The 120291-nt window shown below is 45.2% G+C and overlaps 1 protein-coding gene and 1 pseudogene across 1 annotated transcript; one reads left to right on the top strand and one right to left on the bottom strand.

Annotated features, from left to right (window-relative positions):
• Nucleotides 1-4392: 4392 nt before the first annotated feature.
• Nucleotides 4393-81926, bottom strand: LOC141220462 (uncharacterized; annotated as a pseudogene).
• Nucleotides 81923-111857, top strand: LOC141220461 (uncharacterized). The gene is made up of 7 exons (XM_073666373.1): nt 81923-82007; nt 98456-98539; nt 98669-98848; nt 98923-99046; nt 99129-99226; nt 99425-99515; nt 110056-111857. Exons 2-7 carry the CDS (start codon nt 98462-98464, stop codon nt 111237-111239), a joined length of 1755 nt encoding a protein of 584 aa, XP_073522474.1. The 5' UTR covers nt 81923-82007; nt 98456-98461; the 3' UTR covers nt 111240-111857.
• Nucleotides 111858-120291: the final 8434 nt, after the last annotated feature.

Raw genomic sequence — 120291 nt, 5'->3', positions numbered from 1 at the left:
GCTTACAATATATCCAGAATTAATAAATAGATTAAAAAAAACCTCTTATTAATACTATATTAGACATTCTTAAACATTGACCATAGTAAGGCAAACATTATATTTTTACAAAATAACACAAGCATACAATTAAGCTATAGTCGCTACACTTGGTAACACACACACAGACTTTTCCATCCACTATTGAAAAGCAAGGCCACATAGTGTCATGGGTGTATCAGATGTGACAGACAGTCGTCCTGCAGGTGGTTGCAGGAGATCCCTTCGTTTAGCATTACAGACACCTTCTTAGCTGTTTCACTCTAGGACCCAGCGGCTACCTCCTTCCTTCTCATTGACAATCTGGTCTGGGTGTTTAAATAGTTTCACTTTCAGCAGGAAGTTGCCTGTGATATTCACATGACTCCCTGTGAATGCTTGGAGCTCTCAGACTGCTATCGTGTTCTGTGGTGCTAGGAGGACACTTGGAGTTATCTCTCTGAAGTCGACTAACGCTAAGCTACTTTCCCCCGTGTTTGTCTACCTTGTTGTCTTTAGTCTCTAGTGGGGATTGACTAGTGCTCACCTCCCCCCTTCCCTATACAGGGTCAAGAGCTAGGGAAATACAGGGTTTAGGTTCGCGTGCGGCAATTGGTGAAGAAGGAGGTCTCCACTCCCCCTTTCCCTAGTGTCAGGGCTCCCTTTCCCAATCCCTTCATGTTACACTACACTGTGTGCAGAATTATTAGGCAAATGTGTATTTTGATCACATGATACTTTTTATACATGTTGTCCTACTCCAAGCTGCATAGGCTTGAGAGCCAACTACCAATTAAGTAAATCTGGTGATGTGCATCTCTGTAATGAGGAGGGGTGTTGTTGACTAATGACATCAACACCCTATATAAGGTGTGCTTAACCTGTGGTCCATCATAAAATGTGAGATCTACAGGGAGGGAAAACAGTACACCTCTCGGAACAGTGTCTGGGAGGCTGTGGTGGCTGCTGCACGCAATGTTGATCGAAAACAGATCAAGCAACTGGCAGAATCTATGGATGGAGGCTGCTGAGTGTCATCATAAAGAAAGGTGGCTATATTCATCACTAATTTTTTTGGTTTTTGTTTTTGCATGTCAGAAATGTTTATTTCTAAATTTTGTGCACTGATATTGGTTTACCTGGTGAAAATAAACAAGTGAGATGGGATTATATTTGGTTTTTATTAAGTTGCCTAATAATTCTGCACAGTAATAGTTACCTGCACAAACAGATATCCTCCTAAGATAGCCAAATCTAAAAAAAAAAACACTCCAACTTCCAAAAATATTAAGCTCAGATATTTATAAGTCTTTTGGGTTGATTGAGAACATAGTTGTTGATCAATAATAAAAATAATCCTCTAAAATACAACTTGCCTAATAATTCTGCACACAGTGTAGTCTTTCCCACACCTTGGTTGACACATAGATATTCAGACCTGTAATAATGTTAATTAATAGTGAAACCAACAGACAAATTCGTTTTTAAACCTTAAAAAATTGGCAGTGAACATGTAATAGGCCTGGAGATCAAATTCTTATTTTAAAAAAATTACAGCAAAAATACCTTAGTGTCATAAGAATAAATACTTCACCGCATGGAGGTATTCTGGTATGATATTCCTGACCTCAACACCTCCAAAAGATGGTCGAATGTAGATACGCTCACTGGTACAGGAGGAGCGAGGACCCTGCCCGCGAGGGCTCACAGTCTACAAGGGATGGGTGAGGATACAGTAGGTGAGGGTAGAGGAGGTCATGCAGTAACGTGGTGGAGCGGTGGTTACTGCAGGTTGTAGGCTTGTCGGAAGAGGTAGGTCTTCAGGTTTCTTTTGAAGGCTTCCATGGTAGGCGAGAGTCTGATGTGTTGGGGTAGTGAGTTCCAGAGTAGGGGGGATGCACGGGAGAAATCTTGCATGCGATTGTGGGAAGAGGAGATAAGAGAGGAGTAGAGAAGGAGATCTTATGAGGATCGGAGGTTGCGTGCAGGTAAGTACCGGGAGACTAGGTCACAGATATATGGAGGAGACAGGTTGTGGATGGCTTTGTATGTCATGGTTAGGGTTTTGAACTGAAGTCTCTGGGCAATGGGGAGCCAGTGAAGGTATTGACAGAGGGGAGAGGCCGGGGAATAGCGGGGGGATGTTGTTGCCAAAAAATACTTCAAAACCAGGCTACAGCGGTATTATGGGGGAATTTCCCAACATGATATATGTGCTCACAGTGTGGGACATGGAAACGAGGCTTTTTATAGGGTTCTACACAAGGATTTCTTAGGCATCTTAGCGAAAATACATGATGAAAATTACAAGGCAGACGGATGCCATTCGCATCACATACGCTCATATGTGAAAAAGACGGCACAATCACACTACACTCTCAGAGCAACTGAAAGAAAAATAGCGTGACGCTCATCCGACTCTCCTGCATTAAAATAAGATGCGAGTGTGACTGCGGCCTAAGAAGGGTTATGATAGGAATCGTTGGAGTCAGAGTCCTGGAAAGTATTGTCAGAGGAATCAAATTCAGAGGAGCTGGAACATGGGATTTGGAGGCAGATTTGTGGTATGAATGGGGTATTAATATTGATTTGGGGGTGTGTACTGTTCCACTCCATCTACCCCATTCATACACCTGGTTAAGTGTATAGTCATTATTATCGCATTGGAATTTATTTTTCTTCATAGACATAATGCTGTCTTCCAATTTGGTGATCGTTTGTTGCGTTTTACTTATAAATGCTCCATGTTCTGTGTTAGATTTATATGGCTCCAATGTTAGTTTAATATCATTCATTTATGATTGAACAGCAATTCATTTTTGCTCCTCAATCTTAACAATAAGACACATGAGATTTAGAGAACATGTAGTAAGTAAATGGTTCCATTGCTCCACAAATTGCTGAGAATAAATGGTTGTCGGAAGTTTTTTGATCCGTAGTCCTCTAGGGACCATATCTTTATCAATATACTTCCGTAATGTTGTTTTGTCCCACCATGTTTTCATTTCATAACTCATGATTTTTTTAAGTTTCTTTAAGTTGTCAAACATGGAATTAGGAGTCTGATCCGATTGTCTGCCATTATCGGCCATAACCGCCACACCATCCGCCCTTATGAACTATGGCCTACACCATGGCTGTCTCCTCTCTAGTTTTCCCTATGACCTAAATAATCCTCCTATACTATAAGGCCCCAACACTGTCCGCCTTAATGAGCTATACCCACCACATTGTCTGCCATTATCAGCTATAACCGCTACACCATCCGCCCTTATCAACCATGGCCTATATCATGGCTGTCTCCTCTCTAGTTTTCCCTAACACTCTCTATATCTCCACACTGCCCCCCACCATGCTAACCTCTCTCCATATTGTGCCATTTTCACACTGCCCTCTCTCAATATCCATTCTGTGTCTCTTTTCACACTATGCCCTCATACTGCTCTCTCCAAACTGTATCCCACAGCGCAGGTATAATGTCCCCCACAGCTCCCAGTATAATGTCCCCCACAGCTCCCAGTATAATGTCCCCCACAGCTCCCAGTATAATGTCCCCCACAGTCCCTGATATAAAATGATGTCCTCTACAGCCAGCCATCCTTTATCATAGAGGAAAATGAAATCATTGGGTTTGAAACATAGAGCAACAGGTCATCTGAATATAGAGCTAGTTTATAGTGATGTGAGCCTATAGTAACTCCACTAATATCTGGATTTGTATGTAATGCTACCACTAAATGTTCCAATGCACTGTGTCGAATGCTTTTATGGCGTCAACAGAAACATGGCACATTGGGATCCCCTGGCTTTTTGCATGGGAAATTAACAATGTTTTATTTGTATTATCATGAGCTTCTCTAGCCTTAACGAAGCCAACCTGATCGTTGCTAACAATTGAGGGTAGATAGTGGGAGAGCCGTGTTGCAATTATTTTAGAGTATTTTTATGAGTACATTAATTAATGATATTGGATAAATATTAGGGCAGGTATTTGGTTCTCTTCCAGGTTTTGATAGAACCGTTATATCAGCCTCAAGTGATTGGGGGGCAAAGGGGTCTTCTGAGATATTATTGAACACTTTTGCTAAAAATGGTAATAACAGAGGTGCAGACATCTTATAATAAAATCTATTATTGAATCTATCTGGCCCAGGGCTCTTCCCAGTAGGGAATGATTTAATGGCCTCTCATATCTGTTGCTCAATGAAAGCTTTGTCTAGTACCTCCAGCTCGGGGGTCTGTAAGGAAAGTAGGGCAGTGTCCAGAATATATTTGTCAACTTTTGTTTCAAGACTATTAGGCGACACGTCGTGGTATTGTGCATAAATATTATATAGCGAGCTATAACAGCAATGAAATGCTTCCTCTATGTCAGTGGGGTTATGAATTTATAGCCGGGTGCCCCTTTTATTCTGGATACGTATGTCCTTTGCATGTGTGGATGTAACCTCCTTGTCAATGAGCGGCCACATTTATCTGTGAATTCATACGAGTATCTTCACATGCGATCTTGGTATTTTATACACGTTTCATCTATTAATGACCTTCGCTCCTTTCTTTTTACAATCAGACCGTTTTTATTGAACAAAACAAAGAATTACCAACATTTTGTTTTTCTTATAGAAACATTGTGAGAAAAGCAATAAAAAGAAAGAAAAACCAGTAACAATACGACAACCGGTTTACAATGATACAAATCCCAATATCGCTCTATAGTACAAGGTTTTGGAATAGTAATTTTACATTTGTACATAAATGTCTGAAATATTCCTGACTGATTATTTTTTTCCCTATTGGGACAACAAAAGAAAAAGAATATATCTAAGAAGGGACAATTATATGGACTGAGACAATTATTATTCGCTGACACCTTGGGTATAAGGATATAAATTCCTGGTTTACTGTAAGGAAATGGACAAACGGTCCAGTATAGTATTTCTGAGGTTTTCTGAAGCAATACCGGGGGTAATTAACCATTGTTCCCATATGTGTATGGATTTCTTGACAGCGTTTCTTCATATATAAGCTTCCTTTCCAAGCATAGTGTCATTTATCCTGGATTTTAGTTCTGTTATCGTTGGGGGAGAATTGTCTATCCAATGTAGTGCCAACAACTATCTGGCTTGGAATAATATTCTGGAGCTAGCTATTGCCATATGGGAGTCTGGTCTACGTCCTCTCCCAGGAGTCTCAGGATACAGATTTTAGGTTGCAACTGAAGTTGTATCCCAAATACAGATAGTACAAGAGCGATCACCACATTACAGTAGTCGCCAATATTCCCACATCATATGTATCAGGTGGGCGTCATTTTGACCACATCTAGGGCATGTGTCATCAATCTGTATTAAAATTTTAAATAAAATACTTGGGGATCTATATACCCTATGAATGAGAAGAATTTGGGACAATCTTTGTGACTCTGACAATGAAAGATTCGGTGTCAAATCCAAGTTTCCTCAGATAAAGGACCCACATCCTCCCCCCATTTTGTCTTAATTATCAAAGAATATTTACCCAAATGTAGGGCAAGTAACTGCCTATAAATAGGGGATAGTAGACATTTTGTATCCACCGCTGTAGCAATGGTATCTATCGGGTGATGTCGATCAATCAGTATGGCGTTTATTCTAGTTGTGTGTTATATGCATGACGTATTTGCAGATACTGATAAAGCACCCTATGTGAAAGGCTAAAATCTGCCTTTATTTGTTCAAAGCTCTTGAATAATCCATTCCTTAAGAGTTGTGATACCAAACATATACCCCTATCCACCCACTCACTAACATTATTTAGTTTCTGTAGCTCTGATAAGTTATAGTTGTGCCATAAAGGAGTATAGTTTGTGTACTTTTCAATCCCCAGAAAATTTTTACCCCTATCCCACACCTTATATATTAACTTTAGCTTAAGACATTTTAGGTCATTTTCTCCAGGAGGCCCCATATCTAGTACTGAGAATGGAAGCTTCCGCTTGGTTCCTCCCATAAGTAGGTGCCCTGAAATTCCACAATATTTGCGAGTAACCCATCCATGAAACTATCTTAGCTGCTTTCTAGCGTTAAGCAGGTCTGCGTATGTCTGGAGGGAAGCAGATCAGTTATGTTGTTTGTCAAGGAGATCAATCCGCTCAAGCAAAAGGGGGACTTTAGCTGCTTTCTCTTTTAAGCCTGGATCCATGTTTTATTAGTATCCCTCTCAGGATGCATTTGAGAGCTTCCCATTGAAATGGTAAGGCAGTTTCATCATGCTCATATTTGTGAAGGAGTCTATAGTCTCAAGAAGGTCTGAGACACAGAGTGAGTCTTTCAGCAGATTATCATTAAGTTCCCACAGTTGAAGCCTTGGTGGAGTCAGGTATAGTCAGATAACAATATACAGGAGCATGATCTGACCATATAGCAGTCCCTATCAGAGATGTAGGTTGCCATGTAAGCAAGTGATGGCAATTTAATGAAAAGTCTCTACGGCTATGGATATTGAGTATAGGAGAATAATACGTATAATCCTTTACATCTGGATGTAGTATCCTGCATACATCGACCAGTTGGTCACAAGTAGGGAGATATAAGTTTGCCAAAGTCAAAATGTTGGAATAGATGGAGATCTTAAACACATACACCCTCTCAGTGTCAGACAGTGTTTCTACCATAGTATGCGGCAGTGATCTGTGTCGGCCTATACTCCGCACCTTAGACTTCAAAACAGCATTTGTACTGTGAAGCCAAGATGAATAATATCTGTTAGTAATCTGAGGTACAGTATATGATCGCCTCTAAAGTGGGACTCCTGAAGAAGGAGAAAATGAACGTGTTGTTTATTCATATGATAAAACACTTGAGCTCCTTTCTCTCGAACATTAAGTCCTCTGACATTCAATGAAGGAGTTTTGAGTTGTGTCATATTATATGAAAAAAAGGAGGAGGGGAGAAAAGAAAGATTAAGAGCAAAGAGGAGGTATAGATGGTAGATAGTAACGTCTACCTCTCAGTGGCTAAGAGGTATAGATTAAGAATATATCGAACACCAGGAAATTACGAAACAAGCAGGTCCCAATGCAAGTCCCTAACTGGGGGTTGTCTTTACAGGCGTAAGTCAAACCTTTAGTCCTAGGGTTCCTATTAGGGGGAACCATAGAATATATAGGGAGCAAAGTAATACAGCCTGATATTACAGTAATATAATGTGAACTCAAATTAAATGCCGTTCTAAGATATGAACTGAGACATTCTGTATAGTGGAAGAGTGGCACCTAAAACTCTATTTAGATATATCTTATTATATTCTGAAAGAAATAAGTACGCATCTGCAAACTGTCTCTCTCATCAGGGAAAAGAAGATTTATTTCAGGAGCTCATATGATTGTCAGGTTCCTTTCCCATCTGGGTGCATCACCATCAAATTCCTGATCCATTGAAACCCTTCTGTGAGGTGCCGAAACTCTGTGGCAATGGTGGAGAAGGTGGCCAGTCAGATATATGAATTCTGGGAATGTCCAGGACATCACAGAATGGTCTCATGTCGCTTTGATCTTTCAAAGTATACAATGTTCCATTTTTTTCAGACTTGCAGTTGGAAAGGGTACCACAGGAGTACATCAGACCATTTTCCTAGAGAGTATCAAGTAGTGGTTTCAATGCCCTTCTTTGAGCAAGTTGCCATTCAGGATAGATCTGGGAGCAATTGTATGCGTTTTCCATTGAAATCACCAGGACCCATCTCCCTGCTTTCCTCACAACGGCCTCTTTTACACTGAAAATAATGTATGTGACCAATAATGTCCCTTGGACGCTCAGGATTTGGGCCATGATTGCCTAATGTGCGGTGCGCCCTGTCGATCTCCAGCTCCTTATCAATAGGGTCACCAAGGATATAATTGAACAGTGTCCACAGTGTTGGCATAATCGCTTGTGCATTGATGATTTCAGGATATTATTGTGATTTTCTTGGTCATCAATGATATTAAAGAGACTGTTTATTTGCTGGCTGTGAAGATCCAGTGTTTGTTTCTGAGCATTTTGATGGTCACAACTTGTACGACATCATCCTCTTATCTCTGTACCTTGTCAGTAAGCTGTGATAGGCTAGAAGTGAGGGGACGTATGTCAGTTTTGTACGTGGTCTTCAGCCTTTGTATATATTGCTCTATCTCTTGTTTAGTAGGGATAGACACAATATGAAATACAAATCAATTATGGCTTTCCCCATATTAAAATCCCTGTGGCTGGGGGAGTATATTTCACTGTGCAGCAAGCACTGCTCAGTATGTGGGCTTTGGTGAGAATACAGGGAGATTTGTGGAGATGTTGTCTTGTGAGGCCTACATTAAGAGAAAAGTTGATGCAGGACTTACAGGCTTGAGCTGTCTGGCATCATGAAGGTTAATTCTGATTATTTTTCCAAGCTGAGATGAGGCAGTAATGGCTCCGGAGCAGGATGATAAGACTTTCGATAAGAAACACTGCATACCAGACATGCTGACGGAGGTGGAGGACCTCAGATTAACCTCCGATCTCGTTTTTCTTTCCCATATCAGACGTCATGTTTAAGGCCGAAAATTGCTTATAATTCCCCCAGGAACACGGTCTGAAGAGAGTGCTCTCATTGCTATGTCCAGGCCATGTCTTTCCTGTTGATTTTCAATATGTCCGAAGGCGGCGTTGATTGGGAGCAGGATTGTGTGATGTAATAACCTTATGTGAGCCCCAGAAACGCGAGTTGTGACACCAATGGAACGGCGCCACAACGGGAGGTGCGTATGAGTGTTTTTATTTTAACAAGGCCAAACATGAGGAATGAGAAGGCGTTGTACCAATAGAAGTGGAAAACCCCTTTAAGAAGATACAATTTTTGGTTAGAATTGAAATAGACTTCTCCCCTGCGTGACTTCTCTGAAGTTTATTACGAGTTGATTTCTGTGTAAAACATTTCCCACATTAAGAACATGAAAATGGCTTCTCGTCTGTGTGAGTACTTTGGTGACTAAGAAGTGAGGATTTCTTCACAAAACATTTTCCACATTCTGAACAGGAAAAAGGCTTCTCCCCTGTGTGGGTTCTCTGGTGTATAACAACATCTGATTTCTGATTAAAACATTTTCCACATTCTGAACAGGAAAAAGGCTTCTCCCCTGTGTGAGTTCTCTGGTGCTTAACCAGATTTGATTTCTGGTTAAAACATTTTCCACATTCTAAACAGGAAAAAGGCTTCTCCCCTGTGTGCGTTCTCTGGTGGCTATCAAGAATTGCTTTACGGTTAAAACATTTTCCACATTCTGAACAGGAAAAAGGTTTCTCCCCTGTGTGAGTTCTCTGGTGCTTAACCAAACCTGATTTCTGGTTAAAACATTTTCCACATTCTAAACAGGAAAATGGCTTCTCCCCTGTGTGCATTCTCTGGTGGCTATCAAGAATTGCTTTACGGTTAAAACATTTCCCACATTCTGAACAGGAAAAAGGCTTCTCCCCTGTGTGGGTTCTCTGGTGTATAACAACATCTGATTTCTGATTAAAACATTTTCCACATTCTGAACAGGAAAAAGGCTTCTCCCCTGTGTGAGTTCTCTGGTGCTTAACCAGATTTGATTTCTGGTTAAAACATTTTCCACATTCTAAACAGGAAAAAGGCTTCTCCCCTGTGTGCGTTCTCTGGTGGCTATCAAGAATTGCTTTACGGTTAAAACATTTTCCACATTCTGAACAGGAAAAAGGTTTCTCCCCTGTGTGAGTTCTCTGGTGCTTAACCAAACCTGATTTCTGGTTAAAACATTTTCCACATTCTAAACAGGAAAATGGTTTCTCCCCTGTGTGCATTCTCTGGTGGCTATCAAGAATTGCTTTACGGTTAAAACATTTCCCACATTCTGAACAGGAAAAAGGCTTCTCCCCTGTGTGAGTTCTTTGGTGATAGACCAAATCTAATTTCTGGTTAAAACATTTCCCACATTCTGAACAGGAAAAAGGCTTCTCCCCTGTGTGAGTTCTCTGGTGATTGACCAAATTTGATTTCTGGTTAAAACATTTCTCACATTCAAAACAGGAAAAAGGCTTCTCCCCTGTGTGGGTTCTCTGGTGGCTATCAAGAATTGCTTTACGGTTAAAACATTTCCCACATTCTGAACAGGAAAAAGGATTTTCCCCTGTGTGAGTTCTCTGGTGCTTAAGCAAATCTGAGTTCTGGTTAAAACATTTCCCACATTCTGAACAGGAAAAAGGCCTCTCCCCTGTGTGAGTTCTCTGGTGATAGACCAAATCTAATTTCTGGTTAAAACATTTCCCACATTCTGAACAGGAAAAAGGCTTCTTCCCTGTGTGAGTTCTCTGGTGATTGACCAAATTTGATTTCTGGTTAAAACATTTCTCACATTCAAAACAGGAAAAAGGCTTCTCCCCTGTGTGAGTTCTCTGATGTCTGATAAAACTTGATTTCAATGTAAAACATTTTCCACATTCTGAACAAGAAAATGGCTTCTCTCCTGTGTGGGTTATCCGGTGGTTATCAAGATGCGCTTTCTGGTTAAAACATTTCCCACATTCTGAGCATGAAAAAGGCTTCTCCCCTGTGTGAGTTCTCTGATGTCTGATAAACCTTGATTTCTCTATAAAACATTTTCCACATTCTGAACAAGAAAATGGCTTCTTCTTTGTGTGACTTCTCTGGTGATTAACAAGATTTGATTTCTGATTAAAACATTTCCCACACTTGAAACAAAAAAATCTTTTCTCCGCTGTGTGAATGTTTTGATGCTTAAGAAAACTATTTCCACATTCTGAACGTGAAAATGGCTTCTTTTCATTAGGAGTAGTTTGTTTTTTAATGCTTATTTTGTGACTTTGATTTTCCTTAGTAGTCGGTAATGAATCAGAAGACAGGACCTGTTTCAAAGGATCAGGTGAAAGATCTTTCCTGTGAAGGGATGATGGTAGATCTGGAGTAATTGCATTCACTTCAATTGTATCCTCTGGGATCTCAAGATCATCTGATTTAAAAATTGAAGATGTCAGCTGTCCGTCTGATCTCCTGGTACAGTCATCTGCCAAAAATAAAACCAATTATTATTTTTGAATAAAATATCCTTGAATTATATATTTTTTAACATTTCTACTTAAACTGTAAAATAGCAACTCATGTAAAAAAAATATTGAATTATTCACCAAGACAATGACAGTTCACAGTGTAATAGAAAACCTCATAGGATGAACCAGTGGAGCGTGGTGTTCAACTATTTGTTCATTCAGTCTCTCAAATATGGAATAAAAAGCCAAACAATGTTATGTAGGCAAAAATAACACCAATAAAAACTTCTACTCATCTCACAAAAAACAAGTCCCCACTCAGGTCCATCATCTGTCAGTGGAAAAACAGAGATTTTCACATTATTAGTGGCTCAAAGGCTCTTGAAAAGCAACATGGCTTCCATAAACCAATCCAGCAATATCTGCTCTCCCACAGTCAGATCTCCCCCTCTCTTCTGAGCCTTGCAGTGCGCCCAAACCACATTTATCATCCATGTATTTGGCATTACTACAGTGAGAAGAACCCACTTAATTTACAGTGTGTGTCTCCTGGAGCACAATCTGGGCGCTATGTGTTGGGCAATAAAATGGCCTATTTGTACTGTGTGCTAATTTTCGGAAAGTGACTGTGGAGTCAAAGTAGTGACAACTTCTAAAGATTAATTCATTGAGGGTCATAATTTTCAAAATGGAGTCAATATATGAGAATTTCTACTGCTCTGATTTTCTGACATTTTGTATGGTGTGGTGTGTCCCATATCCCCTGGGATCTGCTCCGGCGACGTCTGCTTCTGTCACCAGGTGCTGTCCTATTTATTCTGCAGGCGGCGCTGGTGATTGAGAAGACGACGGGACCAAAAGTTCTGGGCGGCACAGGCTCTGTCCAGGCACTTAGATTAGTTTGCATGGAACCAGTAGTACCATCCAGTCTGGCGGTATGGGTGTGTGTGCTGTCCAGCTGAAGTAACCTGCTCCCTACTTCTGGCAATTGGAAAGCACCGCACCCTACTAAAGCTGGAAGCATATTGCCGGAAGCTGCCAGATCCAGCCTTGTTCTCCTCTGGTTCAGTCCTCTGTGATCAGCTCCCGGCTTGTGTATTTGTTTCCTGTTGTGACCCCGGCCCGTTTACTGACTATTTTTGCGTAGTCTGATTTTGTACTTTCTCTTCCCTCCTGGTTCTGGCTACCTGACTATTCTTCTTCCCATCTCACTCCACAGAACAGCAAGTAACACTATGGCCCAAGCCTAGGGGTCTCTGTGTAAGTCCAGATCCATAAGGAAGGATTAAAGGGTAATGGGCAAAACTGTGACTACAGATAATAACACCGACTGAAACGATCAAGCTGAACAGTCTTCTTCAGTAAAAAAAAACTTCAGTCTACAACTGTAACTACTAGGTAGTTAAAGACTCACATAGGTGAGGCAGGCCGATCCGACCCCAAATAAACTATCATACAGAATGAACATGTAAAAAAAATATAACAATAAAAATATGTGTTACATCCCCAACACAAATGTATGTATGAAGGGAGAAATCCAACACTAAACCGGAGTTGCACTCATTTATGTTGGACCATTTGAGGTATGATGAGTCCTGACCAGAAGAGTAGAGAAAGTATTAGTGCCCCCATTTCAGGAGAGATTGTGCAGGAATCTGAATTCCTTAGGATCAAAAAAATAATGGAATTCATGACGTGGAGTGAATCCATGAAACCAGGGCTCGAGCCATGCCACCACATCTCCTGGAGGCGTGAATAGATGTATATTACAGCCATCAGCCACGCACAGCTTAGAGAGATATCATGGCACAGGTGTAATGTTTTTTGCAATCCTGCTTGAAGTTAGTCAGTTTTAAAAGAAATTAAAAAGTCAGGATAAAGGGAAACTCTGTGGTTATTGTACAGAAATTCACACTTGGCCCTCACTGCACATTTAATATTGTTGATCATAAAAGTGTAGTTTGGCCAGAAAGACTGGACCTGGTCTTGTAGGGACCATATGAGCACATTCAGCGACACAGAAGGGAGAGAAGGTAGATTCATCCAATAAGATATCAGGGTCCTAGGAAGCCAACAGCATCATTAACCTCCGCTTTCTGTTAAAGGCCCATCAGAATGTTTTTCTTCAAGTGATTTTATAAGTTTTCAGCACATTCTACGTACGCTGTCATTTGGCTTTGTAGTTTACAGATCTGGGCAGGTAAGGGTCAGCGTCTACTAATCCCAGGGGGGTAGGTGGATCCTCCAGGTTGTAAGTTTTACAGAAAAGGGGTTTTCAATGCCCAAATTCATTTGAACAGTTTTGGGTGGAGAAGAATTTTGTGATCTAGAGGCAAAATGGTGATCACACGATTGTGATACGGCCGGACTACACCACCGATAAAGCAGCCACAGCCGGTGACTGAGAAGAATCTGTGACTTCTCTGCATTTAGTGGTCACTACTCACCTGGGTAGTCATATGTAGGAATCTCCTCTTTACACCGCTCATCACCCCTCACATATGTCTCTGTAGTATTAATATGGGTCAGATCTTCACCCTGAAACAAATATTGTAAAAGTCACAGACAGATGGAGAAGTCCCATCTATGATCAGCTCTAATCCTGCCATCTCCACCGTTCTCATTACACAAGTATAAAACATATAATACTGGTGGATAAAACAAGACTGAGCACAAGACCTTCACAGCCGTCTACACATCATAGGGGAGATCTCATGACACCTTCTCTCCATCTACCTGATGATCCTGAGGAACATTGGGATCTTCTTGTTTACAGTCCTGTGGAAGAAGAGGACGGGGACATCTCTCTGGTGATGTCCTCTTACTGGATAGATCTGGAGGAAACACATACAGGGTCTGAATTCATTCTTTACATACAGATAATTATAGACAGTGTGTATTTAGTCCTATTACCTGGTGATGTGAGGTGCTGGGGAACCTCAAACATGATGCCCTTGTACAGATCTTTGTGTCCTTCTAAATACTCCCACTCCTCCATGGAGAAATAGACAGCGACATCCTGACACCTTATAGGAACCTGACACATACAATGATACCGTCATCCCCTCGATCCCTCCATAGCGTTACTGTATAATGTCCCAGCATTCCCAGCAGTGTCACCTCTCCAGTCAGCAGCTCAATCATCTTGTAGGCGAGTTCTAGGATCTTCTGGTCATTGATGTCTTCATGTATCAGGGGGTGAGGTGGAGGCCCCGTGATTGGGCTCAGGGGTCTTCCCCATCCCTCAGACACAGGGTCCTGACAGCGCTCACTAGAGGTCTTCTTCACTACTGTGTAATCCTGGTTATGGAGAGACACATTAATAAATCTCACTACAGACATTTCCAGAGTCCTCACCTCTCCAGTTCTGTCCATCTGTTATTCCCATAGATAATGATGTAATATGACGTCATCAGAATCTCTCACCTCTCCAGTAAGCCGGAAGAGGATCTCTAGGGTGAGGTGTAATATCCTCTCCACCATCTTGTCTCTGTCCATGTCCATCTTTTATGGATCAATAAGGAAAATTCTCTTATATAGAAGATCTTCACTGAGAGGATCTGATATTGTAGGGATCTGAATGAGAAGATGATGAGCAGATGTAGCATCATAAAAATCCTGTGTAATAATACAATTACTGGAGATAATAAGGGGAAACATATGAGGAGATTTATTATTTTACAGTGTTTAGTTTTCCTCTTTCTTCCTCGGAGTCGGCAGCTGAATACGTTTCTCATAGACTCATCTTCCATGACGCTAATTCTCGTCTCCTTTACCAACACTGGAATCGGCATTAGCAATACTGCAGGAGATATTCATTACACGTGTCATGAGAAATAACTACCGTATTATCCGGAGTATAAGAAGACTGGGTGTATAAGGCGACCCCCAACTTTTCCAGTTAAAATATAGAGTTTGGGATATACTCGTTGTATAAGACTACCCCTCTTCCAACGCACATGCAATAAAAATTTAAAAAAAATCAGATTTGATTTCAGCATGGTAATTTTAAAGTGATGAACCTTACCGGTGATTGGCTGGTTGTTGTATACAAAGCCTGCTTGGATTGGTCAGCTCTTCCTGCGAGCCCAGCTCTCCCAGTCTCCAAGACTATCAGAGCGGTAGCACATCCCTCTGGCCCGCCCTTGTATCCTATTACCGGTACCTCCTTCTCTGCCTCTCTGATCTCGCTCCTGAGGACTGCAGTGACGAGGTGAGGGGGCGCCTCACCGGGAAAGAGTAAGTGAAGCAAGCTGCAGGCGACCGGGACGCCCGGGGTATGGAAAAAAGAGAAAGAGCGGTGCTGTGCCCAGAAAAACACGCCTCTTTCACTCGTCTGGCCCGCCCTTGTATTACCTCCTTCTCCGCCTCTCAGGAGGCAGAGAAGGAGGTACCTGTAATAGGATACAAGGGCAGGCCAGAGGGATGTGCTACTGCTCTGATAGTCTTGAAGACAGGGAAGGCTTATAAATTACCATAAATACCATATTTTTCGGACTATAAGACGCACCAGACCATAAGACGCACCTAGGTTTTAGAGTAGGAAAATAGAAAAAAAATTTAAGCAAAAAATGTGTTCACGATGCACTTTTAAGGGGGAGGGGGTCTTCTGATGACACTGGTATAGGGGTAATGTCCCCCAATTCTGACAATATCCCCCATCCTGGTATATATGCCCCCCCCTTCCTTTTATACGTGGCCCCCATCCCCATCCTGGTATGCCTGGCATCCCTCCATCCTGGTATGCATGGCACCCCTCATCCCTATCCTGGTATGCATGGCACCCTTCATCCCTGTCCTGGTATGCATGGCACCCCTCATCCCTATACTGGTATGCATGGAACCCCTCCATCCTGGTATGCATGGCACCCCTCATCCCTATCCTGGTATGCATGGCACCCCTAATCCCTATCCTGGTATGAATGGCACAGCAATCCCCATCCTGGTATGCATGGCACCCCTCATCCCTGTCCTGGTATGCATGGCACCCCTCATCCCTGTCCTGGTATGCATGGCACCTCTCATCCCTGTCCTGGTATGCATGGCACACCTCATCCCTATCCTGGTATGCATGGCACCCCTCATCCTTATCCTGGTATGTATGGCCCCTCATCCTTATCCTGGTATGTATGGCACCCTCATCTTTTTCCTGTTATGTATGCCCCCCTCAGCCTTATCCTGGTATGTATGGCCCCCTCACCTTTATCCTGTTATGTACGCCCCCTCATCCTTATTTTGGTATGCATGGTCCCCCTAATCCCCATCATGCTTCACATAAAAAAATAAACACTCCTACTCACCTTTCTTCTGTCCTCCAGCGCTGCGTCCTATCTGCCCGCACTCATCTCGCCATGTGAGCCGCGCATGGCGTCACTACCATGCGAGGCTCACAAGGGGAGATCAGCTGCCGGAAGTCACTGCTCCTCACGCTGGGACTTCATGCTCCTTAATAGCTGGCACACAGCGTAGCAGCAGTGCGGCTCCTGCTGCCGGGCGATCGCGTGTGCCCGCTATTAAAGGGCATGAATATTCACCCCTCCCCACGCCCATGGAGAGAGGTTGAATATTTATGCCCTTAAACAGCGGGCACAGGTGATTCCGGCAGCAGCAGGAGCCGCGCTGCGGCTACACTGTGTGCCGCTATTAAGAAGCATGTATATTCAGTGCTCCTCATACCCCATGGGGGGGGTTTGGTCGACTATATAAAGTATTTGGGGGCCTCCCGACAGATGATGTCAGGGCAGAGAAGGATCTCTCATCCTGAAATTCAGAGGCTAATCCGTTTGTTCTTCCTGTAGATAATCGTCCGCTAGAGGAGTCTGGAGGCGACTCTCTCATACAGACCACAGGAAAGCTGGAATATTTGTGTGTATAGGGAGATGGAAGAGATAGCAGTCTGCCAAATGACTGTTCAGCCAACACTTATCTCATGTGTATCGAGCCGTTCGGATTACACTGACAGGCAAGGATAATACACCGCACTACAGCAGTACAGTGCATCACCTGAGCAATCAGAGGATTGTATGTTGTATGATCGTGACGTGCCCCCTGGGGCCGTGGGGTACACGGTAGCCGGGCCGGTTCTGTATTGGGGTAGTCACGGTGGCAGTGACCCAGTCCGTGGCCCAGGGCGGTCAAATAAAGAACAGTGAAAGTCAATTTGGGGATAATGTTCGTGACGCCACCCGTGGTATGTGGCTATATGGGGCCCCCGCTGTGGTGCAGATCCACTGGGGCTGTTGGTGACGCAGCAGAGATGGTTCGGCTCTCCACGGGTAGAGCTATGCCCCAGGGCAGTATATAGGACTTGATGAGGTAGATGTTGTCAGCAGGGACAGTGTAGTGCAGGGCAGGTGACGCAGCAATTAAGTCAAGGACACAGCAGGGTGCAGTCTTCAGGTTTTACTCACAGTTGTTAAGTTCTCCAGGTTACAGTTACCGGTTTGTAACCACCCACATCGTCCTGTGTCCTCCTGGGAAGTGATCCAGCCAACTCTCAGATATCTTAGGAGCACTTGAACGGGACCCTTTTCGGTGTACCTCTCCAGGCCGTCTCACTGCGCTGGCTCTCGCCCTCCTGCCCTGCGCCTCAGACACAGTGTCCCGAGCCAGTGGCCGTGGGCCTCGTCAGGCGACGTCTGGACTGTCCCCTTATCCTATATGGCCACCTTTTCAGCGATTATGTGTGGACTGTGGCTACGGCACCTAAGGATACCGCAACCTCCGGTTTGCTAGCTGAGCTTTAAAGTACTCCACTAGTCTGGGGCCAGTCCCCTCCTGCGGCCTTGATCCCTCGATGGTCAGCGTGAATTCGGGCGCACGGATGGCTTCCCGCACTCGCCGTGCCCCTAGGATCCCTTCTATTTCTGGAGTCTTTCCCACTGCTCCGGTCTTCTCCCCTCACTCTCCTACTGCTGGGCCCCTCTGACTGGGCCACACTCCTCACTATCCACTGAACTCCTGCTCCAAGCACTGGAGCCAGGAAAATGGACCCTTCTAGATGTTTCTACCCTTGCTTTTATACTCTTCCTGTCTGTGCTCCCCTGAACTGTTTCCTCCACCCAGCTCCTCCACTTAGTTCCACCCTCCTGAAAGGGACCAGGCCTGTGCTCTCTCTTAGGAGCAATCTTGCCCTTCCCTTATGAAGTGGTGTAGTGTTGGATGTGAGTGTGTGGGTCCCGGGTAGTGCTCCCTCCTTACCTGAGAGTGGGGTACCACACCTCTGGCTGAGATGCAGTACTTCTGTGGCAACTGGACCCGCAGGGGCGCCACAATCGCACTAATGAGAGCTGTCTAAAAAAATATTTAACATGAAAAAAAATCACAGTTTTAGCAACAAGAAATATCTGTCACTACAGGGAAACCAGACTCACTGCACAATGTTAGTTAAGTCACGTCCATAACAACTTTCTTATACTCTGTTATCCTATACACATTCTATACACAGTGACGTAGATAGAAATCACAGTGACGTAGCAATAGCTGAAATTGAGCCCCCCGAAGGGGGAAAAAAAAAAAAAAAATATATATATATATATATATATATATACACAGTACAGACCAAAAGTTTGGACACACCTTCTCATTTAAGGATTTTTCTGTATTTTCATGACTATGAAAATTGTACATTCACACTGAAGGCATCAAAACTATGAATTAACACATGTGGAATTATATACTTTCCTTCACTGTTTATATATATATATATATATATATATATATATATATATATATATATATATATATATATATATATTACTATATAATCGGCTGGCTTATCCCGTCTGTCTGTCGGTCCAGGAAATCCCGCGTTGCTGATTGGTCCGGCCGCGGCCGGTCGGGGTACTTCTTCTGCGAGCAGCCGGGAGATGACCGGCTAGCACCGGTCATCTCCCGGCTGCGTCGCCGCTGATCTCCCGAAGGTGGCCTGCGTGTTTCAAATGGCTGTATGTTTTGGGTCATTGTCTTGCTGGAAGACCCAACCACGATCCATTTTTAATGTCCTGGCGGAGGGAAGGAGGTTGCCACTCAGGATTTTACGGTACATTGCTCCATCCATTCTTCCATTGATGCGGTGAAGTAGTCCTGTGTCCTTAGCAGAGAAACATTCCAAAAACATAATGTTTCCACTTCCATGCTTGACAGTGGAGACGGTGTTCTTTGAGCCATTGGCAGCATTTCTCTTCCTCCAAACACGGCGAGTTGAGTTAATGCCAAAGAGCTCAATTTTTGTCTCATCTGACCACAGCACCTTCTCCCAATAACTCACAGAATCATCCAGGTGTTCATTGGCAAACTTCAGACGGGCCTGCACATGTGCCTTATTGAGCCCGGGGACTTTGCGGGCACTGCAGGATTTTAAACCTTTAAGGCGCAATGTGTTACCAATGGTTTTCTTGGTGACTGTGGTTTGAGATCATTAACAAGTTCCTCCGTGTAGTTTTAGGCTGATCTCTCACCTTCCTCATGATCAAGGATAACCCACAAGGTGAGATTTTAAATGGTGCCCCAGATTGATGTCAATTGACAGTCATTTTGTATTTCTTCCATTTTCTTACTATTGCACCAACAGTTGTCTCCTTTTCACCCAGCATCTTGCTTATGGTTTTGTAGCCCATTTCAGCTTTGTGCAGGTCTATGATCTTGTCCCTGAAATCCTTAGAAAGCTCTTTGGTCTTGCCCATGTTGTAGAGGTTAGAGTTTGACTGATTAATTGAGTCTGTGGAAAGGAGTCTTTTATACAGGTGACTATGTAAGACAGCCAGTGTCGGACTGGGGTGTCCGGGGCCCACAGGGGGAATTGATCCTCGGGGCCCACTCTACAGCTATATGCAAATACCTGTTAGCCGTTATCCCTGTTATAGAGGACTGTAAACAGCAGGCGGCTCCTGTATCTACTGTGCACCACTATAACTAGGATGTACAATTAAGGTAGTTTGTATTAAAGGGGTTGTTTGGTGAAAAGAAGATATTACCGATCCATGGGCTCCAAAGGATAAGTGATAACTTATTGATCGTTTGGGTCCGAACATTGGAAAACGCACCTATCGGAAGAATGGGGAACTTTTATCCCTGTCAGGACACTTATCCCCATTTTAAAATACAGCAGCAGGTGGGACGTCTGACTGCAGCCTCATTCATTCTCTTTGGGGCTTACAGAAAAAGACAAGAACAGCAAGTGAGGGAAAGAATAGATCAGTGGACAAGTCGCACATGAGCTCCAGTCTAAGGGGAATAAAAACTCCACATTCTACCAATTGGTGCAGGTCCCAGTATTCAGACCCCAACTAATCAATATTTTATCACTTATCCTGTAGAGAGGTGATTACTTGCTTTCCCCGGAGAACCCCTGTAAGTGCATCTTGTTCCAAATATTTAATCACTAATGGAAATAAATAATCTTCTAACTAATATCAGAAAGAACAATTGACTGCCATACCCAACAAAACCCACTATACCAACAGCAATAGTACCACATACAAGGGAGAAATACTGCCACACCATGACCAGACCACATATTACCACCACCATAGAGACCGAATAATACTACAGACAAGGGAGAAATACAGTGACACCCGTGACCAGACCACATATTACCACCACATAGTGACCGAATAATACTACATACAAGGGAGAAATACAGTGACACCCAGGACCAGACCACATATTACCACCACATAGTGACTGAATAATACCACATACAAGGGAGAAATACCACCACACCATGACCAGACCAGATATTAACAGCATATAGCATCCAAGTAATTCCCCATCATTGCTCTCCCCCCACCTCCTCCATCATTGCTCACTCCCATCTCCATCATTGCTCTCCCCCCACCTCCTTCATCATTGCTCTCTCCCACCTTCTCCATCATTTTCATATTGCCATCATCATTGCCATATATCCCCCCACCTCCTCGTTCATTGCCACCCCCCCCACATCCTCCATCATTGCCATATCTTCCCCACCTCCTCCATCATCATTGCCATGTCATATCTCGTACAGTTATTACCAGTTTCACGCTAGCCCAATTATTATTATTCGCTGCCACCACCGACCAAATTTAAAATATAATACAGGCCTGGTCGGACGCCTGCATTCTGGTAGTGTATGGCTTCGAGAAAGGGAATGATTACAGAGCAAAAGAAACAGGACTATTAAATTTTATATTTAATCCAAAAGGGAGGCAGTGTTTAGGAAAAATGTACAAAGATTTTACACAAGGGGACAATACAATACATATGCAGTTACACAAAATAATAAGGATTAAAGAAGAAACTTACTATACGATCGCAGAGACAATTCAATATAGCTGGAGGGGAGAAACTCCAATTGAGTCTCCAGAGACCACACACGTTATTGCTGCAGTCCATTTTTCTCCCTGGAGGGGCTCACAGCTCCGGGAAAATAAGTATATTGTTCCTTGGCTGACCCTGTCACTAAAAGTATGGGCCCCATTATCATAGGACGTATGTAACTTTAGTTATTCCATCTTTTATTTTGGCTCCGAAAATCCTGCAGTTTGCAGCTGGGGAATTGTCTTAGTTAACGAGCTGCGTCCTCCTCAGCTAGATGTAAATTGTCGGAGGTCTGTGTCAGAGGAAAACACACTCGCATGCTAATTGGGGTTGTAGCACCTTTCTTTGTGCCAGCATCTGTCCAAGCCACTTCTGCTGTGGTGATAATTTGCATACAGACAGATAGTAGATTATCAGCTCTTCTCTCCTGACAAATAGTATAGGGGAGGGGGAGAAGAAGAGGGCTGGAGCCGGATTCTTCTTCGTAAAAAAGAAAGACGGTTCACTACGCCCCTGTATCGATTATAGAGGACTCAACCAGATTACTATCAAAAACAAATACCCCCTGCTGCTCATCTCTGAGCTGTTCGACCACCTTAAAGGCGCGAAGATCTTCTCCAAGCTCAATCTTCGTGGGGCGTATAACTTGGTCCGGATCTGCCAAGGAGATGAGTGGAAGACGGCATTCAATACCCGGGACGGCCACTATGAATACCGTGTGATGCCCTTCGGTCTCTGTTATGCACCAGCCATCTTCCAAGAATTTGTTAACGACATCTTCCGTGACCTCTTATATTCTTGCGTGGTGGTGTACCTGGACGACATCTTGGTCTTCTCTCCGGATCTTCCCACACACCGGAGAGACGTTCGTCAGGTCCTGCTTAGGCTCAGGCAGAATCACCTATAAGCAAAATTTGAGAAATGCCTCTTCGAGCAGACCTCTCTTCCGTTCCTGGGCTATATTATCTCTAAGACTGGTCTACGGATGGACCCCAAGAAGGTTTCTGCCGTCTTAAAGTGGCCCCGTCTGGAGGGGTTGAAGGCGATTCAGCGATTCCTGAGCTTCGCCAGCTATTACCGTCTCTTCATCCCACATTTCTCTTCCCGGACTGCTCCCATCTCTGCGCTCACCCGAAAGAGAGCAAATCCTAAGGAATGGCCGTCCGAAGCGGAGGAGGCCTTCCTCTCCTTAAAACAAGCCTTCTCTTCTGCCCCAGTGCTGCACCGTCCGGATAGCAACAAACAGTTCATTCTGGAGGTTGATGCTTCCTCTTCCGGAGGCGGAGCGGTGCTCACCCAGAAATCACCATCCGGGAGAATGGTAACCTGTGGCTTCTTCTCCAAGCTCTTCTCCTCGTCCGAGCGCAACTACTCCATAGGAGACCGAGAACTGCTGGCCATCAAATTGGCGCTGGAGGAGTGGCGTTACCTGCTTGAAGGGGCTCTGCACCCGGTGGTCATCTATACTGACTACAAAAATAGGGCATATCTACAGAATGCCCAAAGACTCAATCCGCATCAGGCCCGGTGGTCTTTGTTCTTCGCCCGCTTCAACTTTACCCTACATTACCGCCCAGCGGACAAGAACGTTAAAGCCGACGCCTTGTCCCGATCCTTCCTGTCTTCCGATCAAGAGGAGCCTATGCATATCATCGATCCTTCCAAAGTGATGAATGTGGCCCCCTTGGACCTGTCTCGTCTCCCACCCGGTAAGACGTTTGTAGCGGTTTCGGATCATAAGAAGGTTCTTCATTGGGGTCATTCATCTAAACTAGCCAGCCATGCTGGCCAGAAAAAGACTTTCCTGCTCATTACCCGGCATTACTGGTGGCCTACCCTGCGCAAGGATGTGGTAGACTTCGTCACGGCTTGTTCGTCCTGTGCCCGCAACAAGGTTCCCAGACATCTTCCAGCCGGCCGCCTCCTGCCTCTTCCCGTACCTGCTGCCCCATGGCAACACATTGCTATGGACTTTATTACTGAACTCCCTGTTTCTGCCGGTTGTACGGTCATTTGGGTGGTCACTGACCGCTTTTCTAAAATGGCCCACTTCATCCCTCTGCCTGGTCTCCCGTCTGCATTTGTGCTGGCTAAGGATTTCATCCATCACATCTTTCGTCTCCACGGCCTACCCTTCCACATTGTGTCTGATCGCGGGATCCAGTTCACTTCGCGTTTCTGGAGAGCTACGTGTAAACTGCTGGATGTCACCCTGGATTTCTCCTCTGCTTACCATCCGCAGTCCAATGGCCAAGTGGAAAGTATCAAACAGATCCTTACCAGCTTCCTCCGGCACTTCGTCAACGCTCACCATATCAATTGGGTGGAGCTCCTACTAAGGGCTGAGTTCTCCTATAACAACCATGAGAGTGAATCTTCTTCTAAGTCCCCGTTCTTTGTGGTCTACGGTCAACATCCCCGGATTCCGTTTCCCGTCTCCGCTTCAGTGGACAATCCTGCCGCGGAGTCTCTGGTCAGCGAATTTTCCACCATTTGGGAAGACACTAGGTCCGCACTTCTTCAATCCTCCGAGCGGATGAAGAAACATGCTGATAAGAGACGTCTGGATCCACCTCAGTTTCATCCGGGGGACAAGGTTTGGCTCTCCTCCAAACATGTTCACCTCAAAATACCCTCCTATAAGTTAGGTCCACGGTTCATCGGTCCATTCAAAGTCCTCAAGCAAATCAACCCAGTAGCCTACAAGTTAAAACTCCCGGCCACCTTACGGATTCCCAACTCCTTCCACGTATCTCTCCTCAAACCAGTTGTGCTTAATTCTTTTTCCGACAATCCAGGTACCTCCCCAGCTTCGGTCTCTGCTGAGGACGTCTATGAGGTAGAGAACATTCTGGCCACCAAGAGGGTAAGAGGAAAAACCTTTTTTTTCTGGTGGATTGGAAGGGGTTTGGCCCAGAAGAGAGAACTTGGGAACACAGGGAGAACATCCATGCCCCACTTCTTCTTAAAAAAATTCTTTCTGGCCTAAAAAAGAGGGGGCGTAAGGGGGGGGGGTACTGTATTATCGGCATCTCTGCCCCCTGACAGGCAGAGACACCGTCCCTCTTACCGCTGCGCTCCCGGCTCGGTGTCTTCCGGCTCTCCTGCTGCTGCTGTCGGCGCACGCAGCTTCCCGGACACTGTGCTTAGGGCGCGCGCACCCTCCCTCTTAAAGGGGCCGCGCACGCTGTCCTAAGGAGTCCCCGGCCAGTGGCCGGAGGACCTCTCATATAAAAGGCACCTCCTCCAAAATGGAGGTGTCCGTGCAATGTTGTAGCTTTGTGTCCTAAACTCTGCTTCAGCCCTCAGGTCCCGCTGCTAGTCCAGTCCGCCAGCTTGTCTACAAGTCCAGTCCGCCAGCTTGACTACCAGTCCAGTCTGCCAGCCTGATTATCAGTCCAGTCCGCCAGCCTGACAACCAGTCCTGTCCGCCAGCCTGACTACCAGTCTCCGCCTGCCAGCCTGACTACCAGTCTCCGCCTGCCAGCCTGACTACCAGTCTCCGCCTGCCAGCCTGACTACCAGTCTCCGCCTGCCAAGTGTACTCTCCAGCCCGACGGTCTGCCTACGATCCAAACCCGCCGGTCTGTCTATGGGCCTGGCTTGCCTGCCTACCCGGAGAATGTACCAGTTACCTGCCGTGCCTATCTGTCTGCCTACCTGGAGGCGCCTACCAGTCACCTGCCGTGCCTATCAGTCTGTCTACCTGGAGGCTCCTGTCAGTTACCTGCCTTGCCTACCCGGAGGCTCCTGCCAGTTACCCGTGGGAGTCACCTGCTCTCATTCAAGGACAGGCCCAGAGTAGCACCTGGTCCCTCTGCTCGGTCCTTCCCTGGTTCACGGAGTCGATTGAGCCGCCATGCGACCTTGGTCAGTCCAAGTTGATACCTAGTTACGCCCCTCTGGTCCCTCATTGCAACGCAGCACAGAGGTTCCACCACCTGGATCCGTAACAGCATAGCTACCACAGCATCTTGCAGAGGCATGCTATTTCATCCGGTTTGCGTTTAGTTGGACCATCATTTATTTTTCAACAGGACAATGACCCCAAACACACCTCCAGGCTGTGTAAGGGCTATTTGACCAAGAAGGAGAGTGATGGGGTGCTACGCCAGATGACCTGGCCTCCACAGTCACCAGACCTGAACCCAATCGAGATGGTTTGGGGTGAGCTGGACCGCAGTGAAGGCAAAAGGGCCAACAAATGCTAAGCATCTCTGGGAACTCCTTCAAGATTGTTAGAAGACCATTTCCGGTGACTACCTCTTGAAGCTCATCAAGAGAATGGCAAGAGTGTGCAAAGCAGTCATCAAAGCAAAAGGTGGCTACTTTGAAGAATCTAGAATATAAGACATATTTTCAGTTGTTTCACACTTTTTTGTTAAGTATATAATTCCACATGTGTTAATTCATAGTTTTGATGCCTTCAGTGTGAATGTACAATTTTCATAGTCATGAAAATACAGAAAAACTTTTAAATGAGGTGTGTCCAAACTTTTGGTCTGTACTGTATATTTATTATATACCGTATTTTTCGGACTATAAGACGCACTCACGCTCGGATGCTCACGCTCACGCTCTGATGCTCACGCTCGCGCTCGGACGCTCCCGCTCTGACGCTCCCGCTCGGACGCTCACACACTCGCGCTCGGACGCTCACGCTCTGACGCTCACGCTCGGACGCTCACGCTCGGACGTTCACGCTCGGATGCTCACGCTCTGACGCTCACGCTCTGACGCTCACGCATTGACGCTCGGAAGCACACGCTCGGACGTTCACGCTCGGACACTCACGCTCACGCTCGGACGCTCACACACTCGCGCTCGGACGCTCACGCTCTGACGCTCACACGTTCACGCTCGGACGCTCACGCTCTGACGCTCACGCTCGGACGCTCACGCTCTGACGTTCACACTCGGATGCTCACGCTCTGACGCTCACGCTCGGACGTTCACGCTCGGACGCTCATGCTCACGCTCTGACGCTCACGCTCGGACGCTCACGCTCTGATGCTCCCGCTCGGACGCTCACGCTCCCGCTCTGACGCTCCCGCTTGGACGCTCACACTCTGACGCTCATGCTCAGGCTCTGACGCTCACACACTCGAGCTCGGACGCTCACGCTCTGACGCTCACGCTCTGACGTTCACGCTCGGATGCTCACGCTCTGACGCTCACGCTTGGACGCTCACGCTCGGACGCTCACACGTTCACGCTCTGACGCTTACGCTCGGACGTTCACGCTCGGACGCTCACGCTCTGACGCTCACCCTCGGACGCTCACCCTCGGATGCTCACCCTCGGACGCTCACCCTAACACGCTCACGCTCACACGCTCCTATGCTCACCCTCACACGCTCCCACGCTCACCCTCACACGCTCCCACGCTCACCCTCATACTCTCACCCTCACACGCTCAAAAGCTCCCATGCTCACCCGTTCACCCTGTGCTAGCCGGTCATCTCCCGGCTGCTCGCAGCAGAAGTTCCCCGACCAACGGCCTCGCTCCCCGGTCCTCCAAAATTCATTAGGGGCCCCGGGGGGATACATTGGGGGGTTAATTTAAAGTAGTGCACAACCCATTTAAACACTGCTTCGCTGATTAGTCGCGCCCGGTCCGCCGCATACATATTCTAGAATACCCGATGCGTTAGAATCGGGCAACCATCTAGTCATCAATAAACACTAGTGACCCAGTGCCACAGGCAAGCCATCACACTGCCTCCGCCGTGTTTTACAGATGATGTGGTATGCTTTGGATCATGAGCTGTACCACGCCTTCGCCATACTTTTCTCTTTCCATCATTCTGGTAGAGGTTGATCTTGGTTTCATCTGTCCAAAGAATGTTCTTCCAGAACTGTGCTGGCTTTTTTAGATGTTTTTTAGCAAAGTCCAGTCTAGCCTTTTTATTATTGATGCTTATGAGTGGTTTGCACTGTGCAGTGAACCCTCTGTATTTACTTTCATGCAGTCTTCTCTTTATGGTAGATTTGGATATTGATACGCCTACCTCCTGGAGAGTGTTGTTCACTTGGTTGGCTGTTGTGAAGGGGTTTCTCTTCACCATGGAGATTATTCTGCGATCATCCACCACTGTTGTCTTCCGTGGGCGCCCAGGTCTTTTTGCATTGATGAGTTCACCAGTGCTTTCTTTCTTTCTCAGGATGTACCATACTGTAGATTTTGCCACTCCTAATATTGTAGCAATTTCTCGGATGTTTTTTTTCTGTTTTTGCAGCTTAAGGATGGCTTGTTTCACCTGCATGGAGAGCTCCTTTGACCGCATGTTTACTTCACAACAAAACCTTCCAAATGCAAGCACCACACCTCAAATCAACTCCAGGCCTTTTATCTGCTTAATTGAGAATGACATAACGAAGGGATAGCCCACACCTGTCCATGAAATAGCCTTGGAGTCAATTGTCCAATTACTTTTGGTCCCTTTAAAAACAGGATGTTAAGGAGCTGAAACTCCTAAACCCTTCATCCAATTTTAATGTGGATACCCTCAAATGAAAGCTGAAAGTCTGAACTTCAACTGCATCTGAATTGTTTTGTTGAAAATTCATTGTGGTAATGTCTAGAACCAAAATTAGAAAAATGTTGTCTCTGTCCAAATATATATGGACCTAACTGTACATTAGCTAGCAGGCACAACAATTTATGAATGCTTCTTCTGCATTATGCAGAGTCAAGAACTTTTCGGTTACATGTAGCAGTACATAACTTTTGTTACAAGCTAAAACAGTCCAGCAAACTACTATGGAAAGGCCCATCATCCCCTGTGGGGACCATATGGGTCAAGATGTGTCTCTACAGCTATTCAGAGCTACTCTCAGCTCCCAGTTGATGTGTGAGGACCTCACTGACTGAGGTGCATCGGTACGACTCCTCACTAGTGCTCTCAAAGTCCATTAGATGAGGGCCACACACTCCTTGCTGTGGCACTGCATCTTCACTTCTTCATAGGAGAACGTGTGTCCCCATTAGGCGACACTGTAGCTTTCTCTCTAGTATAGACAATTGTTTTCTTAAATCCTGTTTGTCTAAGATAAGGAATCCTTCCTTAAAGGGGTTGTCCACAACTTTTACATTGATGCCCTATAAAAAGGATAGGGCATCAATGTATGATCGGTTGGGGTCCTGCAAGCGGCACCTCCACCGATCAGCTGTTATCGGTGCCAGCAGCGGTGGTCGCCGGCTGGAATTCCTTACCTGCGGTACTTGGCCGTCAAGTTGTAGTGGCCGCCGCGGTGTACTACACATCCGCCTCCAATTCAATTGAATGGGAAGCGGGTGTCTAATACCCCGCGGAGGCCACTACAGATGGACGTCCAAGCACGGCAGAACGTATTATGACTCCTAATGACTCCCTCCTGGCACACTACACTATATCAATTCAAGTCTGCAACCATATATACCAAAGGTCTGTATTTCTGACTTACTTATCCCTATCTCACTCATCACTAGGAAATTGTTCTCCTATGCGCCCATGTAGCTCAGTATGAGGGCTCCCACACACCCACACTGTATGATGGCCCCCACAGCCCTTCACTTAATATGATGCCCCCACAATTCCTGACATTTAAAAAAAAAAACACAAACTACTCAACCAACTGTAGTAGGGAGCTTATAGTACTGAGGCTCCGTACTACAGGTGTGATGTAGTGACGCCATTGTGCCTGCAGTGCATGGAGTCTCAGACTCACAGTCGAAGGCTGAATGGTGGATCGGGGAGCTTTCGACTCCCTGATTCACTATTCTATTCAATGCCATCGCCATCAATTCAAGGGCACCATAGCAGTCACGTGGGTTGCCACTATGGATGATTCGCCCCTGCCTATCCAACTATTGAGAGGTAAATATCTCATTGGTCCCGGGTTCATTAGAATCTGCCCCAAGAATGGGGCTAAGTGAGTATTTATTCATTAGCCGTGGGGTAGTCGGTAGGGAGGATGGTACCATATTGTGTGTGGGCAGTGGCCAATACTGTGGGAAACCCCCCCTAAAATAAAATCTTAAATCTTTATTAAATATATGCATTAAAAACTGGACTGACAATATATTATATAACTAGCAAAATTACAAGCTGAATGGTTTGTTGTGGATGTATATAAAGAGATGTAAACAATGATGCTGCTGAATAACTGATAGTCACTACCTTACCTTATCCCGCACCTAAACAAAGCGGATACTGCCTAGCCACGGAGGTTTACATCCTAAGGAACGACAATGGCGCCCCCGCTCCGCGGTGTCTCTCACAAGCCCTTGTTTGCTCTTATATATAGAAATATATATAAAAAAATACATTGATACATTAAATAGGAACAGATATGTATCAAGGTATAAAGGAAAGGGTATGGTACTCATATATGTATATACACACAGACACACACATACAGTAGGGAAAATATGTATTTGATACACTGCCGATTTTGAAAATTTTCCCACCTACAAAGAATGGTGAGGTCTGTAATTTTTATTGCATGTTCACTTCAACTGTGAGAGGCAGTATCTGGAAAAAAATCCAGACAATCACATTGTATGATTTGTACATAATTAATTTGCATTTTATTGCATGAAATAAGTATTTGATACAATAGAAAAACAGAACTTAATATTTGGTACAGAAAACTTTGTTTGCAATTACAGAGGTCAGACGTTTCCTGTAGTTCTTGACCAGGTTTGCACACACTGCAGCAGGGATTTTGGCCCCCTCCTCCATACAGATATTCTCCAGATCTTTCAGGTTTCGGGGCTGTCGCTGGGTAACATTGAGTTTCAGCTTCCTCCAAAGATTTTCTATTGGGTTCAGGTCCGGAGACTGTCTAGGTCACTCCAGGACCTTGAAATGCTTCTTACGGAGCCAGTCCTTAGTTACCCTGGCTGTGTGTTTAGGGTCATTGTCATGCTGGAAGACCCAACCATGACCAATCTTCAATATTCTTACTGAGGAAGCTCAAGACTGGGTTAATGACGGCAGTTACTTTATAGGAACCAATAAAACTAGGTCCCAGCTTCCAGGAAGAGACTTTCAACTTAATATTCCTGGTAGACAACCACACAAAGTCATTCACATTCAGGTTCGGACCTGGCAAGCGTTTTCTGTCAGCCATGAGTTTATACCGGTCTCCCATGATCTTTAAACTACTCAGCACCCCCCTGCCACACAAAGGAGAGCGACAAAGCAAAACGTTCCTCCTCAGGAACTCCCGAAGCTCCTCCCCCACTAAAGGTGCCAAACTGTGGATGGTAACCGTATGCACCATAGAACAGTGACCTGCCAGTGGATACTTGAAGATGATTATTAATTGCAAATTCTGCCAGCGGTAAGTAGGATGCCCAATCCTCCTGATTTTTGGAGACGAAACACCTGAGGTAGGTCTCCAAACTCTGATTGACGCGCTTGGTCTTAGGGTGGAAGGCAGAGGAAAAAAAGAGCTGCACCCCAAGTCGAGAACAGAATGCTTTCCAGAATTTGGAAACTGGGTCCCCCGATCTCATACCACATCGGAGGGAACCCAGTGAAGCTTCACAATCTCATTTATAAACACCCGACCAAGTGTCTTAGCATTTGGAAGTGCAGGTAATGCGACGAAGTGAACCATTTTACTAGACCTATTTACAACCACCAAGACCACTGTTTTACCTGCAGAAACCGGGAGGTCAGTAATAAAATCCATGGACAAGTGTGCCCATGGCCTACCTGGGATAGGTAGTGGAAGAAGTGTACCAGATTGCAAAACAAGAGGAGGGGGATATACATACCACAATTTTTCGGAAACCAATAGCTACAAATTCCCTTCTTCGGTGGGAGAACACCATCCTCCCCCCCTCTGACGAAGGGAATACCAAAATGCCAATACATCAGGCTGAGAAGGAATTGTTCGACTCATGGTGAATTTATACAGCAGGCTAAGGAAATGAGAGAGAGGTTTAAACGAAGGGGATACCCTGATTGGGTTTTGAGAAGGGCGTACCAGTTTGCTTTAAAACAAAATAGAGAAAATCTGCTCTCTCCAAGAACAAAAGACAATAATGAAAAAGGAAAAGAACTTATTAGGTTGATTGCGACATACGATAATGGTGCCCAACAAGCAAGGGTCATTATAGAAAAATATTGGGGAATTCTAGCCATGGACGAGGATTTGAAAAAAGTTGTTGGTACAAAACCACAAATCACGTTTCATAGAAACAAAACGATTGGAGACAGGGTTGTCAAAAGTCATTTTGTGCAATCTAAAAAGGACAAGTCTTGGTTATCAGGGAGACCGAATGGCTGCTACAAATGAAGCGGATGTGTGGCCTGTCCGAATGTTAAGACCACAAAAACCTTTATGAGTAACGTTACAGGACTGTCCTTTGATATTAGAAGTTTTATTAATTGCAGAACAAAATTTGTGATATATAAAGCAACATGTGTTTGCAAAAAGGAGTAAATAGGGAACACCATACGAGAAATGAGAAGAAGAATAGGAGAGCATCTAAGTGATATTGCAAACAATAATGACACGCCCATTGCTAAACATGTAAATTTAGTGCACGGGGGGTGATCCGAAAGTAATATCATTGACGGGAATTGGTTGCATGAAAATGAATAGTGGAAGGGGGGGGCATGGACAGAATCCTACAGCAAAAAGAAGCAAGATGGATTTTCCGGTTGAACACCATGACCCCTAAGTGGCTCAATGAGCAACTTGGCTATAGTTGTTTTATCTGAAAGGAGTATCTCCTGATCCCCACCTTACAAAATCCTCCCCCTCCCTTCCCCGTTTGATCATGCTTACGTGGTGCGTCCCATTACATGAGCCTGTCAAAATCAGATTTTTGAGCCTTTAAAATCTTGAGTGCCTTCAAAAGAAGGTGATCTTTATATCCTTAAGGATTATATACCCTTAGGAAGAAGGGAAATTTATGGATAGATATATAATATATGACATTGTGGGCATCAGGTTGCTTAAAGAGTGCCTTCAGAATGAAATATGTATATTTAAATTATGTCCGCCTGATGAAGTTTGTATTTAAAGCTGCCAGCCTACCCCAAGTAGGAAGGAGCATCATGTGCGATTTGGATTGATGGTCACTATGGCAGTGGTAATCATTCAGAAATAATACGGTATATATGGGGACATGTGACCATATGTGGTCGGCCGTGTGACTGAGGCGTTTTGGGTGCCACGTGACCGGAAGCGTTGTGGAGTCCACAGCCACATGTTGTAATGGCGGGCCGGAGGGGTGAGAAGTACGGAAGGCCCGAGTCGCCAGTCATACGGGTGAGAACAACACGGTACACTCAGAGACGTGGGCTGCCACCACACTACAGCAGGATAGCCAAGAAAGAGTGAAATCAGCACGCTAGGCCTACAAACTCCCCCTGACCAGCGGGATTTCCCAGTTGCTCTCAGACTGACCAGGCCTCCATTGTTAACCTGTATTCCGGACGGGTCCCTTAATACCACCAACAGTAAAGACCCTGAATTGCATGACAGTCTCCGTGTGGTTACTGCTGCTCCTGCGCACCATCACCACCAACATCCCCATTTACTGCCCTGAGGCTATACTCTTCCCGTGGGGAGTTATACTACGCTCAGCTGCACCCACAACACCAGCCTCAGCGGTCTGCCCTGCAGTGGCGGTTCACTCTGACCGCAATTCACGGGTGGCGTAGTCAGACATTCGGTATATAGACTGGCCATTTGGTTTGACCGCCCTGGGCACGGAACGGGTCGCCGCCACGGAGACTACAACGTCAGTAGCACTCTGCACGACTGTAATGAACACTCACTATTGTGAGCCTCATTGAATTTTTTTGTTTTACTCACTTTGACACTTTATTGGCACAGAGTCACCTTCTCTCTTTGCATTATTTGTGCCTTCCCCAAAATGCTAAACATACTCCCCAGATGAATTCTCCGTAAGGAGAAAGAAACGCGTCGGGAGGGTTTTTGTGGAATATGTTAGAAGGTACACTTGGGTACTGCCCGTGTCGGGGCGGGAGCTAAACCCAGGGTCATGACAGGGTAGCATCAGAAATTCCCGGATGGTGCCTAGATGCAAAATGGGTGAGAACCACACATTTTCTTTCTATATTGCACAATAGCACTTTAGATTATGATTAATGTTATTTAACAGTCAGGACTGGATATATTCATCCGGAGACCGTATCCTGTAAATATCTGTAATGAGTCTTTTTGTGTCCTTAGGTTAATAGGGGTTATGTTGATTCAGTAATGGATATATAGGATATAAAGTTTTATAAGTATAAGTGGAGGTTATGTTATAAGAGAATCCTCTCTGCTGTGAGTTGTCCTTTTGTTTAGGAATTGAAGGACAGGTCCTAATAAAATGTCCCTTTTTCCCAGAAAAAAATACGGCTTTTTTCTTGCGAATCTCCGGGAAAATGTATGATGTAAAGGCACCCCCTAACTGCATGGGTTCTGCTACCTCCCCCAGTACTGGTTCACCTCCAGACCGCTCCCCCGGCAGAGGTCTGTCACATCTGACACACCCGTGACACCATTCCAGCCTTGTGCAGGTTTACAATTTTGTCCCTGGTGTCCTTACACAGCTCTTTGGACTTGCCCATGGTGGAGAGGTTAGAATGTGATTGATTGTGTGGACAGGTGTATTTTATACATCTAACAAGGTGCAATTAATACAGGTAATGAGTGCAGAGTAGGAGGCTTCATAAAGAAAGACTAACAGGACTGTGAGAGCCAGAATTCTCGCGGGTTGGTCAGTGATCAAATACTTATTTCATTCAATAAAATGTCACTTAATTGACGCTGAGAAGGCGTCTGACCCAGTCAATTGGTTGTTCGTCTTCTCGCTGTTAAATAGGTTTGGGTTTGGGGGTCCTATTATTCACTCCATTAGAGCCCTTTATTCAATACCCTCGGTGAAGGCGTCTGTTAATGGCACCATGTCTGATGAACAGCCTGTTTGTTAGGCAAATCCCTGCATGTGTCACAGCAGCCCAACCGCCATGACACATGCAGCCGCGGCGGCACCAACATAGATGCCGAGCACCAGAGCGCGCTCACCGAAGGGTTAACAATCCACGCGCCCTCATCACTAATGAGAACAATACGTTTCCTCCCTTCCTGTCTCCATAGTGGGGTCGTATGTATCTATTACAGGAAACAGAACAGAAACCTTATGATTCTTATAAAGGGGCAACACAAGACCCCCAGAGAGCCTCCGTGCTGAAGGGGTTAATGACCCTGCGCCCAGTAATGGGGTCTCCACATACCTCCACCTGCAGAGCCGCCACCACATATATGGCTGCTGTGTGCGCACAGGAGCTGTGATGAGGTCACAGGAGGGGAGGAGTCAGGGGTCACATGATCAGGGGCCTCAGTGGATGCAGGACTCTGCTGTGCTGGTTGTCATGGTGCTGGATGAGCTGAAGTTTATGTGTGGGGTCAGGAGGGGTTTACAGTGTGGATGTAGCAGAGCCGCGTGTGTACGAGGCGTACGGAGCAGAGCCGCGCGTGTACGGAGCGGAGCCGCGTGTGTACGAGGTGTTCGGAGCGGAGCCACTTGTGTATGAGGTGTACGGAGCGAAGCCACTTGTGTATGAGGTGTACGGAGCGAAGCCGCGCGTGTACGAGGTGTACGGAGCAGAGCCGCGTGTGTACGAGGTGTACGGAGCGAAGCCGCGCGTGTACGAGGTGTACGGAGCAGAGCCGCGTGTGTACGAGGTGTACGGAGCGGAGCCACGCGTGTACGAGGTGTACGGAGCGGAGCCGCGCGTGTACGAGGTGTACGGAGCGGAGCCGCGCGTGTACGAGGTGTACGGAGCGGAGCCGCGCGTGTACAAGGTGTACGGAGCAGAGCCGCGCGTGTACGAGGCTTACGGAGCGGAGCCGCGCGTGTACGAGGCGTACGGAGCGGAGCCGCGCGTGTACGAGGTGTACGGAGCGGAGCCGCACGTGTACGAGGTCTACGGAGCGGAGCCGCGCGTGTACGAGGTGTACGGAGCGGAGCCGCGCGTGTACGAGGTGTACGGAGCAGAGCCGTGTGTACGAAGTGTACGGAGCGGAGCCGTGCGTGTACGAGGTGTACAGAGCGGAGTTGTGTGTTTACGAGGTGTGCGGAGCGGAGCCGTGCGTGTACAAGGTGTACGGAGCGGAGCCGTGTGTTCGAGGTGTACGGAGCGGAGCTGTGCGTGTACGAGGTGTATAGAGCGGAGTTGTGTGTTTACGAGGTGTACGGAGCGGAGCCGCGCGTGTACGAGGTGTACGGAGCGGAGCCGCGCGTGTACGAGGTGTACGGAGCAGAGCCGTGTGTACGAAGTGTACGGAGCGGAGCCGTGCGTGTACGAGGTGTACAGAGCGGAGTTGTGTGTTTACGAGGTGTGCGGAGCGGAGCCGTGCGTGTACGAGGTGTACGGAGCGGAGCCGTGTGTACGAGGTGTACGGAGCGGAGCTGTGCGTGTACGAGGTGTATAGAGCGGAATTGTGTGTTTACGAGGTGTACGGAGCAGAGCCGTGCGTGTACGAGGTGTACGGAGCGGAGCCGTGTGTACGAGGTGGCCATGGAGTGGAGTAAACGAATACAGTATAAAAGACCACATAACATGTTCCAGTAAAGCTGTAGTGTATAGCCTCAAATGTCCATGCAACAAGTTATACACAGGACAAACTATTCGCCAGATGAGCACGAGGATAGGCGAACATTTAAGGAATATTAAGAATAAATTTGATGGCCATCCGCTATATTGAAAAATATGGAGACTCCACCGAGAATATCCAAGTTATGGGTATTCAAGTGGTACAGAAATACTGGCGAAAGGGCGACTTCATTAAACAGATGTCCAGAGTAGAAAGCCACTTGATATTTACACTGGACAATGAGACCAAAGGGCCTCAATAGTGAAATCAAACTATTTGCCTGCAACTAAATCTAACAAGGAAAGGGGATTATCATGCGACTGATTGATACATAACATTTGTATCCAACTTACCAGCACGGATATAAAAAGTCCACAAACCCTGAAGGCCCATCCCTGACGAAGGAAACCACTAGATTTACGAAACGGGTAGAAACTGGTCCTCTGTGGCCTCCGTATGGATCCTAACCACGTGTCCACGTGTCTCGCAGGTTCTGAAGCGTCGAGCGCGCCAACCTCCAGAGGCGACCCTCCCACTTAGTCACCGGCCGGGATTAAGTGTATCCAGTGTGCCGCCCACCGTGCCTACTCCTAACCTCTGAAGAGATCCATCGCCCTCCACCTATCAGCGGTATAATAAAGGTCCTACCATCAAACTGTCCACCAATGCTGGCATCTACGGGACACAAGCACCCAGCTGCGCTGCCATCGCAGAACTCCTGGTCTTCACATACTTCCTCTTCTAGATGGTTCAACCACATTGGCAAGCCTTTTACTAGCTATCACATACAGTACAGACCAAAAGTTTGGACACACCTTCTCATTTAAAGATTTTTCTGTATTTTCATGACTATGAAAATTGTACATTCACACTGAAGGCATCAAAACTATGAATTAACACATGTGGAATTATATACTTAACAAAAAAGTGTGAAACAGCTGAAAATATGTCATATTCTAGGTTCTTCAAAGTAGCCACCTTCGGCTTTGATGACTGCTTTGCACACTCTTGGCATTCTCTTGATGAGCTTCAAGAGGTAGTCACCGGAATGATCTTCCAACAATCTTGAAGGAGTTCCCAGAGATGCTTAGCACTTGTTGGCCCTTTTGCCTTCACTCTGCGGTCCAGCTCACCCCAAACCATCTCGATTGGGTTCAGGTCTGGTGACTGTGGAGGCCCAGTCAACAACACCCATACTAATTCTCTACCTCATCTCTAATCCATCTTCTTTGGATTCCCCCACCGGAGCCTCCTGCCTACTTATACATTGTTGCAGACAAAGCCTCGCAGAAGTGAACAAGAAGCACCTACATGATCTCTTTATTTAACGGATTTTAATTCTCTACCTTCGTTTAAATAAACCATATATTTTTAATATCCACTTGGCATCTTAGTCCATTTTCTATTTTATCTTACTCCTGTACTCACTCGATCCAGCGCAGAGATATATATCTTCTACTTATAATTAATTACCCTTCCCAGCTTGTGGGAACATATTCCGCAGCACTTTACAATTTTAGGGCTAAGGGTATTATTCGGCCATCCACCTCCATCTACCTCTCCAGTCACAGTGGGGGGGGGTTGTTAAAAAATATATATATATGAAGAGTTATGTCCGTACTTGGATTTTAGAGAGATTAATAAAATCACGGTTCACAATACCTGTCCTTTAACCTGAGATGTTTAAACAATTATCTGGAGATAAATGATTTTCCAAACTTGACTTGAAAGGGGCATATAACCTTATACACGTACGTCAGGGTGATGAAGGGAAGACAGCGTTCAATTCGCCTGAGGGTCATTTTGAAATTTTGATGATGCCATTTGGGTTAACCAATGCTCCAGCAGTCTTTGAAAAATGTAATTTATGAAATTTTTTTAATCTGCTTTTTTTAGTAGAGGTAGACGCCTCTGCTTTTGGGATGAGAGCTGTTCTTTCATAGAAAAAAAAGTGGGTATCTACATCCTTGATGTAGAGTCTTTGAGGAATGGAGACATTGGTTGGAGGGGGCAAGATATAAGGTCCTTACCGATCATAAGAACCTGTTGTATATTGATGCTACTAAGTGCTTAAACACCAGATAGGCTTGGTGGACCCTGTATTTTTTGCCAGTTTGGTTTTGTCGCCGACGGAAGGGTTACCTATGAACAAACTTTAGGTATCGCTCTCTTTATGCGTACATTTTATTAATAAAGTACATGATTCCGTTTTAGCTGGACATGCGGGTTCGTTTGCCATTCGGAGATCTCCATCTAGGTCCTTTTGTTGGCAGAATGCTCTTAAGGATATTAAAGAGTATGTCTGTATGGGCTCATACTCACTTGGGATAAAAATGGACGGGAGCAATCCGATAAAAAAATCGGATAGCACTCGTACCAATGTTAATCTATGAGGTACATCTCATATGCAATTTTTTTCTCAGCTAAAATAGGACTGAGAAAAAAAAACGGCAGCATGCTGCGATTTGCTGCGTATATCAGAAGAGACTCGCCAATGCAAGTCAATGGGTCCTAGAAAAAAAACGGACGGCATACCGACCATGCGAGTGCCATCCGATTTTCACGCACCCTTCTCTTTAAAAAAGCCGTTAATTCATCCGCCCCGTACAGTTGCAATACATCGATACCCGACAATTTAGAATAGAAAGAATACAACAACACACATAGAATAGATACACACGTGGTCAAAATTGTTGGTACCCCTCGTTTAATGAAAGAAAAAACCACAATAGTCACAGAAATAACTTGAATCTGACAAAAGTAATAATAAATTAAAAATCTATGAAAATGAATAAATGAAAGTCAGACATTGCTTTTCTGCTTCAACAGAATTAAAAAAAAATAAACTCATGAAATCGGCCCGGACAGAAATGATGGTTCTCTTCTTAACTTAATATTGTGTTGAACCTTTTGAGGCAATCACTGCAATCAAACGATTGCTGTAACTGTCAGGCTATGTGCCCACGTTGCATTTATGAAGCAGAAAATTTCTGCTGCATAAATGCAAGTCCTCTCCCGGAAAAACGCATGCGGAATTCCGCACGCGTTTATCGCGCATTTTTCGCGCGTTTATCACGCGTTTTCCACATGCGGAATTGCCTTGCGTTTTTTATGCATTGGACAAAGGCAATTCCGCTTGCGGAAACGCAAAATTAAGGCTGTGTGCCCACGTAGCATTTTTCAAGCGTATATGCTGCGGAATTTCCGCAGCGTAAACGCTTGAAAAACGCATGTATATCCGCACCCCATGGTCCCCAATGGGATTCCGCAAGTTCTATGCACATGCTGCGGATTTTTCCGCAGCGTTTATGCCGCGTTCAAAAATCCGCAGCATGTCATTTAATTTTGCGTTTCCGCAAGCAGAATTGCCTTTGTCCAATGCATAAAAAACGCAAGGCAATTCCGCATGTGGAAAACGCGTGATAAACGCGCGAAAAATGCGCGATAAACGCGTGCGGAATTCCGCATGCGTTTTTCCGGGAGAGGACTTGCATTTATGCAGCAGAAATTTTCTGCTTCATAAATGCAACGTGGGCACATAGCCTAAATGACATGCTGCGGATTTTTGAACGCGGCATAAACGCTGCGGAAAAATCCGCAGCATGTGCATAGAACTTGCGGAGTCCCATTGGGGACCATGGGGTGCGGATATACATGCGTTTTTCAAGCGTTTACGCTGCGGAAATTCTGCAGCATATACGCTTGAAAAATGCTACGTGGGCACACAGCCTCAATGAGACTTCTGCGCCTCTCGACAGTTATTTTGGCCCACTCCTCATGAGCAAACTGCTCCAGTTGTCTCATGTTTGAAGGTTGCCTTTTCCAGATGGCATGTTTCAGCTCTTTCCAAAGATGCTCAATAGGATTTAGGTCAGGGCTCATAGAAGCCACTTCAGAATAGTCCAATGTTTTCCTCTTAGCCATTCTTGGGTGTTTTTAGCTGTGTGTTTTGGGTCATTATCCTGTTGCAAGACCCATGACCTACGACTGAGACCAAGCTTTCTGACACTGGGCAGCACATTTCTCTCTAGAATCCCTTGATAGTCTTGAGATTTCATTGTACCCTGCACAGATTCAAGACACCCTGTGCCTGATGCAGCAAAGCAGCCCCAGAACATAACAGAGCCTCCTCCATGTTTCACAGTAGGGACAGTGTTTTTTTCTTGATATGCTTAATTTTTCCGTCTGTGAACATAGAGCTGATGTGCCTTGCCAAAATCTTCCATTTTTGACTCATCTGTTCATAGGACTTTCTCCCAGAAGCTTTATGGCTTGTCAACATGTAGTTTGGCAGATTCCAGTCTGGCTTTTTTTATGATTTTTTTTCAACAATGATGTTCTCCTTGGTCGTCTCCCATGAAGTCCACTTTGAATCAAACAACGATGGATGGTTCGATCTGACATTGATGTTCCTTGAGCTTGAAGCTCACCTTTAATTTCTTTAAAAGTTTTCCTGGGCTCTTTTGTTACCATTTGTATTATCCGTCTCTTTGATTTGTCATCAATTTTCCTCCTGCGGCCACGTCCAGGGAGGTTGGCTACTGTCCCATGGATCTTAAATTTCTGAATAATATGTGCAACTGTAGTCACAGGAACATCAAACAGCTTGGAGATGGTCTTATAACCTTTACCTTTAACATGCTTGTCTATAATTTTCTTTCTTATCTCCTGAGACAACTCTTTCCTTTGCTTCCTCTGGCCCATGTTGAGTGTGGTACACACCATGTCACCAAACAGCACAGTGAGTATCTGTAGCCCTATATACAGGCCCACTGACTGATTACAAGATTGTAGACACCTGTAATGCTAATTAGTGGACACAACGTGATTTAACATGTCCCTTTTGTCACATTATTTTCAGGGGCACCATCATTTCTGTCCAGGCCGATTTCATGAGTTTATTTTTCTTTTAAATTCTGTGGAAGCTGAAAAGCAATGTCTGATTTTCATTTGTTAATTTTCATAGATTTTTAATTTATTATTACTTTTGTCAGATTCAAGTTATTTCTGTGACCATTGTGGGTTTTTCTTTCATTAAACGAGGGGTACCAACAATTTTGACCACGTGTGTAGATAGAAAAATGTCAGTCACATACATAAGTAGTACAGTGACCCTGCTGGTTACTGTACTTGTCATTTGTTAAAATAAAGAATTTATAAAAAAAAAAATTGGCGTGGGGTTCCCCGTAATTTTATACTTTAGCAGAAGTTAAGCAGACAGCTGGGGCAGATGTTTGAAGCTTGGGAAGGGGGTAATATCCACGGAGCTTCCCAGGCTACTAATATCAGCCCCCAGCTGAATACTTTGCCTTTACTGGCTATTAAAATGGGGGACCCCTATTTTAACAGCTAGCAAAGACTATGCAGACAGCTGGGGACTGATATTAATACCCTAGGAAGGGGCCATGAATATTGGCCCCCTCCGAGCCTAGAAACAGGAGCCCTCAGCTGCCCCAGAAATGGCACATCCATAGAATGCGCCAAATCTGGCACTTAGCCTCGATCTACCCACTGCTCTTTAGCGGTGACAGTGGGGTTATACGGTTGGGGTTGATGTCAGCTAATGATGCCACCTGGCATAAAGCCCAGGTTAGTAATGGAGAGGCGTCTATAAGACACCCCCATTACTAACCCCACAGTGATAATGATATGTGAAAAAAAGACAACCACACCATGAAGAAAATAATTTATTTGAAATAAAGACAGACTCCTTTAATAATCTAAATTAAACTCTACTTACCATCACGCCCATTCCACCTGAAGCCAATGTCAGACTCTGTCACATGTGCTCAGTGTGAACCAGCTTTCATCTGTGAAGAGCGCAGGGCACCAGTGGCGACTTTGTCAATCCTGGTGTTCTGTGGCAAATGCCAAGTGTCCTGCACGGTGTTGGGCTGTGAGCACAACCCCCATCTGTGGACGTCGGGCCCTCATATCACCCTCATGGAGTGAGTCGCTTTCTAACCGTTTGTGCAGACACATGCACAATTGTGGCCTGCTGGAGGTCACTTGGCAGGGCTCTGGCAGTGCTCCTCCTGTTCCTCCTTGCACAAAGGCGGAGGTAGCGGTCCTGCTGCTGGGTTGTTGCCCTCCTACGGCCCCCTCCACGTCTCCTGGTGTACTGGCCTGTCTCTTGGTAGAGCGTCAAGCCTCTGGACACTACGCTGACAAGACATAGCAAACCTTCTTGCCACAGCTCGCATTGATGTGCCATCCTGGATGAGCTGCACTGCCTGAGCAACTTCTGTGGGTTGTAGAGTCCGTCTCATGCTACCATGAGTGTGAAAGCACAACCAACATTCAAAAGTGCCTAAAACATCAGCCAGAAAGCATTGGTACTGAGATGTGGTCTGTGGTCCCCACCTGCAGAACCACTCCTTTATTGAGGGTGTCTTGATGATTGCCAATAATTTCCATCTATTGTCTATTCCATTTGCACAACAGCATGTGAAATTGATTGTCAATCAGTGTTGCTTCCTAAGTGGACAGTGTGATTTCACAGAAGTTTGATTTACTTGGAGTTATATTCTGCTGTTTCAGTGTTCCCTTTATTTTTTGAGCAGTGTGTATATATACAGTACAGACCAAAAGTTTGGACACACCTCATTTAACGATTTTTCTGTATTTTCATGACTATGAAAATTGTACATTCACACTGAAGGCATCAAAACTATGAATTAACACATGTGGAATTATATACTTAACAAAAAAGTGTGAAACAACTGAAAATATGTCTTATAGTCTAGGTTCTTCAAAGTAGCCACCTTTTGCTTTGATGACTGGTTTGCACACTCTTGGCATTCTCTTGATGAGATGAGATTTTTTGTTGTTCTCATTCATATTATATATATTCATATATACACACACACACATTATATATATATATATATACACACATATATACACACATTATATATATATATATATATATATTCTCTCCACTCATGGTTATTGGTTGGGTGAAGCCATTTGTTGTCAAACTACTGTGTTTTCTCTTTTTAAATCATAATGACAACCAAAAACATCCGAATGACCCTGATCAAAGGTTCACATGCCCCAGTTCTTAACACTGTGTATTGCCCCCTATAACATCAATGACAACTTGAAGTCATTTGCGTGAGATAGATATATAAAAATATCTATCTAGATATATCGAGAAAATCGCATAGCAATTGCATGACAAGAATACGGAACATTTTATTTCTAACATATGGGTATAAGCCCTAAATGCAAAGTCTTTGCCAGGGCAAAAAGCCTTTCTTCAAACTCAGCGGGTTATCTCTTTCGTAACGATGTTGTTGCAGCCCTTGACCCACTTATCCATAGACTTTGCCACAGATTTCCTTAACTCTGGTGGTAACACTGTCGTGGTGGTGGACCGTTTTAGCAAAATGGTTCTTTTGGTGCCACTTCAAAAGTTGCCAACTGCTAGCAGCTTAGCAAATTTGTTCATTTCTCATATTGTTAAAGTTCATTGTGTTCCCAAAAACATAATTTCTGGTTGAGGGGGTTCAATTTCTGGCTAGTTTGTGGTATAGATTTTGCTCCAGATTGGGTATCAAGCTGTCTTTTCTCACAGGTTATCATCCTGAGACTGATAGTCAAACTGAAAGGATGAAACAGGAAATAGAGCAGTATTATGGATTGTCTCCTCTAAACAGAAAGACTGGGTGGAGTTTCCGTGCCTTATCAAGTTTCCTTTAAATAACCGATCCTCTAAGGCTACCGGGACCTTGCCTTTTTTTTTTTTTATTAACTGTGGTAGTTTTCATCCAGTGTTTGGGAATTTTTCAGGATGATAGTCTTACATGCCAGAGGAGGAGATTTTGCCCCCAATTAATTAAGGTCTGGTGGGAGGTCAAAAGGGATCTTTTGGTATTTAGTGACCGGGAAAAAAGAGGTGCTAACCGCAGCTGTAGGAAGGCTCCTATCTTTAAGGTGGGGAATTTTATGTGGTTGTCCTCAAAAAATCTGCACTTAAAAGGTCTACAAAGTTTGCACCTAAATATGAAGGTCCTAATAAAATTATTATTTTAAATCATGGGACAGTTAACTTGCAACTTCCTATTGCCTGGAAAATCAATAATTCTTTCCATTCTTCTCTTTTAAAAAAAATTTGAGGGGACACCTGGTCCATAGTTAAGGTGGATTTGAAAGGGTATCAGGAGTCTGGGGTAGAGGGAGTTCTTGGTTCCAGGTGGGTCAGGCGCCGTCTCCAATATCTCGTTAAGTTTAAACATTATTGTCCTTAAGATAACTCCAAAGTTAATTTGGCGGATATTCATGCGATCAAATAGACAGATTATTGGGTGGGGCTGGGGAAAACAGCGGTCATGGTACACATTGCTACCAATAACAAAGTTAGAGGGAGGTGAAAGGTCTTTAAAAGTAATTACAGGGAATTAGGAGAGAAGCTGAAGTACTGGACCTCCAAGGTGGTGCTTTCAGAAATACTGCCGATTCCACTAGCATCACTAGAAAGTCAGCAGGAGCTTAAGGAGATAAATATGTTTCAGGAAGAAAGGGTCTGGGTTCATGGAGAACTGGGCCGACTTCTCTGTCAGCTACAGGCTCTACAATAGGGACAGGCTGCACCTCAATGGGGAGGTGGGGAGGGTGCAGCTTTGATGAGGGAGTGAGGGAAAAAAATGGTCAGATGGAGGGAGGCGCTTTTAAACTAGGATTTTGGGGGAGAGAGGGTAGTTTTGCAAATAAGGGGAGAGAGTACACACAGTGAGACAGTAAAGGTCAATGAGGATTTAAGGGGGCTGGGACATTCAACAAAAGTAAGGCGGCGAGTAAGAGTAATAAATGTTCTAATAGTATTAAATGTCTGCTGGCAAATTCAAGAAGTCTTGCATACAAAATGAATGAATTAGAGACTCGTATGTCAGCCACAGATTACAATGTGGTGGGCATTACGGAAACCTGGCTGGATGAAAGCCATGACTGGGTGAAACTATAGAGGGTTACACTACATTCAGAAAGGATAGGAAAGAAAAAAAAAGGTAGAGGGTGTGTATTTTCGTTAAATCCAACTTAAGACTTGTGATCAATGACGACATTGGGAGAAGCTTCGACAATGTAGAGTTAGTATGGGTAACTGTACATGGAAATGGTAATAATGGAAAGCTGCTAATTGGAGTTTGCTACAAGCCTCCTAATATAGTTGAACAGGTAGAGGATGAAATGCTGAAAGTGTTGGTTCCCTTAAAATTGTTCCAAAAAATGAAGTAATTGAACATAATTTCACACAAAACCACCAAAAATGGGCAAGACAAAGTTGTTGGCACCTTGATAAAGTTGTGGGTAAACAACATTGTTTCAAGCATGTGAAGCTTGTTCAAACTTAATTGTGGCAAGTAACAGGTGTGGGCAATATGAAAATCACACCTGAAACCAGATAAAAAGGGAGAAGTTGATTCAATCTTTGCATTGTGTGCATGTGTGTGCCACACTAAGCATGAAGAACAGAAAGAGGTGAAGAGAACAGTCTGAGGACTTGAGAGCCAAAATTGTTGAAAAATATCAACAATTTCAAGGTTGCAAGTCCATCTCCAGATGTCTGGTGCGCAACCTAATCAATAAATTTGCAACCCATGGCACTGTAGCTAATCTCCCTGGATGTGGACGACAGACAAAAATTGATGAAAGGTTGCACCGCAGGATAGTCCATGTAACGACACAGATTTCCTTCTTAATTATGCCAAACATACTTTCTGATGGCCAAGAGCAATATACCTTTATTTTTATGTTGACTCTTTTAACCTGTGTTCTTCTTTGGTTGCTCAACACAGACTATTGTTCGTATAAATCTGAATGCTGATCACTTGAGGAGATATTGGTAATTGACGAATGGCTGTTATCTACATCTTATATCCTCTCTTACAATGTATCATCTGCCATACAGGGACTCTGAACAATGAATGTTTCCTAAGATACAGGTGCATCTAACTAAATTAGAATATAATATAATATAATATATGAGTTTCACTTTTTGTATTGAAGAACTAAAATAAATTAACTTTTTGCTGATATTCTAATTTAGTGAGATGCACCTGTATGTTAAATACCATTGTAGGGTGTTTGCCAGCCAACATTGGGGGGGGATGAGCTGTGGATATTCGAGCATTGTAAATTAATATCATGATCCCTAACCCTTCACTTGTGAATGATGGCTTGAAAGGACAAATTTGAACTATAAAAAGGGGGCCTCTGCATCTGTTCAAAGAGACACTACAGAATGAGAGTCTAAGGGACCACAGCCCTGGCTGGAAAGATACAGAACTGCTCCACTGACCATTGCTGAACTCTCAGAGATTATGTGAAGAAGCCTGGTTGGGATAATCAGGTCCCCTGAACACATATCTCACGGCTCTAATCCGGGCAGGCCAGTGGAAGGGTGAGACTATGTAATTTTACACCATCTCATGTATTTGCTGGGACTGTTCTATATGTTATTAATTGCTGGTGGTTCAATAAATGATTGCCACACTGTATACCTTCACCCTGTGTTGTCTGACTAGTGTTCTGCCCATGGAAAACCTTGTGTCTTCACAGTCCAGATGTCTGATAAGCAGTCCCAGTCAAGTTCCAAAGAAATTCAAGTGGTTTTGCATGCTCAGGGTGCATCAATGTCAGCGTGAACTATCCGTCAACATTTGAAATCCTGTGGCGGGAGACCCAGGAAGATCCCACTGCTGACACAGAGGCATAAAAAAGCTGGACTGCAGTTCCCCAAAATGTACATGAGTAAGCCAAAATACTTCTGGGGAAGCATCTTTTGGACAGATGAGACCAACATGATGGGCTTTACCAAAATTCTCTATTCTGTTTACCTTAAACAGAATGAAGCCTACAAAGAAAAGAACACAGAACCCACAGTGAAATATGACGAACGTTCAAAGATGGTTTGGGGTTGTGTTGTTGCCTCTGCCACTGTGTGCCTTGACTGTGTGCAAGGCATCATGAAATCTGAAGATTACCAAAGGATTTTGGGTCACAATGTAGTGCCTATTGTCAGAAAGCTGGGTTTGCATCCTAGATCATAAGTCTTCCAGCATGGCAATGGACCTCAAACATACTTCAAGAAGCACCAATAAGTGGATGGAAACAAAGTGCTGGAGAGTTCTGAATTGGCCAGCAATGAGTATGGATCTAAATCCCATTGAACACCTGTGGAGAGATCTTAAAATTGCTGTTGGGAGAAAAATATTACAATTTGAAGTCCTCAGTGGTTGATACCATCTTTTCAGTTAGCCATCAAAAGGTAATAAATTGCAAGCTTTTGGGACTACTCACGTCTCTTCATCAGGCACAGTATAACACAATCTGAAGAGTCACATATTTATACACAACAGGGCACAAGAATAATGCAATAGGTAAGACAAGTGATGTGAAGCAGAACTATCAGTATTGGAGAGAGAGAAGCAGTTGTGGCCGTAAATATTGAAACAGTTCAAATATAAGGAGTGTGAAAGTTTTATTGTCCTGTGATTGAGGTCTGGTCAATGATTGTGATGCTCCCAAACGGTCTGAGGAACACAATGCTTAGTGGATGTAGGAAGACACAAATCCATGCGATACAGCTGAGTGCTGCTGAGTGTGCCAACGATTGTCATAAGCTTGGACTCCCAAATTTATTTTGTCTCTCTGAGATTTGAAATTACGTTTTAATACAAGTAATTTCATGTCCATGATGCTGTGATCAGGGATACAAAAATGTTTGCAGCAGGTATATGTATTTTTTCTATTATTGTGTGGCGATTAAAATTCACCCTTCTAAGTTTTTTGCCCTGTCTGCCCTACATACAGACCCCCAGTTGAACATTTGGTACATATAATTAAGTACACTACATTAGATGTAATGCAGCTGAATGTATATGGGATCTTGTGGTCCTGATGTGAGTTGGGAATCTTTATCTTGTTCGTGGTCATTATAAATGGACAGGTTTTACATTTTTCTGGCTGCAGGGAAAGGTTCCTGTAGCTGTTGGAGAGGACAGGGAGCTTCTGACAAGGATGCTTCGTAGATTTGGAGCTGCGTAAATCACCGAAGTTGGGGATCTGGAAATATAGATTGTAATTTGGCATCTTTTTGTAATAATGGTTGTAATTTCGGTGCAGCTTCCCTTAGCACCTCCAGATTTGGATTGTAGGTGACTACGAGAGGCACCCGGTTGCTTTCTTGTTTAGTTTTCAAATGTAGGAGAGGATTCCTTGATATTCTGGTGGCTCTTGCAATCTGGTTTTCAATTGTTGTTGGATGGTAGCCCTGGTTCAAAAAGGTTTTTCTGAGGCCACCAAGGTGTTGTCTCTGTCCATAGGGTTGGAACATATCCGATTGTATATGATGGCTTAGCTGTAGACAATAGAGATTATGTGTTGTGGATGGAAACTGACCCATTTAAGGGATGTTGGACAGTGAGTTGGCTTCTGGCACAGGAATGGCTATATTTCATTGTTCTGTAATTTAATGATGGTGTCCAAAAAAACTAATTTTAGTACAGAAGTACTTGAGTGTTAAGTTTATGGTGGGATGAAATTGATTAAAGTGCTCATGGAACGTCTTTAGCTGTTGCTCAGACTTTGTCCAGATGATTAAAATATTGTCAATGAGGACAAGAAGTCACTTTCAATCTTGGCCATGAAAATTTGCAAACTGTGAAGCCATATCCTGTAGATATATGTGGTTATCAAATTCAAAGTAATTGTGGGTCAGGATGATTTTTTTAAGTTTTACCACAAAGGTGAAACTATCCTCCCGGTCTGTTTGCTCCCCCCCCCCCCCAGCACCTTTTCCTTCTATCACGCTTAGGTTTGTGGGAGGTTATACTTGTTCTTTTTGGTTCTCCTTAGCTTGCCTTCATTGCCCTATACGAATGTATTTTAGTTTCTCCCCAAGGGTTTTGTATCTTACTTCACACTTTCCTTTCCCCTAGTTGACAGTGTGTTGCGGCCTCCCCTAAGGTTCCTCAGGAGGTACGAGAAACTCCTCAATGGTCTATTACGGATTTAGATCCGAGTTGGTGCTTTAAGTTGTGCAGCTAGTCTGTACAGAGACTAGTTGGGTATACTTTGCGGCATTTTCCCCTGTGTGGTCTCTCCAGCTGCTATCAAGATGCGCTTTCTGATTAAAACATTTCCTACATTCTGAAAATGAAAAAGGCTTCTCCCCTGTGTGGGTTCTCTGATGCCTAACAACATCTGATTCATGGTTAAAACATTTCCCACATTCTGAACATGAAAAAAGCTTCTACCCTGTGTGAGCTCTCTGATGTTTGATAAGATTTGATTTCTTTGCAAAACATTTCCCACATTCTGAACATGGAAAAGGCTTCTCCCCTGTGTGAGTTATCAGATGTTTGATAAGATTTGATTTCTCTGCAAAATATTTCCCGCATTCTGAACATGAAAATGGCTTCTCACCTGTGTGAGTTCTCTCATGTGCGATAAGATTTGATTTCTTTGCAAAACATTTCCCACATTTTGAACAGGAAAAAGGCTTCTCCCCTGTGTGAGTTCTCTGATGTGTATGAAGATGTGATTTCTGTATAAAAGATTTCCCACATTTTGAACATGAAAAAGGCTTCTCCCCTGTGTGTATTTTCTGATGCTTAACAAAGCTTGATTTCTGGTTAAAACATTTTCCGCATTCTGAACATGAAAAAGGCGTTTCCCCTATGTGAGTTATCTGATGCCTGATGACATTTGCTTTCTTTGTAAACCATTTCCCACATTCTGAACATGAAAATGGCTTCTCCCCTGTGTGAGTTTTCTGATGTTTCATAAGATTTGATTTCTTTCCAAAACATTTCCCACATTCTGAACATGAAAATGGCTTCTCCCCTGTGTGAATTCTCTGATGACTAAGAAGAGACACATTCTTCACAAAACATTTCCCACATTCTGAACATGAAAATGGCTTCTCCCCTGTGTGAATTCTCTGATGACTAAGAAGAGATACATTCTTCACAAAACATTTCCCACATTCTGAACATGAAAAAGGCTTCTTCCCTGTGTGAGTTCTTTGATGTTTGGTAAGACTTGATTTCTTTGCGAAACATTTTCCACATTGTGAACATGAAAATGGCATCTCCCCTGTATAAGTTCTCTGGTGACTAACAAAATCAGATTTCTGGTTAAAACATCTATCACACTTGGAGCAGGAAATTTGATTCTCTGCTGTGTACATTTTTTGATGTTTAAGAAAAGACTTTTTGAGGGAAAGACTATTTCTATATTCTGAAGGGGAAAATGGCTTCTTTGCTTTAGGAGCAGTTTGTTTTTTAATGCTTATTTTGTGACTTAGATTTCCCTTAGTAGTCGGTAATGAATCAGAAGACAGGAAGTGTTTCATAGGATCAGATGACAGATCTTTGCTGTGAAGGGATGATGGTATATCTGGAGTAATGGCATTCACTTCAATTGTATCCTGTGGGATCTCAAGATCATTGGATTTAAAAATTGAAGATGTCAGCTGTCCCTCTGATCTCCTGGTGCAGTTATCTGCTAAGAATAAAAACAATTATTTTTTTTGAGTAAAATATCCTTGAATTTTATATTTTTGAACATTTTTAATTAAACTGTCAGTAGAAATGGCAAGTTATGTAAAAACACTGAATTATTCACCAAGACAATAACAGTTCACAGTCTAATAGAAAACCTCATAGGATGAACCAGTGGAGCGTGGTGTTCAACTATTTGTTCATTCTGCCTCCCAAATATGGAATAAGAAGCCACCAAACAATGTTATGTAGATGAAAATAATACCAATAAAAACTTCTACTCATCCGGCAAATAACAAGTCCCCACTCAGGTCCATTATCTGTCAGTGGGAAAACAAAAGTTTCCACATTATTAAGGTCTCAAAAGGCTCTTGAAAAGCAACATGGCCTCCATATACTAATCCAGCAACATCCGCTCTCCCAAAGTCAGATCTCCCCTTGCTTCTGAGCCTTGCAGTGCGCCCAAACCACATTTATCATCCATGTATTTGGCATTACTATAGTTAGAAGAAACCACTGAATTTACAGTTTGGGTATCCTGGAGCACAATCTGGACACTATGTGTTGGGCAATAAAATAATATATTTGCAATTTTCACTGTCCAATATCTAATGTGATAATTTCCAGGAAGTGTCTGTGGAGTCAAAGTAGTCACTACTTCTATAGATTAATTCACTGAGGGTTATAACTTCCAAAATGCAGTCACTTTCTGGGGATTTCTATTGCTCTGGTTTTCTGCCATTTTGTCATGTTAGGGCTTCTGCAAATGGTGGGCCCCATCTCCTGTGTAATCTGCTCCTGCGACATCTGCTCCTGTCACCATACGTGGCCTTATTCATTCTGCAGAGAATCTAACTTTGTGATATATGTAATCAAACGCCCATGTGGTCTACAATACATATGGAAAACTATTCAACCCATTAGGGACTGCATTGCCAGCCACAAATCCACTATCCGTTGTTGCAAACTCTGGTGTGGTAAAGCGATTTGCTCGGCTCTCACAGAGGCAGAAACACTTATTGGGTTAACTTACAGCTGGTTTATTAATTAATGGCATAAACCATGGCAGGGTTCCGCAAAATAAACACGGCCTCTCCGGGATAACGGGAAACAAAAAGATAAAGTATAGTACAGTTCATAGGTGAGCGGGGTTTCGCCCGCTCCAGGTAACACAAAGTTTCACCACAAAGTCCTTCTGTGGAGCTCTCTGGCTTCCACACACATGGTCTGGAGACTTCCTTCACCAGACAGAAAAAAAAAACAGTGGCTGAGCATTTCACTTCTGCAGCCACACCCTTCAGGTGGAGATATGGCGAGTAGGCGTCCCGCACATCTCAAACCTACTCACAAAGGTGGTGTCACCTGCCTGTGACTCAAGCTCCGGGGGGCAGGTCCAAGCACACACACTTCCGGTCTGCCGGTAATCGGGGAAACATACATAAACCCTCCAGCCGCAACTAGAGACAGATGCACGAGACGTAGGCGCGGGAGCGCCTGTTCACAGCTCCATTAAAGGTAGCCACCCAGCACACGTTGTGCAGACAGACAAGCCACCTGGCATGATCATATAACATGCTTCTATACTGATCTGTTACTTAATAAGCTTTACTACTTATCTATATTGCTCATATGTCTCTGTCCTATACCTAACATGCCTTTATACTCAACTATTTGGGGACCTATATTCCTTATGTCTCTGCCCTGATACCTAACTTTTTAACCATCTAAGCTCTGTCATTCTACTCCTTGGCCCCGGCTCCTTTGCTCCTCCACTTAATCATTAATCGTTTTGCTTCCATTAACCTATCTTTTTACCAATGATTTACTATGAAGCCAGAATATCAGCAATACTTACCTGCAGGACCGATGTCCTATAAGCCGCTGAAGATTGTGTGACAGTTACAAGTACATTCAGGACGAGCATATGAAAGGCTTAGGTATATAATTTTTGTGTATATAAATATGTATATACAGGTGCATCTCACAAAATTAGAATATCATCAAAAAGTTAATTTATTTCAGTTTTCAATACAAAAAGTGAAACTCCTATATTATATAGAGTCATTACACACAGAGGGATCTATTATATAGAGTCATTACACAGAGGGATCTATTATATAGAGTCATTACACACAGAGGGATCTATTATATAGAGTCATTACACACAGAGTGATCTATTATATAGAGTCATTACACACAGAGCGATCTATTATATAGAGTCATTACACACAGAGGGATCTATTATATAGAGTCATTACACACAGAGGGATCTATTATATAGAGTCATTACACACAGAGGGATCTATTATATAGTCATTACACACAGAGGGATCTATTATATAGAGTCATTACACACAGAGGGATCTATTATATAGAGTCATTACACACAGAGGGATCCATTATATAGAGTCATTACACACAGAGGGATCTATTATATAGAGTCATTACACACAGAGGGATCTATTATATAGAGTCATTACACACAGAGTGATCTATTATATAGAGTCATTACACACAGAGGGATCTATTATATAGAGTCATTACATGCAGAGGGATCTATTATATAGAGTCATTACACACAGAGGGATCTATTATATAGAGTCATTACACACAGAGGGATCTATTATATAGAGTCATTACACACAGAGGGATCCATTATATAGAGTCATTACACACAGAGTGATCTATTATATAGAGTCATTACACACAGAGTGATCTATTATATAGAGTCATTACACACAGAGTGATCTATTATATAGAGTCATTACACACAGAGGGATCTATTATATAGAGTCATTACATGCAGAGGGATCTATTATATAGAGTCATTACACACAGAGGGATCTATTATATAGTCATTACACACAGAGGGATCTATTATATAGAGTGATTACACACAGAGGGATCCATTATATAGAGTCATTACACACAGAGTGATCTATTTCAAGTGTTTATTTCTGTTAATGTTGATGATTATGGTTTACAGCCAATGAAAACACAAAAGTCATTATCTCAGTAAATTAGAATACTTTATAACAACAGCTTGAAAAATGTTTTTAAAATCTGAAATGTCCTACTGAAATGTATATTCAGTAAATGCCCTCAATACTTGGTCGTGGCTCCTTTTGCATCAATTACTGCATCAATGCGGCAATGTGGCATGGAGGCGATCAGCTTGTGGCACTGCTGAGGTGTTATGGAAGCCCAGGTGGCTTTGATAGCAGCCTTCAGCTCGTCTGCATTGTTGGGTCTGGGGTCTCTCATCTTCCTCTTGATAATACCCCATAGATTCTCTATAATAGATTCTCTATGGGGTTAAGGTCAGGCGAGTTTGTTGCCAATCAAGCTCAGTGATCCTGTTGTGTGTAAACCAGGTATTGGTACTTTTGGCAGTGTGGACAGGGGCCAAGTCCTGCTGGAGAATGACATTTCCATCTCCATAAAGCTTGTCGGCAGAGGGAAGCATGAAGTGCTGTAAAATGTCCTGGTAGACGGCTGCGCTGACTTTGGTCTTGATAAAACACAGTGGACCTACACCAGCAGATGACATGGCTCCCCAAACCATCACTGATTGTGGAGACTTCACACTAGACCTCCAGCAGCTTGGATTGTGGCCTCTCCACTCTTCCTCCAGACTCTGGGACCTTGTGGAGTGTGTCAGTGACTGACTTCTGGACATCTGTCAACTCAGCAGTCTTCCCAATAATTGTGGAGCCTACTGAAACAGACTAAGGGACCTTTTTAAATGATTAAGAAGCCTTTGCAGTTGTTTTTTGTTAATTATGCTAATTTACTGAGATAATGACTTTTGTGTTTTCCTTGGCTGTAAGCCATAATCATCAACATTAACAGAAATAAACACGTGAAATAGATCACTCTGTCTGTAATGACTCTATATAATATAGGAGTTTCACTTTTTGTATTAAAGAACTAAAATAAATTAACTTTTCGAAGATATTCTAATTTTGTGAGATGCACCTTTAGTCTTGACATTTATGAATGGTTTCTATTTTTCAAAGCAACATTATGAATAAGACTCTGGCAGGATCAAAACGTTAAAAATTATTTCTGTTACATATCCCTTCACCTTTTTATGTCTGAATTACTCTACGTGAAAAAAACTGTTTGCATGCCAAAAGGAATGTGCAGTGAATCACTACCTACAGTTATTCTTTCTGCAGGCGGTGCTGGCGATGGAGGAAACGTCGGAACCAGAAGTTCTGGGAGGCGCAGGTTCTGCCCATCCAGTCTGGCAGTGTGGGTGGGTGTTGTCCAGTTGGAGTAATCTGATCCCTGCCTCAGTCAACTGGAAAGCATCTCACCCTATGTGACGATACAGCTTACAATCTTAATCAGCCAGACGATTAGATTTGTTAAGCCAAGAGAAATACACTATTATCTTTGTGTTGACTTGTGAATGTATGTGTATTTCTGTGAGTGGTCAAGAAGGACATACGATTATTTGTATAAAACTGAATATTGACTTCTCTTCCTTTGGAAACAATGATGTCTGTTAATATGCTAATGACATACTGTACTAAAAGCCAGGTAGATGTTTATTTACAATACCCCCCTATGATACCAGCTATGTAAATTGATTAGCTCAAACAATGAGACCTGAGTGAGACCTGCACCTTTACTTCTGACTGATGACCTTATGACCTTACACAGATGTAAATATAAACAGGGATGTCTTTAGTGCGGCAAGCTAGATCAAGGAGAATCAGAAATACTTTACAAGGAGAATGAGAGACATCCTTCAGGACAGAAAATGGATAGCATGGCTGCTCCATCAAAAGAGACACACATTTGGATTCTACATGATTCCGGCCTAAGGGTATTAGGCCCTAATTGGAAAGATACAGATCTGCTCCATTGACCATCTGAGAGACATGGATACATTTGGGGAGACCAGGTTGGGATGATCAAGTTGCCTGGCCCCATGGATATGTTGTTTGGGGTTTCCAGGTGGGACACTCCGGTCGCCTGGAACCCATGGAGACATTTGGAGAAGCCATTATTTCTATATGTCCATAAACAAGGGCACATCTAATGTTAGACATTTCAGCATTAATATAACCTCAAAATCTATATCAGTCAATCCACTGCAAGAAGTAATTAAATCAGAATATTTTGGGCCCCAGCTACTGTAGTCAAAACTGTGAGTATAGTCAATAACACATCTACTGAAATGATCAAACTCAATAGTCTTCATCAGAGAAAAATGAGTAACTAATGGTGACACCTCCCTGGTATAACGGAGTATGGGGCTCGGTGGCTCTTGGCAATCAAAACTATTGTAAGGGCCAATATTTTGTCAGATGAGTTTCCAGAAGAAATATAAGACATTGAAAGAAAACTTTTTATAATAATGTAGAGCTAGGGTGTCAGACCAATCCCACCACAATCAAACTATCATACAGAATGTGCAAAAAAAAAAAATTTTTTCTCTGTTACATCCCCAACAACAACATATGTATGAGGGAGAGCTCCAACACTAAACCGGAGTTGCACTCATTTATGGCGGACCATTGGAGGTATGATGAGTCCTGACCAGAAGAGTAGAGAAAGTATTAGTGCCCCCATTTCAGGAGAGATTGTACAGTAATCTGAATTCCTTAGGATCAAAAAAATAATGGAATTCATGACGTGGAGTGAATCCATGAAACCAGGGCTGGAGCCATGCCACCACATCTCCTGCAGGCGTGAATAGATGTATATTACAGCCATCAGCCACGCACAGCTTAGAGACATATCATGGCACAGGTGTAATGTTATTTATGTAGTTTATCAAGATCCTGTTTGAAGATAGTTTGAAAAGTTGAGATAAAGGGAAACTCCGTTGTACAGAAATTAAGTCTTGGCCCTCACTGCACATTTAATGTTGCTGATCGTAAAAGTCGTCAGCACATTCAACGTACGCTGCCTTTTGGTTTTGTAGTTTACAGACATGGGCAGGTGAGAATTAGTATCTTCTACTACCAGAAGTATCTTCTACTACCAGAGGGTAAGTGGATCCTCCAGGTTGTAAGTTCTATAGAAAAGGGCTTTCACAATTTCACAAAATAATCTGTACATTTTTGGGTGGAGGAGAATGTTATGCTCCAGCAGCAAAATGGTGATCACACGATTGTGATACGGCCGGACTACACCACCGATAAAGCAGCCACAGCCGGTGACTGAGAAGAATCTGTGACTTCTCTGCATTTAGTGGTCACTACTCACCTGGGTAGTCATATGTAGGAATCTCCTCCTTACACCGCTCATCACCCCTCACATATGTCTCTGTAATATTAATATGGGTCAGATCTTCACCCTGAAACAAATATATAAGTCACAGACAGATGGAGAAGTCACATCTATGATCAGCTCTAATCCTGCCATCTCCACCGTTCTCATTACACAAGTATAAAACATATAATACTGGGGGACAAAACACGACTGAGCACAAGACCTTCACAGCCGTCTACACATCATAGGGGAGATCTCATGACACCTTCTCTCCATCTACCTGATGATCCTGAGGAACATTGGGATCTTCTTGCTTACAGTCCTGTGGAAGAAGAGGACGGGGACATCTCTCTGGTGTTGTCCTCTTACTGGATGGATCTGGAGGAAACACATACAGGGACTGAATTCATTCCTTTCATACAGATAATTATAGGCCATGTGTATTTAGTCCGGTCTATGACCTGGTGATGTGAGGGGCTGGGGAACCTCCATCATGACGTCCTTGTACAGATCTTTGTGACCTTCTAAATACTCCCACTCCTCCATGGAGAAATAGACAGCGACATCCTGACACCTTATAGGAACCTGACACATACAATGATACAGTCATCCCCCCGATCCCTCCATAGTGTTACTGTATAATGTCCTAGCATTCCCAGCAGTGTCACCTCTCCAGTCAGCAGCTCAATCATCTTGTAGGTGAGTTCTAGGATCTTCTGGTCATTGATGTCCTCATGTATCAGGGGGTGAGGTGGAGGTCCTGTGATTGGGCTCAGGGATCTTCCCCATTCCTCAGACACAGGGTCCTGACAGCGCTCACTAGAGGTCTTCTTCACTACTGTGTAATCCTGGTTATGGAGAGACACATTAATAAATCTCACTACAGACATTTCCAGAGTCCTCACCTCTCCAGTTCTGTCCATCTGTTATTCCCATAGATAAGAATGATGTAATGTGACGTCATCAGAATCTCTCACCTCTCCAGTAACCTGGAAGAGGATCTCTAGGGTGAGGTGTAATATCCTCTCCGCCATCTTGTCTCTGTCCATGTCCATCCTGGATGGTTCAATCACATATAGAGGATCTTCAGTAGAGTATCCAATACTGTAAAGACCTGAATGAGAAGATGATGAGCCGATGTAATATCATAAAAATCCAGTGTAATAAGGGAAACATATGAGATTTATTATTTTACGGTATCTAGTTTTCTTCTTTACATCTAGTAATAAAACCAATATATTTTAGGCCACAGACAACAAGCAGTTTCTTCCTCGGAGTCTGCAGCTGAATACGTTTCTCATAGACTCATCGTCCATAACGCTAATTCTCATCTCATTTACTGCCACTGGAATCGGCATTAGCAATACTGCAGGAGATATTGCCACGCACAGTGTAGGAAAGACAAAGTGCAACACAAAGAGATCAGGGGAAGGGAGCCCAGACACTAAGGACAGAGAGGATGGAGACCTCCTAGGCTGATCTGATCTCACCCTGTCCTTCCCTACCATCCCTATATTGGTTGCTCACCAATCGCCGAACAGGAACCTAAAACACTGTCTCTCTCTAGAGCTAGGGTCTGGCTAGGAAACGAAAAAGGGATGAGCGCTAGTCGCTCCCCATTAACACCAAAGACAGCAAGGGGAGACAGACACGGGGGAAGTAGCTTAGCTTGAGTCGACTTAAGAGAGATTGCACACATGTCCTCTTCCCACCAGAGAGGAAGAACTGCACTTGCTCCAAGCCTTCACAAAAGGTCATGTGAATATCACCGGCACCTCCCTACTGCAAAGTGAAAGTATTTATACACCCAGGCCAGGGTGTTAACTAGCAACAGGAAGGTAGCCGCTGGGTCTTAGAGTCAAAAAGATATAAGAAGGTGCCTGTAATGCCAAACAAAGATCTCCGGCAACCAACTGCAGGGCGGCTGTCTGTCACATCTGACACACCCGTGAAAGATATTCATTACACGTTACATGAGAACTAACTACCAGGGCTGTGGAGTTGGAAAGCCAAACCTCCAACTCCTCAATTTCCATGATACCAACTCCACGACTCCCTCATACACGGCTCATGTTTAAGTGATAACTACTGTAGCACAGATTCCTCTCAGCTAGAAGTCTAAACTCTTAGATCAGGAATAGGACAGACATTTATAGGACATTTCATAACTTTCCCAAATTCTTATGAAAAAATATTCCCTACAAACTGCATTGAACTACTATACTCAATTTATTATTTATTTTAGGAGTTGGAGTCGGTCCATGTTATACTGATTCCGACTCCACCAAAATGGACACGGACTCCCGACTCCACAGCCCTACTAACTACTTCATTATGAGGAAGACATCTTCATCTTCTACTACGGGTTTAGAAACCTATTTGGCCACAGTCAGTCACTGACTACATCACCACTGGCCGTCTATATGAATGTTTCCCGTCTTCCCCAGACAGTAATCTTCTATCACGTTAGATCTCATGTCTGATTCACACACAGAAGTTTGAGGCATTTAGAAATGCTTTTTTGTTCCACAAACACTGGGGATAGAAATTATTTGATACCAAAGTCTCCATGTACAGTGTTTTATGGGGCTTATTTCTGGTGTTAGGCTTTCCTATATTACAAGAAAAATACCAGGAAAAAGCAATGTTTCAAAAGAAAATTGGTGCCAACAATTCTTGTAAAAAGAAAAAAACATGCAAAAAGCAGAAGACACATTTTATTATTTCAAGTATAAAGGCTCCTGCACCACCTCGTTGATACTTGAACAGATCCACCTGTTATCATGAACATATACCAAAATTCAAGGGTACGTGGTGTTCTGCTCAAAATGCAAAAAGTAATAATCCAGCAAAAAAGAAAATGAAGGCGGCACTCATCAATGTCGTAAAAAAACATCATGTCCCTTATTTCATTTCTAGTTTAAAAGTGGCAAGCATGGAGAGCGGGGAGGAAAAAGACGGACAACAGCCGTTTCGCGTTTGTAACAGCGCTTCTGCGGGTCCAGGTAATAAGGTGACGTAAAGACACAGGTGTAAACACATAAAACTATTTGTCCCCTTTTTATTAGGATTAGAGAGTGCCTTCATTCTATAGAGACAAAAAAAGATCACAGAGGTTTATCAAACATGTAACTGACTGTCATGGTGCCGACTCAAAAGTCTTGAAATTTGCCGGGTTAGAAATAGTTAAATCCCCTGATAGAGGGGGGGGGGGGAATCACAAAAAAATACTTCTGCAAAGAGAAGCTTAGTCGATTCTGTGATCCAACGCTAATGGCCCTTTAGGATTAAACAATTGATCCTATTTTTCTTTGTTTTTATAACATTTTATATTTGTTTTTTTAACATGTTGCAGCCTGCAGTAACTCTCGCTCCACTATACCGCTGCACGACCAGCTCTACCCCCGCATACTGTATCCTCACCCTTCCCCTGTAGACTGTGAGCCCTCGCGGGCAGGGTCCTCGCTCCTCCTGTACCACTCGCCGACTTGTATTGTTCAAAATTTATTGTAATTGTTTGTGCTATGTACTGTACAGACCAAAAGTTTGGACACACCTTCTCATTTAAAGATTTTTCTATATTTTCATGACTATGAAAATTGTACATTCACACTGAAGGCATCAAAACTATGAATTAACACATGTGGAATTATATACTTAACAAAAAAGTGTGAAACAACTGAAAATATGTCTTATATTCTAGGTTCTTCATAGTAGCCACCTTTTGCTTTGATGACTGCTTCGCACACTCTTGGCATTCTCTTGATGAGCTTCAAGAGGTAGTCACCGGAAATGGTTTTCACTTCACAGGTGTGCCCTGTCAGGTTTAATAAGTGGGATTTCTTGCCTTATGAATGGGGTTGAGACCAGCAGTTGTGTTGTGCAGAAGTCTGGTGAATACACAGCTGCTAGTCCTACTGAATAGACTGTTAGAATTTGTATTATGGCAAGAAAAAAGCAGCTAAGTAAAGAAAAACGAGTGGCCATCATTACTTCAAGAAATGAAGGTCAGTCAGTCCGAAAAATTAGGCAAACTTTGAAAGTGTCCCCAAGTGCAGTTGCAAAAACCATCAAGCGCTACAAAGAAACTGGCTCACATGAGGACCACCCCAGGAAAGGAAGACCAAGAGTCACCTCTGCTCCTGAGGATAAGTTTATCCGAGTCACCAGCCTCAGAAATCGCAGGTTAACAGCAGCTCAGATTAGAGACCAGGTCAATGCCACACAGAGTTCTAGCAGCAGACACATCTCTACAAAAACTGTTAAGATGAGACTTTGTGCAGCAGGCCTTCTTGGTAAAATAGCGGCTAGGAAACCACTGCAAAGGATAGGCAACAAGCAGAAGAGACATGCTTGGGCTAAATAACACAAGGAATAGACATTAGACCAGTGGAAATCTGTGCTTTGGTCTGATGAGTTCAAATTTGAGATCTTTGGTTCCAACCACCGTGTCTTTCTGCGACGCAGAAAAGGTGAACGGATGGACTCTACATGCCTGGTTCCCACCGTGAAGCATGGAGGAGGAGGTGTGATGGTGTGAGGGTGCTTTGCTGGTGACACTGTTGGGGATTTATTCAAAATTGAAGGCATACTGAGCCAGCATGGCTACCACAGCATCTTGCAGCGGCATGCTATTCCATCCGGTTTGCGTTTAGTTGGACCATCATTTATTTTTTAACAGGACAATGACCCCAAACACACCTCCAGGCTGTGTAAGGGCTATTTGACCAAGAAGGAGAGTGATGGGGTGCTACGCCAGATGACCTGGCCTCCACAGTCACCAGACCTGAACCCAATCGAGATGGTTTGGGGTGAGCTGGACCGCAGAGTGAAGGCAAAAGGGCCAACAAGTGCTAAGCATCGCTGGGAACGCCTTCAAGATTGTTGGAAGACCATTTCCGGTGACTACCTCTTGTAGCTCATCAAGAGAATGCCTAGAATGTGCAAGGCTGTCATCAAAGCAAAAGGTGGCTACTTTGAAGAACCTAGAATATAAGACATATTTTCAGTTGTTTCACACTTTTTTGTTAAGTATATAATTCCACATGTGTTAATTCATAGTTTTGATGCCTTCAGTGTGAATGTACAATTTTCATAGTCATGAAAATACAGAAAAATCTTTAAATGAGAAGGTGTGTCTGTACTGTATATCCCCTTCAAATGGATTGAATGGCGCTATAATAATAAATAATAACAACAATGTTGTTGATGTATTATGTGTTTACACCTGTTTAAAAGGAAGTGTCTCTACGTCACCTGATTACCAGGACCCGCAGAAGCGCTGCTACAAGCGCGAAACGGCGGTTGTCCGTCTATTTCCTCCCCGCTCTCCATGCTTGCCACTTTTAAACTAGAAATGAAATAAAGGACATGACGTTTCTTCGAGACTGGTAAATGCCGTCTTAATTTTTCTTTTTTGCTGGATTATTACTTTTTATTATTAACAAGTTAAACAGTTGATTTAAAAAAAATTAACTCTTTTAGGCACCATAACAGATGTACACCGCAGGGGTGAACAGGTGCAGCCGCAACAAAAACCCTGACAGCTGAACCACTTGCTGCTGTCCAAAGCAAACATGGCATCTAAGAAGGTTTGACTCAACGGACCTCCTCCCCCAAGTACTCGATAGTATGGGACTGCCTAGATACTACGGTACTTAAATGCCTAATAATGGTGCCTGGCAGTGAAGTATCTAGAGTCTGATGGGCCCCATCATTCAGAATATATATATATATATATATATATATATATATATTGTAAGGCGGCGGTGTTCACACCGTGCAGTAACTGAGGCAGTGACCCAAGCAAGTCCAACATAAACAGCTTTTATTTCAGCAACTCACGGGTTAACAGAAAGTCCTCCGGTTCGCAGCCGGGTTAACAGAAAGTCCATACACAATGGTTGCCGTGGGCAAAGGCTGTGCCGGCCGCTCAGAGCCTGACAGGTGCAGAGGGTTCCCAGGCATGGGTTCAGCCACCCTCAATCCTGCTGAGGTTTCCTGCTGTGCTCCTAGCAGGTTCCAACATAGAACAACAATAATCCTTAGAGCATGGGTTTTAAAGGATCTGTGGCAAGAGCCACTGGAAAACCCGGGTTGGACGGAGGAGGCCGCCCCACTGCCTCCTGTGACCTCCTCCCAGAAATGAAGGCCCTGTCAGGTTTTTACTAATCTGCCTTAGCCAGATAGCCTGACTAGGTCAATGCTCACCTTCATTCCTGCATTGTAGCCACAGGTGTGTCTGTGACTGCAATGCACTCCAATGGTTTTAATAGGTCTCTGTACACATTCTGGGGGAGATATACCGTCCCTCGTACACGAGCCGGGTCACTGCCTCACAATATATATTGTATAAGGATAGGTAAGAAACAATAAGTATATGTAAAAAAAAAACGAAAATAACAAAAAAGAAGATAAGTATAGGTAGGGAAGGATAAGTATTGATAAAAAAGCATAACTATAGATAAATATAGGTAAGAAACAATAAGTATATTTAAAAAAAAAAAAAAAGTATAGGTAAAAAAAGATAAGAATACATAATAAAGGCTAAATATATTTCAATTCAATAAAAATAAGAAAAAAGGGTAAGTGTAATTAAGGATAAGTATAGCTAGGTTAGTATAACTGTAGGTACGAGAGGATAAGTATGGGAAAAAAGAAGAAATATAGGTAAGTACACTGCTCAAAAAAATAAAGGGAACACTTAAACAACAGAATATAACTCCAAGTAAATCAAACTTCTGTGAAATCAAACTGTTCACTTAGGAAGCAACACTGATTGACAATCAATTTCACATGCTGTTGTACAAATGAAATAGACAATAGATGGAAATTATTGGCAATTATCAAGTCGCCCTCAATAAAGGAGTGGTTGTGCAGGTGGGGACCACAGAACACATCTCAGTACCAATGCTTTCTGGCTGATGTTTGGGTCACTTTTGAATGTTGGTTGTGCTTTCACACTCGTGATAGCATGAGACGGACTCTACAACCCACAGAAGTTGCTCAGGTAATGCAACTCATCCAGGATGGCACATCAATGGGAGCTGTGGCAAGAAGGTTTGCTGTGTCTGTCAGCGTAGTGTCCAGAGGCTGGAGGCGCTACCAGAAGACAGGCCAGTACACCAGGAGACGTGGAGAGGGCCGTAGGAGGGCAACAACCCAGCAGCAGGACTGCCTCCAGCAGGCCACAAATGTGCATGTGTCTGCACAAACGGTTAGAAACCGAATCCATGAGGGTGGTATGAGGGCCCGACGTCCACGGATGGGGGGTTGTGATCACAGCCCAACACCGTGCAGGACACTTAGCATTTGCCACAGAACACCAGGATTGGCAAAGTCGCCATTGGCGCCCTGGGCTCTTCACAAATGAAAGCAGGTTCACACTGAGCACATGTGACAGACGTGACAGAGTCTGGAGACGCCGTGGAGAGCGATCTGCTGCTTGCAACATCCTTCAGCATGACCGGTTTGGCAGTGGGTCTGTAATGGTGTGGGGTGGCATTTCTTTGGAGGGCCGCACAGCCCTCCACGTGCTCGCCAGAGGTAGCCTGACTGCCATTAGGTACCGAGATGAGATCCTCAGACCCCTTGTGAGACCATATGCTGGAGCGGTTGGCCCTGGGTTTCTCCTAATGCAGGACAATGCCAGACCTCATGTGGCTGGAGTGTGTCAGCAGTTCCTGCAAGATGAAGGCATTGAAGCTATGGACTGGCCGCCCGTTCCCCAGACCTGAATCCGATTGAGCACATCTGGGACATCATGTCTCGCTCCATCCACCAACATCACGTTGCACCACAGACTGTCCAGGAGTTGGCGGATGCTTTAGTCCAGGTCTGGGAGGAGATCCCACAGGAGACCATCCGCAACCTCATCAGGAGCATGCCCAGGCATTGTAGGGAGGTAATACAGGCACATGGAGGCCACACACAATACTGAGCCTCATTGTGACTTGTTTTAAGGACATTACATCAAAGTTGGATCAGCCTGTAGTGCGTTTTTCCACTTTAATTTTGGGGGTGACTCCAAATCCAGGCCTCCATTGGTTAATAAATTTGATTTCTATTGATGATTTTTGTGTGATTTTGTTGTCAACTTTGTACAGAACAAAGTATTCAATGAGAATATTTCATTCATTCAGATCTAGGATGTGTTATTTCAGGGTTCCCTTTATTTTTTTGAGTAGTGTGTATATATTATGTTCGATCTAAATATCTTGATTATTGTATAAAAAAATGATTGAATGTCTGATGTTCACATTATACTACAATAAATTTTTCACTTAAATATAAACAATATATGTGGGAGTCGGCGTAAGGGAAATTGAGGAGTCGGAGTCGCAGGTTTGGCTTACCGACTCCACAGCCCTGACTACAACCCCCCAACCGACAGTCTCCTCCCCCGTTCCTGTAGAACGTAAGCCCGCAGGGGCAGGGTCCTCCTCCCCCTGTACCCGTCTATCATTGTTAGTTTACTGTAAGCGATATCTGTATTTGGTATGTAACCCCTTCTTATGTACAGCACCATGGAATCAATGGCGCTATATAAATAATAATAATACAAATGGGGGCACATAGGCGACATTACTAATATACTAATATATGGGAGCACATAGGCGACATTACTAATTTATGGGGGCACATAGGCGACATTACTAATATATGGGGGCACACAGGGGGCATTACTGATATATGGGGGCACATAGGCGACATTACTAATATATGGGGGCACACAGGGGACATTACTGATATACTGGGGCACACAGGGGGCATTACTAATATATGGGAGCACATAGGCGACATTACTAATATATGGGGGCACATAGGCGACATTACTAATACATGGGGGCACACGGGGGCATTACTAATACATGGGGGCACAGAGGGGGCATTACTGATATATGGGGGCACACAGGGGGCATTACTGATACATGGGGCACACAGGGGATATTACTTATACATGGGGCACACAGGGGGCATTACTGATACATGGGGGCACACAGGGGGCATTACTAATACATGGGGGCACATAGGCGACATTACTAATACATGGGGGCACACGGGGCATTACTAATACATGGGGCACACAGGGGGCATTACTGATATATGGGGGCATTACTAATACATGGGGGCACACAGGGGACATTACTGATATATGGGGGTACACAGGGGGCATTACTAATACATGGGGGCATTACTAATACATGGGGGCACATAGGCGACATTACTAATACATGGGGGCACATAGGCGACATTACTAATACATGGGGGCACACGGGGCATTACTAATACATGGGGCACACAGGGGACATTACTGATATATGGGGGCACACAGGGGACATTACTGATATATGGGGGCACACAGGGGGCATTACTGATATATGGGGGCACACAGGGTACATTACTGATATATGGGGGCACACAGGGGGCATTACTGATATATGGGGGCACACAGGGTACATTACTGATATATGGGGGCACACAGGGGACATTACTGATATATGGGGGCATACAGGGAACATTACTGATATATTGGGGCACACAGGGGGCATTACTGATATATGGGGGCACACAGGGGGCATTACTGATATATGGGGGCACACAGGGGGCATTACTGATATATGGGGGCACACAGGGGACATTACTGATATATGGGGGCATACAGGGAACATTACTGATATATGGGGGCACACAGGGGGCATTACTGATATATGGGGGCACACAGGGGATATTACTGATATATGGGGCACACAGGGGACATTACTGATATATGGGGGCACACAGGGGACATTACTGATATATGGGGGCACACAGGGGACATTACTGATATATGGGGCACACAGGGGACATTACTAATATATGGGGGCACACAGGGGATATTACTGATATATGGGGGCACACAGGGGACATTACTGATATATGGGGGCACACAGGGGACATTACTGATATATGGGGGCACACGGGATATTACTGATATATGGGGGTACACAGGGGACATTACTGATATATGGGGCACACAGGGGACATTACTGATATATGGGGGCACACAGGGGACATTACTGATATATGGGGCACACAGGGGATATTACTGATATATGGGGCACACAGGGGACATTACTGATATATGGGGGCACACAGGGGATATTACTGATATATGGGGGTACACAGGGGACATTACTGATATATGGGGCACACAGGGGACATTACTGATATATGGGGCACACAGGGGATATTACTGATATATGGGGGTACACAGGGGATATTACTGATATATGGGGGTACACAGGGGACATTACTGATATATGGGGCACACAGGGGACATTACTGATATATGGGGGTACACAGGGGATATTACTGATATATGGGGGTACACAGGGGATATTACTGATATATGGGGGTACACAGGGGATATTACTGATATATGGGGGTACACAGGGAACATTACTGATATATGGGGCACACAGGGGACATTACTGATATATGGGGGCACACAGGGGATATTACTGATATATGGGGGCACACAGGGGATATTACTGATATATGGGGGTACACAGGGGATATTACTGATATATGGGGGTACACAGGGGACATTACTGATATATGGGGCACACAGGGGACATTACTGATATATGGGGGCACACAGGGGACATTACTGATATATGGGGGCACACAGGGGATATTACTGATATATGGGGGCACACAGGGGACATTACTGATATATGGGGGCACACAGGGGACATTACTGATATATGGGGGCACACAGGGGACATTACTGATATATGGGGGTACACAGGGGACATTACTGATATATGGGGGCACACAGGGGACATTACTGATATATGGGGGCACACAGGGGACATTACTGATATATGGGGGCACACAGGGGACATTACTGATATATGGGGGCACACAGGGGACATTACTGATATATGGGGCACACAGGGGATATTACTGATATATGGGGCACACAGGGGACATTACTGATATATGGGGGCACACAGGGGATATTACTGATATATGGGGGTACACAGGGGACATTACTGATATATGGGGCACACAGGGGACATTACTGATATATGGGGGCACACAGGGGATATTACTGATATATGGGGGTACACAGGGGATATTACTGATATATGGGGGTACACAGGGGACATTACTGATATATGGGGCACACAGGGGACATTACTGATATATGGGGGCACACAGGGGATATTACTGATATATGGGGGTACACAGGGGATATTACTGATATATGGGGGTACACAGGGGATATTACTGATATATGGGGGTACACAGGGGACATTACTGATATATGGGGCACACAGGGGACATTACTGATATATGGGGGCACACAGGGGATATTACTGATATATGGGGGCACACAGGGGATATTACTGATATATGGGGGTACACAGGGGATATTACTGATATATGGGGGTACACAGGGGATATTACTGATATATGGGGGCACACAGGGGGCATTACTGATATATGGGGGCACACAGGGGATATTACTGATATATGGGGGTACACAGGGGGCATTACTGATATATGGGGGTACACAGGGGACATTACTGATATATGGGGCACACAGGGGACATTACTGATATATGGGGGCACACAGGGGATATTACTGATATATGGGGGCACACAGGGGACATTACTGATATATGGGGGCACACAGGGGATATTACTGATATATGGGGGCACACAGGGGATATTACTGATATACGGGGGCACACAGGGGGCAGTAATACTATTTCGGGCACATAGGAGGAGTTCTGAGGGGAATATTATCTTGTGGGGTCACAGGGGAGAAGGGAGAGTTATTACAGCGGCCGGTACAGAGGGGAGGCCATTACTGTCTGGAGGAGAAAAGGAAACCGCAATCACTGCAGAGACACAAATAGGAATCGCAGGTGTGAATAAGGACTATAGTGAGTGTGATAATTGTGTACAGCGCTGCAGAGTATGGCGGCGATATAGAAGGAAGAAATAATCCGCATAGAGAATAACGCGGAGTCTGCACAGAGCCGCACCTGCAGAGCCGCACACCGGAACAGGAGGAGCCACGTGGGGAAAGGCAGCGTGAAGCTTGGAAGCTGCTGATTGGATGACGTCACCAAAAAGGGCGGGGCCTCTTCCAGTCCAGTGCGGTAGAAGCTGAATCCTAGGACCTCTGTTGACGTCACACCCATGTGACCATGCAGAGAGATGATGTCACTGGAAGGGGCGGCGCCTTCACACACCGCTGAGCCGATGGCAGGAAGCAGCGCTCAGTGCTGCTGTGCTGAGGTGTCTACATCGGAGCTGTTCTGTGCTCCTCATTGTCTCCTGCGCTGTACACAGCCCCGCACTGCCACCACTAGATGGCGCTGCTCCCGGCTCCTCATTGTCTCCTGCGCTGTACACAGTCCCGCACTGCCACCACTAGATGGCGCTGCTCCCGGCTCCTCATTGTCTCCTGCGCTGTACACAGTTCCGCACTGCCACCACTAGATGGCGCTGCTCCCGGCTCCTCATTGTCTCCTGCGCTGTACACAGTCCCGCACTGCCACCTCTAGATGGCGCTGCTCCCGGCTCCTCATTGTCTCCTGCGCTGTACACAGTTCCGCACTGCCACCACTAGATGGCGCTGCTCCCGGCTCCTCATTGTCTCCTGCGCTGTACACAGTCCCGCACTGCCACCTCTAGATGGCGCTGCTCCCGGCTCCTCATTGTCTCCTGCGCTGTACACAGTCCCGCACTGCCACCACTAGATGGCGCTGCTCCCGGCTCCTCATTGTCTCCTGCGCTGTACACAGTTCCGCACTGCCACCACTAGATGGCGCTGCTCCCGGCTCCTCATTGTCTCCTGCGCTGTACACAGTCCCGCACTGCCACCACTAGATGGCGCTGCTCCCGGCTCCTCATTGTCTCCTGCGCTGTACACAGTCCCGCACTGCCACCACTAGATGGCGCTGCTCCCGGCTCCTCATTGTCTCCTGCGCTGTACACAGTTCCGCACTGCCACCACTAGATGGCGCTGCTCCCGGCTCCTCATTGTCTCCTGCGATGTACACAGTTCCGCACTGCCACCACTAGATGGCGCTGCTCCCGGCTCCTCATTGTCTCCTGCGCTGTACACAGTTCCGCACTGCCACCACTAGATGGCGCTGCTCCCGGCTCCTCATTGTCTCCTGTGCTGTACACAGTTCCGCACTGCCACCACTAGATGGCGCTGCTCCCGCCTCCTCATTGTCTCCTGCGCTGTACACAGTTCCGCACTGCCACCACTAGATGGCGCTGCTCCCGGCTCCTCATTGTCTCCTGCGCTGTACACAGTTCCGCACTGCCACCTCTAGATGGCGCTGCTCCCGGCTCCTCATTGTCTCCTGCGCTGTACACAGTTCCGCACTGCCACCACTAGATGGCGCTGCTCCCGGCTCCTCATTGTCTCCTGCGCTGTACACAGTCCCGCACTGCCACCACTAGATGGCGCTGCTCCCGGCTCCTCATTGTCTCCTGCGCTGTACACAGTCCCGCACTGCCACCACTAGATGGCGCTGCTCCCGGCTCCTCATTGTCTCCTGCGCTGTACACAGTTCCGCACTGCCACCACTAGATGGCGTTGCTCCCGGCTCCTCATTGTCTCCTGCGCTGTACACAGTCCCGCACTGCCATCACTAGATGGCGCTGCTCCCGGCTCCTCATTGTCTCCTGCGCTGTACACAGTTCCGCACTGCCACCTCTAGATGGCGCTGCTCCCGCCTCCTCATACACTCTGCTGTGTAGTCGCCTCTTCAGCTTTTTCTGGACAGTCTGAGGCGTTTCCTGCAGCCGCATCACAGGTCAGACAGGGTTTATTACACTGTTGGGCTGTGTGCCCACTATGCGTTTAAGCAGCGGCAATTCCGCTTAAGAAGCGCTTGGTAGAAGGTCTGCCATGTTCCCCAATGATAATCCCCATGTGCTGTGTACATGCTGCGGAAATTTCCGCTGCGGATTATCATTGTGGAAAATTCCACAGCATTACTAGTTATTTTGCGGAATTGCTGCGTTTTCGCTGCCATTGACTTGCATTGAATCGCATATTATCCGCATCACTGCATCTGTACATGCGGATATAGAGAGATTCAATGTGCGGATGGTACCCGGGTCTGGAGGACAGGAGACTCTCATCTGGACCCGGGTACTGTAGTACCTGTAAAAAAAAGAATAACATAAAAAATATACATTATACTCCCCACCTGATGGCCCGCGGTCTGCTCTCCGGTGTGTCCTGGCTCCCCGGTGGCTCGCGGTGGTGTAAAAGAACCTGCCATGACGTCATTCAGTCATGTGATGGGTCGCGTGACTGTCACATGACTAGATGACCTCCACGGAAGGTCCTTCCAGACCACTGCCGGAAGCCAAGGAGACCGCAGCACCGCTCACAGGAGACCGGGGGACGCCGGAAAAGTGAGCATAAGGGTTTTTTTTATTTTAATTCTTTTTTAACTACAGGTTCTATGGTCCCCAGAGAGTCTCCTCTTCTCCAGACCCGGGTACCATCCGCACATTGAATTGCATGATATCCGCATGCGTCCCAATGCAAGTCAATGGCTGTGAAAACGCTGCGATTCCGCAAAATAATTGGTAGTGCTGCGTTTTTTTTCCCCAATGATAATCCGCAGTGGAAATTTCCGCAGCATGTGCACAGCACCGGCGGATCATCATTGGGGAACATAGCAGACCTTCTACCAAGCGTTTTTTAAAAGTTTTCGCAGTGGAAACACTTAAAAAACACATAGTGGGCACACATTCCTTTTTTCCTGATTAATCATATTATTATTGTGGCTTTTTGTAATATATAAAAGAGTGGGGGGAGCTCCGGGGAGAGGCGTAAAAGAGCGCCCCCGACAGTCACCATAATGTACAGCACCGACATTGTGCAGAGTGGGCGGAGCTCTGGGGAGAGGCGTAAAAGAGCTCCCCCGACAGTCACCATAATGTACAGCACCGACATTGTGCCGAGTGGGCGGAGCTCCGGGGAGAGGCGTAAAAGAGCACCCGCGACAGTCACCATAATGTACAGCACGGACATTGTGCCGAGTGGGCGGAGCTCTGTGGAGAGCGTAAAAGAAGAGCGCCGCCGACAGTCATTATAATGTACAGCACCGAAATTGTGCAGAGTGGGCGGAGCTCCAAGAAAAGGCAAAAAAGAGCGCCCCCGACAGTCACCATAATGTACAGCACCGACATTGTGCAGAGTGGGGGGAGCTCTGGGGAGAGGCGTAAAAGAGCGCCCCCGACAGTCACCATAATGTACAGCACAGACATTGTGCAGAGTGGACGGAGCTCCGGGGAGAGGCGTAAAAGAGCGCCCTCGACAGTCACCATAATTTACATCACCAACATTGTGCAGAGTGGGCGGAGCTCCAGGAAAAGGCGTAAAAGAAGAGCACCCCCGACAGTCACCATAATGTACAGCACCGACATTGTGCAGAGTGGAGGGAGCTCAGGGGAGAGGCGTAAAAGAGCACCCCCGACAGTCACTGTAATGTACAGCACCGACATTGTGCAGAGTGGACGGAGCTCCAGGGAGAGGCGTAAAAGAGCACCCCCGACAGTCACCATAATGTACATCACCAACATTGTGCAGAGTGGGCGGAGCTCCAGGAAAAGGCATAAAAGAAGAGCGCCCCCGACAGTCACCATAATGTACAGCACCGACATTGTGCAGAGTGGGCAGACCTCCAGGAAAAGGCGTAAAAGAGCGCCCCCGACAGTCACCATAACGTACAGCATCAACATTGTGCAGAGTGGATGGAGCTCTGGGGAGAGGTGTAAAAGAAGAGCGCCCCCGACAGTCATCATAATGTACAGCACCGACATTGAGCAGAGTGGGCGGAGCTCCGGGGAGAGGCGTAGAAGAGCGCCCCCGACAGTCACCATAATGTACAGCATCAACATTGTGCAGAGTGGGCGGAGCTCCAGGGAGAGGCGTGAAAGAGCGACCTTGACAGTTACCATAATGTACAGCACAGACATTGTGCAGAGTGGGCGGAACCCTGGGGAGAGGCGTAAAAGAAGAGCGCCCCCGACAGTCACTGTAATGTACAGCACAGACATTGTGCAGAGTGGACGGAGCTCCAAGAAAGGGCGTAAAAGAGCACCCCCGACAGTCACCAAATGTACAGCACCGACATTGTGCAGAGTGGACTTAGCTCTGGGGAGAGGCGTAAAAGAAGAGCGCCCCCGACAGTCACCATAACGTACAGCGCTGACATTGTGCAGAGTGGACGGAGCTCTGGGGAGAGGCGTAAAAGAAGAGCGCCCCCAAACAGTCACCAAAATGTACAGCATTGACATTGTGCAGAGTGGGCTGAGCTCCGGAGAGAGGCGTAAAAGAGTGCCCCCGACTGTCACCATCATGTACAGCACAGACATTGTGCAGAGTGGGCAGAGCTCCGTTGAGAGGCGTAAAAGAGTGCCCCCAACAGTCACCATAACGTACAGTACTGACATTGTGCAGAGTGGACGGAGCTCTGGGGAGAGGCGTAAAAGAGCGCCCCCGACAGTCACCATAATGTACAGCACGGACATTGTGTAGAGTGGACGGAGCTCCGGGGAGAGGCGTAAAAGAGTGCCCCCGACAGTCACCATAATGTACAGCACAGACATTGTGTAGAGTGGACGGAGCTCCAGGAAAAGGTGTAAAAGAGCGCCCACGACAGTCATCATAATGTACAGCACGGACACTGTGCAGAGTGGACGGAGCTCTGGGGAGAGGCGTAAAAGAAGAGCGCCCCCGACATTCACCATGATGTACATCACCGACATTGTGCAGGGCGGACGGAGCTCCGGGGTGAGGCGCAAAAGAGCGCCCCCGACAGTCACCATAACGTACAGCACGGACATTGTGCAGAGTGGACGGAGCTCCGGGGAGAGGCGTAAAAGAGCGCCCCCGACAGTCACCATAACGTACAGCATGGACATTGTGCAGAGTGGACAGAGCTCCGGGGAAAAGCGTAAAAGAGCGCCCCCGACAGTCACCATAATGTACAGCACAGACATTGTGCAGAGTGGACGGAGCTCCGGGGAGAGGCGTAAAAGAGCGCCCCCGACAGTCACCTAATGTACAGCACCGACATTGTGCAGAGTTGACTTAGCTCTGGGGAGAGGCGTAAAAGAAGAGCGCCCCCGACAGTCACCATAATGTACAGCACAGACATTGTGCAGAGTGGAATGAGCTTCGGGGAGAGGCGTAAAAGAGCGCCCCCGACAGTCACCATAACGTACAGCACTGACAATGTGCAGAGTGGACGGAGCTCCGGGGAGAGGCATAAAAGAGCGCCCCCGACAGTCTCCATAATGTACAGCACCGACATTGTGCAGAGTGGACGGAGCTCTGGGGAGAGGCGTAAAAGAAGAGCGCCCCCGACAGTCACCATAACGTACAGCACCGACATTGTGCCGAGTGGACGGAGCTCTGGGGAGAGTCGTAAAATAGCGCCCCCGACAGTCACCATAATGTACATCGCCGACATGGTGCAGAGTGGACGGAGCTCCGGGAAGAGGCGTAAAAGAGCGCCCCCGACAGTCAACATAATGTACAGCACAGACATTGTGCAGAGTGGACGGAGCTCCGGGGAGAGGCGTAAAAGAGCGCCCCCGACAGTCACCTAATGTACAGCACCGACATTGTGCAGAGTGGACGGAGCTCCGGGGAGAGGCGTAAAAGAGTGCCCCCGACAGTCACCTAATGTACAGCACCGACATTGTGCAGAGTGGACTTAGCTCTGGGGAGAGGCGTAAAAGAAGAGCGCCCCCGACAGTCACCATAATGTACAGCACAGACATTGTGCAGAGTGGACTGAGCTCCGGGGAGAGACGTAAAAGAGCGCCCCCGACAGTCACCATAACGTACAGCACTGACAATGTGCAGAGTGGACGGAGCTCCGGGGAGAGGCGTAAAAGAGCGCCCCCGACAGTCTCCATAATGTACAGCACCGACATTGTGCAGAGTGGACGGAGCTCTGGGGAGAGGCGTAAAAGAAGAGCGCCTCCGACATTCACCATAATGTACAGCACCGACATTGTGCAGAGTGGACGGAGCTCTGGGGAGAGGTGTAAAAGAAGAGCGCCCCCGACAGTCACCATAATGTACAGCACAGACATTGTGCAGAGTGGGCGGAGCTACGGGGAGAGGCGTAAAAGAGTGCCCCCGACAGTCACCATAACGTACAGCACCGACATTGTGCCGAGTGGACGGAGCTCCGGGGAGAGGCGTAAAAGAGCGCCCCCGACAGTCAACATAATGTACAGCACAGACATTGTGCAGAGTGGACGGAGCTCCGGGGAGAGGCGTAAAAGAGCGCCCCCGACAGTCACCATAACGTACAGCACAGACATTGTACAGAGTGGATAGAGCTCCGGGGAGAGGCGTAAAAGAGCGCCCCCGACAGTCACCATAATGTACAGCACCGACATTGTACAGAGTGGACGGAGCTCCGGGGAGAGACGTAAAAGAAGAGCGCCCCTGACAGTCACCATAATGTACAGCACCGACATTGTGCAGAGTGGACGGAGCTCCGGGGAAAGGCGTAAAAGAGCACCCCCGACAGTCATTATAATGTACAGCACCGACATTGTCCAGAGTGGACAGAGCTCCGGGGAGAGGCGTAAAAGAGCGCCCCCGACAGTCACCATAACGTACAGCACGGACATTGTGCAGAGTGGACGGAGCTCTGGGGAGAGGTGTACTACATGAGGATATCCCCAGCATATGTTCCAGGGATCATGGAGACCATTAGCTAAAACAGGGTAGAACAATGGTGGTAAGTACCAAGGGGGAATGTGTCTGATCAGATGAAATATCAAAAAGGTAAATATGTCACAAATGATCTATATGGCGGCAGACCATGTGACTGCTATGGATCCCGTGAGCTGGGGGGGCCCCATAGGAGTCACCCCCCCCTCCTGCACCCCCTGCTCCGCAGCTTGATTGCTGCTGCCCGCCGGCACTGTCTTCAGGCATGGCCGCGTGCAGTGCGCTGTGCGGCTGTGTCTTGTAGTAATGACGGTAGAGGCGACACTGCGCCTATAATTGTGCTTGTGTCGCCAGTGCCATCATTACTAGCAGACACAGCGCACTGTGCTGCGAATCATAGGGGTTTGATTCCTCGCATTCAGTCAGGGCTGGCACCGCCCGTTCATTTGAGTTCTCAGTGCTCCCAATTTGTGCTGATGTGAGTATGGGGCGCTTGCGCAGTATGTCATGTCATGTCAGCGCAAATTTGTGCACTGAGAAATGCGTTGGCTGTGCCAGCCCTGACTGAATGCGAGGAATCACACCCCTATGACTAAACGAGCAGGTACAGTTATATGAAAAAGTTTGGGCACCCCTATTAATCTTAAGCTTAATGTTTTATAAAAATTGGTGTTTTTGCAACAGCTATTTCAGTTTGATATATGTAATAACTGTTGGACACAGTAATGTTTCTGCCTTGAAATGAGGTTTATTGTACTAACAGAAAATGTGCAATCTGCATTCAAACAAAATTTGACAGTTGCATAAGTATGGGCACCTCACCAGAAAAGTGACATTAATATTTAGTAGATCCTCCTTTTGCCTCTAGTCGCTTCCTGTAGCTTTTAATGATTTCCTGGATCCTGGATGAAGGTATTTTTGACCATTCCTCTTTACAAAACAATTCCAGTTCAGTTAAGTTTGATGGTCGCCGAGCATGGACAGCCTTCTTTAAATGATCCCACAGATGTTCAATGATATTCAGGTCTGGGGACTGGGATGGCCATTCCAGACATTGTAATTGTTCCTCTGCATGAATGCCTGAGTAGATTTGGAGCGGTGTTTTGGATCATTGTCTTGCTGAAAGATCCATCCCCTGCGTAACTTCAACTTTGTCACTGATTCTTGAACTTTATTGTCAAGAATCTGCTGATACTGAGTGGAATCCATGCGTCCCTCAACTTTAACAAGATTCCCAGTGCCGGCATTGGCCACACAGCCCCAAAGCATGATGGAACCTCCACCAAATTTTACTGTGGGTAGCAAGTGTGTTTCTTGGAATGCTGTGTTTTTTTGCCGCCATGCATAACGTCTTTTTGTATGACCAAACAACTCAATCTTGGTTTCATCAGTCCACAGGACCTTCTTCCAAAAAGAAATTGGCTTCTCCAAATGTGCTTTTGCATACCTCAGCCGACTCTGTTTGTGGCGTGCTTGCAGAAATGGCTTCTTTCGCATCACTCTCCCATTCAGCTTCTCCTTGTGCAAAGTGCGTTGTATAGTTGACCGATGCACAGTGACACCATCTGCAGCAAGTTGATGCTGCAGCTCTCTGGAAGTGGTATGAGGATTGTCCTTGACTGATCTCACCATTCTTCTTCTCTGCCTTTCTGATGTTTTTCTTGGCCTGCCACTTCTGGCCTTAACAAGAACTGTCCCTGTGTTCTTCCATTTCCTTACTATGTTCCTCACAGTGGAAACTGACAGGTTAAATCTCTGAGACAGCTTTTTGTATCCTTCCCCTGAACAACTATGTTGAATAATCTTTGTTTTCAGATCATTTGACAGTTGTTTTGAGGAGCCCATGATGCCACTCTTCAGAGGAGATTCAAACAGGAGAACAACTTGCAAGTGGCCACTTTAAGTAGCTTTTCTCATGATTGCATACACCTGGCTATGAAGTTCAAACTCAATGAGGTTACAAAAAAAAGGGCTTTAGTAAGTCAGTAAAAAGTAGGTAGGAGTATTTAAAACAAGAAAATGATAAGGGTGCCCATACTTACGCACCTGTCAAATTTTGTTTGAATGCAGATTGCACCTTTTCTGTTAGTACAATAAACCTCATTTCAGGGCAGAAACATTACTGTGTCCAACAGTTATTACATATATCAAACTGAAATAGCTGTTGCAAAAACACCAATTTTTTATAAAACATTAAGCTTAAGATTAATTGGGGTGCCCAAACTTTTTCATATAACTGTATGATACAAGTGTATAAAGTTCTTTATACTAATGATATTAGCACTGATTTTAATGAAAAAAAGTGTTAGTGATGCACATTGCATCACTAACAACGCAATGGGGGCAGTTTACATAGTACACAGGACATGACAGGTTCCCTTTAAAGGGGATATGCAGAACTTTATGAAAAACAAAAAATGTGCCTAAGCATTAACAGGCAGGTAATTGCTACTTACCTGCCTGTTGTGCCCGGCAACATTTTTCCCATCACAGAGCAATCACAGACCGCTCCTATCGAGGATTCAGCTGCCTCTGCTGACGTCATGTCGACAGAACGGAGGCTTCTTTTCTGCTCTGTTGACAGTGCGGGACTACCGACAGATTGACAACTGGATTGCCACTACCTAACCCATGGAGCCGGAGGTCAATCAGAATGACTTTGAAAGCCATACTCCGCCACGTCAGCAGAGACATCGGAATCCCTGGCAGCATCGGTCTGTGACCGCTCTGTGGCGGGGAAGATTGGCGGCGTGCACAACAGGCTTGTAAGAAGCAACAACCTGCCTGTTAATACTTAGGCACATTTTTTTGGGCAATTTAGTTCCGGATATATCCCCCAGAAGACTGGCATACAAAATTCTGTTCTTTATGAATTGGGGCTGTAATCTTGTTTAATTGTGTGCCAAGAAATAGTTCCCTGCCGCAACTCCATTCTAGCTGTCTCACTACAGAGATGATGTGATCTGAGTTGCTGCACTGAGGTTCATGATTTCTGGACACACTGTACTGTCTATAAGGATGTTCTCTGTACAGCAACTCCATTCTAACTGTCTCACTACAGAGATGATGCAATCAGAGTTGCTGCACTGAGGTTCATGATTTCTGTGCACACTGTACTGTCTATAAGGATGTTCTCTGTACAGCAACTCCATTCTAACTGTCTCACTACAGAGATGAAGCGATCGGAGTTGCTGCAATGAGGTTCATGATTTTTGTGCACACCATACTGTCTATAAGGATTTTCTCTGTACAGCAACTCCATTCTAGCTGTCTCACTACAGAGATGATGCGATCGGAGTTGCTGCACTGAGGTTCATGATTTCTGTACACACCATACTGGGTATAAGGATGTTCTCTGTACAGCAACTCCATTGTAGCTGTCTCACTACAGAGATAACTAGATCAGAGTTGCTGCACTGAGGCTCATCATCTCTGTGCACACCATACTATCTATTCTACTGGTTACTCTAAGGCTTCCATGCACATAAGGCTAAAGTCTGCAGGTTCAGCCACAGTCTGATGTATATTGGGGCCTCTTGACTTTCGTTCGATAGTTTGTGAGGAAAGGGAAGGATCCAGCGTGATGGAATTCCAATGGTTGATCCTCTTGTTCTCTCTAAAGATAAGCTGCCGTTAGAGGAGCCAGACATCTGCTAATAGAGAGCACAAGAACGTTTGGTGAACTGCTCCTGTGTATGTGATAGTAAGGAGAGATAGCTGTCAGCTAAATGGCTGTAGGACTGACAGCTATCCAATATGTCTGAGGGCCTTAATGAGACTCTGTCAGCACAGAATGACTGTCCAAACAAAGCACACACAATTGCTCAATGCACCCTTGGTGCTGCCAAACATTTAAGTGCATCTTCCCACATGCTTTGTTTCCATCTATTTCCGCCCTTCTCTGGTTCTATAAATCCACATCTGTCAATCAAAATAGAGGGAGGGCAGAGATAGAGAAAAAAAACAATTAGATGGGAAGGAGCACTTAAATATTTGGCCACGAGTCACTTTAAAGCGATTTTTCAGTGAAAACAAGTTATCATTTAACTATGGGATAGGTGATAATTTGCTGATCAGTGAGTGTGAGACCACTGGGACCAGCTCTGATTGGCAAAACAGGGACTTTCTATCCCCGTTACAAAATGGAGCGGCTGGTTGGATGCCCAACCATTACTCCGTTCATTCTCAATGGGGCTGCTGGAAAAAGCAGAGTGCTTGGCCGCCCCATAAGGCAAGAACAGAGCTCAGACGAAGCATATGCACTGCTGCTCAATTCTAAAAGTGCCCTATTGTACCCCAAGTGCTTGTGGGCAGGGACGGTACATCTCGCTGACGGCATACTGGGTTAACATGGTGGAAGCCGGGACCCAGTCGCACCTTGGGACGGAACACATCCTCCCAACGCCGAAGATTGTGGGCCCTAGGTCAACCAGGGTTGCCCCCACAGTCTAAAGCTCCTGCACCTCCTCCTCTTCAGCCACCATCTTTGAAAAGACCTCATCAGTCACAAGCTGGAAGCACTGCAGAACTGCCTTAGCCAAGCGGCAACAGGCTGTGCTGAAGCTAATATGCTTAGGTGACAAACCGCACAATGCTGAAGAGTTGTGGGCAGCTCTGAAAGAGCAGGCAGATCTTTGGCTCACACCGCTGAACCTACAGCCAGGCATGGCCATGTGTGACAATGGCCGGAATCTGGTGGCGGCTCTGAGGTGAGGCGAGCTCACACAGGTATCATGCCTGTCCCATGTGCTTAACCTCGTGGTTCAGCGGTTTCTCAAGACATACTTGGAGCTTCCGGATCTGCTTGTTAAAGTACGCCTCCTGTGCGTCCATTTTAGAAAGTCACCTACAGCTTCCGCCGCCCTTGCCGTGCTTCAGCAGCATTTGCAGTTTCCGGCTCACTGACTGGTATGTGATGTCCCCACGCGTTGGAACTCTACACTGCAAATGTTGGGAAGGATTTGTGAGCAGAAGAGGGCAGTTGTTGAGTACCAGCATCAACAAAGCCGTCGGTATTCAGTTCAGACTCCACACATAAGACCTCAGGAGTGGACATGGATGTCAGACATATGTACCATCCTCCAAACCTTTGAGGACTCCACCAAGATGGTGAGCGGCGATGACGCCATAATTAACGCCACCATCCCGCTTCTCTGTCTTCTGAAACGCTCTCTGCTCACAATTAAAGAGGATGCATTGCAGGCGGAGCACGATGAAATGGAGCAAGGAACCATATAGGGTGATTACACACAGGCCAGCCTCATCTCATCCCAATGTGGATTGAGTGACAATGAGGAAGAGGAGGAGGGGGAAGGACAGGAACTAGTTCCATGCGCTATAGACGGTACTACCTAAACAGTTCAGTGTGGATGGCGTTAGGACGGAGGAGGAGAGCATGGTCAGTCATCCTCTTGGTGAGGACACGGAAGTCTTGCCTGTTAGCAGTCCGGCACGCATGGCTGAATTTATGTTACACTGCCTTTCCTGTGACCCTCGCATTCTCAAATTGTGGGTGACAGTCACTGGTTGGTGACACTTCTAGACCCATTCTACAAGGAGAACTTTCTATCTCTTATTCCTGAGGCGGACAGGTCTAGAAAAATGGGACAGTACCAGAAGGCCCTTGTTGCGGAACTATTAAAAAAAATTCAACTGGGGGGAGCCGCCTGAAAAATACTCAAGTTTCCCATAGACTTACATTGGGTTCGTTGCTCGGGTTGAGCACCCGAGTATTCCAATTTGCTCGACCCGAGCAACAAGTACCAGAGCATTTTAGTGCTTGCTCATCACTAGTCCTAGGTCAAGAGCCAGGAGGGTACGTTATAAACAGAGGGAAAAGACAAAGGCCTAGTCAGGTCACAGTCTAGAGTCAGAATTCCAAGCTCAGGGTGTGTCAAGGCAAAAGGGGTAATAAAAACGGGTAGTCAATAGGCAAATCCAGGGTCCGGCAACAGAAGATCAGAATATCTGAATTCTGCGCACAAAGCGCAGAGGGAACAAACCACAGAGAGCTGCAGCTACAACTGACTTGGTCATCACTTTGAACAGGGAACACCTGAAGGAAACTCAGCACCTCCCAGTCTCAGATTGGATGGCTGAGCTGTCAATCAAAATACCAACCACTCAGCACACCACTGCAGTAGATTAGACGACTGAGCTGTCAGTCACTGCGTCCAAGACACACAGTGCCATGACAGACATAATATCAAATATACCGCAGGACACAACAGTCCCCATGATAAAGGCGGAGGCAGCACAGGTGCAAAATGGATGGAACAACCACTCACACACCGACGGTTCATGGAGGGGCGGCTGCCTAGTATTATAAATGCACATGGATAAGGCCGGTATGAGGCGCTAGTCACACAGATAAGTGAGGAACATAGTGTCTGACCTATGACCTAATAGAGACGCTTACCACACACTAAACACTTGTACACGCTCCATCCTGCAGGGTACAGCAGTGTCCTGCATCCACTGAGGCCCCTGATCATGTGACCACTGACTCCTCCCCTCCTGTGACCTCACCACAGGTCCTGTGCGCACACAACAGCCATATATGTGGTGGCGGCTCTGCAGGTGGAGGTATGTGGAGATTCCCCCTTATTCTCTATTAGGATTATTCATTGCACTTTCTTCCATATCGCCACCATATTCTGCAGCGCTGTACACACATTATTAACATTGTCCATATTGGGGCTCACACTCACTTTTTTACATCTGCCACGTCCTTAAGCATACATCTAACCACACTCTTGTACCATATAAGTCTACCCCGAACACAAAGTAAATGGACAACCCCTTTAAGGCTGTGTTTACTGCTAAATTCGTCAGTTCTGCTCCTTTATATTGAGCTCCATCCACTTTCTCTCAGGATTCCCGTTATATTTCACACCTAAGTTCTTTTTCTTATAAATTCCACACTTAGGCCGTCTCCTCAGCGTTCCTCTTTACTCTCAGGCCGTCTCCTCAGCATTTCTTGGCAATGTCCTCAGCGCTCCTCTCTGCTCTCAGGCCGTCCCCTCAGTGCTTCTCTCTGCTCTCAGGCCGTCCCCTCAGTGCTTCTCTCTGCTCTCAGGCTGCCCCCTCTGCGCTCCTTTCTGCCATCAGGCCGTCTCCTCAGCGCTCCTTTCTGCCCTCAGGCCGTCCCCTCAGTGCTCCTCTCTGCCCTCAGGCCATCACAGCGCTCCTTTCTACCCTCAGGCGATCTCCTCAGCGCTCCTTTCTACCCTTAGGCCATCTCCTCAGTGCTCCTTTCTGCCCTCAGGCCATCTCCTCAGCACTCCTTTCTACCCTCAGGCCGTCCCCTCAGTGCTCCTCTCTGCCCTCAGGCCATCTCCTCAGCGCTCCTTTCTACCCTCAGGCGATCTCCTCGGCACTCCTTTCTACCCTCAGGCTGTCTCCTCAGTGCTCTTTTCTACCCTCAGGCGGTCTCCTTAGCGCTCTTTTCTACCCTCAGGCTGTCCCCTCAGCGCTCCTTTCTGCCCTCAGGCCATCTCCTCAGCGCTCCTTTCTGCCCTCAGGCCATCTCCTCAGCGCTCCTCTCTGCCCTCAGGCCATCTCCTCAGCGCTCCTTTCTACCTTCAGGCTGTCTCCTCAGTGTTCTTTTATACCCTTAGGCCATCTCCTCAGCATTCCTTTCTACCCTCAGGCCGTCCCCTCAGCGCACCTTTCTGCCCTCAGGTGTCATGCCAGGTGTGGGAATACTAGTGCAACACAGAGGGAAAAGGGAAAGGGAGCCCAGACACTAGGGAAAGGGGGAAGTGGAGACCTCCTAGTCTGTTCTGGCATCACCCTGTCTCAACTACCGTCTCTATATTGCCTTTTCAGCAATCGCCGCACGCGGGCCTCGCCCTGCTCTCCCTGGAGTATTGCTACGGGTGGGGATGGGAGGAGATGAGCAGTAGTCAACCTCCGCTAAACTCTATAGACAACATGGGTAGACATAAAAGGGGGAAAACAGCTTTGCTTTAGATGAACTCCAAATAAGCACACGGCCTCAAGCTCCAGAGAGGATGAAGTACTGTTCTTGCTAAGCTTCACAAGTAGAAATGAATATAACCGGTGACTCCCTCTCAGTCACCCCAGGTATATATACACTCAGACCAGAGAGCTAATTAGCAAGAAAGAGGTAGCCGCTTGGTCCTAAAGACAGCCTCTTATCTAAAAAGCTGTCTGGAATGCCAAATGTAGAGATCTCCTGCAACCCCCTGCAGGGCGACTGTCCGTCACCTCCAACACACCCGTGACATCAGGCCATCTCTTCGCGCCTATTTCTGCCCTCAGGTTGTCTACTCAGCGCTCCTTTCTGCCCTCAGGTAATCTGCTCAGTGCTCCTTTCTGCCCTCAGGCCATCTTCTCAGCATTCCTTTCTGCCCTCAGGCCGTCCCCTCAGCGCTCCTTTCTACCCTCAGGCCATCCCCTCAGCTCTCCTTTCTGCATTTAGGCTATCCCCTTAGCGCTCCTCTCTGGCCTCAGGCCATCTCCTCAGTGCTCCTTTCTGCCCTCAGGCCGTTTCCTCAGAGCTTCTTTAGACCCTCAGGTTGTCTCCTCAGAGCTTCTCTCTGCCCTCAGGCCGTCTCCTCAGCGCTTTTTTCTGCCCTCAGGCCGACCCCTCAGCGCTCCTCTCTGCCCTCAGGCCGTCGCCTCAGCGCTCCTCTCTGCCCTCAGGCCGTCTCCTCAGCGCTCCTTTATGCCCTCAGGCCGTCTCCTCAGGGCTCCTTTCTGCCCTCAGGCCGTCTCCTCAGCGCTCCTCTCTGCCCTTAGGCCGTCTCCTCAGCGCTCCTTTCTGCTCTCAGGCTGTCTCCTCAGCGCTCCTCTCTGCTCGCAGGCCGTCCCCTCAGCGCTCCTCTCTGCTCGCAGGCCGTCCCCTCAGCGCTCCTTTCTGTCCTCAGGCCGTCTCCTCAGCGCTCCTCTTTGCCTTCAGGCCGTCTCCTCAGCGCTCCTCTCTGCTCTCAGGCCGTCCCCTCAGCGCTCCTTTCTGCTCTCAGGCCGTCTCCTCTGCGCTCCTTTCTGCTCTCAGGCCGTCTCCTCTGCGCTCCTCTCTGCCCTCAGGCCGTCTCCTCTGCGCTCCTCTCTGCCCTCAGGCCGTCTCCTCTGCGCTCCTCTCTGCCCTCAGGCCGTCTCCTCAGCGCTCCTTTATGCCCTCAGGCCGTCTCCTCAGGGCTCATTTCTGCCCTCAGGCCGTCTCCTCAGCGCTCCTCTCTGCCCTTAGGCCGTCTCCTCAGCGCTCCTTGCTGCTCTCAGGCCGTCTCCTCAGTGCTCCTCTCTGCTCGCAGGCCGTCCCCTCAGCGCTCCTCTCTGCTCGCAGGCCGTCCCCTCAGCGCTCCTTTCTGTCCTCAGGCCGTCCCCTCAGCGCTCCTCTCTGCCCTCAGGCCGTCTCCTCTGCGCTCCTCTCTGCCCTCAGGCCGTCTCCTCAGCACTCCTTTATGCCCTCAGGCCGTCTCCTCAGGGCTCCTTTCTGCCCTCAGGCCGTTTCCTCAGCGCTACTTCCTACCCTCAGGTTGTCTCCTCATCACTTCTCTCTGCTCTCAGACCATCTAGGCTTTCAGGGTAGCTCTTCTTTGTTGCTGTAATCAACAGGACGTGGTTATAATTATTTTTTTTGTTGGACCAGAAATTAACCCCTGAACATGCACTGCACCCTGCTGCATGCAACCATACCAGTGTTTCTTTTGTGTTATCATAAAAAGCAGTGCCCCCACCAAATACACATCTTGAATTAGCTGAGAGATTTAAACTTGCTTATAACATATCATAATCACAATGGAAACAAGCTTCAGAATATTGCCCAACTACACTGTGTTCCAAATTATTATGCAAATAATATTTTCTCAGATTTTCCCAAATTACCTACAGTGCTGGCCAAAAATATTGGCACCCCTGCAATTCTGTCAGATAATACGCAGTTTCTTCCTGAAAATGATTGCAATCACAAATTCTTTGGTATTATTCTCTTCATTTAATTTGTCTTCAATGAAAAAAACACAAAAATAATTGTCCTAAAGCCAAATTGGATATAATTCCACACCAAACCAAAAAGGGGGTGGACAAAAGTATTGGCACCCTTTGAAAAATCATGTGATGCTTCTCTAATTCGTGTAATTAACAGCACCTGTAACTTACCTGTGGCACCTAACATGTGTTGGCAATAACTAAATCACACTTGCAGCCAGTTAACATGGATTAAAGTTGACTCAACCTCTGTCCTGTGTCCTTGTGTATACCACATTGAGCATGGAGAAAAGAAAGAAGACCAAAGAACTGTCTGAGGACTTGAGAAACCAAACTGTGAGGAAGCAAGAGCAATCTCAAGGCTACAAGTCCATCTCCAAAGACCTGAATGTTCCTGTGTCTTCCGTGCGCAGTGTCATCAAGAAGTTTAAAGCCCATGGCACTGTGGCTAACCTCCCTAGATGTGGACGGAAAAGAAAAATTGACGAGAGATTTCAATGCAAAATTGTGCGGATGGTGGATAAAGGACCTAGACTAACATCCAAACAAGTTCAAGCTGCCCTGCAGTCCCAGGGTACAACAGTGTCAACCCGTACTATCCGTCGGCGTCTGAATGAAAAGGGACTGTATGGTAGGATACCCAGGAAGACCCCACTTTTTACCCCGAGACATAAAAAAGCCAGGCTGGAGTTTGCCAAAACTTACCTGAGAAAACCTAAAATGTTTTGGAAGAATGTTCGCTGGTCAGATGAGACAAAAGTAGAGCTTTTTGGGAAAAAACATCAACATAGAGTGTACAGGGAAAAAAAGAGGCATTCAAAGAAAATAACACGGTCCCTACAGTCAAACATGGCGGAGGTTCCCTGATGTTTTGGGGTTGCTTTGCTGCCTCTGGCACTGGACTGCTTGACCGTGTGCATGGCATTATGAAGTCTGAAGACTACCAACAAATTTTGCAGCATAATGTAGGGCCCAGTGTGAGAAAGCTGGGTCTCCCTCAGAGGTCATGGGTCTTCCAGCAGGACAATGACCCAAAACACACTTCCAAAAGCACTATAAAATGGTTTGAGAGAAAGCACTGGAGACTTCTAAGGTGGCCAGCAATGAGTCCAGACCTGAATCCCATAGAACACCTGTGGAGAGATCTCAAAATGGCAGTTTGGAGAAGGCACCCTTCAAATATCAGGGACCTGGAGCAGTTTGCCAAAGAAGAATGGTCTACAATTCCAGCTGAGCATTGTAAGAAACTCATTGATGGTTACCAGAAGCGGTTGTTCGCAGTTATTTTGGCTAAAGGTTGTGCAACCAAGTATTAGGCTGAGGGTGACAATACTTTTGTCCGGCCCTTTTTTGGAGTTTTGTGTGAAATGATCAATGATTTGATTTTTGCTTCATTCTTTTGTGTTTTTTCCTTGCAAGCAAATTAAATGAAGATAATAAGACCAAAGAATTTGTGATTGCAATCATTTTCAGGAAGAAATTGAGTATTATCTGACAGAGTTGCAGGGGTGCCAATACTTTTGGCCACCACTGTATATGAATTGCAGTCATTGTAATTTTCCAGTCAAATAACTATTAGAGTACAATTGAAAGGTTTTTGTACAAACTGCCTATGATAACAGTATATTTAAAAAAAAATAAAACACTCAAACTGCACTCAAAATGCATGTTCCAAATTATTATGCATAGCAGAGTTTTCAACCTTTTCATTTTAATAAAGAACAAAAAAATGGTCATTTTTGAAATTATAACCATTAACAGGTTATTACAAACTGAAATCAAACAGTTTTCAACTCAAAACTTTATTCTAGGTGATGTTACATTTGCACATAGGACCCCTTGTTCGAAAGGAGCTTCTGAACTCTCTCGTCTCTTGAATTTGTCAGGTTTTGGATGGTTCCTGCTTCAATTGTTTTGCATGAGGACAGAATACCCTCCCAGAGCTGTTGCTTAGATGTGAACTGCCTCCCACCATCATAGACACTCCTTTTGATGATGCTCCAGAGGTTCTCAATGGGGTTGAGGTCAGGGGAGCATGGGGGCCACACCATAAGTTTGTCCCCTTTTATGCCCATATCAGCCAGAGATGCAGGTGTGTTATGTGCAGCATGAGACGGGGCATTATCATGCATGAAAATGATCTTGCTGTGGAATACACGGTTCTTCTTCTTGAACCATGGAAGGAAGTGCTGTTTGAGAAACTGAACATACATTATGGAGTTCATCTTTACCCCTTCAGGGATCCTAAAGGGGCCGACAATCTCTCTCCCCATGATTCCAGCCCAAAACATTACTCCACCTCCTCCTTGTTGGCGCCGTAGTCGTGTTTGCATGGGGTGTCCATCAACCAGCCATCCTCCACTCCATCCATCTGGACCATCGAGCGTTGCACGGCACTCATCGGTGAACAAAACAGTTTTGAAGTCAGTCTTCATGTATTGTTTGGCCCACTGGAGCCGTTTCTGCTTGTGTGCAGTGGATAGAGGAGGTCAACAGGATGGCTTACGCACAGCTGCAAACCTCTGAAGCACCCTGCATCTTGTTGTTCGGGGGACGTTGGAGGCACCAGCCGCTTCAAAAACTTGTCTGCTGCTATGACAAGGCTTTTTTGCCGCTGCTCTTTTAACCTGAAGTAATTGCCTGTAGGAAAGAGTCCTCAATGTTCCCTTATCAGCACGCACACGTGTGTACTGTGAATCAGCTACATACTTCTTGATTGTGCGATGATCACGATGAAGTGTCTTGGCAATGTTGATTGTAGTCATGCCTTGACGTAAACACTTCACAATTTGTTGCTTCTCAGCAGCCGACACATCCTTTTTCTTTCCCATTTTGGCAGAAAATGTAGGCTGCTTAATAATGTGGGACAGCCTTCTTAAGTAGTCTTGCCTTTCATTGGACACAACCTGCCAAACTAATTAGCACAGGTGTCTGCAATTGCTACAGTGATATAAAGAGCCCTGACACACATCACCATCAATGAGTTTTACTGACAAGCAAAAAAATTCTTACCTTATCACTCCTAAACACTTTTTGCATAATATTTTCACTTTTCTTGCTTTGTCAGGGGTCAGATGTGGAATCCACATTCTATGAATTGTGGGATGTTTCTTGAACATTGCACCTGAAGCTGATAGCAGTGGAGAATAAAAAATTTAGTTTTCTTGACCACTTTGAAACAAACACTGTGTGCGCAATTATTAGGCAAGTGACTATGTTGACCATATCATCATTCTTAAGCAGATTTTCCAAATGCAAGCTATATAAACTTTTATGTTTATCGGATGAAGTAGATCAGGTGATGTGTACTTGTGTGATGAGGGGTGTGTGGCCTATGGATATTGACACCCTTTATCGGGGGGGGGGGGGGGATTGTTAGGCAGCTTCTTTTCCTCAGGCAAAATGGGCCAAAAAGGGTTTCAACTGACTCTAAAAAGTCAAAAATGGTTAAAAGTCTTACAGAGTGATGCAGCACTCCTTAAATTGTTCAGATATTGGGGAGTGACCACAGAAACTTCAAAATTCTACAGGGTCACAAAAGAAAAAAAGAATAGCATTAACTGCAAAAGATTTCAGAAGACTCAAATGTGAAGCGACCAGGAAGATATTATCCTCCAGTGCTGTTGTATTTCAGAACTGCAGCCTCCCTGGAGACCCAGAAGAACTAGGTGTTCAGTGCTCAGCGACAAGACTGAGGCTGAACCCTGACCATCACTGAACAAGACACAAGAAAAGACTTGTCCAAGAAATATCTGAAAACAGATTTTTCAAAGGTTTTATGAACTGATGAGAGTGACTCTTGATGGACCAGATGGATGGGCCTGTGGCTGGATCATTAATGGGCAGAGACCTTGACTTTGACTCAGACACCAGCGGGATGGGCACTGTTATGGGCTGGTATTATTACAGGTGAGCTAGTTGGACCTTTTCGAGTTGAAGATGGACTCAAAATCAACTCCCTAAACTTCTGCCAGTTTTTAGAAGATGCTTTCTTTAAGCAGAGGTACAGGAAAATATCTGCATCTTTAAAAAAATCAGGATTGTTCTGCAGTACAATACTAAATCGCAGCATCAGTGCCAGGAAAGGTCTTAAAGATGAAAAAATTACATAATGACATGGCCTCTTCCTCACTGGACCTACACTGTGTGCAGAATTATTAGGCAAGTTGTATTTTAGAGGACTATTTTTTTTATTGATCAGCAACTATGTTCTCAATCAGCCCAAAAGACTCATAAATATCCAAGCGTAATATTTTTGGAAGTTGGAGTGTTTTTTTTTTTAGATTTGGCTATCTTAGGAGGATATCTGTTTGTGCAGGTTACTATTACTGTGCAGAATTATTAGGCAACTTAATAAAAACCAAATATAATCCCATCTCACTTGTTTATTTTCACCAGGTAAACCAATATCAGTGCACAAAATTTAGAAATAAACATTTCTGACATGCAAAAACAAAAACCCAAAAAATTAGTGATCAATATAGCCACCTTTCTTTATGATGACACTCAACAGCCTTCCATCCATAGATTCTGTCAGTTGCCTGATCAGTTTTCGATCAACATTGCATGCAGCAGCCACCACAGCCTCCCAGACACTGTTCCGAGAGGTGTACTGTTTTCCCTCCCTGTAGATCTCACATTTTATGATGGACCACAGGTTCTCTATGGGATTCAGATTGTAGTGCCGGCGTCCCTGCCCTCTGCTAGGCAGGGACGCTGTTCCCCTCACCGCTCTGCTCCGTGCCCGGCGTCCCTCTCCCGCTCTGCTGGCAGCGCGCGCTCCTTCCCGGCCACTGTGCTTAGGGCGCGCGCCCTCCCTCCCTCTTAAAGGGGCCGCGCGCGCCGTCCTAAGGAGTCCCCGGCCAATGGCCGGAGGACTTTACCATATATAAGGCACCTCCTCCAAAATGGAGGTGCCCGAGCAATGTTGTTGCACTGTTCACTACTCTGCTTCAGCCCTCAGGTCCCGTTGCCAGTTACCTGCCAGTTACCTGCCAGATTCCTGCCTGATTATCTGCTACCTGCCTGCTAGTCTGAGGTCCGACGGTCTGCCTTACTACTCCTGTCAGTCTGTCTAAGGACCAGCCTGCCCGCTCACCTGGGAGCGCACATCAGCCACCTGCCTGCTTGCCTGAGGTCCGACGGTCTGCCTTCCAACTCCTGTCAGTCTGTCTATGGACCAGCTTGCCCGCTCACCTGGGAGCACACACCTGCTACCTGCCTGCTAGTCTACCTGGAGGCTCCGCCGTCACGTGCTGTGACCACCTGCCTGTCCAGTGACTCCTGCTCGCTCACCTGGGAGCGCTCATCTGCTGCCTGTCTGCTAGCCTACCTGGAGGCTCTGCCGTCACGTGCTGTGACCACCCGCCTGTCCAGAGACTTCTGCCCGCTCACCTGGGAGCGCTCATCTGCCGCCTGTCTGTTGGTCTTCCTGGAGGCTCCACCGTCACATGCTGTGACCACCCGTTCATCCAGAGACTCTCGCCTGCTCACCTGGGAGCTCACGTCTATCATCAGCCGCCACAGGTCGTACCAACCCTTTACCTAGAGACTGCCCCGGTCACTTGCCGTGACCATCTGCCCGTTCATTCAGAGACTGCCCCGGTCACTTGCCGTGACCATCTGCCCGTTCATTCAGAGACTGCCCCGGTCACTTGCCGTGACCATCAGCCCGTTCAGCCAGAGACTGCCCCGGTCACTTGCCGTGACCTCCAGCCCGTTCACTCAGAGACTGTCCCGGTCACCTGCTGTGACCTCCTGCCCGTCTTCCCTGGTCGCCACCCGCTCCCTTACAAGGACTGCCCCCTTGTATAGTAGCTCAGAGGTTCCGCCTCCCAGACCCGTTACAGTTTGCTCGGGCCATGGAACCCGGTGGCACCCAAGCTCCCTCGCTCACGGACCTGTGTCATGAACTGTCCCGTCAAAGGTCCCAACAGGAGTCCATCCTGGGTCACCTGCGGAATGTCAATACTCGCCTGGACACTCTGACTGCTCCACCAACAACCTCCGCCAGTGCCATGTCTCGCAATCCGGCAGCTCCGCTGTCCACTAACACCATGATATCCTACCCCAGACCTCGGCTTTCTGCACCTCCTCGCTTCGGAGGCGACTCAGCCCAGGCTCGGGGCTTCATAAATCAGTGCACCCTGCACTTTGAACTATTGTCCCACCAGTTTAACTCCGACCGAGCCAAAATTGCATTCATCATGTCCCATCTCACCGGGGAGGCCCTGGCCTGGCTAAATCCTCTATGGGAGAGAGGAGACCCCCTGGTGTCCAACTTGCCTGCTTTTCTCACGGCTTTCCGGAAAGTCTTCGACGAACCCGGACGGAAGACCTCATCCGCATCATCGTTGCTACGCCTCCGTCAGGAGAGTCTCACCGTGGGCCAATATGCCATACGGTTCCGTACCCTTGCCTCGGAGCTGGCCTGGGATAACGACGCTCTGGTTTCCGTCTTCTGGGAGGGTCTGTCCGGCCGTATTAAAGATGAACTTGCCGGTCGGGACATTCCTACCACTCTCGATGACTTAATAACTCTTGCCACCCGGATTGACCTACGGTTCCAGGAGCGTGCCAGAGAGGTCACCCGTGAGAGGAGGTTACCACGTCTAGCTCCTACTTTTCAGAAACCCGTCACTCCTTCTGTCTCTAACCAGGTACACCCTCCTGAGCCTATGCAGGTCGACCAGACCAAGATGGTCAAGACCCGTCAGGACTTACGCCGTGCCGAGGGGACCTGCTTCTACTGTGGCAGTAAGGAGCACCGGATCCGTGCCTGCCCGGAGAGGTCGGGAAACGCCTGTGTCTAGGTTCGCTCAGAGAGGTCCACCTAGACAAGAATAAATCCTCTCCATCCCTGCTGTTGTCAGTTTCAATCGTCTACGGGGAGAACCGTTATTTCGAACTAGCCCAACTGGACTCTGGAGCAGCCGGGAATCTTATTTCACAGTCCCTGGTAAAGAAATACCGCATCCCCACCAAACCTCTGGCTGTACCCTTGTCTGTTGCTGCCGTGGATGGGGGGCTCTTACCACGCCCCATCCAACTCATCACCGAATCCATTACTCTGCAGGTGGGAATGCTGCATTCTGAAAGTATCTCCTTCCATGTTCTGCCTGGACTCTCTCACGCCCTCTTGCTAGGCCTACCTTGGCTCCAGAAACATGCACCCGTTCTTGACTGGCAGACCGGAGAAGTCCTTCGCTGGGGACAGGGCTGCCATAAGACCTGTCTGGTTCCCGTTCATCCCGTCCGTCCTTCTCCTACCCCAGCTAATCTACCTGGACTTCCGATTCCTTATTGGTCTTATGCTGATGTCTTTAATAAAAAGGAGGCAGAGACACTACCCCCTCATAGACCATACGACTGCCCTATCGACCTGTTACCTGGTACTTCTCCTCCCCGTGGGCGTATTTATCCATTATCCGCTGCTGAGACCCGGTCGATGTCCGAATATATTGAGGAGAATCTGGCCAGGGGATTCATCCGGAAATCTACCTCCCCGGCGGGAGCAGGCTTCTTTTTCGTCAAAAAGAAGGACGGCTCTCTCCGTCCCTGTATAGACTATAGAGGCCTTAACCAGATCACGGTGAAGAATAAGTACCCCCTTCCGCTCATTCCGGAGTTATTTGATCGTCTGTGGGGGGCTAGAATCTTCACCAAACTGGACCTCCGTGGGGCGTACAACCTGGTTCGTATCCGTCAGGGGGATGAATGGAAGACGGCATTCAACACCCGGGACGGCCACTATGAATATCTGGTAATGCCCTTTGGCCTCTGTAACGCTCCTGCCGTCTTTCAAGAGTTGGTCAATGACATCTTCCGGGACCTTCTCTACTCCTGCGTAGTGGTGTACCTGGACGACATCTTGGTCTTCTCTCCGGATCTCCAGACTCACCGGAGGGATGTTCGTCAGGTCCTGCTCAGGCTCAGGCAGAACCATCTCTACGCTAAATATGAGAAGTGCCTCTTTGAGCAGACCTCGCTTCCGTTTCTGGGCTACATTATCTCTCAGACCGGCCTACAAATGGATCCTGAGAAACTGTCTGCCATCGAGAAATGGCCCCGACCAGAGGGGTTGAAGGCTATTCAACGGTTCCTGGGCTTCGCCAACTATTACCGCCTCTTCATCCCGCACTTCTCTTCCCGGACTGCCCCAATTTCCGCGCTCACCCGTAAGGGTACTAATCCCAAAGAGTGGCCGCCCGAAGCAGAGGAGGCCTTTCTTTCCCTAAAACAGGCCTTCTCTTCCGCCCCGGTGCTGCATCGCCCGGACGGCAACAAGCAGTTCTTCCTGGAAGTTGACGCCTCCTCCTCTGGAGCCGGAGCGGTACTTACTCAAAAATCATCTTCCGGGAGAATGGTAACTTGTGGCTTCTTCTCCAAACTCTTCTCCTCTTCTGAGCGCAACTATTCCATAGGAGACCGAGAGTTATTGGCCATCAAGCTGGCGTTGGAGGAGTGGCGTTACCTACTCGAGGGGGTTCTTCATCCGGTAATAATTTACACTGACCACAAGAACTTGGCTTACCTCCAGCATGCCCAGAGACTTAACCCGCGCCAAGCCCGGTGGTCCTTGTTTTTTGCTCGCTTTGATTTTGTTCTTCATTTTCGCCCGGCTGACAAAAACGTCAAAGCAGACGCCTTGTCCCGATCCTTTCTGGTGTCCGATCTCGAGGAAGAACCTAAACATATCATCGATCCCGCCAGAGTAATGCAGGTGGCTCCCGTGAGTCTAAATCGTCTCCCTCCCGGTAAGACGTTTGTTTCAGTACCTGATCGGGAGAAGATCCTACACTGGGGCCATTCGTCTAAACTAGCTGGCCACGCCGGTCAGAAAAAGACCCTCCAGCTTATTGCCCGGCACTATTGGTGGCCTACCCTGCACAAGGACATAATAGACTTTGTTTCTGCCTGTGTGTCCTGCGCCCGCAACAAAGTCCCGAGACATCTGCCAGCCGGACGCCTCCTTCCGCTTCCTGTACCTGCTGCCCCCTGGCAGCATATAGCAATGGACTTTATAACTGATCTCCCCGTCTCTGCCGGTTGTACGGTCATTTGGGTGGTCGCTGACCGCTTTTCCAAGATGGCTCACTTTATTCCCCTGCCAGGCCTTCCGTCTGCACCCGAGCTGGCTAAAGACTTTATCCGCCACATCTTCCGTCTTCATGGCCTGCCCCTCCACATCGTGTCGGATCGTGGGGTACAGTTCACCTCACGTTTCTGGAGAGCCACTTGTAAACTACTAGACGTCACCCTGGACTTCTCTTCCGCTTACCACCCACAGTCCAATGGTCAAGTGGAGCGGATCAATCAGAACCTGACCAGTTACCTCCGGCACTTCGTTAATGCCCACCATTCTGACTGGGTGGATCTCCTACCATGGGCCGAGTTCTCTTATAATAATCACGACAGCGAATCCTCCTCCAAATCCCCGTTTTTTGAAGTCTTTGGTCAGCATCCTCGGATTCCTTTTCCTGTCTCCACCTCTGTGGACAACCCGGCTGCGGAATCTCTCGTTAGCAAATTTTCCTCCATATGGGAGAGTACCCGGTCCGCACTCCTTCTGTCATCCGAGCGTATGAAAAGACACGCTGACAAAAAACGCCTGGATCCTCCACAATTTCGTCCAGGAGATAAAGTCTGGCTCTCATCTAAATATGTTCGACTCAAGATACCTTCTTACAAGTTAGGGCCTCGGTTCATCGGTCCTCTGGAGGTCATCAGTCAGATCAACCCGGTGGCCTATAAATTGAAACTCCCGGCCAACTTACGGATCCCTAACTCCTTCCATGTATCTCTCCTCAAACCCGTGGTGCTTAACTCTTTTTCCAAGTCTACAGGTACGCCTCCTGCTCCGGTTTCTGCTGAGGACGAGTTTGAGGTAGAGAACATTCTTGCCACCAAAAGGGTAAGAGGAAAGACCTTTTTTCTGGTAGATTGGAAGGGGTTTGGTCCTGAGGAGAGAACGTGGGAGCCCCGGGAGAACATCCATGCCCCTCTCATCCTAGCTAAATTTCTATCTGGCCTAAAAAAGGGGGGGCCTAAAGGGGGGGGTACTGTAGTGCCGGCGTCCCTGCCCTCTGCTAGGCAGGGACGCTGTTCCCCTCACCGCTCTGCTCCGTGCCCGGCGTCCCTCTCCCGCTCTGCTGGCAGCGCGCGCTCCTTTCCGGCCACTGTGCTTAGGGCGCGCGCCCTCCCTCCCTCTTAAAGGGGCCGCGCGCGCCGTCCTAAGGAGTCCCCGGCCAATGGCCGGAGGACTTTACCATATATAAGGCACCTCCTCCAAAATTGAGGTGCCTGAGCAATGTTGTTGCACTGTTCACTACTCTGCTTCAGCCCTCAGGTCCCGTTGCCAGTTACCTGCCAGTTACCTGCCAGTTACCTGCCAGATTCCTGCCTGATTATCTGCTACCTGCCTGCTAGTCTGAGGTCCGACAGTCTGCCTTACTACTCCTGTCAGTCTGTCTAAGGACCAGCCTGCCCGCTCACCTGGGAGAGCACATCAGCCACCTGCCTGCTTGCCTGAGGTCCGACGGTCTGCCTTCCAACTCCTGTCAGTCTGTCTATGGACCAGCTTGCCCGCTCACCTGGGAGCACACACCTGCTACCTGCCTGCTAGTCTACCTGGAGGCTCCGCCGTCTCGTGCTGTGACCACCTGCCTGTCCAGTGACTCCTGCTCGCTCACCTGGGAGCGCTCATCTGCTGCCTGTCTGCTAGCCTACCTGGAGGCTCTGCCGTCACGTGTTGTGACCACCCGCCTGTCCAGAGACTTCTGCCCGCTCACCTGGGAGCGCTCATCTGCCGCCTGTCTGTTGGTCTTCCTGGAGGCTCCACCGTCACATGCTGTGACCACCCGTTCATCCAGAGACTCTCGCCTGCTCATCTGGGAGCTCACGTCTATCATCAGCCGCCACAGGTCGTACCAACCCTTTACCTAGAGACTGCCCCGGTCACTTGCCGTGACCATCTGCCCGTTCATTCAGAGACTGCCCCGGTCACTTGCCGTGACCATCAGCCCGTTCAGCCAGAGACTGCCCCGGTCACTTGCCGTGACCTCCAGCCCGTTCACTCAGAGACTGTCCCGGTCACCTGCTGTGACCTCCTGCCCGTCTTCCCTGGTCGCCACCCGCTCCCTTACAAGGACTGCCCCCTTGTATAGTAGCTCAGAGGTTCCGCCTCCCAGACCCGTTACACAGATCAGGTGAACAAGGGGGCCATGTCATTATTTTTTCTTCTTTTAGACCTTTACTGGCTAGCCATGCTGTGAAGTAGTTGGATGCATGTGATGGAGCATTGTCCTGCATGAAAATCATGTTTTTTTTGAATGATACCGACTTCTTCCTGTACCACTGCTTGAAGAAGTTGTCTTCCGGAAACTGGCAGTAGGTCAGGAAGTTGAGCTTCACGCCATCCTCAACCCGAAAAGGTCCTACAAGTTCATCTTTGTTGATACCAGCCCATACCAGTACCCCACCTCCACCTTGCTGGCGTCTGAGTCGGAGTGGAGCTCTCTGCCCTTTACTGATCCAGCCTCTGGCCCATCCATCTGGCCCATTAAGAGTCACTCTCATTTCATCAGTCCTTAAAACCTTTGAAAAATCAGTCTTAAGATATTTCTTGGCCCATTCTTGACGTTTTATCTTATGTTTCTTGTTCAGAGGTGGTCGTTTTTCAGCCTTCCTTACCTTGGCCATGTCCCTGAGTATCGCACACCTTGTGCTTTTTGATACTCCAGTAACGTTGCAGCTCTGAAATATGGCAAAACTGGTGGCGAATGGCATCTTGGCAGCTTCACGCTTGATTTTCCTCAATTCATGGGCAGTTATTTTGCGCCTTTTTTGGCCAACACTCTTCTTGCAACCCTGTTAGCGATTTGCCATGAAACGCTTGATTGTTCGGTGATCATGCTTCAAAAGTTTGGAAATTTCAAGACTGCTACATCCCTCTGCAAGACATCTCACAATTTTGGACTTTTCAGAGCCCGTCAAATCTCTCTTCTGACCCATTTTGCCAAAGGAAAGGAAGTTGCCTAATAATTAAGCCCACCTTATATAGGGTGTTGATGTCATTAGTCAACACCCCTCCTCATTACAGAGATGCACATCACCAGATTTACTTAATTGGTAGTTTGCTCTCAAGCCTATGCAGCTTGGAGTAGGACAACATGTAGAAAAAGTATCATGATCAAAATACTCATTTGCCTAATAATTCTGCACACAGTGTAGACCTTAGTGCAAATTGTTGGGCTTTTCTTAAACTCAACATTTATGGTGAAGGAAAACAGCCCCTCTCTGATCATTGTCGGGGGCTGTGGCTGGTGCTGCCCAAAAAGATGATCATCGACAGATTAAGAAACTAATGGACTCCATGGGTGGATGGCTTATCACTGGTATTAAGAAGAATGTGTGGCTATGTTGGTCACTGATATATTTTTTTAAAATGTCAGAAATGTATTTTTGGACATTGACTCGTTTGGTTCTTATTCTCACTAGAACAGATGAAAATAGACAATTGAGATGGAAAATTTAAATTTTTCATATATTTTCATAATAATTCTGCACATAGAGATATTCTCCTAAGACAACACCGCACTTTTACTTTCTTATATATTCAGGTTTATTACTCTTTTAGATTGACCGACAGCACTGGTGATGTTAAATAATAAAAGTAATCATCAAAAATACAAATTGCCCAATAATCGTGCGCACGGTGTAGAATAGGCGGTGGGGTTAGAAGACCACTTCTTTCCAGAACTTATCGTGGAGTGGTGAGATGTATACAAATAAACGATTAACATATTTTATTGGCTGTACAAAGACTGTTGTCTTCTTTATATTGTTAATTCAGATAATTTATTTTATAACATCTGCAATGCTAATTGATAGCACATAAATATCCCTGTCTGACCTCAAGATGTATGAAGTGCTCTACCACATTATTGCTTTATACCGGCATCATGCTATTCATTTTATTTATTATTCAGTATTTTATATATCTTGCAATGAGTCATCTTCTATCTACTCACATTCCCACAATATGGTATACTAATAATTTATCTATATCATTTTCCTAGAGAAGAATGGATAGAGACAGAAAGAAGATGGTGGAGAGGATATTACACCTCACCCTAGAGATCCTCTTCCGGCTTACAGGAGAGGTGAGAGATTCTGATGACGTCACATTACATCATTCTTATCTATGGGAATAACAGATGGACAGAACTGGAGAGGTGAGGACTCTGGAAATGTCTGTAGTGAGATTTATTAATGTGTCTCTCCATAACCAGGATTACACAGTAGTGAAGAAGACCTCTAGTGAGCGCTGTCAGGACCCTGTGTCTGAGGGATGGGGAAGACCCCTGAGCCCAATCACAGGACCTCAGTCTCACTTCCTGATACATGAGGACATCAATGACCAGAAGATCCTAGAACTCACCTACAAGATGATTGAGCTGCTGACTGGAGAGGTGGGAATGCTGGGACATTATACAGTAACGCTATGGAGGGATCGGGGGGATGACGGTATCATTGTATGTGTCAGGTTCCTATAAGGTGTCAGGATGTCGCTGTCTATTTCTCCATGGAGGAGTGGGAGTATTTAGAAGGACGCAAAGATCTGTACAAGGACGTCATGATGGAGGTTCCCCAGCCACTCACATCACCAGGTAATAGACAGAACTAACTACACACGGTCTATAATTATCTGTATGTAAAGAATGAATTCAGTCCTGTATGTGTTTCCTCCAGCTCTATCCAGTAAGAGGACAACACCAGAGAGATGTCCCCGTCCTCTTCTTCCACAGGACTGTAAACAAGAAGATCCCAATGTTCCTCAGGATCATCAGGTAGATGGAGAGAAGGTGTCATGAGATCTCCCCTATGATGTGTAGACGGCTGTGAAGGTCTTGTGCTCAGTCTTGTTTTATCCACCAGTATTATATGGTTTATACTTGTGTAATGAGAACGGTGGAGATGGCAGGATTAGAGCTGATCATAGATGGGACTTCTCCATCTGTCTGTGACTTTTATAATATTTGTTTCAGGGTGAAGATCTGATCCATATTAATACTACAGAGACATATGTGAGGGGTGATGAGCGGTGTAAAGAGGAGATTCATACATATGACCACCCAGGTGAGTAGTGACCACTAAATGCAGAGAAGTCACAGATTCTTCTCATGGTAATATATATATACAGTGCTGGCCAAAAGTATCGGCACCCCTGCAATTCTGTCAGATAATACTCAGTTTCTTCCTGAAAATGATTACAATCACAAATTATTTGGTCTTATTATCTTCATTTAATTTGCTTGCAAGGAAAAAACACAAAAGAGAATGAAGCAAAAATCTAATCATTGATCATTTCACACAAAACTCCAAAAAAGGGCCGGACAAAAGTATTGGCACCCTCAGCCTAATACTTGGTTGCACAACCTTTAGCCAAAATAACTGCGAACAACCGCTTCCGATAACCATGAATGAGTTTCTTACAATGCTCTGCTGGAATTGTAGACCATTCTTCTTTGGCAAACTGCTCCAGGTCCCTGATATTTGAAGGGTGCCTTCTCCAAACTGCCATTTTGAGATCTCTCCACAGGTGTTCTATGGAATTCGGGTCTGGACTCATTGCTGGCCACCTTAGAAGTCTCCAGTGCTTTCTCTCAAACCATTTTATAGTGCTTTTGGAAGTGTGTTTTGGGTCATTGTCCTACTGGAAGACCCATGACCTCTGAGGGAGACCCAGCTTTCTCACACTGGGCCCTACATTATGCTGCAAAATTTGTTGGTAGTCTTCAGACTTCATAATGCCATGCACACGGTCAAGCAGTCCAGTGCCAGAGGCAGCAAAGCAACCCCAAAACATCAGGGAACCTCCGCCATGTTTGACTGTAGGGACTGTGTTCTTTTCTTTGTATGCTTTTTTTTTCCTGTACACTCTATGTTGATGCTTTTTCCCAAAAAGCTCTAGTTTTGTCTCATCTGACCAGAGAACATTCTTCCAAAACATTTTAGGCTTTGTCAGGTAAGTTTTGGCAAACTCCAGCCTGGCTTTTTTATGTCTCGGAGTAAGAAATGGGGTCTTCCTGGGTATCCTACCATACAGTCCCTTTTCATTCAGACGTCGACGGATAGTACGGGTTGACACTGTTGTACCCTCGGACTGCAGGGCAGCTTGAACTTGTTTGGATGTTAGTCGAGGTTCTTTATCCACCATCTGCACAATCTTGCGTTGAAATCTCTCGTCAATTTTTCTTTTCCGTCCACATCTAGGGAGGTTAGCCACAGTGCCATGGGCTTTACACTTCTTGATGACACTGCGCACGGAAGACACAGGAACATTCAGGTCTTTGGAGATGGACTTGTAGCCTTGAGATTGCTCATGCTTCCTCACAATTTGGTTTCTCAAGTCCTCAGACAGTTCTTTGGTCTTCTTTCTTTTCTCCATGCTCAATGTGGTACACACAAGGACGCAGGACAGAGGTTGAGTCAACTTTAATCCATGTTAACTGGCTGCAAGTGTGATTTAGTTATTGCCAACACCTGTTAGGTGCCACAGGTAAGTTACAGGTGCTGTTAATTACACAAATTAGAGAAGCATCACATGATTTTTCAAACAGTGCCAATACTTTTGTCCACCCCCTTTTTTAGGTTTGGTGTGGAATTATTTCCAATTTGGCTTTAGGACAATTCTTTTTGTGTTTTTTTCATTAAAGACAAATTAAATGAAGAGAATAATACCAAAGAATTTGTGATTGCAATCATTTTCAGGAAAAAACTGAGTATTATCTGACAGAATTGCAGGGGTGCCAATACTTTTGTCCAGCACTGTGTGTATATGTATATATATATATATATATATATATATATATATATATATATGCGCCACATCAAAAGTAATTCTTAACCAAGATAATATAAGCTGGGCGACAGCTCTTTGTAAAATAACAAAGACAAAATTACTTGGAGGGTGAGGGCTTTTCAGCTCTTGAACACAACAAAACCATCGGTCTGGAGGGTTTTTATACCTTTTTATACAATATAGATGTTTTTTCAGACTTAGATGCTTTTATTAAAAACAAATAACATAAATAATTATGTAACTATGTAAGGTGCTTTCTTGAATGTCCAGTGGATTGACAATTGAGATCAGAAGCAAATAATTAGGTTTTTTGGGGTCAGAACGGAACTTGCATTATGGTTGTACTTTTATTTTCTCCCATCCAATTAAAATCTTTGGACATTTGTCTGTTTTCAACCATATTAACTATGTAAATATGTTATATAAAATTTATGATATTGTTAATAAAAATTAATTTCTCTTTATTGAGTAAAATTTAAAAGATAATCCAGTGGATACAATCAAGAGCAACTACCATGCGCCCTCCATGGTGATCCAGATCGACGGGTTTCAACTCGTTAGTCATAATCATGACTAACACCTAACGAGTCAAAGCCCGTCGATCTGGATCGCCATGGAGGGTGCATGGTAGTTGCTCTTGATTGTATCCACTGGATTATCTTTTAAATTTTACTCAATAAAGAGAAATAAATTTTATTAACAATATCATCGCTGGATAAAGTTTCTTCTTTTCCTGCTACCTGTAAATGTTTTATATGCAGATTGCACTGCCTCTTTTACAGCATATTGGCACTTTATTTACCTTTCCATTAATCACATTTGCAGTATAGCATATTGCTTTCTATTTGAGAGCTGTACCAACTATCCATTATTTATTATTCACTATACTTATAGCCAGCCACTGCCATTTTATATATTTTGCTTATACTAGGATTCCTAGGTACACATTACATTTCTTGACGAGCAGTCATACTTTTTTTTTTGGAGGCAATTTATATTCTTGGGTCTGTTTCGTTATTGCTCTTCAACATGGATTTTACCTTACCTGATATATTTTGACTGCTAGCAGCACTATGGTATATTGAATATTTGTCCCCTGCCTTGATTTTTCCACCTGTTGCCTATATTTTCTTGTTCGGATTTTAATAATATAATGAATGAACTATTATTTTATTGATTACAATGTTGTGTAGTCTCCTGTAGGTATTGATTGTATCCGTGATCACACAATAGTCTTCAAACCCTTTGTGTGCATTAATTTCAGGCATTGGACAAGAGCCTTGGGTCAGGGCCTTCATAGCCCTTATCCCTTTTGCTGTATGAGGAGAAATTACTGGAAACCTCAGAGTATGGACCACTACTTTTAGAATGAGTCCACCAAGCTCATTTAGACTGATTATAATTAGCGTTTGCCTGATCTCTTTGTGTTATCCAGCAAACAAATGCAGGACAATTGTGACCTCTCTGCGCACAGAAGGTGCTTAGCACAGTAGTTCAGTTTATTCAATAGCTCCATTATGAAAGGAAATATTCAGTTCTCACCGAATGTTGCAAATTATCCATTATTTTTTAAATTAAATTGCCAGGAGTCTATTATAAAGGAAGGAAACCTATAAAAAAATCCCCTTTTCCAGTACGTCCCCATGACGGCACCATAGGAGGAGTAATCTCATATCCTCTGTAGGGACAGGAAGCACAAGAGGTTAAAAGCCCTCCCACCCCCAACCTCCTCAGTGTTTTTCCTGTCCCTACACAGGACAGGGAGTAGTGGAGGAGCGCTGGTGCAGGGAGAACTAGTGCAGAAGAACACTGATACTTACAGGGCCCTGGGGGATTGGGAGGGCCGCGGCTCTCTCCTTCCCGCCGTCAAGTGGGTCCTGGGCCGACACTCCCTGTCGGGAATTCCTCAGCCCTCCGGTATGCTGGAGCCTCTGGGTGCCGCTTCCCCATCGCTGGGGTTCTCGTCGTCCTGCTCAGGGCGGGCCCAGCTTCTCCCGCCTTCGGGGACCGCCCGGGGTCGAAACCGGAAGTTCATGGATGACGACTTCCTGTCGGCGGTCGCGCGGAATATTCAAGCGTAGATCGACTGTGGACGCCAGTGGAGCAGGAGAACATGACAGGACGACCAGGTAAGGTACAAAAAGGGGAGCTGGGGAGCATCAAAGGCTGGCTTACAGCTTTGGCACTCCTAGCAGTACGCTACAATGGCTGATGTGTCACACCCTGATACCCTCCCTGGATCGCCCCACAGTTATGATGTCTCTGTGCAGTTACCACCTCCTTCTGAAAAGAAGAAGGATACAGGGAAAAAGGCCACAGTGAAAACCAGGAGGTGCCTGGATTGTAACATCAGACTTCCCGACTCATATACAAAAGTGTCTATGTGCTGAATGTAGAGCCTCCCTGCTAAAGGAGGAGAATAGAGCTTTATTAAATGAGATGCGTAGCATGATCAAAGAAGAAGTTCAGGCTTCTATTACGTCTCTAGTGTCCCCAGGTTCAGGGGTCCAGGATGTCCGGGGACCCAAAAGACCCAGAGAAGATACAGCACCATCTTCTGAAGGTGAAATCAACCCATCTTGGGACTCTGACAACGGTGAGACCATTAGTCCACCTCAGGGAGGGGAACGTAAAAAGTATATGTTCCACTCAGATGGTATGTTGATTCTTCTACGAGCCGTCCGAAACACAATCCAGGTAGAAGAGACGGAGAAGAGCAGAAACATTCAAGATGAAATGTTTGGTGTACTTAGAACCCATAGATCCATGGTTTTCCCTGTTAATACTCATGTGAAAGACATGATCCTGGAGGAATGGGAGGATGCGGAGAAGAGACTCTATTCCACGAGACTTCTGCATCCGACTCTCCTTTGATCCAGAAAACACCAATGTTTGGGACACTATTCCTAAGATCAACGTCCCACTAGCCAAGGTGGTCAAGAAAACCTCTATCCCCTTTGAGGATTCATCAGGACTTAAAGATCCTATGGATCGAAAGGTGGATAGACTTTTGAAAAAAGCCTGGGAAGCCTCGGTGGCAGTTATTAAGTCTAACGTTGCTGCTACATCTATTGCCAGATCCATGAAAGTCTGGCTAGATGAGCTAAAGGGTCACCTACGGGATGGCACCCTGAGGGAATCTCTCAGTCAATCATTGCCCCTATTCAAAATGGCAACGAATTTTGTGGCCGACGCTTTGGCAGAATCGGTCAGATTTGCTGCCAGGAATAATGAGCTTTCCAAATCAGCCAGAAGAGCTATTTGGTTAAAGACATGGTCTGGGGATACAGCTTCTAAGAACAAGCTGTGCTCCATTCCGTTTTCAGGGCTCAAAGTATTCGGACCAGTGTTAGATGACATACTAGAAAAAGCGTCCGATAAAAAGAAGGGCTTTCCTGAGGAGAAAGAGATGGAGCAGCCCTTTCGCAAACCTTTCCCCTTCCGTAAACATAACACTCAGAAAAAAGGGGGATCCATGAGCTGGAGTTTTAATAAGGGGAACAAACATAAAAAATACCAGCCCAGTACTATCTCCCGTTCAAAACGACAATGACTATGTCAGAATAGGGGAGCGGGTAAGGTTTTTCAAAAACAGTTGGCATCAGGTAACTCAAAATCCCTGGATATTATCAACTATAGCGCAGGGTTACAGGATAGAGTTTTCTCAAAATCCCCCTCAAAGATTCCACCTAACAAGGGGTTCCCCTACCTCACTTTCCCGTCTACGTGCAGACGTAGAGAAACTTCTACAACAGAAGGTTATTGTTCCAGTTCCAGAACACGACCAACATTGGGGCCAATACTCCTCTGTTTTCAGTAAAAAAAAAAACATCAGGGGAGTTCCATACAATTATCAATCTGAAACCCCTAAACCGATGGGTCCACTACAAAAAATTCCGCATAGAATCTGTGAGATCAGCCATTCCCCTGATAGACACAGATGCGGTAATTTGCACCCTGGACCTCAGGGATGCATATTACCACCTGCCGATACATTCCTCAAGTCAGCAATATCTGAGGTTTGCGCTACCATCAGGCAGTCAGATTCTACACTACCAGTTCCGATGTCTTCCCTTTGGCCTGTCATCTGCTCCCAGAATCTTTACGAAGATCATGGCAGAGGTGGTAGCCTATATCCGACTCAGGGATATTACCATCATTCCATACTTGGACGACTTCCTGATGGTGGCAGGATCCCCTCTAGATATGACTCAACATCTGGAATTTGTCCTACAGACATTAACCAGCCTGGGTTTAATTGTAAACAAAGAAAAATCCAATCTTGTCCCAGGTACTTCACACATCTTCTTGGGAGCCTATCTCGACTCCCGAACGCGAACGTCTTATCTCCCGGAAGACAAGATGCTCTCAGTCCCACAAAGGATTCGTTTTTTTGCAAGGGAGAAAAAAACATTGATTCGAAAGGCAATGAGTATTTTGGGAATCATGACGTCGTGCATCACCTGCGTCAGATGGAGCCAATTCCATTCTAGGCCTCTACAGAAATCCATCCTGGAAGTGACAGACAAACATCATAAAAAGTCCACTGTTTTATCGGAATCTTCAACAACTCCAGCTTTCAGCCTGGCTTCTGAAGGGGAGATACTGAAAACCAAAGGCTTATCCGCCAGAGTGATCAAGACTACACAGGCTAGTAGAAAACCTGTAACCCAAACCATATATAAAAAAGTCTGGAGGACCTTTTGTCTGTTCTACAGGACGGTAGACACCTCTCAACCAGACATCCCTGCGATCCTTGATTTCTTGCAGGCGGGATTTGATACAGGTTTTAGACTAAGTACCTTGAAGGTGCAGATTGCAGCACTAAGTGCTTTCTTCGACATATCATTGTCCTTGCATCCCTTGATAATCAGATTTGCCAAGGCAATCCAGAGACTTAGGCCTGCCCAGAGAATTTCTTCCCGTCCGTGGGATCTGAATCTTGTCCTGAGAGTTCTTTGCAAACCTTCCTTCGGCCCAGTTCATGAATTAGAAATAAAGAACTTGACTCTCTAAACAGTCTTCTTGGTGGCAATTACCACGTCTAAACGGTTGGGTGAGATCCAGGCTCTCTCTGTTGTCGAGCCATGTATGCAGATTTGGGATGATTGAATCAGTCTCAAACTGGATCCAAGTTTCTACCCGAAGGTGGTGTCTTTAACCCTCCGTCACATACAATATCGGTTCTAACGAGTTCACATACAATGTGACTGTCAGGCGCCGCAGGCTAGAAAAATACCTATAATATCTAATGTTTGCAATTTCAGTGCTCTAAAAGTGATCAGTGACCTTCATAGGGATGTAATAAAAGAGACTACACATAATCAGGTGCAAAAAAAAAAAACATTTACTTAACATAAAACTAATAACTCTGAAATACAAACATTTCAAAACTCCCGCCAAATAGTCCCCAGTTCGACTCTGTCAAAAAACTCTACAAAGAAAATTTATGGAAACAAACTTAATTTTAAGGTACCTTAAGTACTATTAAACACATATTCAATCAGAATTAGATCCTGAAGTTTCCCCAGAAAAATTACACTTGCAGAGCAAAGAGCAAGAATTACACATCATTTTTGCATGTGTCAGGCAGATTGCATTATGACATTTGTGACATTCATAATTAGAAAGCCTTCTGATTCCGCTTTCCGTGGTGCAGGTGGTGCATCTCCTTCTTTTGGGAGGTGGTGCAGGTGGTGAATTTTCACTATCATCATCTGGGCGGAATCTTTTGAGCTGAACTTGAAGGCGAGAGGGGATACCGATTGTTTTCATACTTCTCCTGCGTAGCTCTCCAAGCACTAGTTCATGGGCCAATTTTTTCAGATAGAATCGTCTACGGAGTGGTTCAATCTTGTTTTCAAGGTAAATGACTTGTGAATTTATACCACCCAAATTCAACATAACAAAAAATATGACCATTGGCCAGCGTTTGGTGTTTCTGCTGACGTTGAAAGTTGAGCACATCTGATCAGCTGTATCAACACCCCCTTTGGTTGCATTATAAAATGTAATTATCTCCGGGTTTTTTTGTGCCTCAGTCCCAGGATCGATGGCATCATCATGAAGTGTTGATAGAAGAAGTACAATTTTTTTTGCTTGTGGTACATAGGAAACCAAAACTTTTCCATTATGGAATGCAAACATACTGCTGTACTGTTGTCTCCCTTTCACACTTACAAACTGTGTAAGCAATTCTTTTTTATTTTTTCTTACAGTTCCGACATATGAAAGCTTCTGCATTTTCAGATAATCAATCAGATCACAATTTGAAAACCAATTGTTAGCTGTTATATTGCGGCCCGATCCAAATAAGGGCTCAGCCAGTCTTTTTACAACATCACTGGGTTTGTTGCTGACACAGTAAGGACCTTCTGGTTGTTTTCCTGCATAAACTTCCAGGTTGTAAGTGTAGGTCTTACTGGCATCAACAAGGGCATACATTTTTATTCCATATTTGTTAGGCTTTGATGGAATATATTGACGAAAGGCACATCTACCACGAAAACCAGGGAGCATTTTGTCAATAGTGAGATTCTCCCCAGGGCAATAGGCTTTTTTACAGTTTTCAACAAATTTTTAGAATATATCACGAATTGGAGCAAGTCGGTCATGTGTTTTACGTTCGGTTCGGGTAGTTCTGTCGTCAAACCGAAGGCAACGAATTAGAAGCTTGAATCTGTTTATGGACATAACAAGGCCAAATTTTTCAACTCCATCCCCATCTTTGCTCCAAAGTTCCTCCAAACTTTGTCTATTTGCCCTATAAGCTCCTGCAAGGTATAATAATCCAAAAAAGCATGCAGTTCTATTTCATCTGTGGCCTTGATGGTTCTGTTGCAGATGAACTTGTCCTTTATAATGTCTATATATTGGTTGGTATATGTGACAATAGAGTCCAGAATATCATCTGTGAATAAACTATTCCAGCATTCAACTGCAGTTTTTGCATTACTTGCAGTTCCTATAACTGCAGGAAGGTGAGTAATAATGTTTTGAGGTTCCCTACGTTTTTTCTGGAATGGCTTCTTGTTCCATTGTTTTTTTTTATCTTTTCCCATATAATAAGAATCTACATCTTCATCCTCAACACTGTCACCATCTTGCTCTGTTTCAGAATCCACTTCACATACTTCCACCTCATCATGAGAATCAATCTCACTTTCCTCTCCTAAATCCTCATTCAGTGTGGGGTCTGCATCATCTAACAGCATGTTTGTTACTTCCTCAACATCAAGGTTTTTTGATAAATTGTACATTTTCCTCTCCATTTCAGCAGATAATCTGAAGCAAGAGAAGGAATATGTGTTAGGGAACTACTGTATTTGCCTGAGCAGCACACTTTCTTTTTTAATCTGCCTTATTTCTATGAAATATCCTCACACTTTGTGCTATACATTCATAAAACAAACTAAATAAACAATTGTGATGAATAAAAACATAAAATACCAACCTTATTGAGTGTGACGTGTTCACATACAATGAGCCTGAGAGATTAGCGCAGTTATATCTGTCCTCCTGAAGCTCTGCAATCCAACTGTGGTATGAGGTTTCACAGAGCTGCTAGAGACAGGAGACTACCTGGAGGGAGGGGATTTCCTCACAATCTGGTGAGGAAGGAGAAATGAAAGTAAAAGAGATGTGCCTGTCAGGCCTATTATATGTGACGGAGGGTTAAACTAAGAAGTGGTTCTTCCATCGTTCTGCGAATACCCTAGAAATCCGAGAGAGGAAGAGTTTCACCATCTTGATGTCCGCAGAGCAGTGTTGGCCTATTTGGAAGCCATTCGGAACTGGAGATTAGACTCTAATCTTTTCTTACAGTTTGGGGGGAAAAATATAGGCAGAAAGGCTTCAAAACCATCCTTAGCTAGATGGGTTAGATCCATGATTAATCTAGCGTACCTTTCAGAAGGACAGTCTCCCCCTGAAATTATCAAAGCCCATTCTACCAGAGCAGTTTCCACCTCTTGGGCAACTAGAGCAGGGGCTACCATTGAACAGATTTGTACCGCATCCACATGGTCAGGACATACTACATTTTGCAAACACTGCAAACTAGATATTCTCTCACAGCAGAGATCTGTGTTTGGTAGGAAGGTGCATTTATCCCACCTTAATCTATGAGTTCTTGGGTATACTCCTATGGAGCTGTCATGAGGATGTACTGGAAAACCAGAATTAGTTTTGCCAGTAATGATGTTTCCAGGAGTCCACATGACAGCACCCTTATTTCCCTCCCTATATTGCTACTGTATGTGACTCTAACATATGTCTAAGTAGTCTAGAATAAAATTGTGTTGTACCCAGCCAATGTGGTTCTTGGAAAATCAATGAGGAGGTTGGGGGTGGGAGGGCTTTTAACCTCTTGTGCATCCTGCCCCTACAGAGGATATCGGATAACTCCTCCTATGGTGCTGTCATGTGGACTCCTGGAAACATCATAACCAGTAAAACTAATTCCGGTTTTTATCCACTCCTAACTTTTTACATTCCTTTTACAATTCTCCACTGAGCATTTAACTAGAAAAGACTGACGACGGCCAACACTGATATATGAACCTATGAAAATGGTTTTGGTTCATTAAAAATAAACTGCAAGAAAGTAGCATGAGGCCTAATGTTTGCTATCTTCTGTTTTTTGTTTTAAAGCCCAATGTTAGATTGTGATTGGCTTTGCATCACTGTTTTAGTTAAAAAGCCAATTTTGCTGCATGCCTTGCACTTTGGCTGAAAATTTTGACATTAATGTTATAAATTATCAGTAGACATTTTATTATTAAAAAATAAGATAATCAGTTTTATTCTTTGCAGAAGAATGTCCCGGGATCTCTGAGGGACATCAGATATCTTTAGATTGTAAAGCAGATAATCGTGGTATCCCATATGATACATATGAAGAACATGTCATAATTCCATATATCGCCCTTCCCGGCAACAGTCTATCATCAGATCCTTTCGAACAGGTCCTGTCTTCTGATTCATTACCGAATGTTAAGGAAAATAAAGGAAACAGAAAAGATACCGTGAACCAAATTTCTAATAGTGGAGAGAAGCCATATACATGTTTGGAATGTGGAAAATGTTTTGACTGGAAATCAAAATTTATTCAACATAAGAGAAGTCACACAGGGGAGAAGCCATTTTCTTGTAAAGATTGTGGGAAATGTTTTAGCGAAAGATCTTTTCTTTTTAGACATCAGAGAAGCCACACAGATGCAAAGCCATTTTCTTGCTCACAATGTGGAAAATGCTTTAAACAGAAATGGGGTCTTGTTACCCACGAGAGAATTCACACAGGGGAGAAGCCACATTCATGTTCAGAATGTGATAAATGCTATATTGATAAGTCAAGTCTTGCGAGACATCAGTGGGTTCACACAGGGGAGAAGCCATTTTCATGTTCAGAGTGTGGACAATGTTTCAACCAGAAATCAGATTTTGTTAGACACCAGAGAACTCACACAGGGGAGAAGCCTTTTTCTTGTGCAGAATGTGGGAAATGTTTTAACAGGAAATCAGCTCTTGTTACACACCAGAGAACTCACACAGGGGAGAAGCCATTCTCATGTTCAGAATGTGGGAAACTTTATAATAATAAAACACATCTTGTTAGACATCAGTGGGTTCACACAGGGGTGAAGCCATTTTCATGTTCAGAGTGTGGGGCATTTTTTACCGATAAATCATCTCTTGTTAACCATCAAAATATTCATACAGGATCAATGCCATATTCATGTTCAGAATGTGGGAAATGTTTTAACCGGAAATCGTATCTTGTTACACATCAGTGGGTTCACACAGGGGTGAAGCCATTTTCATGTTCAGAGTGTGGAGCATTTTTTACCGATAAATCATCTCTTGTTAACCATCAAAATGTTCATACAAGATCAATGCCATATTCATGTTCCGAATGTGGGAAATGTTTTAGTAAGAAGTTAGAAGTAGTTAGACATCAAAGAACTCACATAGGGGAGAAGCCATTTTCATGCCCATAATGTCAGAAATATCTTACCAAGAAATCAAGTCTTAACGATTAAAAACTCAAATATATATCAGAAAAAAATTTCACGTACCGTATTCGAAGAGTGTTTTCATCGAAGCCAGTTCTAATTCCACATGCGAAATCTTTCACAATAAAAACATTTCCAATTCCTGAATGTTTGAAATGTTTTACACACAAATAAGATCTGCTTAAAAACAAATGGATTCACTCAATGATATAGCATTTGTTGTATGTACTAATATTATAATAGACATTCAAATTAAATCACTGATGAGATAGGAAAAGCTAGTTATAACACTAAACATTGGTCAAGAACTTAAGGGCTTGTCTCCTTATAGAAAATCCTCATCCCGTGCTGCCATTTGTTAGAAAATAATCAACCACTGTTCACTCACTTTCTCCGGGTCCAACGCTGAGCTTCTGGCGCTGTTCCCGGTGTCCAGTATTGGATGTGGCGTTGACTTCATGGCAAAAGTGTGGCAACCAATCAGTGAGCTCAGCAACTCTGCCCATGTAAACTGAACCACCCCATTCAGCGTTGCTGAGTTCTCTGATTGGCTGCCGCACTGTCGACGTGGAGTCAGTGCCTCAGCCAATACCAGACGCCAGGAGCAGGGCAAAGATTTAGCGCTGGATCCTAGGACGATGAGTAATGAGTGGTTGGTTATTTTAAAACAAACTGCAGTTGGAGATGAAGATTCTCCAAAAGGGGATAACCCCTATGAAAAATATTTGCCTTTTTGTACAGTAGCTTTTAGTTTTACTTTTTTGTCACATGTAAATGTTTGTGATCATCCAACTATTTTTACCATAAAATAAAGTTTAAACAAGCAAAATGCAAAATGCAGCTTCTAATTGATCATTCCATTTACTGAAGTTCAAAGATTTATACAAACCCTATAATCCACCTCGTAAAAAAAAAGAATAATTGTTTTCCTAAACCAATCAATTGGTCATGCCATCCTCTACAGTAACAACTGCGAATCATTAGCCCTAACCCTAAAATGTAATTTATTGTCCTTGGGATATATTTTGTTATTTGGAAAATGTATCTGTTTAGCAGAAATGAGCAGATCGCTTCGCTCAACCCTGGTCCATGGATCGGGTCAGTGATCTCCGGCCGATGACAGAATCAGCCAGAATTTCTTTACCCTCTGGAATCTTAGGCTCAGCTTATTCTTTGCCGGGCTGGTGCATCATCACCTTTCCAAAGTGCCGCACAAATGGTGCTAGACCAGTTAGTCAAACCCTGTGCTGGGGAACCTGGAAGCTCAGGAAATTCACACTGCTCCTGTCCATGGCTAGAGATCATGGACTTGGACCGTGGACAAGGGTTATGCAAAGCGATCTGCTCATCTCTACTATTTTGACATTATATAATTTTTTAGATATTAAGCACTGCCTTCCATCTGCCAAACCCCAAAATTGGGGGATTAACTTGTTCTATTAACGTTTTACCTCTCCCTGATAGTAAGCTACAAGAAACCTAGACGGAACCCGATTATCTCTATGGAAGCCATTCTCAATATATCAATATCACACTTGAATTTTGCAATGACACCCCACCTCATTTAGTATACACTGCCTTCTCCAGAATTATAAACCAGTTTATCTTAGAAATAATTGTATAGTCGGGACCCTTCTCCTCTATTCAATGTTGTGCTAACAACTTCATTACCATGTAAAGCATTCTTCCACTGCAGTCTTTCCCCGCTCCTCAGTTTCGAGATCCTCCACATACCCGAAAAGTTCCTCAACTTTCCACTAAACCCTATGGATCAAGGTAAGGGTGATCATTTGATATGGCGTTATTTTACATTTATAGGCCTCCAAAGCTTCATTAAGCATTTCGCACCAGAGCCTGTTTTTGCCTTCGTGACCGGGCCAATTTTTTCAATTCTGACCACTGTCACTTTATGAAGAAATTACTCTGGAACGCTTCAACGTATTCCCCTGATTCTGAGATTGTTTTTTCGTGACATATTGTACTTAATGATACTGGTAAAATTTCTTCGATATAACTTGCGTTTATTTGTGAAAAAAATCGGAAATTTGGCAAAAATTTTGAAAATTTTGCAATTTTCTAACTTTGAATTTTCATGCCCTTAAATCAGAGAGATGTGTCACACAAAATAGTTAATAAATAACATTTCCCACATGTCTACTTTACATCAGCACAATTTTGGAACCAAAATTTTTTTTTATTAGGGAGCTATAAGGGTTAAAAGTTGACCAGCGATTTCTCATTTTTCCAACAAAATTTACAAAAACTTTTTTTAGGGACCACATCATATTTGAAGTCACTTTGAGGGGTCTTTATGACAGAAAATACCAAAAAGTGACACCATTCTAAAAACTGCACACCTCAAGGTGCTCAAAACCACATTCAAGAACTTTATTAACCCTTCAGGTGCTTCACAGGAATTTTTGGAATGTGGAAGAAAAAAAATTAACATTTAACTTTTTTCACAAAAATGTTACTTTAGACCCAATTTTTTCTATTTTCACAGGGGTAACAGGAAAAAATTGACCCCAAATTTTTTTGCGCAATTTCTCTTGAGCGTGCTGATACCCCATATGTGAGGGAAAACCACTGTTTGGGCGCACTGCAGGGTTCGGAAGGGAAGGAGCGCCATTAGACTTTTTGAATATAAAATTTGTCTGAATAATTAGCAGACGCCATGTTGCGTTTGGAGAGCTCCTGATGTGCCTAAACAGTGGAAACCCCCCACAAGTGACACCATTTTGGAAACTAGACCCCTTAGGGAACTTATTTAGATGTGTGGTGAGCACCTTGAACCCCAAGGTGCTTCACAGAAGTTTATAATATTGAGCTGTAAAAATAAAATTTTCACATTTTTCCCACAAAAACTTTTTTCATCCCTTAATTTTGCATTATCATAAGGGTAATAGGAAAAATTGCACCAAGAAATTTGTTGTGCAATTTCTCCTGAACACGCTGATACCCCATATGTGGAGGCAAACCACTGTTTGGGCGCACGGCAGGGTTTGAAAGGGAAGGAGCGCCATTTGACTTTTTGAATGTAAAATTTGTCTGAATAATTAGCGGACGCCATGTTGCGTTTGGAGAGCTTCTGAAGTGCCTAAACAGTGGAAACCCCCCACAAGTGACACCATTTTGGAAACTAGACCCCTTAGGGAACTTATCTAGATGTGTGGTGAGCTCCTTGAACCCCCAGCTGCTTCACAGAAGTTTATAATATTGAGCTGTAAAAATAAAATTTTCACATTTTTCCCACAAAACCGTTTTTCATCCCTTAATTTTGCATTATCATAAGGGTAATAGGATAAATTGCACCATGAAATTTGTTGTGCAATTTCTCCTGAGTACTCCGATACCCCATATGTGGGGGAAAACCACTGCTTTGGTGTACGGCAGGGTTCGGAAGAGAAAGGTGTAAGTGCTCAGCGCAGAGCGCAGGATAAATGTGAGCAGAGCCTTACTGCGATCTTTCGGAGACATAATAAACAAATCAGTAGCAGGTGAAGAATTGGTTTTATTTATTTTTTACGCCGTTCCTAGTGTGATATAACTGATTAGATTACTTTATTCTTCGGGTCGGTGCGATTACAGAGATACCAGATTTATATCGGGTTTTTATGATTGACAGCTGTCACACACTAAAAGACGCTTTTTTTTGCAAAATCTAGTTTTTGCATCACCATATTTTGAGAGCTATAATTTTTCCATATTTCGGCCGACAGTCATGTGACGGCTTGTTTTTTGCGGGACGAGTTGACATTTTTATTGGTACCATTTTTGGGTACGTGCCATTTTTTGATCGCTTTCTATTCCGTTTTTTGGGAGGTAAAATTAACAAAAACCAATTCAGGAATTGTTCTTTGAGTTTTTTTTTTATGCCGTTCTGCGTGTGGTAAAAGTGATCAGGCAGCGTTATTCTTCGGGTCAGTACATTTACAGCGATACTACACTTACTGTATATTTTTTTATGTTTTGGCGCTTTTATACAATAAAACAAATTTATAGAAAAAAATATTTTTTTTGCATTGCTTTATTCTGAGCACTATAACTTTTTTATTTTTCGACTGATGGAGCTGTATGGCGGCTTGTTTTTTGCGGAACAAGATGACGTTTTCAGCGGTACCATTTTTATTTCTATTTTGCTTTTTGATCGCATTTTTTTCCACTTTTTGTTTGGCGATATGATGAAAAAGCATAGTTTTTTTGCTCCGTTTTTTTATTTATTTTTATTACGGTGTGCACAGAAGGAGTTAATTAGTGTGACAGTTTTATAGCTCGGGTTGTTTTGGACGCAGTGATACCAAATATGTGTTCTTTTTTTGGTTTTGTAAAAATATACGGATTTATTGGTTTAATATTTTATTTATTTATTTTTATTTATTTTGTGATTTTTTTTTAACAGTTTAAAAACTTTTTGTTTTACTTTTTTTTACATTTTTACTTAGTCCCTGTGTGGGACATTCATTTTTATTTTTCTGATCACTGATCTCATGTAATGTAATAGACATATATTACATTACATTACATGAGATCTTCCCTGTTTCAGTCAGAGTCTCCTGTCTGGCTCAGCTTGCAGGCTGAGCCAGACAGGACACCATATATGGCAGAGCTGAAGGCGGTCATGTGACCTCCAGCTGCCATAGCAACCCCAGGTCCTGGAAGGAATCGGAGGTCTTCGGAGAGGTAAGTAAGACGACCCCCTCTCCTCCTGCTGTCTCCTATATGCCGCGATCACTATAGATCGCAGCATATAGAAGACAGCAAAGGGTTAACATCACTGGGACCTGATCCAATCAGGTCCCGATGATGTTCCCTGTCAGAGCTAACGCTCTGCACCGGAATCGCAGCGCTTGCAGGACCCTGGGGGTCCTGAGCGCTGCGAGACCACCCACCGTTTTTAAACGTCCGCGCTGCACAGAGCCCAGGCAGCGCGGACATTTATGTACAGTGGGCGGTCGGGAACCGGTTAAGACTAGATAGGCTTACATGTTGTTTGAGTATTTAGTGCTGAGCTACTCCTCTCAACCACGGATATGCTGCAACTGTGTTGCCAAAAAATATATCCAAAGATTCAGCACTGCCAAACCTCCCCACATCAGAGATTCTAAGTTGATGCTTATTCCATATAAATTGTCTTAGAGTTATTTTTGGGTAAATAGCATAGTGGAATCTACACTGGAGAATTGTGTAGTATATATAACAACTGGGGCACCTATACTAGTTTAATAAGATTTATGCGTCCCACTACTGACAGAGGGTGCCTGGACCAAACCTCCATCTTCTGTTTTATAATTTGTAATAATTGATGTCTCGTAATCCATGACTGTGGTCGTTATTTTTAGTCTGAAATATTGGACCTCTGAAACCACCTGTGGCACAAGGTGGAGCTATCAAGGAGCAACACATTTTCTCTCTGGGAAGTAGAACAGATTTAGACCAGGCGATGGTCAAATCAGACAAATATCCAAATCCTTCAAATACGGATATTGCCACTAGTAACGTAGAGGAAGCATGTGCTAAAAATAACAATGGGTCATCGACTTAAAGGGCAACTATTAACTCCACATCTTAACAATGAAAATCAACATTGTCTGGATGCTCTTCATTAGCTGCTGCCAGAGGCTCTATGGCCATCACAATGAGCAGGGGAGACAAGGGACACCTATTCTGCGTGCCCACAGTGTAAGACTTTGTGAGAAAACCATTGATTCTCAACTTTGCCCTTAGTTGCCGGTATAGTAATTTAATCCAAGAGATACATTTAGGTCCCGATCTGAACATTTCCAACACTACCAGAGGAACTCCCCCTCTATGCTATTAAATGCCTTAGTGGCATACATGGAACTGATGACACTGTCTCCGGAATTTTCAGGTGGCATCTAAAGATTCAAGTGATCCTACAAATGTTAACAGCAGTAGACCTCGTCAGCATGAACCCAGATTGACCAGTATGGCTTATTGTAAAAATAACTTTACTCAACCTCAGAGCCAACACCTTGGCCAGTATTTTTACGTCTGTGGGTAGTAAAAATATTGGCCTATAACAATCAGGTACAAGTGGATCCTTTCTCTGCTTCAATAATACTACAATACTGGCTTTATGCATTGAGCTTCATAAAACCTTGGCATCAGCAGCTTCCTGGAAAGTTTGTGGAGCAAGAAAATTAACTCAAAAGAGGCCCTGAATATTCTGTAACAACTCTTACTATGACAAAGCAATATGCACCTCAGTATATGGAGCTTCGAAGAAGCCAGGATGCATTGAGGTAGACAGCTGTTGCAACATTTAACCTCTGTTTGTGACTTCCATCCATTGGCAAGAAACACTGCAGAAATTGAGTCTTTTTTTGGCGACAGGGTAATTGGAAATCACAATTTCTGGATTTAACACCACCAGACTTCTTCCTTTTGGGGTATGCTCAAAGAAAAAGTTTATCAGAACTAGCCTTGCACTTTGGAAGATTTGAAGGAAAATATCCAATGTGAACTAACTGCTATACCCCAGGAACATGGAATGCGGCTTCGAAATGTGTCCAGTGGAAAACGGGTATCACATCCAGCATGGCAGGTAATGCAATCGATTATACATGCGTCATGGTATGTAGCATTTTATTTATTCAGATTACTCCTAATGGGAGATACAACAGAATACATTGTTCTACATATTTTCAAAAGTTGTCAGGTTCAGTTATGAAATGAGCCATTTCTTAATTATTTTGACCTCCTGAATTCAAATCTCATAATGAAAATCTTTAGTTGGCTTTTGTTTCCAGGATATCGAAGACTTTTCTTTTTACTGCTACATATAGTGAATGCATTAAAGTTACAGTACTTTGCAACATTATTAGTTTTGCAAATATAAAGATGCAGAATATTTTATGATATTTATTTAAATCCTGTCTAAATACTATTGTGAATTATAAACAGTTACAGAAATTGCACTACAAAATTTAGTCCTCAATCAGTGACATCTCTTTTTTGCTTGTCTTTTGTACTCCTGCATCAAATCATCTCATACAATTGTCCCACAGTAATATTCAAGCATTGATGGATTCCATTTTCTTTAATATATATTTTGGAATTGAAGGTAGTTTGCTGCCATTATGCAGCAAGATGCCTTTTAGGCTTGTTTTGGACGATTGATGAAGATCCTCCACTCCTTTGAATTATGACTTATCTTCAGAGATTCCATTAAACTGTTGATGTTGTTGCCACAAGATCTCCCTACATGAAGAGGTATTGGACAAAATCTTTATCACGGTTGCAAAACAAAGAAATCCAGACATCGCCGGCTAGGAGATTACACTGCAGTAGCCTGGAACCTAAGAGCTCAGCCTTAAGGCCCCGTCACACATAACGAGATCGCTAGCGAGATCATTGATACGTCACGGTTTTTGTGACGCAATAGCGATCTCGCTGTGATCTCGTTATGTCTGACAGGTAGCAACGATCAGGCCCCTGCTGTGAGATCGCTGATCGTTACAAAGCTTCCTGGACCATTCCTGGGTCGTTGCGCTCCCGCTGGGCAGTGTGCATCGCTGTATTTCACACCTTATCAACGACCTCGTTAGTGATTCAGAACTGAGACATGTAGGCGTGCATAAATTGGACTTTTCCGCGCCCCTCGTCCCCGATTGGTGGTCGCTCCAGCGTTCTCATTTTCCGCCGTGCATAAAGAAGGCAACAGAATAGCGATTCCATCCTTTGTTTCTGACCTTGTGCTGGATTGCAGATCCTAGCAGAATTCTCCAGGCTGTTGATATCCGTTCATTCGACTGAGTCCTGATTTTGCGTAATTTTATGCACGCCTTTGTGACCCAATACGGTCCCTATCAAGGTGTGGATCGTTGAAATAGCTGCTGTGTGAAAGCGTCCCAACAACCGCCGAGATCGTTAGTTAGATCGCTGGGGCGGCCGAAATCGTTGGGAAGTTCTGCATGTTTGACAGCTCCCCAGCGATCACGAAACGACTCTCCAGCGATCCCAAAACCGTGACGTAATAACGATCTCGCTAGCGATCTCGTTATGTGTGACGGGGCCTTTACTCTTGGACAGATTCAAATCTCTAACAAGATCATTCATTTTACTTTGTTATAAAGTGTGGTTCAGTTGAGGTTGCTGACTGTCGCCTACCGTTGAAACCTTCTAAAGGAACCTGAAGACCCATTTCTTCTGACAAGCCTACAACCTGCAGTACCCCTCGCTCCACCATGCTGCTACACGACCAGCTCTACCCTCACCTACTGTATCCTCACCCATCCCTTGTAGACTGTGAGCCCTCGCGGGCAGGGTCCTCGCTCCACCATACCGCTGCACGACCAGCTCTACCCTCACCTACTGTATCCTCACCCATCCCTTGTAGACTGTGAGCACTCCCGGGCAGGGTCCTCGCTCCTCCTGTACCAGTCACTGACTCGTTTTTGTTCAAGTTATTGTGTAGCACCCTGAGGATTCGGCTGCTACAGGGGTATTGCACCTCAGCCAGAGGTGTGATATTCCACTCCCGGGTAAGGATGGAGTGTGGAACTGAGCTCAGTTAGCTGCATGCACTACACACATCCCATTTCCGAGGAGCAGACCGATGGTACTCCCACTAGAGAAATGTGCAGGTACGACAGAGTCTGTTCCTGGCTGGAGTGGGAGGGGGGTGGAACATCCCAGTAGTGTAGGGGCAGATAGGGGGAGCAGCCTGGGTAAAGCTAGGAGCTCATTGGGTGCTGGTCACCTGAGCTCACACATAGAGGGAGTATATAAGGTGGGAACCATCTTAGATCAGGGTCAGTCAGTGAGACATCAGTCTTTGCAGAGGAGTCTTTTGTAGAAGGCTGGTCAGTCTGTCAGTCTTTTGCAGAGCAGTGGAGGAAAGCAGAGGAGCAGAGCAGCCCCAAGGCCAAGAGTGAGAGAGGAGAAAGAAGGACCCAGAGGGGGAGAAAGAAGGAACTCCAAGAGCCCAAATTAGACCAGAGGGTGAAGAGTTGGCAACAGGGTACCGGATCCCAAGCTGGCAGAGGCTACAGCACACCTTAGCCAGGAACCGGAG

Source organism: Phyllobates terribilis, unplaced genomic scaffold (genome assembly GCF_046119375.1).
Source record: "Phyllobates terribilis strain yellow unplaced genomic scaffold, ASM4611937v1 Scaffold_298__1_contigs__length_2340664, whole genome shotgun sequence".
Taxonomy (NCBI): Eukaryota; Metazoa; Chordata; class Amphibia; order Anura; family Dendrobatidae; genus Phyllobates; species Phyllobates terribilis.
Note: the sequence above shows the minus strand (reverse complement) of the source record. Positions and strands in the feature narration are given on the sequence as shown.

Excerpts from the sequence above, each read along its gene's own strand:
- LOC141220461 (XM_073666373.1), top strand. The coding sequence starts at position 98,462 with ATGGATAGAGACAGAAAGAAGATGGTGGAGAGGATATTACACCTCACC. Across the intron at positions 98,540-98,668 it reads TCTTCCGGCTTACAGGAGAG|GATTACACAGTAGTGAAGAA; the intron begins GTGAGAGATTCT and ends CTCCATAACCAG. Across the intron at positions 98,849-98,922 it reads TTGAGCTGCTGACTGGAGAG|GTTCCTATAAGGTGTCAGGA; the intron begins GTGGGAATGCTG and ends TGTATGTGTCAG.